The sequence below is a fragment of the Tachysurus fulvidraco genome, chromosome 1, assembly GCF_022655615.1.
Source record: "Tachysurus fulvidraco isolate hzauxx_2018 chromosome 1, HZAU_PFXX_2.0, whole genome shotgun sequence".
Taxonomy (NCBI): Eukaryota; Metazoa; Chordata; class Actinopteri; order Siluriformes; family Bagridae; genus Tachysurus; species Tachysurus fulvidraco.
Window position 1 is genome coordinate 19,307,994 of NC_062518.1, and position 135,303 is coordinate 19,443,296.

At 41.5% G+C, this 135,303-nt stretch overlaps 5 protein-coding genes and 1 long non-coding RNA gene across 11 annotated transcripts in view; 5 read left to right on the forward strand and 1 right to left on the reverse strand.

The window, feature by feature from the left end:
- Positions 1–320: 320 nt before the first annotated feature.
- Positions 321–4,624, forward strand: cope (COPI coat complex subunit epsilon). 3 transcript variants are annotated; one of them, XM_027156757.2, is made up of 10 exons: positions 321–479; positions 1,932–1,994; positions 2,279–2,379; positions 2,548–2,700; positions 2,781–2,834; positions 2,945–3,026; positions 3,223–3,378; positions 3,944–4,012; positions 4,268–4,342; positions 4,450–4,624. In XM_027156757.2, the coding sequence occupies exons 1-10, from the start codon at positions 378–380 to the stop codon at positions 4,495–4,497; spliced, it is 903 nt and encodes a 300-aa protein (XP_027012558.1). In that variant the 5' UTR covers positions 321–377; the 3' UTR covers positions 4,498–4,624. The 3 variants fall into 3 exon arrangements, with proteins under 3 accessions (XP_027012558.1, XP_027012559.2, XP_027012560.1); XM_027156758.2 differs by lacking the exons at positions 3,944–4,012; positions 4,268–4,342; positions 4,450–4,624 and adding an exon at positions 3,562–3,899 and having other exon boundaries at positions 3,223–3,425; XM_027156759.2 differs by lacking the exons at positions 3,944–4,012; positions 4,268–4,342; positions 4,450–4,624 and adding an exon at positions 3,621–3,648 and having other exon boundaries at positions 3,223–3,425.
- Positions 4,625–4,966: 342 nt separating this feature from the next.
- LOC125146014 lies at positions 4,967–5,882 on the forward strand. Its single transcript, XR_007144523.1, has 2 exons — positions 4,967–5,335; positions 5,453–5,882. It is a non-coding gene; the product is annotated as an uncharacterized LOC125146014 (long non-coding RNA).
- Positions 5,883–10,498: 4,616 nt separating this feature from the next.
- Positions 10,499–46,247, forward strand: st6galnac3 (ST6 (alpha-N-acetyl-neuraminyl-2,3-beta-galactosyl-1,3)-N-acetylgalactosaminide alpha-2,6-sialyltransferase 3). 3 transcript variants are annotated; one of them, XM_027156734.2, is made up of 6 exons: positions 10,499–10,739; positions 18,852–19,183; positions 21,725–21,910; positions 27,420–27,832; positions 41,867–41,974; positions 43,774–46,247. In XM_027156734.2, exons 2-6 carry the CDS (start codon positions 19,100–19,102, stop codon positions 43,961–43,963), a joined length of 981 nt encoding a protein of 326 aa, XP_027012535.1. In that variant the 5' UTR covers positions 10,499–10,739; positions 18,852–19,099; the 3' UTR covers positions 43,964–46,247. The 3 variants fall into 3 exon arrangements, with proteins under 3 accessions (XP_027012535.1, XP_027012536.1, XP_027012537.1); XM_027156735.2 differs by lacking the exon at positions 18,852–19,183; XM_027156736.2 differs by lacking the exon at positions 18,852–19,183 and having other exon boundaries at positions 21,728–21,910.
- Positions 46,248–58,242: 11,995 nt separating this feature from the next.
- Positions 58,243–82,399, forward strand: st6galnac5a (ST6 (alpha-N-acetyl-neuraminyl-2,3-beta-galactosyl-1,3)-N-acetylgalactosaminide alpha-2,6-sialyltransferase 5a). The gene is made up of 5 exons (XM_027156737.2): positions 58,243–58,496; positions 59,730–59,921; positions 75,190–75,602; positions 80,491–80,598; positions 80,991–82,399. The coding sequence occupies exons 1-5, from the start codon at positions 58,482–58,484 to the stop codon at positions 81,235–81,237; spliced, it is 975 nt and encodes a 324-aa protein (XP_027012538.1). The 5' UTR covers positions 58,243–58,481; the 3' UTR covers positions 81,238–82,399.
- Positions 82,400–90,764: 8,365 nt separating this feature from the next.
- Positions 90,765–108,047, reverse strand: pigk (phosphatidylinositol glycan anchor biosynthesis, class K). Its single transcript, XM_027156809.2, has 11 exons — positions 107,891–108,047; positions 106,416–106,469; positions 106,222–106,313; positions 105,958–106,093; positions 105,572–105,683; positions 105,392–105,488; positions 104,789–104,906; positions 104,452–104,562; positions 102,740–102,915; positions 95,018–95,096; positions 90,765–92,443 (listed from the first exon to the last, which is right to left on the reverse strand). Exons 1-11 carry the CDS (start codon positions 107,972–107,974, stop codon positions 92,327–92,329), a joined length of 1,176 nt encoding a protein of 391 aa, XP_027012610.2. The 5' UTR covers positions 107,975–108,047; the 3' UTR covers positions 90,765–92,326.
- A 755-nt stretch (positions 108,048–108,802) lies between these two features.
- ak5 (adenylate kinase 5) overlaps positions 108,803–135,303 on the forward strand; it is a 43,648-nt gene continuing 17,147 nt past the window's right edge. Inside the window, exons 1-12 of one of the 2 annotated variants that reach the window (XM_047811865.1) lie at positions 108,868–108,928; positions 109,020–109,099; positions 110,439–110,625; positions 111,921–112,067; positions 112,242–112,414; positions 115,610–115,723; positions 120,562–120,753; positions 128,165–128,255; positions 130,903–130,979; positions 133,200–133,269; positions 133,720–133,764; positions 134,468–134,631. In XM_047811865.1, coding sequence (XP_047667821.1) covers positions 109,040–109,099; positions 110,439–110,625; positions 111,921–112,067; positions 112,242–112,414; positions 115,610–115,723; positions 120,562–120,753; positions 128,165–128,255; positions 130,903–130,979; positions 133,200–133,269; positions 133,720–133,764; positions 134,468–134,631 — 1,320 coding nt within the window. In that variant the 5' untranslated portion in view covers positions 108,868–108,928; positions 109,020–109,039. Of the gene's footprint in view, positions 109,100–110,438; positions 110,626–111,920; positions 112,068–112,241; positions 112,415–115,609; positions 115,724–120,561; positions 120,754–128,164; positions 128,256–130,902; positions 130,980–133,199; positions 133,270–133,719; positions 133,765–134,467; positions 134,632–135,303 lie in introns of both variants that reach the window. The other variant, XM_047811868.1, reaches the window with a different exon arrangement.

The window sequence follows — 135,303 nt, forward strand, 5'->3', positions numbered from 1 at the left end:
GAACGTCTTTAATCATTTATTTTAATTATTATTGTTTGTTAAATCTTTTTCTTTTTAAACCTTTTTTTATCAACACCGTTATTGTATTATTTATCCGATAGAGGGCGTCCAGTCTCAATAACGCGTAGGCAGCGGACTTTAGACGACGTGGCTGTGTGACGTGTACCGATTTTACGCTATACACTTGCATTTCGGCAAATCCCGCCTTCTGTCACAGGATTGGTTACGAGGATCTACCCTCTGCACTATGATTGGTTCTCTTACTAAAGGACCGTAGTCCGATGTGACGAGTGATCCAATCCGGAAGGAGGAGGCGGGCTTAGCCGGAATACGGATAGGAAGAGAACTAAGTAAACATTCATATCTATTATAGAAACATGGCGTCGCAGCAGGGAGAGATAGATGAGTTGTTCGATGTAAAAAATGCCTTTTATATCGGGAGTTATCAACACTGTATTAACGAGGCTCAGAAAGTAAAGGTATCTGGTTTTGTTGTTCATATTAATCCAAATAAAACAGTTAGTACTTGTGCTGTTAGTCTACAGGTAGCCCTTCATAGCTTCGTAGCTAACATAATTAACAAGCTAACAGAGGTAACAGAGCTAACATACAGTAGCTTCATAGCTAACATAGGTAACAGAGCTAACATAACTAACATAGGTAACAGAGCTAACATAGGTAACAGAGCTAACATAGGTAACAGAGCTAACATAGGTAACAGAGCTAACATAACTAACATAGGTAACAGAGCTAACATAGGTAACAGAGCTAACATAGGTAACAGAGCTAACATACAGTAGCTTCATAGCTAACATAGGTAACAGAGCTAACATAGGTAACAGAGCTAACATAGGTAACAGAGCTAACATAGGTAACAGAGCTAACATAGGTAACAGAGCTAACATAGAGTAGCTTCATAGCTAACATAGAGTAGCTTCATAGCTAACATAGGTAACAAGCTAACATACAGTAGCTTCATAGCTAACATAGGTAACAGAGCTAACATAGGTAACAGAGCTAACATAGGTAACAGAGCTAACATGGGTAACTGAGCTAACATAGGTAACTGAGCTAACATAGGTAACTGAGCTAACATAGGTAACTGACCTAACATAGGTAACTGACCTAACATAGGTAACTGACCTAACATAAGTAACAGACCTAACATAGAGTAGCTTCATAGCTAACATAGGTAACAAGCTAACATACAGTAGCTTCATAGCTAACATAGGTAACATAGGTAACAGAGCTAACATAGGTAACAGAGCTAACATAACTAACAAACTAACAGAGCTAACATAGAGTAGCTTCATAGCTAACATAGGTAACAAGCTAACATACAGTAGCTTCATAGCTAACATAGGTAACAGAGCTAACATAGGTAACAGAGCTAACATAGGTAACAGAGCTAACATAGGTAACAGAGCTAACATAGGTAACAGAGCTAACATAGGTAACAGAGCTAACATTGGTAACAGAGCTAACATAGGTAACAGAGCTAACATAGAGTAGCTTCATAGCTAACATAGGTAACAAGCTAACATACAGTAGCTTCATAGCTAACATAGGTAACAGAGCTAACATAGAGTAGCTTCATAGCTAACATAGGTAACAAGCTCACATACAGTAGCTTCATAGCTAACATAGGTAACAGAGCTAACATAGGTAACATAACTAACAGAGCTAACATAACTAACAGGTAACATAACTAACATGTATCACAGTATCATTTAGCTAGAGCTTGATAGCACACTGCAGTAAACCTGAACCGATAATCAGATACCGCGATCTGAAATATCGCGATATTTACGAAACGTCATCAGTTGAAACCTTGAAACACAGTGAATTTGTCCATATCGATGAAGTTCGTTTATACTTAACAAAAAGTCTTTCTTTTTAACACAGCGTTTTGTTATTGCTTTATTTTACAGACATCGGGACCTGAGAAAGAACTGGAGAAGGACATTTTCCTGTACAGAGCGTACATCGCACAGGTAAGTGTGTGTTATTACACTTATACCTACTGTACAGGAGCAACATGACCACATTCGTCCTGTCCATCAAACCCTAGAGTAATAGCAAGCCTGTTACTTACTATCTATCTATCTATCTATCTATCTATCTATCTATCTATCTATCTATCTATCTATCTAGGGCATTAATATGTGACTCTATGGTAAAAACACGTGCATAGACGTGACTTTGTGACAGCGATGTGTGGTATTACTCGTTAAGTCACGTTCGTAGCTTGTGTCTAAATCCTCTCGTTCCTCCACAGAGGAAGTTCGGCGTGGTGCTCGAGGACGTAAAGCCGAATTCCTCAGAAGAGCTGAAGGCCGTGCGGATGTTTGCAGAATACATGTCCAATGATGCCAAAAGGTCTGTATGCATCACACACACACACACACACACACACACACACACACTCATGCAGGGATCAGTGACCGTTACCCAGCCTCAGAACATTAGTGTTAGTTCAGGTGTCAGCTATAAGAACAGGGACGGTCCAGGAAAAACGATATTAACTACCGCTGATGCTTTGTACAGGGACGTCATCGTGGCCGAGCTGGATAAGAAGATGAGTAAGAGCGTGGACGTGTCCAACACCACCTTCCTGCTGATGGCCGCATCCATCTACCTGCACGAGGGGAACACGGACGCGGCGCTGCGCACGCTGCACCAGGGCGAGAGCCTCGAGTGGTCCGTGTTTACACAAACCTGACTCTGCTCACACTCCTTACATGTTTCTGTGCCTTATCAGTCTGTTTACTGTGTTTCAGCATGACGATGAGCATTCAGATCCTCCTCAAGCTCGACCGGCTCGACCTCGCCAGGTGAGATTTATTTATTTATTTTTGTACTGCTACTAAAACTGACTCTTGGATAACGTATTAGTGAGTTGTAGTGCCGTACACTGAGCAGACGTGTGCTGTCGCCCATGCAGGAAGGAGCTGAAGAAGATGCAGGAGCTGGATGAAGATGCCACGCTGACTCAGCTGGCTACGGCCTGGGTGAATCTAGCAGTCGTGAGTCACTAAATACTTCCATAAATACCTGTACGGTGATACATGAGGCCATTTTTTTGATATAGATCATTTATAATAATAATAATAATAATAATGAAAAAAAAACTATTATTTAAATGTCTGTAGCTGTTATTGTGAATCACTGTTTGACTGTTTTAGAAGTTATAGTCGTATGTCGTATGTCTTGTGTGAACAGGGAGGAGAGAAGCTGCAGGACGCCTTCTACATCTTCCAGGAGATGGCTGATAAATACTCGCCCACTCTGATCCTGCTGAACGGCCAGGCGGCATGTCACATGGCCCAGTGCAAGTGGGATGAGGCCGAATCAGTCCTGCAGGACGCGCTGGATAAAGTACGTAGTACCTTCAGTCTGTCAGTCAGAGGACACAGCGCGAATCGGTAAACACACCCGTATGCCGTTTGCTCTAGAAAGAATACGTTACTGTCTTGCCGTGAGCAGCCATGTTGATCTGAGCTCATGGGTCGACAAGACAGTCCCAAATTTCTACTTTTCTATTTCTTCTTAACTTTAAAGCGCAGGAGAACGAATCTGGACCGTCTCATGTGATATATCTTGTCTTCTTATTTACAAAGTCATCATCAGTAACACAGAGCTGCAAAAGTACATCTTCTGCTAACCCGAGAATTTACTAGAAGTCCGTTGACGCCAGCGATATTGGGGTAGATGAGATGACTGCAGGACGTTGGGTCATGCTCAGATCCCATGTAGGTTATGATTATTCGAATCTTGGTACCGGTGCAAATTGTATCGAAAGTACAACAACGTGGCCTGGAAAAACGCTGTCTGTTATAAAGACGGTGATGAGGTCTGTTCTTTGTGTAAAAAGCAGTTGAATTGAACCTTGTTTTAAAGTTGTTGTTTCTGTGCACACACACACACACACACACACACGCAGGACAGCAGCCATCCTGAAACACTCATCAACCTGATCGTCTTAACGCAGCATCTGGGTAAAGCTCCTGAGGCGAGTCCTTTTCTTTTCCTCTCCGTCATCTGATGCTTGCCTGTCTTTGGTGTTTGATTATTTAAATAATAATTAAAAAAAAAAAACTGTCCGGTTTATTTATTTATTTGTCTATCTGTCCATCTATCCATCTATCTATCTATCTATCTATCTATCTATCTATCTATCTATCTATCTATCTATCTATTTTAATAACCAGGCTTTATTAAGATTTCTGTACGTTCAACTGACCTGTTATTTTCTCCGTCCCTACAGGTCACCAATCGTTATCTCTCTCAGCTCAAAGACGCCCACAAGTCACATCCGTTTGTGAAGGACTATCTCAACAAGGTAAAGCGATTTCCGGGCTCCCGTAACTCGCAAAGGCTTCCAAGTTTGTTCCTATTATTGTGAAAACAAGTGAAATAACCGAATGCCTTTTTTTCCCTCGCCTGCAGGAGAAGGACTTCGACAGACTGGTGATGCAGTACGCTCCCAGCGCCTGAACCCGACTCCGGACCTCCTAAATAAACCCCTCTTTCTTTTTCCTCTTGTTGTTGCTGTCAATATGTTCTGTTTAATATTCTGTAAGCGTTCCTGTACACTGATTTAATAAATCCCCTTTATACCACAGTGCTCCATTACGATTGGTCCAGTGTTTATAAATGAAATAAACAGCTTAAAGGCTTCCTGCAGGTTGGCATACTGACACTAGATGGCTGTAAAGCTGTGGATCTCAAACCTGATATTGCTGCTGGGTCTGTGCTCCAAGAACAAAACAATGTTTGCTTACAGTCATGAGCTTTGTGTAAATCATTACATTAAATGATTATCTACAGTGGGGGTGGCTTAGTGGTTAGCATGTTAGCCTCACACCTCCAGGGTTGGGGGTTCGATTCCCACCTCTGCCTTGTGTGTGTGGAGTTTGCATGTTCTCCCTGTGCCTCGGGGGTTTCCTCCGGGTACTCCGGTTTCCTCCCCCGGTCCAAAGACATGCATGGTAGGTTGATTGGCATCTCTGGAAAATTGTCCGTAGATGGGCACAGGCTCCCTGTGACCCGAGAAGTTCGGATAAGCGGTAGAGAATGAATGAATGATTATCTACAAAGAGACATACTGATGAATACAGGATTGTGGATTGGCACGAATGCCATACACGTCTTCTGGATTCTGATTGGTTAAAATCGTATGTAAATAATAAAATAATGATCCAATCTGGAATGATTGACAGTTGTGTACTTCCCTTCAAGCTCTGCCTCCTTTTCACCATTATCACATTCGTAGTTTTCCAGCCAGTGGTTTTGTCTCATCTTCGGCTGAATCAGGAAGAACTCAGATGGAGTGGTAAGCGGAGCGATTTCACAGTTTCTATGAAGAAATCAGGTCTGAATTTGTGATGAGATTCAAGTGAAAAAGGCACCATGGATTTCTAAGATTGAAGTAATTGTTCATGTTTTTCAGGGCAAGCCGGTAATTTCCCTGCATCTCTTCTTTCTGCGCTGCAATTATCGTGTCTTGATCCTCAGGGTCGGTGTCAGCTTTCCATCACTGAAAAGTCGTCGCATTTCTATTCGTGTCTCGTGGCCTGAAAAATGTGCAGCGTGTCACTGTGGTTCAGTGCACTACAGCGCTTAGAGCTGGTAATACATGAAACACAAGCAGTGTGCCAGCTGCAGCCAGGCCAAGGGATTTATAGGGCAAAAGGTGGAATAACCTCCATCTCAGAAAAAAAAGCTGCCCTGGCTGAAACATATGATTACAAGAAAAAAAAAATTGAGAGTTCTCTCTGTGTCTGAACTCGTCTATCGTTCTTAAGCACTTTATTCTGGTGGATCCGGAGCTTTTATGACATGTTGTGGGTGTAGCTTTAATAAATAAATCAGAAATGCCATGAATGTGTTTGGTATTCAGGAGTTGTTGGCATCTCATATCACCAATGCAAAATCAACTAAACCATTTATATATATATATATATATATATATATATATATATATATATATATATATATATATATATAAAATTTTAGTTTGGTTTGCTCTTAATCGTAGGGGTTAGCATGTTTGCCTCACACCTCCAGGGTCAGGGGTTCGATTCCCACCTCCGCCTTGTGTGTGTGGAGTTTGCATGTTGTCCCCGTGCCTTGGGGGTTTCCTCCGGGTACTCCGGTTTCCTCCCCCGGTTAAAAGACATGCATGGTAGGTTGATTGGCATCTCTGGAAAATTGTCTGTAGTGTGTGAGTGTGTGAGTGAATGAGAGTGTGTGTGTGCCCTGCGATGGGTTGGCTCTCCATTCAGGGTGTATCCTGCCTCGATGCCCGATGACACCTGAGATAGGCACAGGCTCCCCGTGACCCGAGTTAGTTCAGACAAGCGGTAGAAAATGAATGAATGCATGCTCTTAATCGTTGAAGTGAGAGGTTTTACTATGGTGAGATCCAAAGAGCTCACTGATGCCTTCAGAAAGAAGTTTGATGATGCTTATGAGTCTGGTAGGCAAATTCACCCCAAGAGCAGATCGCAAGATGTTTAAAAAAGTCTCCAAAACGCATGAATCTACAATCAGTGAGAAACTGAACAACATGGGAGGTGTTCAAGGAGGAAGAAAAACATGAGGACAAGATTACGTTTGAGAAGGAATGTTTGGCGTAAACCAAATACAGCATTTCAGCAAAAGAAAGATCCTCATACTAACTGTGAAACATGGAGGTGAAAGTGTTCTGAATTCTACATTGTATCAGAAGGTGCTTTAGGAACATGTGAGAACATCTGACAAATACTTGAAGCTGAAGTTGAATTGACCTTGAAACATGACAAAAAGAAATAAATAAATACAACACAATCTGTAATACCAGCAGTCCCTACAGGATGTATGTGGAAGTTCATGTATATGAGACCTGGACTCACGCTGAGCTGCTCTACTGATCATTCAGTTACAGATTATTTTCCAGGTGGTTTGGGAAATACTCAGGTCATTATAGTCTTGTTATAGCATCATGTAGCTACCATCATCTCCCTTCAGACGTGGGCAGTGATCCAAGATGCTAACTCAGTACAACAGTCTATTGTTAATTCTCTTACTTAGCACAAACACTTTTCTTCCTTCCCCTCGACAGCTAGTGACTGATAACGTGACCTGATATTGTGCTAACAATGGAGGTGCGAGGCCTTTATGGCTAAACTTGGTTCAGGTTCCAGGTTGTGTGATGACATTAGCCACTGTACACAAAACTGCCCAAAAGTACATTTCCCTAATTGTTAAAGAACATCACGTCATATTCATTCATTCATTCATTCATTCATTCATTTCCTACTGCTTATCCGAACTTCTCCTGTGCCTATCTCAGGCGTCATCGGGCATCGAGGCAGGATACACCCTGGACGGAGTGCCAACCCATCACAGGGCACACACACTCTCTCATTCACTCACACACTCACACACTACAGACAATTTTCCAGAGATGCCAATCAACCTACCATGCATGTCTTTGGACCGGGGGAGGAAACCGGAGTACCCGGAGGAAACCCCCGAGGCACGGGGAGAACATGCAAACTCCACACACACAAGGCGGAGGCGGGAATCGAACCTCGACCCTGGAGGTGTCTAAATCTTGACCAATTCTCCTACTTCCTACATAATGCACCTTTATATACATATATAATAACACCTTTTTTTGAATTTTCTCTTGTGAGCTTGTAAATAAAAACAAACCTTTTTTTTTACTGAAAGTAGAAAAAAAAAAAGAAAGAGGGTCTAAAGTTCTCAAGTGGACCTGCAGTGGCATGGCATTGTTATCATCAATCAGCGTGGGTAGAGAATTACTGACCTCAGGAGCTTTCAATAATCAAAATCCATCTCTCCGAGCTCAATAAAGACTGGGGAAATGGCTCCAATCTGCACAAACCATTGTGTAGCATGATCTATGTGACCCCTGGTCATGCCTGATGGGCTAGAAATCAACTAGCAAGGGCTGATGAATTCTTGATTCTGATTGGTCAGAAGGTGCTGATTCATTTACAACAGCAGCGAGTTCTACTAGAAATTGTTTGTAAAAATGGATGCTCCACATATTCAGGAATGGCTGACGGAGTCAGGGAGTCAGAGAGGCCTGACTCTGGTAGTATGAACATTTTTTTTTAACATCTCCCTTCTATCCTGAGAGATGGTGGGTCCATTGAAACAGTTCCAGAGGCTTGCAGGGAGGGAGCATGCTTCAGATTGGTTTGCAGTTGGTGGTCTGTTTTTGGCTTTGTAGATAAGCATCAAGTCTGATGTGGGCAGCTACAGGGTGTGTAGTAATGAGGTGGTGTGGGATTTGCGGGAAGTGGTCCCGACTTGCCTGCCTGGAGGGATTTGCAGCAGTCCAGTCTTAAAATGTCAAGCGACTGAAGAAGCACATGTGTGGCCTCTATGGATACAATGGTAGCTTCCTCATGTTGGAATGTTGCTGAGGAGAAACCTGCACAACTGTGTCAGTTTAGCATTGTGAAGTGACAAGGGCGTGTAATTGTCCATGTGTCACCCAAGGTTGTGTGTGGTGACAGATGATAAGATCTAATAGTTGTCCAGGGAATTCACAAGACCCTGAACCCAGCCATGCATCTCCAGCAGTGTACAGCAGCTCAGTTTTAACTGCCGTCCATGATGAAATGCTGAGAACAGAAACATGACATGGCAGAGAAGAAAACAGAGGCAGAAGGAGAAGGAGGAGGTGGCAAGTTAAAAGAAGTCAGAGACAGATGATGTGTAGATCATGTGCAAGGATCACGTGCAAAGGTTTCCAGCTTTCTCTATCAGAAGGAGGTCTATGCAGTTGTCACATCAGATTAGAGCTTGGATAAAAGAGAGTGCTATAAGTGGAGATCTGGATTGATTGGTGATTTCCTCCACAGAGCAGGTCCATAAATGTGGAATCTGAAGAGAGAAAACGGAGTCTGGGTCTGGAAGGGTTGAGAGGGTGATGGAGGCTACAGTGATAGAGTTGAGTTGGTTGCACAGGAACAGTATAGGTGAAGAATATCAAGTGACCCGAGATGTAAAGCAGTGTAACATCGATGTCTGTCGCTGAGAACAAGACGATGTATAATCAGTGATGGGGTAGCGAAATGTAGCCAGAATTGTTATAATAACATTTATACAATAACATTTTTATATCCATTTATACATTTTTATATCCATTTATACATTTTCTGGTCCACTTATCTTACACAGTCTTGTGAGGAGCCCGGAAACTATCCAGGGCACAAGGATGAGGTGCCAATCCATCACAGAGTACAACATTCATTCATTCATTTTCTACCGCTTTATCCGAATTTCTCAGGCGTCATCGGGCATCGAGGCAGGATACACCCTGGACGGAGTGCCAACCCATCACAGGGCGCACACACACTCTCATTCACTCACACACTACGGACAATTTTCCAGAGATGCCAATCGACCTACCATGCATGTCTTTGGACCGGGGGAGGAAACCGGAGTACCCAGAGGAAACCCCCGAGGCACGGGGAGAACATGCAAACTCCACACACACAAGGTGGAGGCGGGAATCGAACCCCTGACTCTGGAGGTGTGAGGCAAACATGCTAACCACTAAGCCACCGTGCCCCCCCAGAGTACAACAATCACACACAATTTGTAGACCCTAATCAGTCTGCAATGCAAATCTTTGGACTGAGGGACAAAACCAGAGTACCCTGAGGAAACCCCTGAAGCATGGGGAGAACATGCAAACTCCACACACGATGGGCAGCATTTTAAAATGTTTGACTCTTGTCCTTGCTGTTGTAATAATCATTCTTGTTTATTTGTAGACTACATTTTGTTTTGTTGCATCATTCCTGTTTATTCAATTCGATTCAATCCGAATTTATTTGTATGGCACTTTTTTTACAATCGACGTCGTCTCGAAGCGGCTTTACAGGACATAAACATAGAACAAAAGGTTAATATAAAGAATGATATAAAGATTAATAGAATACAAAAATTCAAGACTAATATTAGATAGATTTAGTTCACAGTGTGTATGTATTTATCTCCAATGAGCAAGTCTGAGGTGACTCAGGTGACTGTGGGGAGGAAAAACTCCCTTAGATGGTAAAGGAAGGAACCTTGAGAGGAACCGGACACAAAGGGGAACCTCATCCTCATCTGGGTGACACTGGAGGGTGTGATTATAAATATACAGTCTGATAAATGTAGATATTTAAAAGACCACATGGAGTTCACATCTCCTCTATAGTATCGTAGAGTCCGACTGGAGCTGGTAGATCTCTAGATGCCTCAGGATAATATTTTTATTATATTTAAGTTTATTTGCATTCTTTTTTTTTCTTTTTTTTTTTCTTTGGAGCTGCATTTTGAATATTTGAAACGTCCTAAATTACAAATAGACACGAACAAGATTTGTTGTTGTTACTTTTATTGTTGTTGTTATTGTTACATTATCTATCCATCCATCCATCCATCCATCCATCCATCCATCTATCCATCCATCCAGAGTGCCACGTGACAAAAGGGGCGGGCTGCTACCCGCCAGTAGGAGCGCACGTTAAGCCGACGCTCTAAAGAAAAATAGAAATAAAAGAATTAACGCGCGATACAATTGTCGATAAAAATGCGCCGCTTTCTCTCCTATGTCGGGGTTTTGTTGCGTAAACAGCGAGCGGAAAAGGGGTCGCGTTTCACGTCGTAAAGCCCGCACACCGACACCGCAGGCTACATAACGGTACAGAATGGCCTGGATCTATAAGGTGAGGCTGATTATATATGTCTAATATAATATATATTATAGAATCCATACACATATATACTTATACACACACTGCGGCTTTACAAAGAATTTGTGTGTGTCCAGTACTGTAAGCTATTCATTCACAAAAACACAGCTTTCTGTGTGTGTGTGTGTGTGTGTGTGTGTGTGTGTGTGTGTGTGTGTGTGTGTGTGTGTGTGTGTGTGTGTGTGTGTTTAAATAGGACACTGCGGCTCTCTGTGTGTCCTTAACAAACTCTTGGTCATTGGCATGATAATGATCCTGAAATAAACAAGCCTAAGGTCTGTTTTTAGCTTAGTGTAAAATGCATAACGTATCAATTATTATTATTTATTTTATTTATTTTATTCCAACCCAACACAAATCCAACCTGACATTTTTTAGTTGTACTATAAACTCTCTGCAGTCAACAAACTAGCCACCTATGTGTTATTAAACACTATTATCCACAATTTAATTAAGGGCCTCCCTCAGGGGCCCAACAGAGGCAGCTTGGTGGACCTGGGATTTGAACTCATGACCTTCTGGTCAGTAGTTTAACACCTTAAACGCTAGGCTACCACATCCATCCGTAATAACAATATTTCACTTAACACTTCACTCCTAGATCATGGGACAGAATGCACAAGCGTGTGAATGAACGAATGTACAGTAGAGTTACTATAATGCTTTGTCACCTTACTGACTAATACAGTAGTATGTGGTGGGAAGTTTGCCGTGTAAGGTTTCAGTTATTATTATTATTATTATTATTATTATTATTATTATTATTATTATTATTTGTTTGTTAGTAACACCAGGCCATACGAGTAACACAAGCACAACATTCACTGTGCTGCTCTCACATAGCTTCGCTTGATCTCTTGAGTGAAAGTGTGATTGCTTTTCTATCTGGCAAGGAATCAATGCAGGAAACCACTACAGGAACTATCTCAGGAATCTGGGAACGTTCCAGAGATTTGGCAACTTCATTCTCATTTAGGCTGAACTCTGTAAAGGCTCCTGAAAAGGAATCCGTGGTGGAAAAATAGAACCGCAGAACAGAATCTTTTTTCTGGGAACCTAAGAAATATTTTCAAGAACCTGATCAGAAACATTACTATAAATTGAGTAAGTTTCACTTAAAAAATGTTTTGGGAACCAGAAGATCATACACTTTTCAAGAGCCTTTTAAGGCACCTGGAAAAGTTCTAATGTTGGACTTTAACTTTAGACTCATTTCTACTGGAGGAACCCTCTAGGAATATTGAGAGTCAGCCATGTTTCCTGTCAAGGCTACCAGGTTCTAAATCCTACAGCAACATGGTACAGGAACCCTGGAATTCTTCCAGAGATTTACGCTCATTTCTACTAGAAAACCCTTTTTGGTAACTTAAGGTTCAGTTCAAATCTACGTTTGTTTTCATAAACCCATGAATTATCTTTGGTAACGACTCTGGAGAATTACATAGAGAATTAAGTTCTCTAGTACCCCTTTTCCACCAAAAAGAACCGGGTGCCGGTTCAGAGCTAGCGCTGGTGCTGGTTCAAAGTTGATTCCACCTTTCCATCGGTTAGAGAGCATCACAGAGCCGAGTCTGACGTCACTGTATACGTGTCACGTTGCACAGCGACGTTAGTGCAGCAGCGACAAACACAAACACAACAATGGTGGATGTTACTTTACTGTTAATGCTCATGGCTTTGTGAACCTACATTAACATCCAAACGCGGCGAATCCGACGTGTACGTCCAGCTCCGTGTAATCTGTATAAACGGAGGTTGTGATGGAGAAAGTACTTAACGTTATTTTATCATTAACACAGAAAAAAAGTTAGCCTTAGCTTGTAGCTACCTACTATCATGTGTGCTGATAAGTGATCATATTGCGGTAAAGTAAAAGTGTATTAAACATTAGTATACTTAAGGTACATTATCAAATGCGCTAACAGTAGCCCCGCCCACAGCTCCTGAAGCAAGCGGTTATTAAGTCTAGACCAGCAACGTTTTGGTGCTACTTAAGAACCACTTTTCCTGGTTCAGAGCCGGTGCTTTGGCTCTCGAAACAGAAAGAACTGGTTCTAAATTAGGCTCTGAACCTGCACTCAAACTGCCTCGGGGGTAAAAGGGGCACTAGTGGCTGAAAAGGTTCCTGAAAAGAAATGCTTTTCTATCATCGTTTAACACTGAATTCTTTTTTCTGCCCGGTCTTCATGTTTTCAGGTTGCTTGGATGGCACTTTAAGACGGTGCCACACAGATTTTGAGATTACACTGAGAACTGTGCTTCAACCTGTCCACCGTAGACCATTCATGTTTAATGCATTTCTTTGGCCTTACGCTTGGGATCGTTTTCCGTCTCTACCTTTATTTTGCACACTTGTACTTCCTTAATCAGGACTCAGTAGCTTAGTTTAAGGTTCATTGTGTGATTTGAAAAAGAAAAAAAAGATCACTTTTTTAATGCTTTGGTGACCGTCTGTGGTCTTAGAAGAATCTGGTGCAGAAAAGTATATAAATATATTAATTCCAGACAGATATTAGATCATTTGGACAGGATGATAAAGAACATGGTATTTTAAACACGCTCATGCTTACGTCTGTCCGCATCTCCACCCAGGTGTCTTGGGCTAAATTTAACCAGATTAATGAGGAAGCACATTTTCTTTTTCTCAGCAATAACAGTACAGAGATTTTAACCCTCGAGACCCTCATGAGGAAGATCTCTAGAGAGAACTGGTCACCTAGAGCAGTGGTCCCCAACCTTTTTTTTCGCCGCGGACCAGTGTGTTGCTTATGTTCAGTTTATTCCGTTGTTTTGTTTTGGTTGCTGTCACTGCAGAAAACCCCGCTTCACACAGATAGCATGTCGGAAATGGCAATAGGGATTTAAGTGCTGTGGTGACAATCTCAGAGTATTCCGCCATGACTTTAATCCAGAACACCGGCAGAGTTTCTAACTTTCTAACGACGTCTGTTTCGTGCTCATTTTTGCTAATTTGTGGGTTAAATTTGAGCAAACACAATATATACGTACATCAAGTACTGTTAAACATGACAAAGTACCGGTGAACAGAGAAAAGAGCGATACACACCTTCTCTCTCCACCAAAGCTACAACACCACTGCCGCTTGCAGCCGCTCAGCTCCAGACGTCACCTAAACCTAGCCCGATATCACAATAGTCTGCGCATGCACGGTATTGGTGGGGCTTTAGGTGGTGTCTCTCAGCTCCCGGTTAACCTCTCGTCCATGGAAAATCGCGCAAACCCGAGAGAAATACACCACAGTAAATAAAATGGGAATAATTTAATGTTCCCTGGGTGGCCCGGTACCATTTGGTCCACGCACCGGTACCGGTCTGCGACCCGGGGGTTGGGGACCACTGCTCTAGAGGACAGAATATTTCTGATTATGATGAACGAGAAATCAAATAAGCTGTCATTCTGTCTGTGCCACGAGAGAGACAAGGGGATCTACGGTGAAGTGAAGTGAAGCGAAGTGGCGTTTTTAATCAGTATTAACTGATCCATGACACAAGCAGCAGGGATGCAGATACAGTCACTCATCGCTGGTTCAGAGTTTAATCGACTTGCACCAAAGTACTGTTTATTGACCTGAGCTGTTTCATTTGGAAAGACTTCAGTGTGTGTGTATGTGTGTGTATGTGTGTATGTGTGTGTGTGTGTGTGTGTGTGTGTGTGTGTGTGTGTGTGTGTGTGTGTGTGAGTGTGTGTGTGCGCTGACCTCCATAACTTGCCAAGTTCTCAGTTTACCATCTTATACGCTCAGACCCACTTCTCCAGTTCCAACCCACTGCATGGTATCACAGTCGTGTGTTTATTTAGTAATTAGATCAAAAGTTTTAGAGCAATTCTGGAGTTTCTGTAGGGAGACATTTCTATAACATTCTCCAGAAGAAGGCTCGACGCGCAGAGCTCTGCATCTCTTAGCAGGATGCTGCCACCACCATTCTTCATCGGTACAGTATTAACCCTGAACTATTCTAGGGTTTCTTTTCACAGCAATGTGGGTGAATATTTATGCAATATTATGGGCTGTTTTGGGTTCATAACATGTAATCCTGTTTTAGTTCACACTAGAGGTCTTCACGGGTCCATTCAGAGCCGAAAACCCGAGGTCCGACCCGAGACACGAGCGGGTTCGGGTCTAAAAGTTTCATGTGTGCCTCGGACACGGGTCGGGTATAATAATAGCGGCATCGGGTCTCGGGTAATTTAAAATGAATGTGTTTACAAACTCTCCTCTGTTTGCCAAGATCGCTTGCGATTTTCATTGAAACAGACCTGTCAATCAATTTTGAATCCACTCTGTAGCGGTTACTTTAGTGTAGAGTTATGCAACATTCGGGTCCAGTCGGGTTAAAAAAAAATTGCCAACGGGTCGGCTCGGACTCGGGTCTAATTTTTTCGGGTTTGTCTCGGGTCGGGTCTTTCTTAAAAAAAAAATTATGCATGTTGGGTTCGGGTAAAAAGTGATTCGGGTCACTTCGGGTCGGGGACAGTTCTTTAGACCCGAGAAGACCTCTAGTTCACAGCATTGGATATTTCTGCAAGGCACTGTATAGTGCATAGTGTGTAGAACTGCACAGTGTAGCACACTGTTAAAGGAAAACACTTTGTGTTCCATCTAGTGGGAGCTGACGCAGCAGGAAGAATGAGCGGTATGTGTTGCTCGTACGTTAGAATAAATAAACTCTACCTGCTGTTACTCGGTTCTGCATCACAGCCGGCTGTCGCAAGCTACAAACGACTGTACAATCGTCCTGCATGCTTCAGAGATTTTATTAGCTCAGATAGATGACCGGCCTCTGTCTGTCAGTATAAACAGTGTTGGGACATGAAGATGATGTCAGCTTCCATGGTTATTTCAGGACACATGATCAGGTTATGATCAGGGCAGATCAGCTTAATGCATGGGAATTTCTGGGCCTGAATAGTAAGAATAATCAATCATCATAAAAAAGTCATGGCACAGCAATAAAAGCAAGAGCAGCACTAAAAAAGCAAAGGTTTTATGCAAAGGCTTTCTGGCATTTTGGGACATATGGCAGGCTTCGAAGCCAGCGCAAGAGAAACACCAGAAAGCTCATCCAGATCCAAGTCAGGCACACTTCCAGGTCACGACAAATACTTAAAGCCAGGAGCGTAATTCAGCTACTCAATCAGTTATGAGCTTTTCTGCCGTTTTAATCAGGCTTTATACATGTTAACTAGGCAGGCACTTGTCATATAATCACAATATTCAATTCTTACAACACAATGTTAACATGATGAGGTTAAAACAGAGCACACAGAACACTAGATCCAATCCTAAATGCTGTAATCACTGTAAAAATGACACAGGGTCATAAGTTAAGTAATATTATTGTAGATAATATCATTTATTCTGATAAAAGGTTACGTAGGTGTTGCGGTATGCAGTCATGTCAGCCACAGACTCCTTAATTATCTATTATGCCGCATTATGGGCATAAACCCAGTAGAAGTAGTAGTAGCTTTATCTCTGTTGAGACCGACACTTGAGACTCCTTCCATGAAAGGCACCAGAGGAACCGTTATTTTATGTTAGAATACAGCGATGCTGTAGACCCTGTGGACCTGTGAACCAGATGTTAATACAGAAACCATACTGTTATGTTACTGTAACATACTGTACTGTAACTTACTGTACTGTAACATACGGTACTGTTAGAACGAGGGCATTAATAACATAAGAGGTCTGCAGCTCTGTGCTATATGAACCGATCATTTTGGCGCCATCTGCTGGTCAAGGCTGGTACATCAACTTTAGATATATAGATACAACCCTCTGAAGACGCCTTTTCAAGAACTAATGACTGTACAAAGTAGAAGTTACAGCTTTATCTCTGACTGTTACAAAGTAATGACACCTGAGACTCCTAATTAAAGTCAGTGTATAACCTATTACACCTTTTTTTCTCCAAGCTGTCATTTGTATGCGGCTCTGAACCAGCCGTTACTACAGAAAGCATAACTTTTCTTTAGAAAGCAAAGCGTTTTCATGCGACTAAACGATCAGTCATCGTTATCAAAGCATCTTAAAGGCTATAGTTACAAATTTCACAATTTTACGATTTCCTTTACTGATCTTCATCATTCAAGCTAGTCATAAATGCTTTTGGTATTTTTATGTAAACTTATACCTTATATATTTTGAAAAAATCTGATCGACCAAATATAGCTTTCTTTTTTGTCAGTGTAGAATTAACATTTAAGTCTATAGAGTTTCAAGAGCATCACGATCAAGCTGCAAAGCGGTTCATGTGAAGTGACGACGCAATAACGAACGATCGTCGATCAACGTCGCTCATCGTCAGAAACAGAAGTTGATCATTCTGGCTGAAAGTCACACTTTTTTCAGGCTCCCTGCACATATTTTAAAGCAGATTCAGCCCCTGGCAGTGATCTTACCCACATCGTTTCCAGGCCACTGCAGGAGCTCTGACGTTCTGGCTGAAGCTGAATGCTAGCATGTGACTGATGTGGTGTTTTAAGAGCAGATGGAAACCGACTTGTATTTATTAACCATAAACACTGTGGACATATTCCATTTTGAATTCATATAGAGCAACATATATGAAGAGAAAACAGAGACTTCACAGGTTGCCTTGCTTTCAGACTTACAAACTGTCTTCGCAGCTTTTACGCTAGAAGACATTAAGCTAACGCTGCATAAAGTCACGAGCTAACCTACTGTAGATGTTTGAAAAGGTTGTGTTTTGCCCGTCTGATAACTTTATTAACTTTTTTTAACATTTTATAACACGTATGTATGATGTCTGAAAACAGAATGTAGCGTGTGGGAAAAGTGCACAAAGATAGAGGACAAGTAAACAAAAAAACAAACAAACATGGACAACACGATATGCTGTTCTTGTGTGTGAGAAAACAAGAGGAGATTAATGACTGTGATAATTACAGTGTTTGGGTTTCACATGAATTAAAAAAACACAAGCAGCTCAAAAGCTACAAACCGTCAGCTGAATTAGCCGAAAATTAGCTACCATGGAGCGTCAGCTCTTTCAATACCTCAGTGTTATTCAGCATCACTTCAAATGAGATTTATATTATACCATTTCGAGCTTTTACATTATTACTCCATTTTGTATTTTCGCTAAGCTAACAAGCACGTCTTGACAGGAATGATGAGGTGCTGCAGCGTGAGGGGTGAACAGCAGGAGGAGCGCACGGTAAACATCCTCCCGACTTTGTGATTATCCAAAATTGGATTTTTAAGGCTCGTTCGAGCACGGTGCAGGAAACGTGTGCTTTTTTGCATTGCTAATGTCATTTCCATGCCAGGAGAGCTCTCGCGCTCAGTGCTTCCTCACGAGGGGAACGTTATCTCGCAGGCGCGCGAGAGGCTTCCGAATGAACTCTGGGAAGTGTTGCGTGAATGAGACGCAAAATACTGCATCTTACACTCGTTTTTTTTTTTAAAATTTCTAAGCATTTATGGAGTGTCAAGTGGCTTTTAGCTGTCGGGATTCTTTTTATGGACATTTTGGAAATCCGAAGGAAAAAAGAAACAAAAGAAAGAAAGAAAGACTAAAAATTAGCAAAATATTTAAAAGTGAAATGTTACATAAATGAAACTTATTTTAGAAAGAAAGTGTTTGGATGGAGTCATTTGCATTCCCCGTACTATCCAATCTAATCAAATCTAATCCCACACACGTTCATTGGCAGTGTGCCACGCGGTGCTCAGGCTTACGCTCACTTTTCTGGGCGTGAGCTTCAGAATCCTGAACAGGATCTTGTAAGAAAAGTTTGAGCCAGTATTTTATAAACTCCAAACAATAACATTTTCCTTCACCTCACCTTAAAACTCTGAGATGTTTAAAGACAAAAGTTACGGTTTCGGGGGAGGAGGGGGTGGAGTCAGCCAGGAATGGGTAGCTTGCGCTATTTTCCAGACATTTTGCTTGCAATCAGGTTTGTTTTGTTGTAATGGCAGAGCTGTAGATGAGCCACGGTGGCATTATTCTCTCTTCTTTTTTTCATTCTTTCTTTCTTTCTTTCTTTCTTTCTTTCTTTCTTTCTTTCTTTCTTTCTTTCTTTCTTTCTCAGTAATCCGTCTCTCAGTGAAAAGGCGGTAATGGGGGAAATTGTGCAGAACGTTGGGCCTCTGCAGCGATTATCCTGACTGATAGCAGGATGATGTCGCTTGTCTGTGAAAGCTCATTGACTCCCTCGCGCCAGGATTTGACACGCCATTTTGCCGTGATCTGTGCCGAAGCTGGAGAATTTTTATCTTTTTTTTTTTTTTTTTTCCTGTCGCTTCTCTGAGAACAGATGAGACAGCACGGACCAGATGAATGTTTTTCTCAACGCGTCACCCTTGTACTCTGTTATCCAACACTAATGACACCGATGGCGTTTACCTGGCATTGGCTTTGAAGGTAGCAATCAAACATACACGGGTTGCAAAAAGCCTTAGCTTTGTTTGCATAACAAATAAAATTGGATTCATTTAGCTATCTAGCTACAGATGTGTGCATCGTATCAAACTGCACACCTTTATACGCTGGATTAATCCGTATTCGGAATAATTTGGGATTAAGTCTGGACCTCTGTTATGCTTTATGCTAATTTTAGCCATGAGTTAAAGGTGGGGTCTCCGATTTTTGAGAAATGCTTCAGAAAACTGAGTCGGGCCGAATCATAAACAAGAAACAAAAATGTGTGTAGCCAATGAACAGAAAGGGGCGGGACTTGTCAATATGTGTGGAGAGAGTGTTCAGTGTGCATGTATGACATTAGCAGAAAGCGGTTTTAATATTGACATGGAGGATAAAAACAAAGAAAGAAAGAGAAGAAAGGCTTACGATAAGGCAAGAAGTAGGACGTGTTAATATAGGATCAGCTTTCCAGCGCTGGAGAGAACTGAAGGAGCAGGAAGTTGGCCACATATTCACAGGTTGGAGTTTCCCGAGTCAATAACTCCTGAGCTAAACTCTGTTACTACACAAATAACACCTCTTTTCTATCGTAGTAATGTAGAGAGGCAGCTACAACCGCGTTTTGTGTAGTAACAGCGTTTAGCTCAGGAGTTATTGACTCGGGAAACTCCAACCTGTGAATATGTGGCCGACTTTACTTAAGACGCCGAGGCGCTTTTTTCGTTAGTAACATTGGTATTGCTTTGTTACACAGAACTAATATATGCCTTTGTTCTTTACAGATTATGCTTGTGTGTCATTTTTGCTTGTTTGTTTATCTACAATCGTGTTGTTCTTCCCTTCAGCTATGATAAATACACGTTTCTTTCTGTTAGTTGCCTGGGTTACGTATGTATGTGTGGGCGGAGCTATCGATACAGGGGTGGGACCCATTTGGGTTAGGGGCGTGTTTGTTTTGGTGATTTTATATGTCAACATTGGCTTTCAAACATCAGAGACCCCACCTTTAAACAAAAAAAAGGTTTGTCATTGCACAAGCTTCAGGATCTTAAACATTCTGGCAGTCTAATGCATCATGTACAGTACACTGGTCTCCATGACCCATTTGATCATGGAATAATGTTTTGAATCATGCACCGTAATAACACTATAAGTATATGTTCCTCAATCCTCATAAGTTCTTAACATGTATTGACCTATATACTTAAGTGGCATCTTTTTTCTTCTCTGCCACACAATAGACACTCGATGATGTAACACGGTGCAAAATATTTGCTTGTGAGCCCTAAATGGCCGTGTGTGTGTATATATATATATATATATATATATATATGAGTGTTTGATGTGTCCCTGAGAAGTGAAACGTTTGATGTGTGAGATCTGAGACATGAAGACGGTTTCGCTGACAGACTCGGACGAGTTTTTCGAGAAGATGGATTTCAAAGCTTGTGGAACTTTCTGAAAACACGGGCCTTTGCGTAGAGTTCTGAGGAATATATTCTGTGTGACAAGGGGGTTAATGGAGGAGCACCGGAGGTCAGTCAGATGGAGCATTGTGCACAAAACTGTCTCTTCTTAACATCATTATTTCTTCTCGGTTGAATTTTGATTTTGAAGGTTTGATAGCTGAAAAGATGGATCAATGTTACCTTGGTTACCCAGAATGCATTGTGACATGATAAGAATGTCTACACAAGCACCTGATAGTGTAAATGTTATGTGTTCATTTTGGGTTTAGGAATAATAATAATAACTAGATAATAACTATAAACTTTGTAAAGTTTGTCACGACAAACTTTGATGTTGGCTTGGACAAAGCAAGTATTCGCATAGGACGGTGTTTTTTGGAGGCGAGTGGACTTAAGGATCAGTGTTACGTTTGGAGGCAAGTGGACAGAAAGCTTGGGTGCCAAAACATTTGGAGGCAAGTAGAGACGAGCATGTGACATCATCAGAATACTCTTGAGGAAGTTCTCCACATTGGGCTGAGTGTTTAGATTTGTCACATGTCCATGTTGTAAAATGTTTTTTGATTTTGCATATGTTGGGGGCGGGGCTGTGGCACAAACGAAAGGCCAGTCGGTACACCGATTTAAACCTTTGTTCAGAGTATCACCCTAAAGGAGCTGGCTGAGTTTGGTGTAGATATTTCGAAAGCTTGCCGAGTTATAAACCTCCAAAGTTTATAATCTGAGTCTATGGGGAAAAAAGGCCACTTTGAGACCCGGTACCAGAAGTACCGGTACTCGGATCACTTAGAAAAGTAATAGAAACAAACTTCAGACCAGGATCTACAACATATCCGAATTTAGTGCATGTGGCTCTAAAGCCCTAGGAGGAGTTACTCTTGATAAATTTCTGTCTAAGCTTAAATAAGAAAACAGAATGTTGGCTTCTACAAAGCGACATAATAATGTACATGTATTCTAATATGTGTTGTATCTGGTGCTGGACCTGAAGTGACTTAAAACTTTTTGCATTCAGCCCATTTTATTTATAGCCTCCGCTGTTACTTACACCTGATCTTATTCCCTGCTGCAGAAGAAGTGGGTGCTAGTGAGCAGCCTGGTGTTGGCCGTGTCTCTCTTCGTGGTGCTGGTGAATTACTTGGAGAAGCTGTACTTACAGCCGATTCTGCAAAAGGGCTTCAGTTCCACATGGATAACATCATGGCAAAGAAAAGTGGCACGACAACATCCGGGCTATGTCAGCGTGCCCAAAAGGGAGGTGAGAACCTTAGCATATATAACCTGTTATTATTATTTAATTCTATTTGTTATATTGTTAATTAATTAAAAGTTAAGACATGAAGATTGTAAACATGAGCTTAAATACCTCGAATAGGGATTTCCTGAGGTTTTTCCTGTCAGAAATGTTCTCACTAGCTTGAACGTGAACGTGAAGACTACCATAAATTTATCCATTCATTAAAGACACGCCCAATCGGAGCTGCTCTCAAAGACACGCAGACCAAAGGACGGACGTCTTACGAGGAATATCGTTTGTAGGCAGGTTTTATTGTCTAGTCTGGATGCACTCAAGAGAAGCTGCTGCCTGTTGTTTTGTCTCACTTGACAATAGATTAGTTTTTGCTGTGAAAACCCGCTCACTTGCCCAGACAGGATTACGAGCCCCTTCCACTGACACGACACCATTAATATTGTGTTTCGGTCATTTCTATGGCTAAGGGTTTTTTTTTCTCTGTCCGAGGTCTGCTTCTTATATTCATAACAACATGCCCGGTTGTGTTCCTCGTTCGGCCCTCTATCCATTAAATTATTCTCATAAAAACATTAACAAGAACGGCTCCTCGACCTCGAGAGCTGCCAAGGTCACTAGGGAGATTATCTGAGACACATTTGTGATTCATAGCAGCATCAGGGAACAACGGTAATGCCCTTTAACTGTGCTTCAGAGACTTAGCACTAGAGTTGGCAAGCTTCTAGTGACTAAACCCCAGGACTAAAGAGCAGTCTAAACCTTTTTTTTAAACCCTTTACATTCAACTTCCGCAACCTAGCAGTCTGACAATTTTTTTGGAGATTTTGAAAAGCCGGAGACGTTCAGATGATTTATCCTTGTCGGGGTATTTGCATCATTACCTAGTAGTCCTGTGTTTTAGTTAAACTCCACGAGTCTTTGTATCCTTTGGTCTTGTTTTTCTGTTTTGTCAAAGGAATTAAAACGAATCATTGTCTTTTCGATTTGTTGTTCTCTTTACGTGTCTCTCAGAATTGAAGCCTGGTCTCTTAAGGACCTAGGGTAATATTGCAGGAATAGCAGCGTTTAAATACGTCCTCCGAGTAGGCACAGGAACATTTGGGACGTGTCCCAAACCATATGCTACTATACTAAACATTATTTCGGTTTAGCATCGGTGTCGTTACTATTTAGGTACAGTGCTTATAAGGGGTGTGATTTGGCCTTGAATTCGTGCTCTCTCTCTCTCTCTCTCTCTCTCTCTCTCTCTCTCTCTCTCTCTCTCTCTCTCTCTCTCTTCCTTCCTCGAATTAAAAATAAAGGCGAGGTGAACTACAAATCCAAAGACCGTCCCATTCTCACCACCTCCCATCGCATTTCGATGTCATTATGTAGCGCATCCACCTGTCACAGTAAATTGTCTACGCTACACTGAACCCGGATCGAGAGACGAAGGTGTTGGCTCCAGAGTCTCACAGGTCCAAAAAACATTCATCACTCTTAAATGATTTCCAATCGAGCGATTCGGGCTTCCGTCAAAAACAGTAAGACTGGCTGTCAGACACCAGACGCGTCTCACGTGCTGCGATTCCCCGACAGCTCCGCTGCCTACTCCAAGCACATGCGGTGACAAATGAAAGAAATTTCAGTTCGTTTATGGAAAATAAGTAGTTCGATTACACACCAAGGTGATTATTTAACCACACATGGGTTCTAGGTCCTAATAACAGGTTCCTGTGATGTTATTTACTGAGGAGTTTTGTAGAGTTTTCACTAAATGATGATAATGGTGTTTGGAACATCAAATGGCTTTGAAGTCTCCACTGTGCCAGTGGCGTTTATGGAAATAAGAGCCTCAGAGGAACAGGTTTACAGGTCGAATGTAATCAGCGCACACTAAAGAGCGAACCTCATTTTGTTCGATTTCTGTCAACACTGGAAACGCACTGCACCGCTAGTCCCTCCATCCCATTATCGTGGCTTGTTTCTGAGGCTTCGAGACTGAATGGAAAGGTTTACTTTTTCTAACTTTAGCCAGAGATCATTTTCCTTATCGTGAGGTCATGTTTAAAGAGCTGGCTAATGTTTCATAAATTAGATAACGGTTCTTTAAACGTGTTTTCAGGAGGCTGAATACAAACGAGAAGTGCTTCTGGAAGGTAGTGTAAGTTCTACAGCCTGACTAGAATAACGCATAATAAACCAGTTCTTAACACCAAGCCTGTTCAGCATGAGGCCTCAGTCTCCAGGGTGGCTGTGTGTCTCGGCTCGTCTCGTCTCGTCTCTGGCTTCAACTGTGCTCTGGAGCGGTCAGGTGCTTCGGCTTGTGAGCTCATCTGGGGGATGGAGGAGTTTGGTGTGGCACTTTTGTAGAAGCATCTCCGCATCGATCTGAGCGGCTTTCATCAGTGCCGGAGACGAAGCCAGCAGGGCTCATTAGCGATTCCCTCCCAGCTTTTCCATTACCGAGTGGCTTCTGTGCTCATCTTTAGCGCCAGGGCACCGAGGGTTGATGACAGTGTTATGATGGAATTGGCTGATATTACTGTATATAATATCATGACTGCTGCAGAACACATTTCGGACTTTAAGAAGAACCATGGAATCTTTCTCGAGACCTGTGCACCTGTCAGCGGTTGTGCGAAGTGTCGCGTAATGCCGTTCTGCTCAGCACCGATGTAAACAGTGGTTGTTTGGTTGGATGTTGCTGTCGGCTAATTCCTGTCAGCTCATACATCAGACACTCGCTTCCTCTCTGCCCAACTGCTGCTCACTGGATACGTTTGTTGTTGTTGTTGTTGTTGTTGTTTACACAATTCAGTGTAAAACTCTAGAGCGTAATTTTACCGTAGGTCACGAACAGTAATCATCGTGCAGTGATGCTACATTTAAACGTACACAAGATTTCTTCCTCAGCCAATAATTTCCCTTACATGTTAGACTGAGGCTTAAAAGCACAGCAGGTTGCACTACTCACCCCGAAGCTCGTAAACACTTGAAATGCACATGTGACGCAAATCTCGGTTCTGGAGGGGTTATAAAACAGGAGCGAACTTATAAATAAAGGCAGTGAAGGAGGGTCAGCGTGCGCTTTTTTTTTTTTTAGCGTCTCTACGGATTAGCATTTGGCTCTGGTTTAACCAACGCTGACCTATGGATTAAGTCTTCAGGACTGAATGAAATCCGGTCCAAAACAATTAAGACAACTAAGACTAGACAAAAGTAATGGCACCCTTGGTTTGTCTGACACTGAAAAAACTTCCACAGTACAAACACCGACGAGGTATTTCACTAGAAACATATTTAAAGGTGGGGTCTCCGATATTTGAGAAATGCTTCTGAAAACTGCGTTGGGCCACCAAACAAAACAAAAATCCAGACAAACGTGTAGCCAATGAGCAGAAAGGGGCGGGTCTTGTCAATATGAGCGGAGAGAGTGTTCAGTGTGCAAGTGTGCATGTGCGCATATTCACAGGTTGGAGTTTCTCGAGTCAATAACTCCTGAGCTAAATGCTGTTACTACACAAAACGCGGTTGTAGCTGCCTCTCTACATTACTACGATAGAAAAGAGGTGTTATTTGTGTAGTAACAGCGTTTAGCTCAGGAGTTATTGACTCGGGAAACTCCAACCTGTGAATATGTGGCCAACTTCCTGCTCCTTCAATTCTCTCCAGCGTTGGAAAGCTGATCCTATATTAACACGTCCTACTTCTTGCCTTATCGTAAGCCTTTCTTCTCTTTCTTTGTTTCTATCCTCCATGTCGATGTAAAAAACACTTTCTGCTAATGTCACACATGCACACTGAACACTCTCTCTGCCCATATCGACAAGCCCCGCCCCTTTCTGCTCATTGGCTACATGTTTGTTTTGTTTTTTGTTTATTTTTTTGGCCCGACTCAGTTTTCTGAAGCATTTCTCAAAAATCGGAGACCCTGCCTTTAATGTGTCTCACACTGGAGTTTTCCGTTAACTTTGACAAAACTCTCAGGCTTGTTTAAAGCTCACACGACATTAACCAAGTATAAATTATATGACATCACAAGTGTGATGAGGTTCAGTGGAAATGTAGTGGCCGTTATAACGTTAGGTGGCCTAACGATATGAAATCCCAAGAGGTTCCATCTTCCAAGTGGACGTACAGTATACTTACATTTTGTTTATTAATGTATGAAAATCTCACTTTGAATGTTAAATCTACAGGAAGTTTTCAGTAACTGATGAATAGTTCTCGCTTATAAGTAAAATCCTTCGAGTGTCATCCTGCAGGCCGTCCAATCAAATTTGTTTTTGCATCTTAATATATTCCTGTATAATATACAACATCAGAGACCAATCCAACCAGTCTGCGAGATGTTTTAGTGTCAGGTCAGATGTGAGTGTATCGAAGTCTCAGGGATGATGTAGATGATTTAGATGATTCGGCTTTTGGCAGAGCCGGGCTGATCGATCATGCGCGGCGAGCTGTGAAGATTGGACTCGGGCTCAGGCTCGGGCTGGGAGACGTCGTGTGCACCAGGCACCAGAGAGCAGCATTTCTAGACTGACTGTCTGCCTCCACCAGGAGGCTGAGAAAATACAATAGGATCACGTGAGAGCTCTTGGAAAGCAACGTCGCTCTGGAGGACACTCAATCGCTCGGTTCGAAAACTAAATCTTTCATTTTTTTACTATCGTTCCGTCTAAAATAAGATCGGCGGTCGGATACGAAACACACAATTACATTAGAGATAACAATTTACGACGTGCTTTATACTTACGCTAAGTGTATTCTAGGATTAGCTGCAATCTGCAATCTGATTGTTATTAAAATCTTTTTTTAAATGTTCTCTTTGACTTGTTCAAATACTTTGGCACCAAAACTAAACACTCAGCGGCTCCATCACCCAGCAACGACAAGCCCTAATCTAAAGGGAGGGACCTGTCCAATAGCAATCAGCACTTGTACCCTACTTCAGCAGCCTAAATAGAGAGAGCGGAGTGACGGATATGGCGCTCTGACTCGGCTGATGGCTGGCGGAGGCTCAGTTGGCACAGTGTTTTTGTTGGCGCTCTGCTTTGCTCTCGCTGCTTCATCATCTGCTCGGACAAGTGCACTTTCACACGAAGGCTTTCTTACGCTAGGGTGAAGCTGTCGGTACATTTAATCACGATTCACTCAAAATACTGTTTTTGCTCCACACGCAGTGAGCACAGAAACACAGCATCATTACCTGTAGAACATTAACATTACACGCTTCAGGATCCCATAGTGTCGAAATTTCCTGTTACACATTTGTCTGTCTGTCTGTCTGTCTGTCTGTCTGTCTGTCTCTCTGTCTCTTACGCCCTCTCTCTGTCTGTCACACTATCTGTCTATTTTTCATGTTGTCTGTCCGTCTCTCATTCCTTCTGCCTGTCTCTCCCTGACTTGATCACTTGCTCTTTGCCTGTCTTACTTTCATGCCTGTCTCTTTCTCTTTCTTTGTCTTTTTACACATTCTCTCTCTCTCTCTCTGTCCCTCCATATCTCTGCCTTTCTCTCTCTCTGTCCGTAGCCGCTGAAGCTGAGCTGTGATGTGTGCAGCGTGGTGTCAAGCTCAGGGCAGGTTCTGGGTCGTGGTGCGGGCACCGAGATCGATGGAGCTGCGTGCGTTTGGCGGATGAACAACGCTCCGACGCTACAGTATGAGAAGGATGTGGGTAACCGCACAAACCTGCGCGTGGTCTCGCACACCAGCGTGCCTCTGCTGCTGCACAAACCACAGCACTTCTTTGGCCCGGCGTCTAACGGCACCGTGTACGTGGTGTGGGGGCCACGGCGCAACATGAGTCCGGACGGAAAAGGCCTCATCTACAACATGCTGAGACGCGCCGCAGACGACTTCCCCAAAGCTCGCATCTATGTCACCACTGACGAGCGCATGGACTACTGCGACAAGGTGTTCAAGAAGGAGACGGGCCGGGACAGGTGAGAGAGAGAGAGAGAGAGAGAGAGAGAGAGAGAGAGAGAGAGAGAGAGAGAATGTGTGTATAGACACAGCATGATTTCAAAAGCATCTGTACAGTTGAGTGCAAAAGTTTGTGCACCCATTTCACAAAAATATTTAAGTCATCATAAACATTATGCCTTTTGACTACATGGAGCACAGCTTCTTTAAATTCTGCATTTCAGAACAGCAGAGAAACATTGTGCTGAAAGAGTTCTGTAAGTCTCTCCATCATCTCATGAACTCTCGTTTCTATAGCAACAGCTCCTTCCCAGGGGACATGCAACATAATCTGATTTTGTTACTTAACAAAGACCTTAATGATTATGGAAAGAGTCTCCAGTCTCAGTCCACGTTTTACGGGACAGAGAATTACACCTTGTGGTTCCTCGGTAAATTCCGTTGTACCATATTAATGGCTAGAAAGAAATCAGTACAAAACAAATCCATAAACTAAGACAAATAAGACTAGGCAAAAGTAATGGCACGTGCAAATATATTACCAAAAATATTTGACTTAATAATTGAGCAGCATGTAGCACGCAGTAGAAAAAGCGTGTGTGTGTGTGTGTGTGTGTGTGTGTGTGTGTGTGTGTGAGCCTACATGGCCAGGAGCAGATGTGTGTGTGATATTGACAATAAATCAGTTGTAATAGAGCAGCCTGGTGCATTGGGGAACATTTGGTAGCAAAGCTTCGGCTTTGGATCACATTTTAGAAGCAAAGGAGACTTAAAGCCGTCATCTGTGACGGGAACGTACGGCGAGCAGACATCGGCTGAGAAAACGGTTTTGGTTTCACCTGAAATAATGGCTGAGCTGACTGGGATAGGAGTAAATCTCTTCAAGGTGGTTGTTTGTTTGGCAAGACAGGTTTCACTTTCGAACCAAACGCACGTAGCGGCAAAGATCAAGCAATCCAGACTCTTAAACGATACGCAGCTAATAGTACAAAGCTGTGCCAATGCAAGCTCACATCCGGATGGACCTTTATTATTTATTAGGGGGTACAGAATGTCTTTCCCTTCACTGAGGCTCTGACACGACGATGCACTTGTGCACGAACCTCCTGAGCTCCATGAAGACCTGTTGTGGAGGTTAAAGTTAAAGTTAAAGTACTCGAGTGTCCTGCACTGAACCCTGTCTCTGACTCAACCCCATCATTGGGGTGCAGAAATAATGCTGTGTCTGATCTCACTAATGATCTCGTAGCTGAATGAATACAAACCCCCAGAGCCACAATCCAACATCTAATGGAGATGGAAAGCTTCCCAAGACCATAAGAATGGAGATTATTATCACAGCAACTAGAATTACAGTAAATCAATCAATCTGGAACGTATGATTGTGATGGTCAGGGGTGCACATACTTTTGCCTATACAGCATAGATGTACTGTACAGTACAGGTGAATTATATGATCAAGGTTATATAGTATACATTATAAAGAGGCGTAAAGCCAAGACCAGATCCCTGAGGAATTCCTGTTAGATTGCTTTGCTTATTTTTTTTAATCCACTTCTGCTTTAGCTGATCAAAGTTTTGAGTGACTTGTCAAAACTAAGATAGACTATCGAGCATACGGCAGAATATCCATTTCCGTCTGGCAAGCTGTATGTGATCCATCAGTGTTGAACTGCGGGGGCAGAGTGTAAGAGACAGCCCATTAGTCTTGGTGTCAGACGTCCATATTCTCATTGGGAGTGGTGGTGTTATGGATATGTGCGATGACGGAACTAACAAAGCGGCTGATGGACAGATTTCCTCCAGCTCGGCTGCCAGGTTCGGTATGCCATTTTGTTCTGAAACGCGATTCAATTTTATGGCAAAACAAGCACCTCATCTATAGGAGCGGTGAACTAACACTCAGGAAGAAAGCAGTAGCAGAAGCAGACACTTGTTGTGGTTTTGACTCGGTTCAGATGCCTCCAGCGAGTCAGTGTTGGTTACGTACTGAATCCAAGAGAACGGACGTATTCAAAATAAATGATGCCACATTCATTCATTCATTCATTCTCTACCGCTTATCTGAACTACCTCGGGTCACGGGGAGCCTGTGCCTATCTCAGTTGTCATCGGGCATCAAGGCAGGATACACCCTGTACGGAGTGCCAACCCATCGCAGGGCACACACACTCTCATTCACTCACACACTACAGACAATTTTCCAGAGATGCCAATCAACCTACCATGCATGTCTTTGGAGCGGGGGAGGAAACCCCCGAGGCACGGGGAGAACATGCAAACTCCACACACACAAGGCAGAGGTGGGAATCGAACCCCCAACCCTGGAGGTGTGAGGCGAACGTGCTAACCACTAAGTTATTGTGGGTTATCAAATTCTCTTGGATTCCTTTAGGACCTTTATGTAATCAGATTCAACTGATCTCGAGCCGAGCTTCATATCCTAAAGCTAGCTGCATGGTTTTAAATAAAAAAGGCATCCTTAGTTTGTGGGTAAATTAAAAAAAATCACAACTCTGAACCAGTCTATATTTTAAAAGGACGTTTCTCATATCACACAGTTTCTTGTAGAAATGCACAGGTTGCTCATTTGTGTTCTGGAATTTTTAGCTTTCGCGCTCATGTAAGCAGGATGTGGAAGACGTCTGAGAAACAGCATAATCATACTACCATCTTCTCTCTCATACATTTTTTCCTTTTGCTTCGTTTTGCCTGCACAGCTGTTGCTCACCTTTCAAACCCTTTTGTAAGCCTGTGGTTCTTTTATATTCCGTTCCCCCGTCGTCAGATGCGTACCGCCGGTTTAATAAGTCACGAATCTCCTGTTGATTTGGCAAAAAAAAAAAAAACTGTAGAAATGATGCTCAATGTCACAGGCTGGGAAATGATTGGCATATCTGTTTAGTCATGTGACGTGTAATTTAGCTTCCTCTATGCAAGATGAATTGCTGAGATGCTGACCGTGTCTGACCTTAGACTGGACCCGATTCGACTAATCAGAAATTTTTTCAAAGATTTTAACTGACTGACCTCGCTAAATGTCAATATGCTGTTGCTAGCTGCCGCCTCGTTAACACGTGATTTGCGCTCGCTTCGTTCTACATGGTTATGCGAAATTCAGAGGAATGTTAATGAGTCCACTAACCCAACTTGGATTATGTGAATTCATCTGTTTTGGTTTCTCAGCTTCTTTCTTCCTTCCTTCCTTCCTTCCTTCTTTCCTTTCTCTCGCCTGTCTCTTGCTTGCTCTTACTCATATCTGGCACTATTTCAGTATTCCCAGTGTATACAGAGTGTCTCTGCTCTTGTCACCGAGAACAGATCCTTACACAGGAGGTTTTGTTAGCAGAAACGCAGCATATATAGTTGTTTGCTTTCTACTGCAAGCCTGTGAGTGTGTGTGTGTGTGGGCAGTACGGGTAACTGTGTGTAGATAACATTGGACAGCACTCTTAAATCACACTCACATTACCATGCAGCTACACGAGGACTTTTGACCCCCCGGACCCCACAATGCAGTAACTCACTACAGATATCGTAAGTGTTGCCCTAGAGCTCGTTTTCTGCTAAACGTTTTGGTTTTTTTCTTTTCTGTAAAGACTTTTTCAAGCTTAAAGGTGGGGTCTCCGATTTTTGAAAGCCAATGTTGACATATAAAATCACCAAAACAAACACGCCCCTAACCCAAATGGGTCCCACCCCTCTATCGATAGCTCCGCCCACACATACATACGTAACCCGGGTGACTAACGGAAAGAAACGTGTCTTTATCATAGCTGAAGGGAAGAACAACACGATTGCAGATAAACAAACAAGCAAAATTGACACACAAGCATAATCATGTAAAGGACAAAGGCATATATTAGTTCTGTGTAACAAAGCAAAACCAACGTTACTCACCTATCGAGAACGACAAAAGTGCCTCGGCGTCTTAAGTAAAGTCGGCCACATATTCACAGGTTGGAGTTTCCCGAGTCAATAACTCCTGAGCTAAATGCTGTTACTACACAAAACGTGGTTGTAGCTGCCTCTCTACATTACTACGATAGAAAAGAGGTGTTATTTGTGTAGTAACAGAGTTTAGCTCAGGAGTTATTGACTCGGGAAACTCCAACCTGTGAATATGTGGCCAACTTCCTGCTCCTTCAGTTCTCTCCAGCGCTGGAAAGCTGATCCTATATTAACACGTCCTACTTCTTGCCTTATCGTAAGCCTTTCTTCTCTTTCTTTCTTTGTTTTTATCCTCCATGTCGATGTTAAAACCGCTTTCTGCTAATGTCACACATGCACACTGAACACTCTCCGCCGCATATCGAGAAGCCCCGCCCCTTTTTACTCATTGGCTACACGTTTGTTTTGTTTTTGTCTATTATTCGGCCCGACTCAGTTTTCTGAAGCATTTCTCAAAAATCGGAGCCCCACCTTTAACTGTTGTCACGTTACAAATATGAATTAAAGGAGTTCATGTGGGAGCATCTTCTTATCTTCTTATCTTCAGCTCTGATCAGTAACACCATTCTAGACTGTACATAAGATGTAAAATCCTTTGTTACATAATCAGGAGCTGGCAACCTGGCAGCTTATCCAGTCTCAGATGATATAAAATGTGTAATGTTGTGCGTTTCAACGGAGCTACATATAAATCATGAGGAACCTTGTGAAGAAACCTGGTGAAGAAACCGGGTCAGAGTTAGTGTCCCTGTTGTGGTTGTGGTTAATGGTTTAAGATGAAGGGAGAAATGGTAGTTAAATTTAGAATGAGGATCAGAGTTAGATCAGGGATTAGAGTTAGGGTTATGTATTAAAAGTGAGTTGGATTTGATTTGGGTTTATGAGCCTGGTTGGAATTTGGGTGGGACTCGTGGTTGGTCTAGGAGCTTAAGGGTTGAGGTTGGTGTTGGGGGTTAGGGTTAGGGTTAGGGTTATGTTGTTCAGAGATTTGCTGTAGAATTTGGAATAAACATTTTGGTTATGGTTCATAATTAGGATTAAAGTGAAGATCGGATTCGGACCTCGAGGCTCCACCTGATCCGTTCCACAATAAACACCTCTGTGTTCTTCACGTGAAAAGGAGGATGATGGTTCCATATAGATAATTTGGTATCCACCCTAAATATAGCTCGGGATAGCTCTCAGTTATAGAGGCTAAATATTATACTTATTGAAAACACTCAATGCTCCTTCATTATTTAGTAGATTACTTGGATAATTTTGATTTAAAGCTATCCGGTCTAATCTAAATCGGAATTGTCTCTGATGCTCATACTGAGGATCCTTTTAACATTCAGTGCTGTTTGACTTTAAAGTATACATTGGTGGATGAGTAATGACTCATACTTTCACCCTGTCTGGTGTTGCCAAGAAGAGGCTGCTTTCATTCCTCGTTTCTAGTAAGTCTAATTCCTATCAAGATTTCTTCCTCATGTCATTTTTTCTTGCTACTCACACGTCTGGCCTGCTCACTGTGGATCTAGATCCATGTCACTTGTTATAAGTGCTCAATAAATAAAATGTCATAGAATTAAGTACCGTTATTTTTTAGGATTAGGATTGAAGTGGAAGTTAGGGTTGAACTAGCAAAATTTAGGTTCAAATGAGATTAAGGTTATGGTTAAAGATATATAGTCCAGGAATTTTCAAGGCTGGAAACTCCATGGGAATTAACAGGAATATATGGGAATTAACGGGAATATATGGGAATTACTGGGAATATATGTGTCATGACGCGGGGCAGGAATCGGACCCAGACGCAGGATAGCAAAACAAAACAGGGTTTAATAACAAAGGGAACATGAAACATAACACAGACTGAAGACAAGACAGGACAACAGTAGATTCCGCGCTGCCATCAGCAACGCGGCACACTTAAATACAAATCACTAATGACACAATAAGGAGCAGGTGTGGTGACAGGAAGGAGCAGACGAAGGTGGGGCAGACACGTGACGAGAAACATAAACAAAACTGCACGTGGCCAAAGTCCAAAACAAACAAAAAAATTCCCACAATCAGCCGGTCCAAGCTGGTATCCTGCTGGGTCCTGGTGCGGCGGAATCTTCTGTCATGACATGGGGCAGGAATCGGACCCAGACGCAGGATAGCAAAACAAAACAGGGTTAAATAACAAAGGGAACACAAAACATAACACAGACTGAAGACAAGACAGGACAACAGTAGATTCCACGCTGCCATCGGCAACGTGGCACACTTAAATACAAATCACTAATGAGCAAAAAAAGGAGCAAGTGTGGTGACAGGAAGGAGCAGACGAAGGTGGGGCAGACACGTGACGAGAAACATAAACAAAACTGCACGTGGCCAAAGTCCGAGCTGAATCATGACAATATGAGAATTAACGGGAATATATGGGAATTACCGGGAATATATGGGAATTAACGGGAATATATGGGAATTAATGGGAATATATGGGAATTAACTGGAATATATGGGAAGTAACAGGAATATATGGGAAGTAACGGGAATATATGGGAATTAATTGGAATATATGGGAATTAACAGGAATATATGGGAATTAATGGGAATATATGGGAATTAACGGGAATTTTAAAAAATGCAGAGTTGCCCATAACAAGGAACTTAAATGTAGTTAAAAAAAATCTTGCAGCATAATTGTGTTTAAAACAACAAGATTTTATGCCCTGCGTTCCTCGGTCACTTGCACACTGCTTACTGGAAGGCCATTGAGGCCAAACCCAATGCAGGTACACACATTCTTCTATAACATGCACAGTAACACTTTATTTTAGGGTCATTTAACTAGTTTATTAGCATGAATATTAATAGATTATTGGCTATTTATTAGTGCTTATTAAGCACATATTAATGCCTTATTCTGCACGACCTTATTCTACATTCTTAACTGTACCCAATACCTAAACTTAATAACTACCTTACTAACTCTTAATAAGCAGTAAATTAGGAGTGTCCCCCCCCCCCCCCCGAAATAAAAGTAAATCCCCCATATATCACTTAAGGGGAGATTCACCTCCATTTTCCAGGCCTTGACTACCACAGAGACTTAATAAGCTTGAGAAAAAATGCTTCATTTTACATTTTGATTGGGACTTTTTTAGAAGGGCAAGTTGTGGGGGATGCTTTCATTTTACAGCAATCATAGGGAAATATGTTTATTACAATTATTAAGTTAATGATGTTTATTACAAGCATAATAATGTTTATTATGATTTTGTGTTACTCAATGAAAGAATCAATTAAAGTTACAATTAAATCGGTCAAGTCGTCATTTTTAAAATTTGTGTTACCTTGCATGCGTGTCTGCTTATGACCAAATGAAATGTTTGTTTATGTTTGTATATGATGTAGTTTATATACATTTCCCTATATTTTCAAATAATTTCCATAAATTCCTGTAAATTCCCATAAATTCCCGTAAATTTCCATAAATTCCCGTAAAGTTTCCAATTTGGTATATCTCCAAAAATTCCCCAGATTAAGTTCCCATGGAAATTTACCGGAAACTTTCTGCCCCTTTGCAACCCTAGGTTTAAGTAGAATTTAGGGTTGGAATTTGGGGTTTAGGCTTAGTCTTAAGACTGGAGTAAGAGGATAAAGTTGGAGTGAGGGGTTATGGGTTAGTGATAGGGGTTACAGGAAGTGATAGTTCAGAGGTTATGATTTATATATGAGGAAAGTTGCTTTGGGTAAGGGCATCTGCCTAATGCCCTAAATGTAAATGGTTAGTAAGGGATTCAGCTTTGGGAGACTGGATTAGGTTTGCAGGTGGAATGGGGGATTAGGCTTTAGAACAGAGACACGATTTGTTAAAAGTTAGAGTGGGGGGTTAGGTTTTGGGATAGAGACACGATTTAGTTTAAAATCAGAGTGGGGGGTTAGGATTTAGGATGAGACAAGATTAAGTTTAAAGTTGGAATGGGGGTGAATTTTGGGACCGAGACAGGATGAGGTTTAAAGTTGGTATACTTTAGATTAGGTGAGTAGAACACAAAACCCCTATCACTTACCCATAACCCCTCACTCCAACTTTATCCTCTTACTCCGAGACAGGATGAGGTTTAAAGTTGGTATACTTTAGTTTAGGTGAGTAGAACACAAAATAAACTACCGTGCAAACCAATCCTTATAAGAGATCTGTAGAAGTGATCCGGACCTTAATGTAAGAGGACATTCAGGATGTTACACTCTTACTGCTTTTAGAGAGTGATGTTTGGGACTCTATTCTTTCAGCTTAATTGAATCTGGCCAATTTCCTTCCCACTGTGCTGAAGAGTGCACCTGCATGTCATATAATATAACATGACAAATGTAATTAGGGCATAATTAGATCAACTGACTGTTTGTCTGGAATTAATCTGGCTAAATACACACACAGAGCAGCATTAGAGGGCAGCTGAAAAGAAGAAGGCACAACAAACAGGCCACGTTGAGGCTACAAACCCACTCAGTCCTAATGGATTCTCTCGCTCATCCTCTCATCCATTCAGTGTGAGTTATTATAATTATGGTCGGACATCAAATAAACAGTCTATTGGTTTATTAGGTTATCTTATATCACCTTGTAATTAGGGATGTACCGATCCGATATTTTGGATCGGTATCAACGCCGATCCAAGCATTTTGAGTGGATCGGGTATCAGTGGTGCGTGACCGATCCAAATCCGATACCCGTGGTCATGGGCGCCGGAACCATTATATGTGGGTGGGAGAGGACCCACCCACTTTTTAAGACCGATGATATTGGACCCACCCACTTTTACCGTATCTATTCAGCGCATATGTCTTTTTTATTACTTTTCAGCGCGCCGCCAGTCGAATCCATTCCGCTTGAGGAATGCCCTAATTAATTAAACTCCATTCCGCGTTTTACCTACAGCATTGACCACGCTCCTGCTTCCTGAAATCTATGGGCATCGGAACCGTTATATGTGTGTGTTACAGGACACGCCCACTTTTTTATTTACTTCCGACGCCCGTGCCCGTGGTGGTTGATTAATGAACAGCAAACATCATAGACTATTGGTTGAACTTAAAAAAAAACACTTATATATTAAATTACATTAATGAAAATAAATATAATACATTTTATAGTAAATATGTTGCACAACCACCTGCGACAGACAGTTTACCTTTTAATACATTTTGCATTGTGTTTCAAGAGTTCTAATTTAAGATTCACTTTAAAATATTACTTTTTCTTCAGAAAACAATTTTATTTAATAATTGCAGTATATATGGTTTAGATTGTTACTGTTTGCTACTGCATTAACACTTTTTTAAGCTTTCTTGTGTTTTCATTTTTCATCCAGTAATATGGGCAGTTTTGTATTTCTTTGCCAGAAACAAATAAATCTTAATAACTAAGCGAGTTGTATACATTCTTTAGTCTTAAAGGTAGAAAAGAACACAGATATCGTTTGCGTATCGGGATCGGATCGGAAAAGAAAAAGTGGTATCGGTACATCCCTACTTGTAATTACACACATTGGCCTTGTTATCAGTTACATCCACTATATACAGTAGGCCACTTTATTCGTAGACAATTATGTGTTGTTGGAGAGGGATTAGAGCTGTTCTACGAGCTAGATTTGGGGTTTTAGGGTTAGACTTAGGGTTGGGCTTGGAGTTTTAATTCCGTTGGTGTCAGTGGTACGAATGTCCGTTGATTCTTATGATTATCATTGCAGTAAAGAAACTTGCTGATATCGCTCCATTCCATTTTTTTTTATGAGGTGTTTAATTTGCCATTAAACATCACTACTGTACATCGGATCTAACAGCCAAATGCTCAGGAGGGATTCCTTTCCCTTTGACGGGTGGAGTACAAGGGGGCTTGTCAAATACTCTGTGCAAAGCAACAGATGGGCTATAGATGGTAATTCCACACCTTACTTATTCATAAAGGATAAGTAAGAGTAGATAAGTGCTGTAAGTAGAGGGTGGGTGATATGTCTTTTTTTATGTGTGTCATTCATTTTGTTAATTGAGGCTTTAAAAGTTTATTACCCCAGCCTTGCTCGCTGGTTCCCGTTCCTCGTTTTTTCCTCCACGAGTTTATAACCCCGTCCTTGCCACTTATTATGTGGGTGATGGGACTAATACGTTTTCCCATAACGGGTTATACGCCTAGATTTTATGAAAGTGATTTGCTGCGGCGTCAAATCGTTATACCGGTTCGTATGAGTTTTATACTCTGGCGCTTCTCTATTCTGATTGGTCAGAAGTTTTCTATAACAGCTGATATGCAAAAGTGCAAAAGCTTTGTGATTGGCTGATAAGGTTTGCTTTGAGGAGGTTATTTAACCTTTATTTTTTATTTAACATTAGAATTTAACATCAGACCTTGGAAGGAGTCTCCAGTTTCAGTGCTTTGTTTTTTGTTTTTTGTTTTTTTTTACATTTTTTATATATAGTATGTTGATTTTTTATTTTTTTACATTACAGCAATACTTTGTTAGTTCAAGTTTTGCTTGTGATTGCTAGTGCTAGTGATTATCAGGACATGCCTATTGTTAGTGTCTTAATTGTAATTCAGCATTAGAAAAAAACATTCTATACACATATCTTTAGATTCATTCTAATCTCCGGTCGGTTCCTTTGTGGCCTATTTTTAGCAACGATTACAGTAAGCCGTTCGTAAAAGCCGGGCTCGGTAATCGTCAGCCGTGGCCCTTCATTAACCTCGGGATATTCAGCTGTTTTGTATTCTTCCTCCGATGCTCTGTGATGATGGAAGACCTGTAGTCGATCAGGGTGAAAAACGGAAAAGAGGAAACGCCTGCTCGTATTGCATTTCAAAATGCTCCATCATTTGTGTAATTTTTTATTTTATTTATTTATTTATTTTTTAGCAGTTACTCGGCGCGCTCTGGAGACGGCATTGAGGTCACGTGAGGCGAATTACAAAACCTGAAATGATTCTCAACTTCTGCACATTTTTTTCCAGCCATATCAAACTCGAATATTTATCCTAGTCTCCGGAATATTAAATTACCTTTTGGCGCTTTGTCCTTTTGTCTTAGGTGTAAATGTTAAGATAATAACAGCCATGCATTGTCCTGTGTCCATCCATCTATTCTGTCATTTCCTTTTTTGCCTGATTGTGGGCATCTGCTTCGTGTCAGTTTATACGTCTGCGTCTTATCGTGCATCTCTTATCGCTAATTTTCGAAAGTCGTTTCCTGTAATCCCATTTCCTGTGGTTCCCATGATTCTGGGAGTACTTACTTTTGTTTTAGTGTGAGAGGGAAGGAAAAAAAAAGATGAGAAAGATAGACACAGAAAGTACAAATTCCATCATTCTTTGTTTGTAAGATTCCAGTCGATGTTTATTACATCAGTTTCGTAATAATATCGACCGTAACAGCGCGAAAGCTGACATTTCGAGAAGCAGAAAACAGTGAAGCACTAAAAATAGGCCAGTATCAGGTCTCAGCACAAACACGCACGAAACTACGGCATGTGTCACAGGTCATATAGGTGTTTCTGGCCTCAGTGATCTGTATCTTGCTCTAGAACTACAGATTAATATAAAGGCAGTGTGGGAATGCTCGGGGGGGTATGGGGGGTGGGGGGGGTGGGGGGTTAAGATGTAACCCTGCTGATGTAACCCTGTGAGATGTAACCCCCTATTCTCCAAGATCAGCATGAATCCTAGACTTTTCTTCCGTAATTAAAAAGCAGTATGAAGTAGAAAAAGAAAAAAAAAAGCACGTATTTTAAATAGCGAGCATGAATATAATAAAAGCGGTGAGGAGAGACCTCGGCAAATTAGTGCGCAATCAGAGAGTTTTATAAGCAATCGGAAATGTGAACGTTCCCTTTTTCATATTCACCTATTCACAGAAATACAAATGAACCTAATTAACAAAATGTCCTGATAGACTATCTCACAACCGGTCATAAGAACATAATTATCCTTTTTTTTATTTTGTTCCGGAGCTTTGCCCTGCTGAAATAGCCACGGTTCAAAATGTGCCCTTTTTAAAATCCAGAGAAGGACACAGTTCAGTGATCGCAAAAGTGACTGAGGTGGGATGGTGGGATTGTAAGTGTTAGTCACTAAAGCAATCACACCGAACATAAAGTCTTAATATCCGAGTGTTTGTATGAGACAGATGAGTACAAATCGAGCTGTAGGCGTTACGGTATAGAAGTCGTTCACGGATGTAATAAAGAATGTTGGGAACTCAATTTCCTACCTTGCTGAAATCCATAAGATGGCAGTTTGAGTAGATAAAGATAATATTATAGGGCGGAAAAAAACACGAAGGCGTGAGGATTTAGCTCGCCACGCATGATTGACTCTCTGAGGAAAGGAACGCATGCAGGAAGGAATTTGGAGTAAAAAGAGATAAGGTTTTTAGATATATCATTTTATCTGCCGTCACGTTTATACGCTGCTTTGGCTTTTCCGTCTCCCTTGGCGCGTATCCTTTCATCGCAGCCATATGGATTTTGAGGTTTTTGGAGATATGATATAATTAGAACAGACAAAGAAGGTCTGATTGTATATGCTACGAATCAAGGCCGTTGTGCTGACCTTAACCTCTGCCGTTCAAAACATTCCCCGTTTCTGTTCCTTGTTCTTGATGAATCGTTTCAGTTTTCAGTGTGAAAAACTGGTACAGATGTAAAAGTGTTAGTGATCTCCTTACAGCATGTTGAGGCGTGGAATTTTTACTGACAGAGGTCATGCCTGGTTCTTCTGCTTATTAAAATGATTGCATGGCAGAGATAATAATAAGCCACTTCTTCAGAAATCCAGCGAGGTAAAAAGCTTTGACCCTTTTTTTTTCACCTTCTTTCCCCTTTCCGAAATCAGCGCTTTTATAACCGCTTCGCTTTGCTCGAGGATGGGCCGTTCAAAAGGCATCGTGTTTCCTCGGGCGCTGCTGAACAATACTTTGCTAGAACAAAGCCAAGATAGCAGTTTAGTGTGCTGGATCGAGGGACGGAAACGACGAGAGCTGAAACCTTCAAAGCCGTTCTGCACTAAACAATTGCGAAATGGATTGAGCCGTCGCTTCTCTCGAAACTTGCAACGAAAACCGCTACTCCGTCTAAATGATTGACAGCTAAGGCCCAGGACGCAAAGCAGAGTAGATATTACCCAAGGTTGAGGAATAAGAAAGCGCCAGTCGAACCGACATGATATCTTTTGGGGTGCTTTTGGTTGTGGAGCTCGGCAGGGAAAAGCGCAGCGCGAAAGCACAGAGCCCCGGCATATTATTTACTTTGAGCATGGCTGTAGCTGTCAGAGTTCATTTCTCAACTGCTGTTTTTTTCCGAGCTGTGAAACCGAGAGGGCGTTCTGCTAGCGACCGTCTCCATCATTCTCACTCACTGAGAAGCATTCAATGCAGCCGTGTTGCTGAAGCAGGGTACAAACTTACAAAAGCAACAAAAAAATGTTATCAAACACTATGAATATATTTCATGCCATATGTCTTTTTTTTTTTTTTTTAATAAACGCGAAGAATGCTATTACAACGTGAATATTTAATAGGAATTGGGGGCACGGTGGCTTAGTGGTTAGCACGTTTGCCTCACACCTCCAGGGTTGGGGGTTCGATTCCCGCCTCCACCTTGTGTGTGTGGAGTTTGCATGTTCTTCCCGTGCCTCGGGGGTTTCCTCCAGGTACTCCGGTTTCCTCCCCCGGTCCAAAGACATGCATGGTAGGTTGATTGGCATCTCTGGAAAATTGTCCATAGTGTGTGAGTGAATGAGAAAGTGTGTGTGTGTGTGTGTGCCCTGCGATGGGTTGGCACTCTGTCCAGGGTGTATCCTGCCTCAATGCCCGATGACGCCTGAGACGATGAGGCACAGGCTCCCCGTGACCCGAGAAGTTCGGATAAGCGGTAGAAAATGAATGAATGAATGAATGAATGAATAATAGGAATTTCATATTATGCCAATGTTTGAACTGCTTTTACTCTCCTGGACTGAAATCTACATCTACAATGTGAGCTCCTTCGTTTAGGATGATGTGCCTCGACTCGTCTGGTGACTTTTATTTCAGTGAACATGATGTGAGGTTTTTTTTTTGTATTGACAGAATTACCTCGGGGTCATACCTGAGCACCGGATGGTTCACCCTCATCTTAGCCATGGACATATGCAAGGAGATCCGTGTGTATGGGATGATCAATGACACCTACTGCAAGTGAGTATGATATTTAACCCTCACCTAAACCTACATACAAATTAATTTGTCCATCATTACGACCTGTTTTTAGGTCATCCTGTCACTGAAAAACGAACAGTTTTGTAAACAAACATGCTTAGATGAGATGCAGCCAAGGACACAACAAATTCCACGAAGCTCTGCACCACAGATTGGTTTAATGAACAAGATCCAATCATATTTTGCCTACTTATTAGAGCCATAGTGCTTTTACTCCAGATATTTCCACCAAAAGTTAGCATTAAGGTCCAAAAAAGGTATTGTAGGTTTGCTTGTGTTTGAGATACTGACCCAAGATACTGAACAACAGGTCTAGTCCACTGCTTTTTAGTGTTAAGTCCTTAATTGAGAAATATTGGTCCTCGAGCACGGTTAGGGTTCAATTTCAAAGAGAATCATGGCTAACTAAGAGACTCATCCACAGGGTGACTGGCCTGGTCTCTGGTCCACTGTTCCTCTGATCTGAATAGAACTAACTGAGGTGGTTTTAGCATCCTACAAGAATTCCCCCCTCTGTTTCAGGCAAACTTCACCCAGAGTCGATAGTCGTGTGTTCACCCACACCCGTATGATCGGTTTGTATACTTTCAGTACTGTGACCCGTTCAGAACTCATGAAACAACAAGACTAACAGAACTGAAGACTAAAACCTGAAGGAAACAAGAAGTTGTCATTTGTTATGTGGCTTATTCCCAAAATGAGACCGGGTTCGGAGAACTTTCAGTTCGTACCTCGCTAGAGATACTTGACTTTGCATGAAGGTACCATTTACGCAGATAATAAAGCAACACTGAGTCAGTATTTATTTTCCATGAATCCAGGAAGTTTATTTTCTTCACTGTTAGCCCATAGCGCGTTCCCCTGTTGCCCATTCCGGAGGAGTTATATTTCCTGCTCCTACATCTGTTTACTGCCATATGCTGTATGTATAATGCCAAAGTCTCTGACCCAGTTATGTCTAGTGATATAAAATCAATCTTATTTTACCATCATATTACCGCTGATTTAACAAGCTGTCTTGCTTCAGCCGATCCTGTTAGGCACTAGAGCGCCTTCGTAATTCCCAGTCCGGTTGTCTTGTTGCTCTCTGTGAACTACTCAAGGTCTGAATAGCCTTAAAGGCGATGTGCTTAGTACTGTATATATGTAAATAGCCATCTATTATGTATTTTCCACCTGCTCCAAAACAACCAGCCAATTTCAGTTTATGGCTAATTTCATCTCCGGCTGCAAAGCGGAGGAACGGCGGTCTGCGGTGGAGCCATTTCCATTTCCTTACGAGACAGCGCCGGAGGAAGGCATCTGTTTTAAAATGATCTCCCCGGCTGTCGTAGCAATTGACCCCAAATGGTTTTACGGTAATTGAAATCCAACAGGTGCTTCAGGGTGGTGCAGTGGGAGTGAGATTGGAATCATTTATAACTTTGCACAACCTGGCATGCTTGCCAAGGTGAACCAAAAAAAAAGTGAAAGAGAAGCAGAACTCTGACAGGAGAGTTTAATGCTGAGGCTTTATTCCAGTAAACAATGTTCCAGTTGCATAGAAACTTTCCCTTCGTCCTCAGATTTGTTTCGTTTCACATTGGAGCTGTGAGGCTAACAGAAATCTGTCTTACTTAAACGATATCTTTAACACCTTTAACATAATTTGATATATTATATATATATAAAAGAGTTAAATATTAGTGCTCATTTGATGCTCTTAAAGGTTTACAACATCATGTGTGACATAAGGTAAGAACAATCACAATCTTTTCTATTTCCGTTCTTGCTCTCAGATCTGAAGGCTACAGGAAGGTGCCGTATCACTACTACGAAGTCGGAAGCCGCGACGAGTGTGCCGAGTACATCCTGCACGAGAGTGCCCCTTATGGCGGCCACCGCTTCATTACGGAGAAAAACGTTTTTGGAAAGTGGGCCAAGGTTCACCCTATCAAGTTTTTCCACCCCGAATGGCAGCTGTCATGACCAAAGCAGTCCTACGGATTGTCTCAAACAATGAGGCCCGATTGGTCCAGAAACACTCCATGTCTTAATGCACAAACGAACGAGTGGCCATGAACAGCCCGAAACAATTGTCTCAACCCGTCCTGATTACACACCGATTACAGCGTGAATCTGAAGGGTTATAATAGGAAGGAAGAGAGTCGCTCGGATGTTTGGGACACTGCATGTTTTTTATGAACAACAGAACAATTCCATAGCAGGAGTAACAAATCACATCACAACCTTAACCGCACGTGCGTAAGGACAAGATGTAGCCGGACACAAAGGGCCATATTTACTAATGTTTTCCGCTTTTTATTTATTGCATACACATGTACAGCAGAACTTCTTCAACTTTTTCCATGAGTCCATTTTTGAGCTGTCACTACCAGTGTTGGGCAGTAACGCGTTACTTTTGACAGTAACTGATACTCTAACGCGTTACTTGTTTAAATAAAGTAACTCCATTACCGTTACTATATGATGCGTTACCCGTTACTTTTTTAAATTAAGTAATTTTGGCTGAAGTGTAGCCTACAGCCTAACCTGTTTACAGCAGCGACGCATTGTAGGATTGGTGGATGCCAACCATTGTAAACATGAAGAAGATGCGCTGCGGGCGTGTTTCCGTTTATTTAAGTATGTGCGGCAGTAATTCCGAAACACATGGGCTATAGCCCGCCCACACTGACAATTGATTGGTTGACTTACCGAAACAGGCCAATCAGGATTGGCCCCCTCACTCTCTACCGTGCTACAAGTTTTGGAGCACATACTTGAATACTTGTCTCTGTCGTGCATGCGCGCTCTCGCTCACGCGGGAGACTCTCGGAACATCCGGGATGCTTGGGATGTCTGGTTTTGTGTTTGTATAGACCATAAAAGGGCATTAATGGGAACATTAAAGAACATTCTTTAAAAAAGTAACTAAAAAGTTACTTTTAACAGTAACGCGTTACTTTTTGGTGAAAGTAATCAATAACGTAATTGAGTTACTTTTTGAATGAAGTAACTAGTAACTGTAACTAGTTACTATTTTTTAGTAACTAGCACGATACATCAACAAATCACTTTTCATGTTAATCACTCTGATGACCCCAATGGACCATGCTGCAGTCTTCAGGTGAGGAACCCCTGATTTATAGGAATATCCGTTCTAGATGGTTGTTGTAATTAAAGTATTTATACAGGTTCATCAACGCAATTTGCCTCCCCCAAGCATACCCCCCTCAACCAGTCATCTTTAAAAGAGTTCCTAAGGGTTCCTTAACTGTTCTTTGGACAGAAACCCTTAGCTTTCCTTCAGAAATAAAAAAGAAAGAAATGTATTTACTCCTCAACACCTCATCAGGTTCCTCTTAGTAAATGGCCCTAGGATCGCTTGCTGTAGGATGACTAACCCTTAGGGGCTGTACGAAGGTACGTAGTGAGTGGAATATGTTTATTTGACTGGGTGTATTTTGGGTGTATGTTATTTATTTTGCTGGACTTCCTTTTCTTCAACCTTGATCAAAATCAGCCAGTTGTTTTTTTTTTTACATAAATGTATTTATTAATTGGATCCATTAACGGGAATTGAACGACAGTCTGTTTTGATCTGAAAGATTTGTGTCTCTTTTTATCCACTGTGAAGGAAAGATGTCTCATGTGTACTGTACATCCTCATATTTGTACTCCAGAAATCTCCCAATCCCTACAAAGCTCTTTCTTGTTAAACCTCAAGGCTAACGGTTATCTGCTTTAGCTAAATGCTGTAGCTTCATACTAAACCCTGCAGCCCTGGACATGAAGATTTCACTTGTGGTTTTGAAATAACTACATTTAAAAAACCCCAAAAAAAAACAGCCTGAGCTCATCAACTGAACCTGTCACAGTGTCACCGTGACTCAACACTCCACCGCCGCGAACTGTGCAGCCGCTGACATAACGCTTGCACGAAGGCAGAACGGCGTTAATTGAAGTACCGGGTTGAGGCTGGAATGAAAGTAAAGAACTCAAAGGATGGATGTTTTCTCACTCTCTTTTTTTTTTTTTTTTTTTGCCCTTTTCGTCTAAGCAAAAAGGCAAGACAGGAAATTTGAATTCTTTATGTCATGATCATTATCTTAATGAAATTTCGTTCGTGTCCATGCCGGCTTGTTCTGTAATCTGTATTTTTTTTTTCTACTGATACTTTTTGGGGGACAGCGTGGCTTAGTGGTTAGCACGTTTGCCTCACACCTCCAGGGTTGGGGGTTCGATTCCCGCCTCCACCTTGTGTGTGTGGAGTTTGCATGTTCTCCCCGTGCCTCGGGGGTTTCCTCCGGGTACTCCGGTTTCCTCCCCCGGTCCAAAGACATGCATGGTAGGTTGATTGGCATCTCTGGAAAATTGTCTGTAGTGTGTGAGTGTGTGAGTGAATGAGAGTGTGTGTGTGCCCTGCTATGGGTTGGCACTCCGTCCAGGGTGTATCATGCCTCGATGCCCGATGACGCCTGAGATAGGCACAGGCTCCCCGTGACCCGAGAAGTTCGGATAAGCGGTAGTAAATGAATGAATGAATGAATGAATGAATGAATGATTTTTTGGATTTAAAATGAACAAAGCTCCTATAAATATCTGCATTGAAGCACGTCGCTCAGTGCTGTTTAATAACCAGAGTGAAACATAAGTAAAGGGCTGAATACGTTCCTCATCTGATATCCGAATACAGATCAAACACAATTTTATCAGCTCAACCTACCTTACAGAATGCTCTCTAGGTCTCTAATTACTGACTGTAGCCCATCTGTTGCGGCGGACAATGTTTTGGCCCCCTTCTAACCTGTCTATAGATGGGAAGGCAACACCGCAGGAACAGATGTTATTTGGTTGGTGGTTTCATTCTCAGCACAGCAGTGACTCAGTGTGTGTAAGTGTGCATGTGAGTGTGTGTGTGTGTGTGTGGGTGCATGTGAGTGTGTGTGGGTGCATGTCAGTACGAGTGTATGAGGACCGTCTAATGACCAGGAATGGACGCTGATGGGGACTTGAGCTAGAGCTGTAGGATTGTTTTATTCAGTCCCACTCTGGCTCACTGCTGGAGGAATTCTGTTCAATCCCTCCCACCGCCTTCCAACAATTCCATAATTCCTGGCTAGAATTCCCACCTCTCCCCAAAGACATTCAATCGAATCACGCCTATCCTACACACATAGGAATTGTGTCCATCTGCTCCATTTCCATAGGAATTCCATCTGAATCTTAAAAGAATTCAAACCCATCTCACATCCTCCCATAGGAATTCTGACCAATCCCAAATGAATTCTACTTAATCCTTGCCACTCCCATAGGAACCCTGACCAGCCCCATTTGTACCTGCCAGTCCTTGTATTTAAAGAAATTTTACATTGGATGGATGGATGGATGGATGGAGGGATTATTTGATAGATGTATGAATGTATGAATGAATTGATGGATGGTTGGATGGACTGATGTATAACTCAGTGGATGGATGTGTGGCTGAATGAATGAACCGATGGATAAATTGATGAATGTAGGAATAAATGAATGAATGAATTGTTGAATGAATGAATGGATGGATGGATGGAATGCACTGCATGTGCAGCATGCTCCTACTGTATATTGTTGAAGGTGGCATTCATATCTCTCCACCACACACATCACCAATGAGATGTTTCACCCCGCTAACATGAAGCAGTTCTTCTCGGCCCTCAGGTGCAGTTGTGTATTAGTCCCTTATATGCAGGCTTCAGGTTCACAGGTTGTGAGATTCTCTCAGAAGTCTACGTCATGTTTACCCACGATGCCTTTTAACAGTTAACGTCACAGGGTGTGTATAGCACATACGCCCACGCGCGCGCGCGCGTGTGTGTGTGTGTGTGTGTGAATGTTCACACGATTCAGAGCTCGTCCCTGGTTTGAATCTTATTATCTCAAGTGCTTTTATTGTATGTTTGAAGTTTGTGTTTGGAAATGTTTGCTTTCATGTATCGAGTGTCCTTTTTCTGACTACGGTCTACTTTCCAAATGCAGGATTTTAAAGAAATGTGTAGCAGTAGAACTAGAACTAGAACTAGAACTAGAATTGTTAACACTTCCAAAACCTATTAATTAACTAAAGCAAATCCAGAATAATTTTTGCCATTGAAAACAATTTTTTTTATTATTTACATACTTTCTATTTAATGTTATGTAATGAATTCTGGAACTAAACACTGTTTTATTTTTTTTTTAATTTTTAAATTTTTAAATTTTTTTCTTCCAAGAAAATCTTGACCTTTATTGACATTGATGGATCTACTTCAGTCTCTTTATGTCACTTTAAAAAAAATCCAGCATTTTGGACACAGTGCGTTTTATTTCGTTGATAATGATATACTAACGTTCACACGTGTTTAAGAATTGGTTTCTATAGTAACACTAGAGATAAAAGTAGAAGAAGATAAAAAAGCTTTGTTATGATAATTGTTCCGGCTTCTCTGGCATCTTACTGTGTGCACGGAATTTCTTTCTAAACTGTAATTTTCTACCAAACGGTTGCGATATTTTGTGTCTTCATTGTGTGTGTGTGCGTGTGTGTTTTCTGCAAAGAAATGCTAAAATCTGTCAGTGTGTAATTTATATCTGTCAGTAATAATAAACCGATTCACTGATTGTTTGCTAATTTGTCCTTTTTTTACTTTTTCGTCTAAAAAAAAAAACGGATTTAATTTTATCGCTCTTTTTTCCCTTTAATATTAAGTTCTCCTTATTTTTCTTAGCATAAAGCATTTTTATTACAACTTACAATTTTATTATGCAACTTTATTACAGTAACATTCCTAAAATGGCATATATAAGACTATACCCATATTTCGACGTCCTCGGTAACCCAACACACCCTCTGCCACAACCGGCTTTTGTTACTGGAGCTTGTGATTTCCAGCGTTTTCGCCGGTGACCTCAGCACGACCTCTTCCACGAGCTCACGATCGATGTTTGCACAGAATCTGATGTGAGATGAAAAGCTCTTGTTTCATCCATTTGGAAAGTGATTTCAAGGCTGATATCTGTTTCAAGGCTGTAGCCATTGCATCATTTATTTATTTATTTATTTGTTTTCAGATCTGTGGGTTACATCCTTTCCGATCGTCACTAAAAACTCAAACCCTGACGCAATGAATCAACCTTTAATCTTTGAACATCACGTATTTATTCAATCTTAAACACCGTGTTATTACATCTTATTTTCACCTGATGAACCATTAAAGGAGTCTCCAGTGTCAGTGTTTTGTAAACGTCAAGAAGTTTTACGACACAGCAACGTCTTCAGGATGGATTTTATTTCTCTTTCTGTATCGTACTTTTAACTTCAAGAGACGACTGATTGCAGCTGTTTAGGTTATACATTCATTCATTCATTCGTTCATTCATTATCTACCACTTATCCGAACTTCTCGGGTCATGGGGAGCCTGTGCCTATCTCAGGCGTCATCGGGCATCGAGGCAGGATACACCCTAGACGGAGTGCCGACCCATCGCAGGGCACAAACACACTCTCATTCACTCACACACTCACACATTACGGACAATTTTCCAGAGATACCAACCATGCATGTCTTTGGACCGGGGGAGGAAACCGGAGTACCCGGAGGAAACCCCCAAAGCACGGGGAGAACATGCAAACTCCACACACACAAGGCGGAGGCGGGACTCGAACCCCCAACACTGGAGGTGTGAGGCGAACGTGCTAACCACTAAGCCACCGTGCCCCCCCTTAGGTTATACAATTAAATGTAAATATAAAAAGTATTTAAAAAGCTATATAAAATGAAAACAAACCCACACGATTACCTGCTTCTTTTGATTTGCCTTGGAGCTACAAGGCTCACGCATTTTGATGGGATAATAGAAACACAGGAGAGAGAGAGAGAGAGAGAGAGAGAGAGAGAGAGAGAGAGAGAGAGAGAGAGAGACGGCCATTTTAACAGCACAAACCTTGTCCTTGACTGCACGCCAGCCGTTTTTTTTTTATAGATGTAGTGAAGGCACTAAAAAGCAGAGCCGTGGGCTACAGCTTCCATTTCAACCTTTAATGCAGAAAATATGGATTTTGAGTGAAGATTTAAGAGAGAACGTCACATGCTAATATTAGAAATTCAGTTCTTATCTTTATAAATATGTTCCTTCTGCAATCATCTCCTTCAGAGCCGTTTGAAGCCCATGCACAAAGTTCCGCTCGGAATTTTAATAAGTCACAGCAGATTAATGTGTTTTTTTTAATGAGTTATTAAGCAGAGGGGAAAAAATGTATATTTGGGGATCAGGCTTTAGTTCAGCGTCCTTAATGCTAAGAGAAACAAATGGAGTGTCGAGTCCACTTGGAACTCCTGGTGGATTCAGGATCAGAGGTTTTGCTTCTGTTGAGGTTCGATACATAAAATCCGTAAATATTTCGTACGTAAAATCCGTAAGATCCGAATTCGCACGAGCTTGATGGCTGTGATAGATAACACTAACTGGCTAGTTTGTAGATCTGAGTGTGCACCATTTCCCTCTAACGATCTGCTTATAGTTTGTACCTTATTAACTTGTTCGTTCATTTGACTAGCGATAAAAATTCAAAGTATGAAGCGTTAGTGTCTTTTACGCATCACCTGACAAGCACGTCAGACGACCACGAGAGAACAAACTTCATTCATTCGGAGAATTTGATGAGCAGAATTAGATGATAGCTTCCTCCGCTATGCGAAGGCAGCCGTGTCTCGCTCAACAGAGGCCAGATGTCCGCCGCACACGGGAGATGCTAAACTTCTGTTTGTTCTACATTTTCTTTTAGTTATTTATTTTTTTAAAATAAAACTTTGCTGGAAACTTTGTGTTCCCAGGAAGAGAAAAATGTGTTGAGTGTGTATGAGAGTGCACAAAGCGATGGGGTGTGAGGAGAAGGGAATCCCTGGTGGCTCAAAATGCGCCTCAAACTCAATTCCAGCTCCATCATGCCTCAGGAAGCAATTTAATTAACACGTCGCTCTGAGCACAGGACAATCATGGGCTCTAAGCAAAATCTGGAGAGGAAAAAATAAATGACTACACTGACTGGACACCGGTTTTCTGTTGCGGCTCAGAGTGACGGTTTGACAGCGAGTGCTGAAGATTGTTCGAGAAATTTATAACTAAGCTTAGCAGACCTATCATTTTTCCCCCTCTTTGTGACCATAACTTACAGCCAACTCAAAACCTTTTCCATTTTACCATGATAGAAAATTAAGTTGTAGATGTAGAGAAGTGGGCGGGGCTTGCAGGAGGTGTCGGCCAATATCGACGAGAAGGTTCCAGATTCATACAGTATGTGGCTTCCTAACAGACTGTTCCTTGGGAGTATTTTTTGAGTGATAGAATTTCCCAACAGATCACTTGGACATCCCTGGGTCACGGTACCATGACAGTTTATCTCGGCAAAACAAAGTTGACAGGCTACCGACCATCTAAGCTCATTCCTGTCAGCACTGGTAAATCTGGTGCCCAGTTTGTCCCTCTACTTATTCTCAAACCTTCAAAATTGTCCTTCTCCACACCTGGAGTGATCTCTTCCACCAACAGCTTAATTATAATCTCTGCAAAAAGGCAACTTTGGGAAAGAAGCTGCAATTTTTTTTTATTTTTTTTTGTGTGTGGGAATATCAAGGTCACCGTGGTGCATGGTGATTAGATCGCTTACATCCGTTTGCTCTATCTAATTCTTCACAATCCTCTTTTCTTTCTTCTCTCTAATCTCTACTATATTTCCTTCCACATTTACCCTTTCTACTTTGATAGCATGTCAGAGCGTTTTCCTGATATTTTGCCTTCAGACGAAAGGCTCGTTAAACTCTCGTGACAAGAGCGGATACGAATCACTGCAATTACCGCTACGTTCTCGCTGAGGCCCCGTCTACAATTTAATTCCTGTTCAGCCTAAAAAACGTTTGTGTAAAAATGGGCTGTATTTAAAGTCTCTGGTTTTGGAGTACAGATTTCTGGGCTTGATTTGGTGTGGAAGGCACCCAAGCAAGCTGATAAACCTGAGTGAGAGATCCAGAGATCCCTGGGTTCAAGGTTTGAATGCATACTGGGTTGGACTGGATGGTAGATCCTTGACTTTAAGGTTTACAGCCAGAAAACTAGTTTTGTGAGGTGACCCTGTGAGGCATGATGTCACTATATGCAAATGATTATTGGGCGATGTTAACAAAACACTTATGTTGCTGTATAATGAAGAAATATGCTTCTTTAGCCACGTGAGCTAGCTGCAGAAGCTCAGAGATCATCTTATGGTCCGGGTTTAGTTGATATCTGCCAAACACAACAAATAAGCAACAGCTTGTTACACCTTGTTTGATAAAATTTGTAAAACCATGCAAAAGCTGCCTTCTGATTGGACGAAATCTTGATATTAAGCGCTGATTTATAGATTTATAATGCCCGGTGAATTTCAGTCAGTAAGAAAGTAACATCACTGATAAATCCCAGGGTCACGGCACCACCGGAGGCCGTCGCTGTCTTGATTGTCGTTGGCAGCATCCTGAGTCTTGGTTTGGTGCCGCAGCTAATTTGATGCTGCTAATTCATAATTCGGCGCGAGTACAGGGACCTTGGCTGGGGATTTAGCCACCTGTTCGTCCTCTGTATAATTAGCGAGTACATCCAGTCCTCCTCGCTCATTACCCAGACACTGATGACAAATGGGACAGAACCCTGATAGTCACACATGCGTATCTACTCCCCTCAGAATCTATGGCTCTGAGGAGCTGCAGCCCAGTGACAGGCGACGGCGTGTCTTATTCTAAATTGGAAAATGAGCAGAAGGACGAGCCAGCGTGAGATTTTTGTTCTTTGAAAAACGTTGGGTTACTAATATCCATATCGAACACCATTATAGGAAGTGATGATCATTAGCATGTAGGCATCGTCGCTGATTATAGGCAGGTCCGTGTTCCGCTCGCATGGAGACGTACGTGGCCTGTACATGTTGCTCTGCGTGTAACGATAATTTCTAACGGCTACATTAAAGACTCTGGCGTTTGCATTAGTGATTTTTTTTTCACCGTGATGAACTCAAGCACTATAATATCCAGCAAATTTGAAAGGGGGGGGGGGGGGCAGCGTTTCAGAAAGCACAACTCCAGCACTTTTCTTGCAGAGCTGGCAATGCCGAGGAATATTTTTCCTTCACCCCCTTTTTTTTTTTTTTTTTTTTTTAAACGAGGCTTGATAATCCTTTATCGTGCCGTGATTTCACAGAATTCGTAATGTCTTCTTCCAGCAGTTCTCTTAATAACACAAATGAGGATTATTGCTGCTTGGAAATCTCTCTCTACTGCAGTATCTCTGATGAAAAAAGAAGATGGACTTGGATTCTTTCTTTAATACCCTTTTAAGAATAAGAACCTTAAGTTTCCTCGGCACGTAAAACTTTGAGAGTTATAACTTTTATCATTTGTCTTACTTTGCTGGTTGTAAACACTTTTCCCTCACCTGCAGCTCCTTGTAAAAGAACATCGGCTGTAATAAAACAAGGCATTATTTATTATTTATAGAACGTGTCGAGACAAAGTGGAACCATGAGAGATTGATGTGAATTCTGATCTCTGATGCCACAACTACGGAAAAATACAGAGTGGGCGGGGCATATTCTCTTCCTCCATGTCAATCACAGCAATGCTAGCCAATCACAGGTGTCCGTAGGCTCATGTATGATGTTATGTCGCTTTGTAGAAGCCAACATTCTGTTTTCCTATTTAAGCTTAGACAAAAAATTATCAAAAAATAAAAAATTAACTCCTCCTAGGGCTTTAGAGCCACATGCACCAAATTCGGATATGTTGTAGACCCTGGACTGAAGTTTGTTGCTATTATTTTTCTAAGCTATCCGAGTATGGTACTTCCGGTACCGGGTCTCAAATTGGCCTTTTTTCCAATAGACTTCCATTCTAAATTTTGGAGGATTATAACTCGGCAAGCTTTCGAACTATCTACACCAAACTCGGCCAGCTCTTTTAGGGTGATACTCTGAACAAAGGTTTAAATCGGTGTACCGACTGGCCTTTCGGTTGTGCCGTAGCCCTGCCCCCAAAATATGCAAAATCAAAAAACTTTTTACAAAATGGACATGCGACATATCAAAACACTCAGAACAATGAGGAGAACTTCCTCAAGAGTATTCGGATGACATCACATACTCGTCTCTACTTGCCTCCAAATGTTTTGGCACCCTAGCTTTCTGTCTACTTGCTTCCAAAATGTCCACTCGCCTCCAAAAAGCACCGTCCTATGCGAATACTTGCCTCGTCAAAGCCAACATCAAAGTTTGTCACGACAAACTTTACAAATCTAGTTCCATTTTATTATTCCATTTTAAACTTATTATATTATTTGATCTCAGACTACAATAGATATAATACATCTGACAATTCCTTGCCTTTTCTCTTGGTGGTTTATTTCTTTTTTCTTTTTTTTTAAACCTGTGCTGATTTTATATACCTCCATCTGGCAGATTTCACATCCTCTCAGTGTGGTGCGAAGCCGCGGCAAGACGGAAGTTCACCGTGCTGCAGAGAAACATCTCGCACTGCAATCTCACCGAAAATCTCTCCTTATCTCTGATCTGATATTTTCCCCCTCCAAACGGAGCCTGCATGTTGACCCCCAAGTGCTGATTCTCATCCAAAATCATTATGTCTATTATCTCCTGAGCTACGACTGGCTGATCTATTGGGGGGAAAAAAGAAGTGTAGATGAGATGGAATGCTCTCGAAAGAGGCTCAACTATGAATATATTCAAAATCTAATAACTCTCCTCTTTTTCTCTCTTCGCCTTCGGAATTTAAACGAGTTTTTCTTCCGAGCAACAACACATCAGTTACACAAATACACGTCTCACCCGTGTGCTGCAACCCGTGTTACCTGGGAGTGCAAGTTTAAAGTGTAAAGTTTTCACACCTTTAGCACAGAGATAAACGTGTGCGGCCGCAGAGCAGGAGATCGAACCGCTCTGTGGGTCTGTGGGTCTCTACCTTCATGCCTTCACCACGTGGATCAATTCTTAAATGTTTTATTACAGACAAAGTGTCTCTTTACCATTAACTTTTCATTTACTCCACGCTCGCCAGACACGCTGTGAGATTCAGAACTGTGTCTGCTGTTTCCCCCTTTATATATTTGACTTTCAGCAAAAACAGTGCAGAATAATTGTTTAAAAAACTCTTGTACAGCAATTGAAGGAATGATTTTCTTTTAAAATGTACTCCGATGTTTTTGTTGTAATATATAAAATAAATAATTCATACTCTGGCTGCCTGCATGTCCATCTGTCTGTCTATCCATTTCTCTCTCTCTCTCTCTCTCTCTCTCTCTCTCTCTCTCTCTCTCTCTCTCTCTCTACTTCCCTCCCTAAATAAATATATATGTCTGTCTGTCTGTCTGCCTGCCTATCCATTTATCTGACTCTCTCTCTCTCTCTCTCTCTCTCTCTCTCTCTCTCTCTCTCTCTACTTCCCTCCCTAAATAAATATATATATATATGTCTGTCTGTCTGTCTGTCTGCCTGCCTATCCATTTATCTGATTTCTCTCTCTCTCTCTCTCTCTCTCTCTCTCTCTCTCTCTCTCTCTCTCTCTCTCTCTCTCTCTCTATTTCCCTCCCTATATAAATATATATTTCTGTCTGTCTGTCTCTCTGATCTACGCCTGGCTATCCCACTCATAAATATTCTGGCCGTTGCCAAGGTAACAGCGCTCTTATCTTATTGAATTAAAAAGTATAATATTAACTGATACAACTCCATAATTACTGGCACCCTTAAACAAAACAAGCTGAAATATTTGATTAAATAAATAAAATAAAATAAAATAAAATAAAATAAAATGAATCATCATCAAAGGGACGTTGTCCAGTTTAACTCTTTTCTGAAGTGGTGCATTTTATCTGGAAAAAACAAAAACAACAATAACAACAATAACAATATATTGGCAGAATATCTCAGAATTCTTTTAATTTTTTTTATACAGGACTCTTCGAGTTTGAATCCGTTAAACATCACAAACAGTAGTGATAGCTTTGGAGTTGACGGGTCTGATGGTTCGTGCAGGATGGATCACATTGTGCTCTAGTGAATGCATCATCCTCCAGACCTACACTTCACTCCTCTGAGCAAGCTTTGGGCGAAAAACACGTTTTTTTATTCCCCACCCCAACACAACCCCCTCCCCACCATCACCACCACCACCACGCACGTTTTGGCTTCTATCAGTGAGACTCAGAGATTTGGCAGGAACACAAGAACACTTGGCTGACATTAAAGGCTTCTCAATAAGGAAAGCTCAGATTGTCTTGTTTTCCCCAGAAGCTGACGCTGCATCAACAGAGTCTCCACTTTTTACTAAAATCGGTCAAGCTGCGACGTGAAGCTCTCTCACACACAAACACACACACACACACACACACACACACACACACACACACACACACACACACACACACACACACACACACACACACACACAGAAATCGTCAACGGCTCTTGTTTGTGTACGGGGCAAAAAGGAGGAGTGGTTAACGATGCAGCTTTCTTCCTTTACTAAACCGTGCCCTTAAAACTCTTGAAGCCATTTTCAAATACGCTAGCTTTTAGTCAGATAAGGAATTTTTTACCTCAGAACACTCTCTTTGTTTATTTGCATCTAAAATAGTTATCGATATTATCTTAAAAGCTGAGGAAGAAATGTATTAATTCCTGAAATTCGATTGACGTACGATTGCTAATAATATGTATCAATCGATGGTCTGATTGTATGTAATATGCTTGGAGATGTCATGTTCTTGCCTGATAGGAATGGAGCCTGATGGTTCTGCAGATTCATGTTGTTCTTTCTGAGATGCTTTTCTAGTCACCATGGTTGTAAAGAGTAGATATCGGAGGTCCTGGGCATTTCGCCTCAATTCTCTCAAATCTCATCATCAAGAAGTTTCCCCCACCGACAGCACTGCACAACAACGTAATTGTACTGACAAGCTTTTCATGCTGCTCTCTCAACTCTCAAATACGTATTACAATCTTTGGAGGGAAAATAAAGTTTTCCAACACTGAATTGCTTTCTCGTTAATAAACGCAGCATTTTGTCGCAGACACCCACAGTTCATTAATCCTACATGCTGTATTTTAATTTGTTCTACTTCTTATAAACAAAGCTGTGAACGCGAGCTCACAGAGCTTTTATCGAGCCTTTATTAAACCACCTGTTTTTCTGCTTTGGCACCGTTACCACCCACATGTCAAGAAGCTTAATTGATATAAACCAATATGTTCTCATTCATGACTGAAGTAACGTAGAACTTCATTCGGAGAGAAGCGGCTCGCGTCCGCGTTACGTTTTCGTCCGGTTGATGAACTCCTGCAGACATAACGGAACAGTTTGCGGAAGAACCAGATACGGGTTCGATTGTCAGGGTGCACATACTTTTGGAAATGGCGTGTACCTAACCTAGTTAGTATCTAGAATAGAAAAATAACAGCTACTATATATTAAACCAGTCCTGGACAAGCAATGAGTGACTTTACTAATCAAATAATGAAAAAACAACAACAAGTGATTAAAACTAAACTGTTTTAATTGGCTAATTAGCTAAATACATTAAAACACCATGAATTAGCATTTTGTAATTAAATTATAATAATTTCCCAATGAACAGAACTTTTGGGATCCATTTTATACTTTTAAACAAAAGACATTTTAATATGCAAAAAAACAAAAAAAAACAACAAAAAAACCAGATGTTAGCGTCTTATATTAGCTTCTCAAGAATCGATTACGTGATCTAATTAACGCATCCTATTGGATACAACACGGAGTTTTCAGCTTGGCATGAGCACAAAAAAAAAAGAAAAAAAAGTAAATATTAACCAAACGTGGATTTGTTAGGATTTGTTTTTCGTCTGGGTTTTAAACGGTGGAAGAGGCGAGTTGTATTTTTTTTTAAAAAAAGTTATGCAAAAATTTACATTTTAATAATAATAATAATAATAATAATAATAATAATAATAATAATAATAATAATAATAATAATAATAATAATAAAGACATTTTGCATTTAACTCAGCGGGCTTTGAGACCATGAAGCGAGCTAACATCTGCTTCACCGCTCGAGCTCCAGTGAAGGATGAGAAGTGAGGCAGAGGCGCGAGCGCGCGCGCACGCACACACACACACACACACACACACACACACACACACACACACACACACACACACACACACACAGGCGTGCACGCAGGCACGCATACGTATGTATAGTAATCTCAGCGAGGAGTTGAGAGAGGGAGAGAGAGAGAGAGAGAGAGAGAGAGAGAGAGAGAGAGAGAGAGAGAGAGAGAGAGAGATGATGATGATGATGATGAGCAGGAGGAGGATGGTGCTGATGATGGTGCTCTGGGTCTCAGCGTAAATCCCGTGCATTGCTTTCGGAACAAAGTAGAGCTGAATGCTGGAAACACTGCAGCAAAATGAGGACAGCGACGGTAATGTTTCATCTCTTTTATTATTAACTGCTTGGCTGTTTATCCGGTAACTCAGCACCATCGTACAACCTCATCTACGCTCTCTTACTTTTACTTTATCTATTGATTTGGCACGAGACGCACGCGCTGTTTGGGGCGCGCACGTGACATTGCATGGGCAGCATTAGGGGTGCTGTCCAACAGAAGACATGCTGAACTGAATTAGCAACCGGTAACCTACCTGTCATGATGTAGTAGTAGTAGTTTTTACTTATTGCATGTGCTTTAAGGTTGCCTTTCCACTGGGTGGTCACTGGGGTGTTCTACCTTGTCACCTTGTGTAGACCCGTGTATCTTAAATCTAAATTTTTGTTTCATTACAGTGCAATCTACAGTAACACAAAGACACACTCATTTTTATTTTTATACTGTAGCAGTGGAGTTCCCATTCTGAATCTCTGACAGCATGTTGGGGGGAAAAAAGCTGCCTGTTTTTTTTTAGGATGCCAAAGGCTACACATGTGTGTGTCGACCACCACACTCAGAAAACAAGGCACTAAAGAACTAGATCTTAAGCACGGTGGCTGACCGTTCAGAGGACGAGAATAAAACTGACATCACGGCATTTAACGATTTCTTTTGCAGCCGAAATCATACACAGGGATGTTATTGAATTTTTCCACTCTTCCCCATGCCTGTTATCTTTACGAGCTTTAAAATTGGAATTATGCCAAATATTTGTGCTCTTTTATCTTCTGGATATTGACAGACTTGGGTGAATTTACCCAAAATCAACATCTGCTACGCTTCGCCGTAAATGTCGAAACGTTGTGCATCTTTAAAACTCGATTCAACAATGTAACTGAAATTGGTTGGACTTGAAACGCACACTTATGTATTTTCAGGTTAAAGGTATGTATGTACTGTATAAACAATGCTAGTAACTGCTACAACTTGACCAGAACTCAGCTCAAGCAAACCAGATGAAAACGTGTGTACTTGGATATATGGTGCATTATTGGTAATGATATAGCGAACTGTCAGAGAAAGACAGTGTGAATCTCCACTAAGAATTGGGACAATGTAAAAAAATATATATATATACGTTCGAGCTCATGTATGTGGAAGGGGGTAGATAGCGCTTTCCTCTTGTGTCTCAGCAAGTGCATGTGCCAGAAAAGTGCCAATAATAACAAACGAAGAAACTGGGTTGATGAAAATGATGTGTTATACTCATTATGTTTCGTCCCCCAGCGCCATGGAGCAGCCGTGTTTCTGGCCATCACCATGTGCACCAGCTTGTTCTTGATATACAACGTCAACACCAACAACAACAACAATAGCGACAGGAGGTCCAGGAGTTCTCCTGCCAAGTCTACAAAGAATCCACACAAAGCTCCTCCACTTCCACCCCTGCAGGGCTACATCAGCATTATTGACCACAGTGTAAGTGCACCTCCTCGCTTGTCATAACCCATATTCAAGGCGTTTCATTTACCGTTATGAGGTACTGTGTGCTGTACCACCTACTGGTTCATTAAGCGAATAGCATGCAGGAATCCAATCACTGTCAGATCTTGTTGTGTTATCCGGTTAAATACTGACGTCTGACCCAACAACTGAATGTTAGAGCTGTTAAACAAAACAGCAAATGATTGCTACTACTATAAGAGATAAAACCACTCTAATGGATGGAGTTATCATCATCCATCGGGGTGGCGTGATGAACCGGAGTTATTTGTTACTGCGCTGGGAAAATTATATCCTTTCGATTTTCCATTACTGAAGAGGACTTGCAGTTCTATAATAAATAAATAAATAAATAAATAAATAAATAAATAAATAAATAAATAAATAAATAAAAAGGCAGACTGAAAGGAAATTCAACACTGTGTAAAACTCAGAGGCCTGAATGATAATCCCTGTGTTTCACATCTCAAACCCTGTTTACTTGAAATTAACTTTGTACTTTCTGTCGTATTGATAAATCCGTTTGTTATCCGTCACCTAACGCTCGATCAGTACGCCTAATTTATACCAGTCCGCCTCTGAAATCTCGAATCACTGGGCATCACAACTGTGGACTGCAGGTTTATATTAACGCGCATGTTCTTACAAGCTAATTAATCATGGCGGTGACAGTAACTCAGCTGATTCGTTTAAAGGAAAAATAATAATAGAAATAAATCCTATATTTTCTGCAGCCTTCTTTTGCACCGAGCCTGGACTTATTAAACTGGACTGAAAGACGACAGACCTTCCTGCAGTCCGCGCTTAACATTTTTATTTTATTTTATTTTTGCTTGTTTGTTTGCTGTGCATCAAAAAATGAAACACATGAATAATGAGGGAGGCAAAAGTGCGACTGAAAATTAATCAGTGGCATTTAGAATACTGCTGACATTTGCCAAAGTGCTCTGTGTGTGTGTGTGTGTGTGTGTGTGTGTGTTTCAACTATCCAAACTATTCCTAAATTTCCTACAAGTATAACCAAGCTCACAGAAATCAGTTAAGAACTGTTTCCATTCAGGCCAATTTTCAGCAGGTGGTTTGGGACCTCGGCTAAATCCTGGCTTCGGTACTGCAGCTGAAAAGAAAGAAGGAACTGAGCGCCTGTAGAAACTCATGCTAGTCCCATTAATCACAATTTAGCCCGGTCCAGCCGCTCAATAGCCACCTGCCATTAACGATAACATCCCGAGCTCAACTGAAACCCTTTGCTCTGTGTGCTGTCGATGAACTGTAGAGTTTTTTTTTTCCTCCCGATCCGAAGCCTGCGCAGAAAATCCTGCCCGGTGATGAGAAGTGGCAGCGAGTCTCCGGCGAGGTGCTGAAACCCCAAATGGCTTTGCAGTTCGATCAGCACTTGGTGATCAATGGAGACCTCCTGCACCGACGCTCGGCAGGGGGGCTTCTCCAGCAGAGCGATTGACTTTCTCCCGTCATTAATTCTCTTTTGACTCAAACAGATCCACTTGTCTTAAAGAGACAACTTTAAGACAACAGAACTTTTAGTTTACTGTCTTTAAAAGCAAGCGAATTGTGACAATTTTTGGAAACACTGCTTTATTTAAGACGCTCACACCTTCAGGTTTGGGGGTTCGATTCCCGCCTCCACCTTGTGTGTGTGGAGTTTGCGTGTTCTCCCCGTGCCTCGGGGGTTTCCTCCGGGTGCTCCGGTTTCCTCCCCCGGTCCAAAGACATGCATGGTAGGTTGATTGGCATCTCTGGGAAAATTGTCCGTAGTGTGTGTGTGTGTGTGTGTGAGTGAATGAGAGTGTGTGTGCCCTGTGATGGGTTGGCACTCCGTTCAGGGTGTATCCTGCCTCGATGCCCGATGACGCCTGAGATAGGCACAGGCTCCCCGTGAACCGAGTAGTTCGGATAAGCGGTAGAAAAATGAATGAATGAATGAACTTTTAGTGCATTTAGCACTGATTACGTTCATGTTTATGTCGTGCCATCCGGAATTCCGTTATGCATTCAGCGGTGGCGCTCGCAGCTGGCAGTAGGAAGAAGAATAGTATGTAAGAAAGAATAAAAATGTAAGGCGCTGCGGAAAATGGTAACTAATTCATCCTGAGAGAGCCCGAGGAGAGCGGCTACCCGGTGCAGAAGATAAATCTAAAGAGAGCAGAAGGCTTGTGTTTCAGCCTGTTCCAGAAAATGATGGAAACTAGCACTAGTAAGGAGTGATTAGTGGCTAGGGATATTACATCTGTATCTGATATATATCTGTATCGCTAGGCAAAGCTCAAGACCACATGACTTACAAAGATTGTATACGGAGGTCTGGAGAAAGTGTTTAATCGGTCAGCCTCGGGCTAGACGGTTCGTTATGATAATCATATAATTGATTACAGGCCGTAATACTAAACAAAAACGTTGTTTTTGTGCTTGCGCGTAAAGCGTTTTGGATGGAAAGTTAACGTGTAGCTTTATGTTGGATGTTTGTGTTCGTGTTAGTGTTTATCAGGACGGGAGTTTCCTCACCGCCTCTGGCACAAAATCCTTCTCCATCGAACTGTTACTGATACTATATAAACACTACTACTACAAATAACCTGCTACTACCACTACTACTGTTGACACCGCTACGTCTCACTCACTCAAGCACAGTGAACACTATATCCCGGTCAGGGTGGTGTTGAATCTGGAAGCTATCCCAGGAACACAACTTATGAGGTATACTATTGTTGCTACTACTAATACTATTAAAGGTGGGGTCTCAGAAAACCGAGTCGGGATGACAAACAAAACAAAACAAAAAAACAAAACAAACGTGTAGCCAATGAGCAGAAAGGGGCGTGTCTTGTCAATATGGGTGGAGAGAGTGTTAAGTACTACAGTGCTGTTACTACACAAATAACACCTCTTTTCTATCGTAGTAATGTAGAGAGGCAGCTATAAGCACGTTTTGTGTAGTAACAGCGTTTAGCTCAGGAGTTATTGACTCAGGAAACTCCAACCTGTGAATATGTGGCCAACTTCCTGCTCCTTCAGTTCTCTCCAGCGCTGGAAAGCTGATCCTATATTAACACGTCCTACTTCTTGCCTTATCGTAAGTCTTTATTCTCTTTCTTTCTTTGTTTCTATCCTCCATGTCAATGTTAAAACCGCTTTCTTCTAATGTCACACATGCACACTGAACACTCTCTCCGCCCATATCGACAAGACACGCCCCTTTCTGCTCGTTGGCTACACGTTTGTTTTGTTTTTTGTTTTGTTTGTCGTCCTGACTCGGTTTTCTGAAGCATTTCTCAAACATCGGAGACCGCACCTTCAACACTAATACGTCTACTCCGAATACTTCTCCTACTATAACTGCTGTAGTTATTATTACCACACCTGCTCTTATTACGACTCTTGCTACTTCTCCTACTATAGAAATTAAGCAGCAGCTTCAGTTCAATCAGATTTGAGTGCGTGTTAATGACAGCAACACCACAAGCACAGCTGCCGTCTACCTGCTGACGTAACAATCCCCGAGTCTCCGTGTGCTATGAAAAAGGAGCGTATTCATTAATCAGTTCCCGAAGGTGCCTACAGTTCCCGGCCGCCGACTTAGACAAAGCAAACAAAAGACAGAGGCTGAGGAAAATACCATCCTATTGTAATCAGGAAGAATCATTTGAGATCCACTCTACAGTGCAATCGATGCAGCCGACACAAGTGCGCGCTATCTGGCAGATCATTTTCCAAGCTTCTTCTCGCTGTTTCCGCTGCCTTTGTCTTCCTGAAACAGAACCTCTGCGCTGTGCATGTACATTTACAAGCTGTTTGGATTCATGAGCAAATCACATTTGTAAATAGAAAAAAGGGGGATGTTTGAGTGAACTGTATAAGAGCAGAGGAACAACTATCCGTTGTCACCGTGCGGAAAAATCATCACAACAACTCTAGGAACTGAGATGAAAGACAAGGGTTCCGGGAAGACGTGATTTTAGCCGTGTCTCGGTTATAGAGTCTCCCTTTCACCTCATTACAGTTCATTCATACGAGCGCTGCAGGCTCAGAGGCGGATATTGGCCCGGGCTCAGCTTGGAACAGCAGCGAAGGCTGAAGCGAATCCGCTAATCCACGGCTGTCAGATCCGCTTTAATCTAGATGGGAAAAGTGTAACAGACAATAGAAAAGCACTTTGTCAGCACAGCCTCGGAGAGGAAACATATTGGTATTCTTAGCTGGGGAAAAAAAAAAGAAGCAAGATCAGCAAAGAGAAACGGAGACGATCCGACCGTGTGACATCTCGCGTTTAGTGTGTAGCAAAGAACCGGAGTAGCCGAACGATTCCTTTTTAATGTTCAGCTGATGTTTTGTTGGTCATAAGTCTGGTTCATGTCACACGGAAATTTTAAACGATGAAACCTCATAATCAGCTTGATTATTGCATGTTCTCCCCGTGCCTTGGGGGTTTCCTCCGGGTACTCCGGTTTCCTCCCCCGGTCCAAAGACATGCATGGCAGGTTGATTGGCATCTCTGGAAAATTGTCCGTAGTGTGTGTGTGTGAGTGAATGAGAGTGTGTGTGCCCTACGATGGGTTGGCACTCCGTCCAGGGTGTATCCTGCCTCGATGCCCGATGACGCCTGAGATAGGCACAGGCTCTACGTGACCCAGTGGTAGTTCGGATAAGCGGTAGAAAAATGAATGAATGAATGAATGAATGAATAAATAAATACTCCGCAACAAATTCTCAATTCTGATTGGTTGAGGTGGTGTAGCTGCAGATTACAGGTTACACGCTATATCGTTACCATAACAACGTCTCATACAGAGACTTCTTCACTTCGACAAATTCACTTAAAAAAATGCACGTGCTCGTTACTATGGTGACGTTTCCTGTAAGGAAAAAAAACGAGAAACCGAAACTTGTCTTGTAATTGGTTCCGAGGAAGGTGATAGAACCTTGTTCTTCCTCTCAGGTTTCAAGTGGCCACTTGTGTATCTTCTGTTGCTGAGGACGTGATAAAGATTCAGAGCAGACTTCAGTGTACATGTTTACTGCAATAAATCCACCACTTAAAAACACCGATGGCGAAGTGGCCCTGGTGTCGCTCTGCGTATGAAAGCATTATATTCGCACTGAATCACCGGCGCTGCCATTTACGCCAAGCGCATATCGTCCCGCTCTTTCGCTTGCCTTACGTAGGAGTTTTATTTTGTGCCTTTGTCGTGTTAAGGACGCTCGTAAGTGTCGTTTTTTTTAAAAGGCTTGTCTTCTTTCGTTTAAAATTGTCATTTTAATTGTTTTTCTTCGCAAGGTTGAAGGACTCGGTTGTCTAAAACCAACCGGATTTTATGGCGTAACTACGACTAAAAACAAACAAACAAACAAACATAAAATCCGTGGAATAAATGTGGTGGCAAATGTCACCGTGTCTCGGTGTGACATTCAAAGAAAACACAAACGATCTCTGTAAGCCATAAAGCTAATTAGCAGGGAAAGGCCTCTCTGGTGGTGTTTATCAAGCCAGAGGATATTAATATTGTGTTGATGGCTTGTGGTGTTGACCCCCGTCTGCCCTTTTGCTTGACTGGTAATTAATGAGAGTGCGCTGGGCGTGGTAGACATCCAGGCTTCTCCAGCCGCGCGGCTTTTTACAGTACATCATCATCGTCGTCGTCTTCGTTGTGAGAAGAGAAGTCTGATTCGGCTTCCCGACCCTACGGACCGTCGGTGGTCAAGTGAGATCAAATGCTAATAAAACTCATTTGTCTTCCGGTAGCGGCGACTTGGCCATTCTGTGTGCGATGCTGAACTTTCTCGGCTTGTCCTGCGTGATTAATGCTGTGAGAGGTGCTGGCAGGAGCCACGGTCAGTTCTTTCATTTACTGCATGGCTGAGTTTTTAGATCCTCCGAGGTGCATCTGTGCAGTGTAGAGAATGAGACACACACAGAGAGAGAGAGAGAGAGAGAGAGAGAGAGACATCTCGAGGGACTTCTCTCTACACACCGGTGCACTTTGATGTCTCTAGTGGTGGCGGATTTGCTCTCAGCCCTGAAGCTGCAACACGTCAGGAGCCGGTGAGGAACGAACACACACACACACACACACACACACACACACACCATCATGGTACAGCACATGCTGGAACGTCCCCGAGTGAGAAGGACGAACAATATCAGGACTGAAAATCTCATCCACTGATCTTTTTAAATTCATGAATATGGGGAGCTCACAGTATCCTGTGATTCATAAACAATAATAATAATAATAATAATAATAATAATAATAATAATAATAATAATAATAATAATTGGTTCAGAGGGGCACGGTGGCTTAGTGGTTAGCACGTTTGAATCACACCTCCAGGGTTGGGGGTTCGATTCCCACCTCCGCCTTGTGTGTGTGGAGTTTGCATGTTCTCCCCGTGCCTCGGGGGTTTCCTCCGGGTACTCCGGTTTCCTCCCCCGGGCCAAAGACATGCATGGTTGGTTGATTGGCATCTCTGGAAAAATGTCCGTAGTGTGTGAGTGTGTGAGTGAATGAGAGTGTGTGTGTGTGCCCTGCGATGGGTTGGCACTCCGTCCAGGGTGTATCCTGCCTCGATGCCCGATGACGCCTGAGATAGGCACAGGCTCCCCGTGACCCGAGAAGTTCGGATAAGCGGTAGTAAATGAATGAATGAATGAATGAATAATTGGTTCATTTTGAGTTCATGTGCTTGTTGTTAGCGTTCGTTCTCATTATTGTTAACTTTGTAAAATTCCTGCAACACAAATTCTTCCCACTTACTTACGAAATCTTACGACTCGGAACTCAACCCCAATTCTATAACCCGTCACTTAAAACTCAGCCTCAACGTAACGGCTTCCGACTTGAAACACAACCCCAATTTCGAATCTTATGACTTGGATCTCATCCCCAATGGCTTTAGAAACATGACTCTGTGATATTTCTGTGATATTTTAAGATTCATGACCCAGAACCTAACTTGCATTTCGAGGCTGACTCAAATCTCCCCTCACAATTTGGGGATTAATGACACGAGACTACGTGCTTATGGAAATCGATAGTATACTGTATATAATAGGGTGAGTGCACTTTATTTTTCCCATGACGGTATATAAGCAGCATATGTGAGGTTAGGAGACATGTTTATTTTAAGAGAAATGGCCACCGAGCCTCGAAAACTATCGTGTAGAAGTTTAGAAGTCATTCTAAGATGAACCTCCCTGAGTTTCTGTCCTTCTCAAGACACAGAAGACATCCACTGCCAAGCGAAAGCGAGCCTGAAGGGATTGGCAAAAGCAATTCCAGACTTTCTCTTTTGATAAACATTTTCTCTCCAGAGTCATCAGCTGCTCGGTCGTTCTGTTGCTCCGAACATCCGCTCCCCAACTCGTCCGGGTCTGGAATACACCAATTTTCACGCCTTTTTATGATTAACCGCCGACGTACTGTGAAACTTCAGCCTTCATAAAATCCGAACAAAGCAGATGAGCGTCACAAACAGTGACGACCGGAACGAACGTACGGATGTGTAGAATGTTCAAGGGAAAGCTGTGCCAATTTCTGGCCTGCTGAAATGCCTTTATGCCACTTTGGGGCGTGACTGATGAGGCTGTAGTTTGGAATAAGAAAAATAAAAAGAGAGAAAACGAAAAAAAAATCATTTCCTTTCATCGTTTTCTGTGCCGTTTTTCCGTCAGAAATCAGCGTTGCTTGTACGATAATCATTAAAGCTCTGCTCTGACACCACGATGCTGCTTTACCCTAAAGATGGAACGGTAATAAATTAGAGCTGCAACAGTACCGATACCTTACAGCCGTCTGAGACCTTACACCTAGACGCTTAATCTTTTTTTTTAATATATCCCTTCGTCCTGTTTTATTCCCTTCGGCCTGAACGCATTGTTCTCGCAGAACAGTTTGACACCTTGTCGTTGTAAAAAAAAACCCAAATTGGTTTTCACTAAAAGAATTCATGCATTTTATGTTTTTTTTTTCTCCCTACAGTCTAATGAGCGCTCGGGTATTCGGCTGACTTTTGTCGGCGTGAAAAATATATAAAAACGTCTCATGGCGGTTTGGTCTCCAGCCTCCTCGACGGCGTACTGTTGAATAAACCCAACATCTTTTTGTTAACCTTTTATTCAGAGCTCCTGCTGCTATTCAGGATCAGAGGTGTTGTCGATCGCTTACGGTCCTCCGAGAAGCTTATTTATGTATTGAAGGCCAATGGGACGTTTCCTATAAAGCCTGCTGTTGTCTGCGGGTCTGTGTTTTGTGGAGTTTATCCTCCGAGACGCTCGTTTTGTTCGTTTACGTGTGATGGAAATGCGATGCGATAATAATTCACCTAAAGCGCTCGTGTTCATCCATATTCAAATCCGGCGTGGGCTGAGTGCTGATTGTCACTTAAAAGGCTGTTGCTCCAGGTGGCCATCGTTATTAATTAAACATGGAGCTAACGTGGAGAGTCGTAGGTGGTACTGGGTTATGAGCCAGTGTGTGAAATTACACACGATTTATAAATATACTGTTGGGTTGTTTTTGTGTGTGTGTGTGTGTGTGTGTGTGTCTATGGTGACACTGAATAGTGACAAAGCAACATTTCCAGACCTCAAATCCTGGCGAATGATCCCAAGGTTTTTCCGATTCCCTGCTCATGAGTTGAGGAAAAAGAATAGAAAGCCCTAGAAGTGGGATTTGATCTTATATGTCATATCTGTCCGTTTTTCATTATACAGTGGTTCCTCGTTTATCGCGGTTAATGGGGACCGGAACCCCTCGCGATAGGTGAAAATCCGCGAAGTAGGATTGGCCCTAAGTTTGACCTTTTCACTGATGGTCATCATCTTCCTCTTCCTCTTGGGCTCACTAGAGGAATCTTTCGCAGGGGCACAGCGCTTAGGAGGCATCGTAAGGGCTTAACGAAAAGTTAATTTCGAACACGATACGCAAGACGGAGTTGACAGCGTGAATGAGAGTGGCGAGATACAACAAGGGAAGAAGCTGGGAGAGGATGCGATGATGTGCAGCCAATCGGCTCAGATCTCGTGCCGGGAACCAATCATGTGCCTTGTCTAAGTGCCCGTGGGTATGTACAAAGCCTCTGAGAGAGTTTCTCACTTTGTCTGGCATCCTGGGAAACCGTTTTTATTTTTATTTTTCGATGAATATTTTTGAAAAATCAGCGATGCACTGAGGCCGCAAAACTAACTGAAACTCATTGGGGGTTAAAAAAAACTTCCACTTCCGCACCCTTTACAGGTTCATCTTTTTTCTCTTTGCTTTCTCAACCCTGTCATCCTACTTTGTGTGTGTGTGTGTGTGTATTTTCTGCTTTGTTTCCCGTGTATTTTCTCCTGCACTGTAATTACACGATGAAGCACTGACAACTGAACTTGTTTATCCCCGTTCACTATAATTAACCTTTTAGCGCCAGTCCACATTTGTACTCCATGAGAAGTCGCTGTTTCTGCCACACACTCAAAAATAGGAGCATTTAAACAGCAGGTTTTTGGGGTTTTTTTTGTTTCCTTTTATTAAATAAGTTCGAGACCGAAACTCACCGAAGGTTCATGGAAAACGCTCCTTTACACTGGTGCGTGGTAGAATTTTTGAGCAGCTACAAATTTGTAATAATAAATAACATTAAGGACTCGATCAGGAGTGTGATTCAGGCAGCAGACGTAACGAGGTTTACTCATTTATGAATAATAATAATAATAATAATAATAATAATAAGAAGAAGAAGAAGAAGAAGAAGAAGAAAAAGAAGAAGAATAAAGGGACATGACCTGTTTTTTCATCCAGACTAATGCTCTCTGAAGCTCAGGACAGATTTTCCTCTGCCGTTCTGTTTGTAATGAAGCTTATTGGACTGTTAAATTAGCTAGAAAATTGAAGATATATGTAACACCATTATAAGATATATATATAAGCTATCAAACCATCATGAGACCAAAAAGATGGTAAAAGTATCATTTCTGGTTTGTTATTTAAATAAGAAACAAATCAACACGCTGAGTAGTGACATTAAATCCATTATGTAACAAAGGATATGTCACAACTACAACTTCGTCTAGAGAAGGACATCCATCAAAGGTACGTGACGGGAGCGTATTTGTTGATTCGTGACTTATAATCCAAATGAAATCCCCGAGTACAGGTTCAGGGGTGGGGTGGGGTAGTGTAGGGGTGATACTTATGCAAGGCACAGTAACCCCCTGTACAATAAATATTAATCTTGACAATTCTTCTTGTACGATTGGGCAAACTGAATAGAAGGTTTGGAGGCGAGTCCCATCTTTGGTCAGTAAGTCCATGTGTCGCTCTCAGTCATGTACCTACACTAGCACTCCAGGATCCATTAAAGCTCTCTAGTCTATCTTTTAAGTCAAGTTTTTAAAAAAAAGGAACATTAATTAAACAAGCCTCTGCAGTTACGCACTTTGGGGTGTTTTCTCCGGTGAGTAAAAAAGTGTGAGTATCATTTGCATAATGCGAGGGAAGAGACTTTGGGGTAGAGTCGATTAAGACCTGCTGAGAGTGCAGGCTAATGGGCACTCGGCGATCAGGACGAACCACCCTCGCTGAACCCCAAGCCCAATTAGTCGAATCCTTTTGGCTTCTCTTCATCCTCCTCCGATGGCAGCTGCTGCCGCCGCAAACACGTTTTTCAACAGTAGCTCTTAATTAGACACGATATAAAAAAAAATTTCACGTCTTGTCCAAGGCCCCCTCTATAAAGAAACGGGGCCCAATTATGCATGGGCCGAGAGCACGTGACCCCGGAGAAGCTTGGGGCGATGATGGAATGATGAGAATACCGGGGAGGGGACTAAAGGACATGTGTGTGTAGGTCAGTTTAACGCCAACCTTAACGGCTGTACTTTAACTGACCAGTTTTGTAGTCTGCAAAGAAATGAAGTATTTAATCTGGGGAATTAGAGAGAAATGAGGTCCTGCTAGTGCGCTCCATCTCGTGAAAAATTCAGTTTCATTTTGGCAGCCTGGCTAAAAACTCGCTATCTTTAGCTTAACCTTCACATTCTCTTCAGATCAAAATGAACCGTCTGGAATTTTTACTATCTGGGTTTTAACCTTTATTCCTTCTGTGCTTATCTGGAGTTCTTTCATTAACATGGGAAATGTACTTTAAAAAAAAATGTAGATTATTATTATTAGCCACCATTTGCGCTTAGTCCAGAAGTCAGAAAAGTCGAACTCAGCTCAATTTATGCTAATCTCTGTCCTCTGTCCTTTTATGCTAACCTCCATTAGATTTGAACTTTCGTTTAAGTCGTAATCATTACCGCATGGATGAAGAGGCTTAATCTCTGCTTTCCGTTCCCGAATAACACTAAGCATGGTTTGTAATTATTCTAAATTACAACTGAGCTCTAATTATAGATATGAGATACCGTAACGTTAAAAAGCTACCTAACACTCCGCTAACAACAACAACAGTAAATCCAGCTAACACGACGTGCCTACAGCAAGTACGAATGACCTCCTTTTAATAGCCATCATCATAGTCTTTTATTTATGGAAGCAGTCTCCGGTGTTAGCCCCAGGATAGTATTTTCTCAGTAGTTTCACAGTAACAAGCTGTTTTATTTTTCCTTTAATTTGTCAGACAAATCTGCGTCTGTTCATCTTTACCAATCTTTTGAGCTCAAATCTGAAACGAAGTATATCGAGCTGTTACCGTTAAATCGAGACGGGGGGAGTTGTTCATTTTCATGTGTGATACATTTTCCATCTTAACCGCACCACGGTGAGAGCGACATGTCGGGGCAGTTTGTCTGAAAGTGACCTTGCCACTAGCGAGCAACTCAATCTGCGAGCTGCACACGCTTTCCTTCACTTCATACGCCAAGCTCATCGCATCCACAGCAGGAGGACGGAGATAGCGAGGTGATTGGGATGGGAGGATGCAGTGTGTGGGGTGGGGGTGAGGGTGAGGTTAGGATGCTGAGAAATAAACGAAGGATCTCTGTATCAAGACGACGGCCACGTCTCGAACCCAAAGGGCAGATCACGCTGAGGAAGAGGCAGAGGGATCGACAAGCTCGTCTGCACCCGAAGCTGAGCTCTCAGACCCTCATATAGAGCACAATATAACGAGATTCCCCTGGGGTGTGTGTGTGTGTGTGTGTGTGTGTGTGTGTGTGTGTGTGTGGGAAGGGGGGGCAGAAGGGTTGATGGCAATCACTGCAAACTAAGAGAAAGGGATTGAGAGTATTGAGTGGGAGGTGCAGAGAAACAGGACAGAACTCAACAGAACAAGATTCCTCTAGAGAGGTTTAAATGACATATTCTCTAACTAGACAAAATGACCAGCGTTCATATGCGTTTGAGTGGAACTGTAAGGATATTTTATAAATATTTATATGCCTTGTCATATATATTACATGTCACGACATACCAACCGATACCAGCTGCTCTTGTACAAAAAAAATGATAAATAAAATAAAGGCAAAATTTCCTGTTGCCTATTTCATCACTTATTTTACTTGTGATTGAGGCGAGTGGCATCTGTACATGTCAGCAGATTAAAGTGGGCGTGGCCTCTGTACACGTCAGCAGATTACAGTGGGCGTGGCCTCTGTACATATCAGCAGATTAAAGTGGGTGTGGCCTCTGTACGTGGCATCTGATTAAAGTGGGTGTGGCCTCTGTGCGTGTCAGCAGATCAGATTAAAGTGGGCGTGGCCTCTGTACAGGTCAGCAGGTTAAAGTGGACGTGGCGTCTGTACATGTCAGCAGATTAAAGTGAGCGTGGCCTTGTAAATGTCAGCAGATTAAAGGTAGCCATGGGACTACACGTATGGCAGCAGTTCAAAGTGGGTGTGGCATCTATGCAGATTAAGCGGGTTCCTCACTGGACTGTATTAAATATTCAGAAATCATATTCTACAGAACTGGAATTTACAGTGTATAGATATACATTGTGCTGGAGGTGCAGCTTGATGTGTATAACCCGGCAAGGCTTTTGTCAGTACTCAATGCTCGATGCGTAGATCCGTTCATGCCGACCTTCATCTTCGGCATGACAAACCGTGTGGAATCTGGTAGCAGTGCGGTTTTGTCCCCTGAAGCTGCACTAAAAGATATGAATACCATTCATTGTGATGTACAGTTTATAAAGGAGACATTGATGTTTGGTGACTCTTCACTGCTTTCACACTGAATGCATTCAGTAGAAGCTGAATCGAAAGTATTTAATGATCGCTCAGAAATAGTAACTGTGGAAGAACAGTGATGTCTTTATGTGAGGAAAGATGGATCTCATGGTAACATGCAGTCTTCTACGGCATCACAGCACCCGGGCGTTGATCGTTGTGTATCTACAGCGAGCTCGCTAGTATTTTATTTCTCACTCATTTCATTATGCACTTGTTGCAGGACGTTTGTTTCACCTTTAATTTAAGGCTTCTAATTTTAGGTCAGTTGACTCCCTGTGTGATTAGAGTGGATGTTTTCTTCTCACCACGTTCCTAGCTTCCCCTCAGTGTTAACATGTTCGTTAGGCTTTCCTCTTGCTTCTTATTTTCGCTGCCTGAAAGACAGGCCCCGCGCTGATGGCTCCCATCCCACCAGGAGACAAATTCCGTCTGCTGTCTTCCTCCGCCACAGATACTCTGATATAACTGATTTGATTTCCGCAGGCCTGTTTCCCGCCACTGCCGGAGACGTGTTCGTGCTGCTAAAGCAGATCCCCAAGCTGCTCCATCCACAAGCACAGCACAAATACAGACGGAGATGACTGAGTGGCTTGTTGATCAGCGTCCTCATTCGGGGTGCCGATAACACACCTGAACACAAATGGCTCTCCAGGGCTCAGCTGTGAGCGCTCGCTCTGGATTTCTTTTAATGGTCAGGCCTGGATGGAAGTGCCAGACGAGACACAGGAAGCTCACATAGGTCCACGAGAAGCTCATTAGCGTCCTGGCTATGTTAAACATTATGTCAGTAGACCACCTCCACTAACCTGAGGGGTGGCTGACAGATTTCATTAATAAGAGAAGCAGAGATGGCGTTGCCAAGAGTGAGAGAGAAAATGCATGCAAATGCCGCATGGTCGCCTGTGGGTCGCCAAGTACACTGCTGCCATTTGTTATTTTTTCCCCCCTCACAGCAGATGCTGTCATCCGGGACAAATTGCGTGCCGTTTTTTTTATGGGCTTTATGCATACTATTGATTTAAACAGGAATTTCGAAATAAGTGCGACACTTGCTCCAGCAGCAGGGACGGACATTAATCCCAGAAAAAACAGGGTGGCTAGGATGTGCCTCGATACCGACTCCGACCTGATTACTGATGCTTTTATGTAGGAATAATTCATGGCATGTCATAAAAAAGGGGGTGAGAATCTTTGGTATGAATATGAAGGTGTCTTGAACTCTCCAGCATCAGGGATTTGTAATGGGGGCTCAGATGAGTTTATTGTCTGGATGGATGCAGTATTGTGGCACCTTTATAGATGTGTAGTGTCTCTTCTTGTGGTGCTGGAAAAAAAAAAACAACAACAACAAACGGAAAGACCACTTGGCCTTTTGTGGCACTTCTGAATGGAGAGCAGGAATTTAAGGTCAGAACGTAATGACTGGCCGTCTATGCTTTTGAATTGTTTGGATGGGTTTATTTTCCTCCACCTAACGAGGCGCTCGATCAGATAGGCTTGTTAGTGCACAAACTGGAACACGTAGAAATCCCTCGTCAAGCTTTTTCTAATAAAAGCGGTCATCTTTAGGCCCTGTGCAAATAATCCGATGCTCCAAACAGTTCTGTTACTTCCCCAATCCCCACAGAATTATTCAGCTACAGAATTATTGGCACCCTCATAAGCATGCATTTAATTTGAATAGAATTGTAGTGCAACCCCACAGTCCAAATTTGTCTCCGCTAGAGAGCAAAACGTCTCTTCTGTTACATCAAAAACAGTTGTAGAGGATATCGGACTCTATTCCATGCACACCATATCTTCTGTATTCTCAGTCATTTGAGGGGTCATGCCTCTTTCACAAGGACCCATTAAAATGACACCTTGGTGATGCTTGGATTTGAACTTAGACAAGACGTTCCTCTCTCTGCATCTCAGTAATAAGATCACAGATGACTGTAAGGGTCTGTGCTAAAGAGTAAGACCAAATTTCTGGCTTTAGCTTGTGGTGCATTCTACAGTTAATTTACCACAAAGTTGATTGTGTTTTTATGGATTTTAGGACTAACTCATACCAATTTGCCCCTACAGCCCCTGAAGATGCATTGCAGAAGTTGCTCATTGGTCACTAGCTCAGGTCACCTGACAGCTGGAGGAAGGGGTAAGGAGATCGACAGCAGTGAGTGTGTGATCCGTATGAACGACGCTCCAAGTGGCCGTGGGTTTAGTGCTGACGTGGGCCGACGCACTACCCTGAGGGTGATTGCGCATTCTAGCATGCAGCGCGTTTTACGCAGTCGCCATGAGCTGCTCAACTCCAGCCAAGACACCGTGTTTATCTTCTGGGGCCCAAGCAACTACATGCGGAGGGATGGGAAGGGCCTCATCTACAACAACCTGCGCCTAATGAATCAGGTGCTGCCCAAGCTGAAGGTCTACATCATCTCCTGGCAGAAGATGCTGCGGTTTGACGAGCTCTTTAAAAAAGAGACAGGCAAAGACAGGTAAGGGGAACAGTTCAGTAATGTTATAGTTCATTTATGCTAAGCTAGTGTTTAAATTATGTCCAAGTATCCAAGCTTCTTATATTTGACTTGCTTGTTAAATATTAAGCATCACTGTCTCTTTTCTCATCACCAAAATTTGTCGGTGGAGAGAAAAATATGCAAATGAATAGCCGAGAGTGAACGTTTGAGAGCTAATACTTTTTTTTTTTTTGGAGTAAATCAACCAGTGGCGGTTCTAGGATTTTCTGTAACAGGGGCCATTAAGGGGCCACATGTTACATTCAGGGGCCAAGTACAGGGTACGTTCAAAATAATTTATTCAGTACGGTGCAAATACATTTCGGCAGTCATTCCTTTTTCAAAAGCTTGAGTGCCACCAATTGTTTGGGGGTGGAATTGCATCTGTGATCGTTGTGAAACATTCTCCGGTTGCTCTTCTCATCGACGATTGATGGAACGGGGGCCAATCAGGGGCCAATCAGATTTAAGCAGGGTTCAGGGCCCCTTTGGCCCTGCCTCTAGAACCGCCCCTGAAATCAACTACTTAGGTAATTACTGCTTATTTGTTTATTTGACCTGAGGCAAGTTGCATAAAAAGCAATGTTTCGTTGGGATTTTTGGATTTAATGCTACATTGCTGCTGTTGTATCTATTTATTTATATATCTATTTCCTTCTGTCTTTAGGCATTCTGGTCTGGATGTTTGCAGTGTGTGATATGAATAGAATATGCCATGTTTGTTTCTAAAATGGGTAACTCGCTCATAATTGCGCTGAAAGTCACCCCATATTTGTGATTAAACATTACAGGCTCACCACGCTGACAGGTCATGAAGAAATCCAATAGCAACACGATTATCATCGAATCAGCCAGATTTAACGATCCACATCTTTCCTGAAAAAACAAAAACAAAAAACAAAAACTCCATGGAGTCTAATTAGAAAAGCAATACAAATATTTCCAGTGATTAATTAGTCTAAATGAGACGCCGGCCGTCCTCGGCATCGTATTCCATCGTATTAGTATTCGCCCCACACCGGCGTACTTCTCCAACGTAATCACCTCTTCATCTTTTATCTCTTGTTTACTTCGAGGAACTCTTTCCGAGGTGGCACAAAGGAAGAAAAAAAAAGAAAGGAAGACATGAGGATGAAAGGATGAAAATCGCTGCGAGAAACATGCCAACGCCTTTTTCCACCCAGAGCCTCTGTTAGATGTTAGTGTCAGATGGGTGAGCAGTTGGCTGCGTTGTTGTGTGTGTTTGCCTGACAAGCTTGCAATTGCAAAGAGCAAACTCAGCCTGTCAAAGTTGTTCCAAGAAACTTTGACAGGCTTGCTGCTTATTTAAAGAGCTCCAAAGCTGCCACGGTTGTTTGTCTTTTCTGAAAGAGAAATTGATTTAATCATATTTAAGAAATCCAGTTTGAGTTTGATTAACGTCAGCAAGGTCGAGTGGAGAAAATTTTAACAAATGGCATTTCTAAGTGTTAAAGCTTTTGTTCAGTCTCTGCCAAACACCCGGGTAGCTTTTAAAGCTGAGACAATACAGAAAATTCCTGGATATATCCTCTCGCAAATCTCTCTGGGATGCCAGGACACATGGTCATATCGTTCACGTACAGTATGTTAGAAATCTCTTAATGTGATCGAACCCCCCAGATGCCGTCTCTGCATCAAACAATGAAAACTAGCCAAAATGAAAATTGGCTTGCAGTCCAGGAGGATTATTTGTACATCATCTCATTGTCTCAGGCTTGTCAGAGGCTGGCAGAGGTTTCTTTATTTTTTTAATATCATTTCCTATTTCTGACTCCTCAAGGCAATGCAGCATCACATTGTTGTCAGGCTTTGGGAAGGCAAAAGGACTTGATGGTTGCTCAACCTACCAAAAGAAAAAGGTTTGGCCAGAAAAATTGGCCCAGCATCTTCAAGAAGATCATGAATCTGAGAATCTTCCAGAAGGAGCTGGATTCTGTGGCTGATGATAGAGAAGTGTGGACTGATCCTCACATCAGGAACTAATCTACTCTAAGTGAAAGTACTGTTGGTTCATTAGTTTATCAAGAAGATATTGTAGATTTTATTGCTTTATTCTGGTGTGTACCCTCTTTTAAAGTCATGGGTTGTGTGGCTTATAAGTAAAGCCTTCCAAACTGGATCGCTGACCTTGATCATCAACCAGCATCATCTGTGACGACAGCAAGAGCCATTACTGTCCCGAAACAAACACACACTCTGTTCTCCAAAGAGCCGTGGAAAGGCTAAACTCGGTCAGGCAGAATTATACAAAAAAAAAGAAAAAAAAGAAAAGGATTACAGACTTATCCTCTCTAATGTGCGTTAGTTTTCATTCCTCTTTCTTCTCAGGATGCCACAGTAATACTCATAGCAGCTGCGCCAAACTATACTAATTTCCCCAAACACACAGAAGAAGGAAGAAATGAACCATCTGGTCTTTCTTACTGAATTCACTCAGACATAAATCATTTGCATCCATTTGCTTCCAGGCATCTGCCAGAAGCTCCTTCAGCAACTTTAGGAATCACCTTCATCTTTATAGCTTCATGGCTGAAAACAATATTGTCCCGGAGAGCTACACTTGCTGTGTAATTGTTCAGGTCTCTTATGCCTCTTTTTCACCGAAAAGAACCGGGTGCTGGTTCAGAGCTAGCGCTAGTGCTGGTTCAAAGTTGGTTCCACTGGCGAACCTCCTAAGAACTGGTTTGCCTTTCCACCAGCTAGAGAGCCATCACAGCGCCGAGCGTATACGTGTCACATGTCCCAGCAACGTTAGCGTAGCAGCGGCAAACACAAACACAGCAACAATGGCGGATGTTGCTTTACTGTTAATGCTCATGGCTTTGCGAACCTACATTGGCATCCAAACGCGGCGAATAAAATGTGTACGTGCAGCTACGTGTAATCTGTATAAGTGGAGGTTGTAATCGATTAAGTACATAACGCTATTTTATTACTATTGCTATGTTAACACCGAAAAAATTTAGCCTTAGCATGTAGCTACCTACTATCATGTGTGCTGATAATGTATCATATCGCGGTAAAGTGAAAGTGTATTAAACATTAGTATACTTAAGGTACATTATCAAATGTGCTAACAGTAGCCTCTCCCCCAGCTCCTGACGCAAGCGGTTCTTGCGTCTAGACCAGCAACATTTTGGTGCTACTTAAGAACCACTTTTCCTGGTTCAGAGCCGGTGCTTTGGCAGTCAAAACAGAAAGAACTGGTTCTAAATTAGGCTCCGAACCAGCACTCAAACTGTCTCGGTGGAAAAGGGGCATTATACTAAGTGAGAAAAACACCCCTGCATTGGATTTTACATGTTAATTTTACTGCTCGATCATCCCTGCCCCATCACCTGTAGGATATTTGCATAACTCTCAACCTCAGGCAAGGCCAATTGTTTCTGGCAGTTCTCTGATATTTCTTTCCTCATTGATTGCAATCTTTTGATATCAAACCAAAAGTCTATTTTGCATTTATGTCAACCTTAAAGCTATAACAAATTTACATCATGACAAAATACCAAGGGATTAAGGATGCCATTAATTGACTCAGGGATTTAAGGACAATTAGAGGCCTAAAGCAAGGGTTAGGGTTAGGGTTTATAATTTTATTTTATTTTATTTATTTTTTAAAATCTCATTAATTGTACAAAAACTTTGCATTGTGGTGCAACTGAAAAGCTCTGGCTCCATCATAAACAGACTACAAGTTTAGACATGGTTTGGTATTCACAAGGTTCTGTGGTGTCTAAACTCTTACTGCCCTGTCTTTCACAGAAATAAAAAAAAAACAATCTTGGGGTATCAGTGGGCTCAAGGATGCAGAAGGGGGAAGTTTGTGCTTTCGTCCGGGTGACAACGGTTTGAAAAGTTGCATTTGGCTTATGGTAGCGGACATACGATAGGGTAGAGTAGGCTGGTGGGTATGAATGACAAAACTGTGAGAAGATGGGGTAAAATAAAGAGCAAATAAAAACATTTTATTACCATAGTCCATTTATAAAAAATATTAGGCTCATTGGTTAAATGTGTACCTTGGTTATGAGCTTCTTATTCCTGAACGACCCACCAACATAACACTTAGGATTCCAGTAAGTATAATTTATTTACTGTTTTATGAGATTTGGATCCAATTCAAGTGACCACTCAAACAAGCAAAGAACTATAAAAACTAAATAATAAACGTTGATAATGATGGGTTGTGAATTCCAGCACTGTAAGGAAAAAGTTCTTCTGGCTATGCTTCAGGAACCCCACATTGAACACATAAAGAGAGTCTTGTGTGTTGACATACTGTAACATAGTACACCTCAGAGCCAAGACTTTATCGTCCACTGGAGAAAAGTGGTCAACAAAATGATCTACCCAAAAATGAAACCTGACAAATGAGATCTGAGGTAAAAATGAGGCCAAAGCCGAGTCCCAGCAAGCATGCCATCTTGATGTTGAGTGAACGCTCAATTTGCACATATTCACAAGAGATTATGGATGTAACCAATCTGCCAGATGGGCAACCTTTTTTCTGGCACAGGTAATTTCCCAGCAATCAAGACTACCTAATCAAGCCCCTTCTGTGATGTTCTTCCCTAATGATGTTTGTTTCTCCATTGTTATCATTTGTTGGAAAATCATCAGGGCTTTGGTATTAGATGACAGAACAGGAGAGTTGATGAGCAGCTGATGATGATGATCAGTTATAGTTGTATCACGTCAGATGGGAGGGAACCTTTCTTTAATGGCACTCGTACTCGGGTTTGGTCCACTGGAACGAATTCATCAATTTTACAGATTTCCATAATGTAATTACAGCATTGTGATCAATCACTGACTCTCCCGCTTTCCATTTCTCTCTCCTGCCCAGGAAGACATCCAACTCCTGGTTAAGTACGGGTTGGTTCACAATGACTATAGCCCTAGAACTGTGCGACCGAATCAACGTTTACGGCATGGTGCCTCCGGATTTCTGCAAGTAAGTCCAGATATCTTCTGCATAATAATTTTTGCACATAAAACATGCTGGTGTAAAATCTATTTTGTTTGCTTGAAGCACTGTCACATCATTTAACACCCACCCCATGTTGCCTTGCTGCGCACAAACTCCAATCTACCAATAACCAGGAGCGGAAAATGAGATGATTTATTACGCTCTTCCGCCGAGGCATGACCTCTCCCAGGCCATTTTTAAGCTTTATTGTGTTACATGGAATCAATTTATTCCACTTATTCTCCCGAACCACTTCAGGTTAATTGCCTCGCCTACGGTTATTCAGCTCCAGATTAATTTGGGAATCTGGGAATCTAGTTTCTCATGTACTTTGCAACTGCACCCTTTTTGTTAAAGTATGTTACAATTCTCCACAGGGAAGCTCAGCGCCCATCCGTCCCGTACCATTATTATGAGCCCCTTGGGCCAGACGAATGTGCCATGTACATCTCCCACGAGCGCGGACGCCGAGGCAGCCATCACCGCTTCATCACGGAGAAACGCGTCTTTGCTAACTGGGCACGGACGTTTGATATCCATTTCTACCAGCCCGACTGGAGCCCAGCACCTTTACCGAAAAACAGTACGGCGACCACAGTACTGCCTCAGTCACGGAGGACGTGACTCCAAACCTTGTGTATCTGCAATAGAACTATAGTGTCCACAGGCTAATACATACAAAGAGCTGTCTTGTTTTTTTTTTACTGGAGCTCAACAGTAATCCAGTCTGTGTTTGTGCTATTGGTGCATGGACATTTCAAAACCACAAAGCAGAAATGACTCTCATTTATGAAACTTTTTCAGATACCTGTTATTGACGGAGTTCTTCAGGGCTCCGTGTGGGGACCGCTTTATTTGGAAGCATGTGTTATATCGAGATAAATCGTGTCTAAATATTAGTGTTAAGGTCTGAAATAAATCTTGGATGACACTGAAACAATCTTTAAACATCCAGTGTTATCGAAAAGAGGCATGAATGTCATTTTTATACATTTTGATCAGTACAAAAAAAGGTTTAAGGAAGTAGACGATTAATTCAGATGACTTTTTTTTTGGGTCTTAATTTTGATGATTTTTTTTTTCTTTTGTTGCTTAGCAGAATTCTCAGGATCTGTTGTTTTTTCTAAAACAAACTGTATTGCATATAATCAAAGCGTACGAACACAAGGTAACAAGAATATATGTATGTTATTTATAATTAAATTAAACAGTACAAACAATATTTTAGGGGTGTAGTCATCTTAATTATGGCTTTGGTGGTGTTACTGGGTTCTGGTTAACAAGAGCAAATTAAACTCTAGCTTTAATCTCCTACAAGCTGAAGGGCTTTCCTGATCAAGAGCCTAGGTAATGATGGTATCTCGACTAGACGCAATCTGTGTGATCGTTTCCAATAATATGTACAGTAAACGGTAAGCAGAACGTTGCCTTGGTACGAAAATTATTGCAAATAATAATAATTAGCCCTAAACAAGCTCTTTATTGTCAGTAAACAGTATCATTATATGGTGTCTTAGCTACATTAGATGAACACTTAAGCTACTTACTGTACTAAATAAAATGAATGATATACAGTAAGTACCGTTAATGTATCAAAAGTTTTTTTTGTCTTGAGTGATCTATTACATTTGGACACTTCCATAAAATGTTTACAGATATCTGATGATTATACTGTCGTTTTATTTTTTTTAAATTCTTTTTAAAGTTTTATCTTATTAGGCTACAGTTATGTTGTCCACTATATTAACTAGCTTGTTAATATTAAACGTTACAGAGAAGGAAGTAACACCTCTCGGGCCAATCAGAGTTGAGAATTTGTCTCTAGTATGTATTTTATTTCCCACAGGCTCCTGATATAGTTTTTAACAGTCATTAATATTCAGAAAAAAAGCAGGATTCTTTCTCTGGAACATTTATGCATTTTTCCAGTCACATGCAGTATGGTTGTTGGTTCCTTCTTTGTCAACGACATGAATAAACAAATAACCTATAAACTGGATTGTAAACTACATTTGTATTCAGGTCACACAACACCGTATTCAGAGCGTCCTTGTCGGATCGAAAAGAAATAGAGCTTTCCCAGAATTGCAGGTTGCGTTTGGGGACATTCTGAATTCTGCTTATCTCAAATTGTTATTGACTGTAAGAATGAGAATAAAACCCAAGTGATTATTTATTTATTTCTTTATTTTAGGGTAGTAATTCAATTAGCCATGATTTTTTAAACTCATTCCATTGAATGGATGAAAAAATAAAAGTCATTATAAACGCCATGGTATTTGAATGGCTCATAAGGCGTAAACTAAGTAACAGTCTTGACAAACTCGGGCCCGTTTTGTGAAAATTGGCCATGTTCCACTTTTAAAGAGAGCAGGGAATTAATCAGCCGCTCAGCTGCTGATCTAATTTTCATGAGTGCAGCAGAAAGGGGCAGGAAATCGGGACTCGCGTGTAGAACCTCTTCGATTTGTAAGCGCAGCCTTTTTTTCCCCTCTCAAACATTATCAAAACCCTGTACTGAATCGTAAAAAATAAAAGTCTCAACCTTTCTGGATCGAGAACGGTCCATCAGCCAGATAATATCTGCTCAGCAGTGGCACAATGGAGGCTTCTTTCTACCGTGCGGAGAAGTAGATTGACTAGTCAATAACTGTATATATCACACACAAAGAAGCCCTGCATAAATATTCACCCTCTTGCTATAAAACTCTAAAATCTATTCGGCATCAGAAGTCACCGACATCAGAAGCCGAATGGCGTCGACCTGTGAGCAAGCAGCAGCACAAAGACCAAGCAGATACTAAATCAAGACCCTGACATAGTTCTGGAAATCCGAGTTTTGGTTATTAAAAAAAACAAAAAACATTCTAAATCCTGCAGAGTGACATTATTATGGAATGTAGCACAAGGTGGTGCACTAAAAGTCTGTAATAGAGGTTTTCTCGGGTCTAAAGAAATGTCCCCGATATAACCTCTCTGATCAAACTTAACTCAAAGCTAGCTATATATATGAATTGGGGGGGGGGGGGTGTTCCACATAAGTGATGATCCAGACCACCATTAAAATAAGGCAGCCAGAAAACGATCTCTTTGCTTAGAGTTATTTATATGAACTCTCATTTACTTTACCCTCATTGCATATGATACCACAGTACACATTACAATGTGACACAAGTCATTGAACAACATATCTTAGAAATTCCAACTGTAAAACAAAAGCAGTCTTATCTAGGGTAGATGTCCAGTTTTAAAGAGGCTCACAACACTGAAGACGAAAGCAAAAGGGTTCTTGCAAGGAATTGTTAAGCTTATCCGTATTGTGTTGTCTTCTGAGTGCTTTACGGCATATCCATCACCACCTCCTCAAATAAGGTAGCTGCATTCTCCAGTCACCATTTTAATCCATTGTCCATGTTATACTTTTAAGTATGCAATGGGGGTGACACAAGAGGCCCTTCTATAAATACAAAATCAACTCAATTACAAGTTTGCATTCATTAAGAGTACACTACAAACAGTGACAGAGATATAACAGTCATTCATATAAAGTCAAAACATTGCAGTAAATATACTCACAATGGCAATAGAAACAACTGTTTCCCATTAAGAGGCCTTTCACTGAAGCCAACATAAACCTAGACTCGGGTGGAAGCCATTTTCTTTTCCTTTACTAGTCTATCCCCTTATAAATATTCAACATCAAGGTTGCCCCCTATAGGTAAGGAATAGAACAACTAGTAACAGGCTAGACCTGTTACACCGACCCAAAGTGACCCGAATCACTTTTTACCTGAACCTGATGTGCATAATTTTAAAAAACATTTTTTAAGAAAGACCCGACCAGAGACAAACCCGGAAAAATTAGACCAGAGTCTGACCTGATACGATATTTTTTTAACCCGTCTGGACCCGAATGTTGCATAACTTAAAGTAACCGCTACAGAGTCGATTCAAAATTAGCTTACCGCCAGCCACACGTCACCAGCCACACATCGCAAGCGGTCTTGGCAAACAGAGGAGAGGTTGGAAAAGGACTCGAGTCGATGCACACACACGAGATACAGTAGTTCGGGTCTTCTCGGGTCCGTTCGGTAAAAACACATTCATTTTAAATTTCCCGAGACCCGGGGCCGCTATTATTATACCGACCTGTGTTCGAGACACACGTGAAACTTTTAGACCCGAACCCGGGACGGACCTCGGGTTTTCGGATCTAAGTGGACCCGTGAAGACCTCTAGTCTGTAAGCAGGTAAGGACGGAATTAATGCTGAATGACTTATGTTTAATACAACGCTACCACCACCATGCTACACTGTATGGATGATCTTTCCAGAGTGACCAACAGTGTTAGGTCACAAAGTTCAGTTTTGGTTCCATCAGACCAGGGAACCTCATACACACATTTTGGGAAACTCTGAATGCCTTGTCACTCATCTGTAATGTAAGACCCAGCTTTGTATACAGCACAGGATTTGGTTGCGGTGTGAATAAAGTCACGACAAAAACTGTACAACGAGTGACGTTATTTACTGCACATGACTAGTATATAAAAATCGCCATTAAAAATATAACAATGTAATTGAACGCTGACCAGCTGTAAGTAATCCAAGAGATGCAGAATTGTGCTACAGACACAACACGAATACAGAGATTTACTCTAGACTATAGAATGTAATAAAAAAATGAAGGAAAAAAAATACACAGAAAAGTCGGTTTTCTATTTTTAATGCATCCGATATATCGCAGGTTACCAGAGACAAATTAAATCATTGTTTCATCTCCTTTTATCATTTCAAGCACTAATATGTGCTGAGCTTTTTATAGATTCGCTTCAATTATACATGGCTCCATGAATGTCTAATCTGATTATAGTTTCCAGCTGGAACAAAAGAAAGGTGAAAGCTGCGTTAATAAGAGACCGTACGTAATGTTTCAGCATGTCAGTTTCGAATTTTAAATTTGACACACATCATCCCCTACCTGCCACGGGCTAAATAAGTCTGGATATGCGCAAGTCGTACAGATTGCCATCTGTCACAAGCGAACAAGCTTGCATTATTCTCAGTGACAGTAACATTTCCTGCCTCTCTTTAGCGTGGGCTCAGCCTGACTAGCTGCGGTAGATCACCGCCAGACACATTAACATCACTCAGCTCCGAACGGTGTCAGTGGCTAATAGCGTGATTTATTTGGCGGGATGGCAGCATGTCATGTAAACGCGCAAGTGCGTCAATCCAGATTAAGCCTCTGACACGACATAAAGAGCACATCGCTCTATCAGAGTGCTCCTAAGAAAGGACGTGCAAAATAAGGACATTATTTTAATAGATCTGGCTTGCCACGGTCATATTGATTTTCGGACTCGTCCCCTTTACGGTGACTTATGTGACTTCGCCGAGATCCATTAAGGACTCGTTCGGCTCCCGTGTTGCATCTTGAACTACTAAATGTCTGAATTTATGTCCAGTTAATGTTACTTTTATGAACATCAGCTATCATCATTTCAGATACAGTTAATCACTGTCGGTTCTACGCCGCTAGCTGAGCGTCCTCTTTCACACGACGGCTACCAAAACTGTTCCATCATCTCAACTGCTGAAAATTTATCATTAATGGATAAATGACTAAACTGATGTCATTTCCAGCTCACGATATCTCAGAAATCTCAAAAAGATTCAAGAATTCGGAGTTTCTGGCTGCGATACATAATTTTCTAGCGAATGGTGTTAGCATCACTAATACAGAAACATATTCTGTCCTGGGTTTTGTAACATTTGTTGAAAAAGTCGGTGACAATGAATTTAACTATAAAACAATATTTAATCAGCTTCACCATTTGTGAAAGATGTATCTTATGTGAACTACTGTATAAAACGTAGCCATCGGACAAGCCGTTTATCAAACTTTAATGTTGGAGAAAACATGTTTATTAAATTTCCACAATGAAGATGCTGTTTTGAGCAATTTCTTTCAGCAGAGTTGAACAAAAATGAACAAAAAATTAGATTGTTTTATTAAATTCAAATTCATTAAATTGTTTCTCTGCAGAACTGATTTTTTAAAGCTGTATTTTAAAAAGAAATTCATCATAGGTTGAAGCTATAAAAGCAAATGTTATAAACATATACATTGTTGAATCATTGTTATAAATATTTCAGAATCATACACGTTTACTAAAGAGTAACAGAAAAGATGATCATATTTAAAATGTTTTTTTTTGAAAGTTTGAAGCAAAATGTTATGTTAATGCTTAATAATGTTAATAAGGTTGTATGAGGTGTCAATCGAATGGACTCGGCCCAGAGCTTCCATATCGGTGTGGCTTCAAAATGAAAAAAAAAACCCATGAATTCCTAATTGAAATAACAATGGTCCCAAGATAAATAACATTTTAATTTCACTAATGTATTGATCCATTGAAAATAGAAGCTCGTTTTCCACAGTGTTTTTCGGTTATTCACTTATACATGATCTTCCTTTTCTGTCTCAACTCAGACAATCTCCTGCTGTAGCTTTCAGAACAAATGGCATCTCTGTGGTTGTCCGGTCTTTCTTCTTCTCCACATTGGTCACGTTTCTTCTTTCAAAATTGGACACTTTTCCATAAGACGTTCACGTTTGGAACACATTCCTTCTCCTGAGTTTCAAGAACTTCAACATTAAATAAAACACATTCATTTTTGAACTTGACCTTTTCAAGGATTTGCCGAATGGAGAAAAATCAAGAACTTCGTTGTTGGAGAATCCACTGGAGGATCGCTGGAAAATCTGAGGTTTCAAAAACTTTACCGCTGGAGAATCAGTTGTTAAGAACTTTAACACACTTGAGACAAAGATTTTAAGAACCTTACCACTGAGGAATGACAGTTTAAAGAACTTCACCACTGGTGACTCACAGTTTCAAGAACTTTACTTTGGGAGAAACACTTAAGAACTTTACCGAGTCCATTGCTGGAGGATGAGGTTGAAAATATTTGCCACAATCAGTAGATAATCTAAGCGACTCCCTCTTAGAGTCCATCCCCAGACCTGTAGGAGCTCATAACCAGCTTGAGTAGCTGCAGGATGTCACGGTCAGGACGACAAACATGATCCGGGATACACGAGTCATATAACTGATTTATTCTATGAGATTGGACCCTGTTGTGTGCATCCAGTCAAGCTTGAGATTGTGTACGCGAGAGGCTTTGAATATACAAGAAATGGGGCTCTGTTTGTTTCTCTACTGAACTGAATTCTTAAAGGACTAAACAAAAAAAAAAAAATACACCTGGTGCAGGAGGACAGCGAGGACATGTTTGGTGTATAGGGATTTCGAGTACTCAGCTGCTAACGCTAGAGGCTTTTATTGTCCTGCTGCTGCACTGAGCCATTTTTTTTACATGAAAATCTCTGGCTGAGAGACTGGGTATGAACGCCTGCTGAGATAATGAAGATAGAATTTGTGCACAACATACACATGGCCAAACACAACAGCAGGGCGATTATTAACTCGGGATGAAGCGGTCAACAACACATACATTTTTAGAATAAGATGCACCGTGTGCTCGTAGACGTTCACATAAAATATACTTGTATTATTACTACAAGATGCTTCAGTATTTAAGACGGGAAAATTACACACCTTACCCAGCTGTTTAAAGGTGGGGTCTCCGTTGTTTGAAAACCAATGTTGACATGTGAAATCACCAAAACAAACACGCCCCTAACCCAAATGGGTCCCACCCTTGTTTTGATAGCTCCGCCCCATACATACACCAGACAAGTATAACCCAAGTATATCTCAGACAAGTATAACAGCAGAACCTGTTGGGGCGGCTGACCGAGGGGATATTTTTATCACTAAATGAACACAATGAGTAATACTATGGTGATACAAATGTGTTTTTTTGTAGTGTGTGTTGTACCGTGAAAGGTTTAGCTCCGTTTCATGCGGAAGGAGACGGTCAACACCTAGAACCCGAGGCGGAGGTAACGTTAGAGGCAGAGGTTGTAACGTTGCTGCTGATAACTTGGAGCGTGTGCGCATGTTTCAGGCACAAAGACTTGCAGTAACACAAGTAAGTGTATTGATTGATTTAATATTCTGAACTTTAATTGATAGAAAGCCGTATTCTGTCAGTCCTACTTCTTGCCTTATCGTAAGCCTTTCTTCGCTTTCTTTCTTTGTTTTTATCCGCCGTGTCAACGCACTGAACGCTCTCTCCGCCCATATTGAAAAGACACGTCCCTTTCTGCTCATTGCCTACACGTTAGTTTTGTTTTTGTTTTGTTTGGCAGCCCGACAGTTTTCTGAAGCATTTCTCAAAACAACAGAGACCCCACCTTTAAGGTCATTTTCTGCTTGTATCTCACATTATGCGAAATCACCAACACGGAGTTCGATGGAAGTTGGATGTCGCCAGAAGAGTCCGAGATGGGTTTATAAAATTGGGTTTAAACGCAGGCATTCTGCTTTAAGTCAGGGTTGTAAGTCAGAAAAGCAGGACTGGAGAAAGAAATAGCGATTTTTTCCCCTTTGCTCTCAAATGGAATATGATGTAACATCTAAGCAAGAGACAATTAAAAATAAAACCCATGAACTGTACGAATGAAGAGCATTAAAACACACACCTGGTAGACAAATCAACAAAATGGCTCCCTCACTCATTATTCAGCAGCTTCTAAAATAGCACTTGATCCTGCACATACCGTTATTCGGCTTTGCGTCTTCGTATGTCCGATTCGTATGTGTTGAAACAAATAATCACGCTGAGAATCCAGCGCAACGCTGCAGAAGGAATGAATAAAGAGAAATTCTCTTTCAGTTCAGTTTTAACGTGTCTCATGCTGCACGATGCGGCGCGCAAGACTGAAATTACAGGCCCCGGCTCAGGCAATCACCTAACTGTCGCAATTAGCGGTTATCTTCCCCGTGAGGCTGGCATGCTTTTGTAATAATAATTAGCAGGAATTTAATATGTGAGGCGAATGGTTGAAGCTTTTCATTAATCCTCAAGCAAAAAAAAAATAATGCTTTCTAACCTGTTGAATCCGATGCTTTTATTTTTTTTCCCCTGACGGAAGAAGAAACGTCTTGGTGAACGTCATGGATTTATCTAGCATACATTAACCTCTGCTTAACCTCGCTGGTTGGTTCTAAAACATGCCCATGATCCTTAAAGACAGTCTCTGGAGGTATCTTCTGTGTTTGGCAATACATGTAAATGTTCACAATGTTCTCCTTGTTCAGAAAGTTCTCCTTATCCTCATTTAGATTATTTCGCTCTTTGTCTCCAGTCTCCAAAATGAGATTCACTAAAGTTGGACATCATCCTAGTTCAACCCGATCAGCGTATTAAATTATTTGGAACTTCACCACAGGAGTTTAAGATTTAAAAAACTTTAAAGAACTTTTTTCCATTGAGGAACCATGGTGTCAAGAACTTTGCACCTGGAGAACTTTACCTTTGGAGAATCCATTAAAAAGACCTTTAGCAATGGAGACTCTTGGTTTTAAGAATTTTCCCTTAACCAGAACCAGTTTCAAGTAAAATGCTGGAGAATTGAGTTTGATAATCTTGCTACAGTCAGTGAAGAAACTAACAGCACCCTCATAGAGTCCATCTTCAGACCTGTAACCAGCTCAAGGAGCTTTAGGACCTTTAGGGAGTTTATCAAATCGTTTCACATTTCTTTAGGTTAAATCTTATTGTAGGTTTTATGACTTCAAACGAATAAATGAAAGAGTAAAAAAATAAAATAAAATTCTGTGAAAATAAATAAATAAATAAAATAATTAATTATAAAAATTCTTAATAAAGAAGTAACATAAGAAAAAGAAAATCCAAGGTAATAAATGGGAATTGGTATTAAATAAACAAATAAATAAACAAACAAATAAATAATAATAATAATAAAAATGAAAATAATTAATACAATTCTTAATAAAGTCCCTTAAGAAAATCCAAGGTAATAAATTGATGTTGATCTCAAATAATAAAAAAAATAAATTAAATAAATTAAATAAATAAAAATCATGAAAATAATTAATTATAAAAATCCTTAATAAAGAAATAAAAAAGAAAAAAAGAAAAAGAAAGTCCAAGGTAATAAATGGATATTGATATTAAATTTAAAAAAAAAAAAAAAAAAAAGGAGGAAATGACCATTTTCAGCATATTTACATTTTTTAATGGTCAAAATTTCAGAGTATCGTTATATAGCATGAGACATTCTCAATCATTTCAGGTTTCCTCAGCACAGTACCACAGAAGGGTATCCAGTAAGATCCACTAAGGTCCAGTAACCTCCACTAACCCCGAATGGACTAAAGCCTACAACTTTCAATTCAAAAGCCAATTACATTACTTGCTTGATATAATCATTTATGTGAAATTGAAAGCTTTGAGAACAAGAAAAGAAAGAAGAAGAAAAAAACAGCACTCAGCATTTCTTCTTCATCTTTACTAATAAATAGAAAAACCTTGTTTAACAAAAAGCCTCCGTTTCATAATAGAAATTTTTTAGCAGTGCAAGATATCTGCGTGATCCGGTGCATTAGAGCGACGTGCAGACGAGAGGAATGAGAGAAAGAGAGGGAAAAAAACCACCAAACTCTTTCATTTGCACATGTGCAAAGATTCCACAGCAAGAGTTAATTTAATCCCAGACGTTATGAAAATAATGAAAAGAGCAGAAAAAAAAAGTGCTCTTATTGACTGAAAACAGCTTGAGGTACAGATACGGCCTCCTACACGACGTGAGGTTTGCTGATTAAACCTCGATTAAACGACATCTTTAATCCGTTCGGTTGCCTTTAATGCTGTGGAAACTCACCAGCGTCTCTGGAACAAGAAAAACCTGACACTGGAGACTCCTTCCCTAAAGCTCCTTGCTGAAACGGTTATCTTTCCTATTTCTATGTCGGAAGCCTTAAATAAGTGGGCGTCGTACCGCCGGTTGTTTCTATAGAAACCGGAGACAAACAGGGTGTTAAACATCTCACGACCAATCAGAATGGAAATTTCATACGTAAGCAGTGTGTTATTCAACTTCTAACGGTGACAGAAAGGAGTTATTGATTAAATGAAAGGAAACCCAAAAATTAATCGTTAGCGTAAATTGTTAGACTAAAAGCTCTGAATATTTAAGACCTCCTACTACGTCATAAAGGACCCGAGTATGCGTTTCATGCTGGGATGCTAAACTATACTAAATTATTCCTACATGCAGTTTGTCCGGCACTAAACCGGTACCTCTTCGAGTCCGTTAATTGTGAATTATTTGTGCAAAAATTCTAATAGAATGTTTCAGGTTTCAGAGAGTTTCCGAATACGACGTCTGTGGCATTTAAAGCGCGCTGAGCTGAGGTTCAAAGCCAGATTGTCCTTGGTCGACTGCATCCGAGCGAAACAAAAACGAAACTAAGGAAAGGGGGGGAAATTGTGGTGAAATTCCCCCTCCTCCTCCTCCCACCAAAAGAAAACTCCCTTGTGCTGAAATGTAATCAGATTTACCTTCCCTAACAGCACAACAAAGGATCGTCAAGATTCGGTAGTCAGAACGTGTCGCCTTTTAAAAGTGTGTCCCGGCTCTCACGATGCTTTATTTCAATAATAAATAAAAAAAAAGAAAAAAAAAAGAAAAGAAAAATCTTTTCAAAGCACGGGCTCAGTGGAAAAGCTCCAGCCGACGCGGCGAGTACACATGAGGGAGAAACACCAGCGCGGTTCAGAAGATGTGTTTGAGATGCTTGATGCCGTAGGATTTGAAGAAGACCAGCAGGATGAGTGTCCACAGGCTGAGGATGAAGCCGTCTGGAGGATGCCAGTCCTTCTGTTTGGGTTTCTGTAGACGGAGCAGGAAGATTAACGACGACGACAAAAAAAACACAACATACTTCTCATTGGTACAGCCAGCTCATCACATTATATCTATATATATATACACACACACACACACACACACACACACACACACACACACACACACACACACACATATATATATATTATACTTTTAAATCACTTCCTATTACGCATGCATCGGCAGCAGTGCATTTATATGCTAATGCAGCTGAGAGGTTTACTCTCTAAAGAGAAAGACGTCCCCATAACTTTGCAATTACATTGGAGAGAATAACGCGAAGCCGAGCTCTTAAACTGCTTCTCTGTACGCTGCCGACGAGCACTACAATTCTCTCTTATCTAATAAAGCAGGATGCAGCCTGCGGGAGGCGAGACAAAGGCCATCTTTAGAAGGAGTAAGCGTGCGTGCACGCGCACGAGAGAGAGAGAGAGAGAGAGAGAGACAGATGACTCAACAGTGTGTGTATGTGTGTGGGGGGTTGATTCACTTCTTATTATGTAAAAAAATAAAATTAAAAAAATGAAGGATTATTAGAAAAAAGTTAGGTGTCGTACTCTGTTGTGTCCGCTAACAAAGCACCGTAGATGCTAATGGCAGCGTAACGGCTCGGTTTGCTCGTTAGTTCGGTCCGGGTCGGTCTCGTGACCTTCGTTAGCTGAGGTCAATATACACGTCTGGATATCTCCAAACGTATAAGCGCTCTGGTAGGAAGAGCGAGTGAGACAGCTTGCTGTCTACAGGAAGAATCTGCATGTTGTCCAGTAAGGGCTTTACACAGGCCACAATATGTTAGGGTTTTTTTTCTTTCTTTCTATTTTTGAGTTTATCAGACAGAATAAACTATGAAATCGGGGGCTCTTTGAGGTTGGCACTCGGCCTGATGCTGAGAGCTGAGATGCAAATGCAGAAAACTCTGGACCTTTTTAGCAGTTCGCCCGAGTTTGGAAAAACGATTATGCAATCACACACAAATAGCCCAAAAATAAACCTGCAAGGATGCTTGCTGGATATGGGAGCTGACGCGGTTACTTAGAGGTCACGTGTCATCCAGCAGCTCGAGGTGAGGTGGATATTACGGACGCTAGGGAGGAATGGTCATCGCCATGGAAACGGCAACTCCGTGTGTGCTTGCTTGGTCCAGATATGATGATCTCTGACCCATGTGGTACGTGGAAATGAATAAAGTAAAGTAATACATACGGCCGAGTGCAAAAGTTTGTGCCCCCTTGTGGAGAAGTTTAGGGTTCTATACGCGTCCTTTTATCTGTCCGACGTTCCACTAAACCGGAATGAAAACTAACTTTTCGCTAAATAATTCAACAGAAAGTAATAAGAGGTTTCCCTCCGTGTCAAACCCACAGCTCAATAAACCTACTTCCTTTCCTTTATATCTGACCCCCTGAAGTCAGAGTCCCTGCCAATGTCATAAATTCATTTGCAGACAGGATTTCGTTCACAGAAAGCGCAAAGCAATCACGCTGAGAGTGAAAAGAAAAACACGACCCGTCCGGATCTTCAGCTGAGCACGGCGTGATTAGAGGGAGCCGGGAGGTCGGGCTGGATAAGCTCTTCTCCCACTGAGACGGTACATTTGCAGATAACAGACGGGTGATGATTGTGTGCTTCGTCGCAATCTTTTGATTATCCGCTAATCGCGGCTTTCCAAACGTTCCCCGCTGCGATGTACCGCTCTCTAACTGCAGATAATGTAAATCTGGACACAGAGCATTTTTGTTCCTAGACAGAGACACAATATAAAGTGTTCCTACTGAGCACACAACAGTTATTACTGTTGATCACAGCCGTAAATTGCACCGACGAGCGAGCGACAAAGGAACGGCAGACGTTTCCTTTCGGAGCCGAGATCCGAGACCCGAGACTTTGCTTTCTTTATTTGGAGAAACTGATGACCTTCTAATAAATTTAAATAACGGCTTGGTCTTGGTTTAGAGAAATTAGAGGAGTTTTTGTGCAAAAATATCATGCTTGTACATGTAGAACGGACAGTAAAAAGGTTTAATGATGAATCACCAGTCTGAAGGAAGAAAAAAAAAAAAAAACCCACGTATTGTTCGTAAAGTTGTTCGGAATTATAGAAGGTCATTAAATATATATACGTTCCAGTTTCTCCAAGTATTAATAATTATGTTCTAGAACAATTTGTTCATTAGCTGCGCTCTCGTTGATGGAATACGGTAAATACACCCAAGCGCTGACGTCACACTGTTACTATGGAGACGACAGCGCGTTCGTTAAAGAATAAAACACACCTAATGTGTTAAAGTACTTCAGTGATGCTGCTACACAGAGATTCAATAACAAACACCACAAAAAACCCTCTCATCTGCCCCATGGGGCATCTAGTGATCCCCCTGAGTTTAAGTCTGGCCTGAGAGGAAAACAAGCGCGGGGTCTATAATCCAGTTACCCGCGCACTGCGGACGTGTCGTATGTGGTGTATAGAAGTGTAACGATCCGATTAGAAACCGAATATTATTAAAGGTTATTATTAAACATCACCACATCCAGGAGGTTTATTTAATCGACACTCACCCGATGGATGATTTCCGCCACTGGTAACTGGTCTACATAAAACAGCGTCTCGCTCTTCTCATGTAGGCCAGCAACGGACCTGAAAAACAAACAAAACAAAAACTCTTACACTCTTTTTTTTTTTGCAGCAGCAGCAGCAGACACACAAATACTTTATAATCATATATTATATAATCTTTTACATTTATTTGACACGCACATACGGCTCTCCGATTGGCCCGATAAGTAAAACTTCAAGCGGTTCAAAGCGTTTGTTTGTTTACTTTACAGAGGTGAAAAGGAGACTCGGTGCGTCTGAGCCGGAAAGTCGCAGACTAAACTTCTAATCGCAAACGCAACAAACCGACTGGACGAATAAAAACACTGGCTTCTGAATGGGCTGTACTGAAATCCTGTCCACGCTCATAAACCAGCTTAAAGGGGATGGGAGAAGTCTATTAAAAACAAGGGATGAGGCTGCGTCCTCGTCTCCACTGAGACTCGCCGACAAAAGGAAGGCTTTTAGCTTCCGCTTCTGCACCGGAGGGAGAAACCGGATATACAGACTGGATTTGAATTGCACTTGAATAATTTACTGCATTTGTTGTTCGCCAGTAACAAGCAGTCCGTTATTTATTTATTTATTTATTTTTGCTGTTATGGTTTTCTGAGGCAGAACCTGACAGACATGGGTTCGGCTCCATGTTTGAGTGATTTTAAGAAAGCAAGCAAGCTAGCAAGAAAGAAAGACAGACCGAAAGAAAGAAAGAAAAAGAAAGAAACAAAGAAAGAAAAAGTAAGAAAGAAAAAGAAAAAAGAAAAAGACAGAAACAAAGAAAGAAAAAGAAAGAAACAAAGAAAGAAAAAGTAAGAAAGAAAAAGAAAAAAGAAAAAGAAAGAAACAAAGAAAGAAAAAGAAAAACAAAGAAAGAAAAAGTAAGAAAGAAAAAGAAAAAAGAAAAAGAAAGAAACAAAGAAAGAAAAAGAAAGAAACAAAGAAAGAAAAAGAAAGGAAGAAAAAGAAAGAAACAAAGAAAGAAAAAGAAAGAAAGAAAGAAAGAAAGAAAGTCCTTCAGGGAATTCGCAATTCTGCACAAAAATCAAGCAAATTCTGATATTTTGTAGAATTTTTGGCTGCAACAATTACAAAGCTAAAACTTAGTGGCTGATGGAGTTTTTACAAGAACTACAACAAGCTCCAACATACAGAAATCCACTGGGGAAGGACTGGTGCAAACGCTCAGAAGTGAGGAATGAAACGTGTAGACCCCAGACTAACGCTTGTATAAGGTGACGTCCCCAGACTAACACCTGACTAACGCTTGTATAAGGTGACGTCCCCAGACTAACACCTGAGTAACGCTTGTATAAGGTGACGTCCCCAGACTAACGCTTGTATAAGGTGACGTCCCCAGACTAACACCTGACTAACGCTTGTATAAGGTGACGTCCCCAGACTAACACCTGACTAACGCTTATATAAGGTGACGTCCCCAGACTAACGCTTGTATAAGGTGACGTCCCCAGACAAACACCTGACTAACGCTTGTATAAGGTGACGTCCCCAGACTAACGCTTGTATAAGGTGACGTCCCCAGACAAACACCAGACTAACGCTTGTATAAGGTGATGTCCCCAGACTAACGCTTGTATAAGGTGACGTCCCCAGACTAACACCTGACTAACGCTTGTATAAGGTGACGTCCCCAGACAAACACCAGACTAACGCTTGTATAAGGTGACGTCCCCAGACTAACGCTTGTATAAGGTGACGTCCCCAGACTAACGCTTGTATAAGGTGACGTCCCCAGACTAACGCTTGTATAAGGTGACGTCCCCAGACGAACGCTTGTATAAGGTGACGTCCCCAGACGAACGCTTGTATAAGGTGACGTCCCCAGACGAACGCTTGTATAAGGTGACGTCCCCAGACGAACGCTTGTATAAGGTGACGTCCCCAGACGAACGCTTGTATAAGGTGACGTCCCCAGACGAACGCTTGTATAAGGTGACGTCCCCAGACGAACGCTTGTATAAGGTGACGTCCCCAGACGAACGCTTGTATAAGGTGACGTCCCCAGACTAACACCTGACTAACGCTTGTATAAGGTGACGTCCCCAGACTAACACCTGACTAACGCTTGTATAAGGTGACGACCCCAGACTAACACCTGAGTAACGCTTGTATAAGGTGACGTCCCCAGACTAACACCTGAGTAACGCTTGTATAAAGGTGACGTCCCCAGATTAACACCTGAGTAACGCTTGTATAAGGTGACGTCCCCAGACTAAAGCTTGTATAAGGTGACGTCCCCAGACTAACGCTTGTATAAGGTGACGTCCCCAGACTAACGCTTGTATAAGGTGACGTCCCCAGACTAACACCTGACTAACGCTTGCATAAGGTGACGTCCCCAGACAAACACCTGACTAACGCTTGTATAAGGTGACGTCCCCAGACTAACGCTTATATAAGGTGACGTCCCCAGACAAACACCAGACTAACGCTTGTATAAGGTGATGTCCCCAGACTAACGCTTGTATAAGGTGACGTCCCCAGACTAACGCTTGTATAAGGTGACGTCCCCAGACTAACGCTTGTATAAGGTGACGTCCCCAGACTAACACCAGACTAACGCTTGCATAAGGTGACGTCCCCAGACTAACACCTGACTAACGCTTGTATAAGGTGACGTCCCCAGACTAACACCTGACTAACGCTTGTATAAGGTGACGTCCCCAGACTAACACCTGACTAACGCTTGTATAAGGTGACGTCCCCAGACAAACACCTGACTAACGCTTGTATAAGGTGACGACCCCAGACTAACACCTGAGTAACGCTTGTATAAGGTGACGTCCCCAGACTAACGCTTGTATAAAGTGACGTCCCCAGACTAACGCTTGTATAAGGTGACGTCCCCAGACTAACGCTTGTATAAGGTGACGTCCCCAGACTAACACCAGACTAACGCTTGCATAAGGTGACGTCCCCAGACTAACGCTTGTATAAGGTGACGTCCCCAGACTAACACCAGACTAACGCTTGTATAAGGTGATGTCCCCAGACTAACGCTTGTATAAGGTGACGTCCCCAGACTAACGCTTGTATAAGGTGACGTCCCCAGACTAACACCTGACTAACGCTTGCATAAGGTGACGTCCCCAGACTAACACCTGACTAACGCTTGTATAAGGTGACGTCCCCAGACTAACACCTGACTAACGCTTGTATAAGGTGACGTCCCCAGACTAACACCTGACTAACGCTTGTATAAGGTGACGTCCCCAGACAAACACCTGACTAACGCTTGTATAAGGTGACGTCCCCAGACTAACACCTGACTAACGCTTGTATAAGGTGACGACCCCAGACTAACACCTGAGTAACGCTTGTATAAGGTGACGTCCCCAGACTAACGCTTGTATAAGGTGACGTCCCCAGACTAACGCTTGTATAAGGTGACGTCCCCAGACAAACACCTGACTAACGCTTGTATAAGGTGACGACCCCAGACTAACACCTGAGTAACGCTTGTATAAGGTGACGTCCCCAGACTAACGCTTGTATAAAGTGACGTCCCCAGACTAACGCTTGTATAAAGTGACGTCCCCAGACTAACGCTTGTATAAAGGTGACGTCCCCAGACTAACGCTTGTATAAAGGTGACGTCCCCAGACTAACACCTGACTAACGCTTGTATAAGTTGACGTCCCCAGACAAACACCTGACTAACGCTTGTATAAGGTGACGTCCCCAGACAAACACCTGACTAACGCTTGTATAAGGTGACGTCCCCAGACTAACGCTTGTATAAGGTGACGTCCCCAGACAAACACCTGACTAACGCTTGTATAAGGTGACGTCCCCAGACAAACACCTGACTAACGCTTGTATAAGGTGACGTCCCCAGACTAACGCTTGTATAAAGTGACGTCCCCAGACTAACGCTTGTATAAAGGTGACGTCCCCAGACTAACGCTTGTATAAAGGTGACGTCCCCAGACTAACACCTGACTAACGCTTGTATAAGGTGACGTCCCCAGACAAACACCTGAGTAACGCTTGTATAAGGTGACGTCCCCAGACTAACGCTTGTATAAGGTGACGTCCCCAGACTAACGCTTGTATAAGGTGACGTCCCCAGACTAACGCTTGTATAAGGTGACGTCCCCAGACTAACGCTTGTATAAGGTGACGTCCCCAGACTAACACCTGACTAACGCTTGTATAAGGTGACGTCCCCAGACAAACACCTGACTAACGCTTGTATAAGGTGACGTCCCCAGACTAACGCTTATATAAGGTGACGTCCCCAGACAAACACCAGACTAACGCTTGTATAAGGTGATGTCCCCAGACTAACGCTTGTATAAGGTGACGTCCCCAGACTAACGCTTGCATAAGGTGACATCCCCAGACTAACACCTGACTAACGCTTGTATAAGGTGACGTCCCCAGACAAACACCTGACTAACACTTGTATAAGGTGACGTCCCCAGACAAACACCTGACTAATGCTTGTATAAGGTGACGTCCCCAGACTAACGCTTGTATAAGGTGACGTCCCCAGACTAACACCTGACTAACGCTTGTATAAGGTGACGACCCCAGACTAACACCTGAGTAACGCTTGTATAAGGTGACGTCCCCAGACTAACGCTTGTATAAAGTGACGTCCCCAGACTAACGCTTGTATAAAGGTGACGTCCCCAGACTAACACCTGACTAACGCTTGTATAAGGTGACGTCCCCAGACAAACACCTGACTAACGCTTGTATAAGGTGACGTCCCCAGACTAACGCTTGTATAAGGTGACGTCCCCAGACAAACACCAGACTAACGCTTGTATAAGGTGACGTCCCCAGACTAACGCTTGTATAAGGTGACGTCCCCAGACTAACGCTTGTATAAGGTGACGTCCCCAGACTAACGCTTGTATAAGGTGACGTCCCCAGACTAACGCTTGTATAAGGTGACGTCCCCAGACTAACACCTGACTAACGCTTGTACAAGGTGACGTCCCCAGACAAACACCTGACTAACGCTTGTATAAGGTGACGTCCCCAGACTAACGCTTGTATAAGGTGACGTCCCCAGACAAACACCTGACCAATGCTTGTATAAGGTGACGTCCCCAGACTAACACCTGACTAACGCTTGTATAAGGTGACGTCCCCAGACAAACACCTGACTAACGCTTGTATAAGGTGACGTCCCCAGACTAACGCTTGTATAAAGTGACGTCCCCAGACAAACACCTGACTAACGCTTGTATAAGGTGACGACCCCAGACTAACACCTGAGTAACGCTTGTATAAGGTGACGTCCCCAGACTAACGCTTGTATAAAGGTGACGTCCCCAGACTAACGCTTGTATAAAGGTGACGTCCCCAGACTAACACCTGACTAACGCTTGTATAAGGTGACGTCCCCAGACAAACACCTGAGTAACGCTTGTATAAGGTGACGTCCCCAGACTAACGCTTGTATAAGGTGACGTCCCCAGACTAACGCTTGTATAAAGGTGACGTCCCCAGACTAACACCTGACTAACGCTTGTATAAGGTGACATCCCCAGACTAACGCTTGTATAAGGTGACGTCCCCAGACTAACACCTGACTAACGCTTGTATAAGGTGACGTCCCCAGACTAACGCTTGTATAAGGTGACATCCCCAGACTAACACCTGACTAACGCTTGTATAAGGTGACGTCCCCAGGCTCGCACGAACGCTGTCAGAGCAGATCACAGGAAAAGAATCCAAATATAAATAAAATAAAAATCTCAGCGTGCCCTAATCAAAGATGTTCTACAAGCGATTAGCCCTCGAAATGAGGATTGGCTTGTCTTGTTCAGCGTGAGCCCTGGGCGCTCGCTCCTCCCTTCGTTCCTTCTCCATTACCGCCCCGCTGATTAGCTCGAATGCGGCGTGATTTTCCCTCCGAAGCCTCAAATTAAAACGGTGATAATGAAGCGTCTCTTCCCATTAATTGGAAAAGCTGTCGCTTGGAGCTGCTTGTGCTAATGGAGGCGGCTTTAAGTGCTTTTCCGGCACCAATTTTCCTTCTCTCTCTCTCTCTCTCTCTCTCTCTCTCTCTCTCTCTCGGCTCGGTTCATGTGCTTGATGAATATTTATTATTATTATTATTATTATTATTTTGTTATTAAAAAAGGAAAGCACTGAAGAAGAATTGCTCTCTCTGTGAACTCATTGCTAGATTATATAGTAAAGCTAGAAAACTATCACTGTATAGAAAACTCGTGAAATCGTCATGAAACTTCCTCCTCGATATGTACAGTCAGGTGCAGAAGTATTGGCACCCTTCCCAAAAACGAATGCAAACTATTAAATTAAATTATTATTAACGATTGCTTACGCATTGTGTTAAAGAAAGCAGAGTTTCCTATTTTCATTTAACAGGAAATCCCAAAGTGTTCGATTCTCCGCAAAACAAGTTCTAGTTATCGCTTACGTTAAAGCAGCTAGAAATAAAAAAATTTAAAAAAAGATCCTATAATTTCCTGCGTTCTCTCGTTATTTCTCTTTTCGGTTCAAGTGAATGATTGTTGTCATGTTATGGAGAAACCGCAAAGCTCTCTGTTCAGAGTTTCTGTATACTGTGATCTTTCAATCGGGGTGCCAATACTTTCACTGCATGTATAAACGCGCTGATGCTGGAAACCCCTTCCAGATACGGCTACGGTTTTTTATTTGATTTTACGTGAAGAAAAAAAGACTCATCTTCATTGAAAGAGAGCCTCACGGGCCGGAGACACGGTCAGGGAGAGGAAATGGATGGTGTGCTACTGCCACCTTGTGTCATGCTTGATAAAACACACCCGAGTGACACCTGTTCTTCTGCGAGTGTGTCATAACTGTTACTGCTAATATGACTCGTTTTGTTGACAACGAATTGTTACGGATCTGTGTGAATATAAACATGTACAATGTGATTGGCTGACTGGTAATGTGACTTGTAACGTGATTGGCTGACTCCGTTAAGGAGCATATGTAAAACGCTAGAGAAGGTTATTTACGTGTTCTGTGTGCTCAGTAAGAATGTGAAGAGACTCCTTTAGGACTCGGTGTACGGTGTAGTTCTGTTGTGGAGACGTGAAGCCACTAAACTGAATTAGTCCATCATCGCTGATGGAACAGATATCAGTAGAGGACACGGTAATAAAGGCAGTGATGGAGTTGGTTAGCTCCAGGAAACGCGTGACGCCGCGTCCCGATTCATCCTGTTCTGGTGGTAACCATGGCGACAGATGTGCAACAGGTTATTAAAATGCCATTAGTGTGTGTGCGTGTGGGGTGGGGTGGGGGGCGGCGGGGTGGGTCAGGAACTCGGTGTACTATCTGATGAAAAGACCATAAAGTTATACTCAGTAACTCAGCAGTAAGCGAATTTTATTGTGTTCTCTCTCCCTCTCAGTGCACACTATTCATCTTTTTCTTTCTCTCCCTCACAGACTCTCCCAACACCCTACCAATCTCAGCCTCCCTTGTTTCTTTACTCTTTCTCTCACCTTTGCTCTCTTTCTCTGGGAGCTGAAAAAATCATGAGACTTTTTCGTAGGTTAATACGGTGACACGGTGAGGGAGAAACGTAAACACGCCTTGACTAAAAACTAACAGGACGTGCTGAGAGTGTGTGTGTGTGTGTGTGTGGCATGCGGTGTTTATTTCCTCTGTCCGGGGCCTGACGGATCTGTGTCTCGGTGTTTGATGCTTACGTGATTGTGGACGTCTCCTCTGTGGGTGTGGTCAGGTTCACCACCTCCCGAGTCAGCTCCACCTTGCGTACGCTTCCGAAGAAGTCGGTGATCAGGACGCTGCTGGGGTCTCGCAGGAACAGGTCGGTGCGGTGACCCGGAGTGGACACACACTGGCTCGGTGGACACACTTTAAACTGGGAGAGAGAAGGGTACACACAACCACAAATCACACACAACAGAAACAAGTAGTCAGGCAAGTAAAACACGCTGATTAGCCATCAACACGCTGGTTAGCCAATCTGAACGTTTCTGTCAGGATGAAATCCGGCTCGGACAGAGCGGATCAAAGGGAAGTGGACACGCCCACTCCGAGTGGGACGAGTGGATGCTGAGCGTCTGAGGCACTGAGAGAAAAGGTCTGCCTCCTGCGTCTTTCAAAGCGCTTGACCTGCACGTAGATCAAACAGTCTGTTTAAAGTGCACTCGTTTTTTTCATTTGCCATGTTTTATCATCTTCGCGCTGCAGACGCCCGAGTGAGATGAATCTGGCGGCGCCGACACCGAAAAACAGTCTGACCAACAGCCCTGGCGTTACGTTCCAGCAACTAATACCAATTTGTAAAGTAGCTACGCATCTGCTTTAAAATGATCCGGCTCCGTATTACAAGAGAGGAAAAGAACACGCAAAATGAGCGTAAAGCAGAAATAAGGTAGTTAAATTAATTCCAATTAACTCGAGCATGTAGTACTGTGAAGGTCACGTGAAACTGACCTACACTAATTTCCCCGTCACTTTCGTTACGACTGATTACTTGAATTACTTAATTACTTTAAATATCCTCCGAGCCATCTTTACGAATTCGACTCGTTTTCAAAGTGCTTAAATCGCACATCCTATAGATTCCTACCATAAACAGCTTGATTTACTCGATAACATTTACTGTGATAACGAATGAGCTTCACCTTCAGGTCCGAGCGCTTGATTGGGTCCTAGATTACGTGTTAGCTTCAGATTAAGTTCATTTTTAAACACCTTCAGTACAGTTCTGATGTTAAACTGCCTTAATTACAAGTTCCCTTATTTTATAATGACCTCCATTCCTACTTAGCCTCATTTCTCTTTAATTACATGTCAACTTCATTCATTACTTTAATTATGAGTTACTGCTATATCAGTTAGCTTTATTACAACTCAATATAACTGTTACTTATATTTACAAGGCAACCTATAAAGGATACTTTAATGACAACGTTACGATTATGACTTAAGGAGTCGTCCTTATGAAGGTAACTTTAATCATGACATAAGGTTACAGGTTAGATTAAGTACAACTTTAGTACAAAAAAAACATCATTAATTATAACTTTGATGATTAAGATTTTATTACAACAATCTAGTTTAATTTAATTTTTATTATTTTATTACAAGTTACCTCGATACGTGTTACCTTAAATCATAGCTTAAATAATCTTTAGAATTAAGTAAACCTAATTACAACATTGTGACCTTCATTAGGTTCCATTTATTACAACTTTAGATTACTTTATTACAGCTTTATTATGATTTTAGGTTACTTTTTACAGCTTTAGGTCAATTTATTAAAGCTTTATTACGGCTTTAGGTTACTTTACTACGGCTTTAGGTTACTTTACTACAGCTTTAGGTTACTTTATTACAGCTTTATTACAACAAATGTCACCACAAGGACAACCCACACCCACACACTCACCAGATCATTCATGTTGGTCTGACTGGCCGGATGGATGTCTTCCAGGAACTCAAGCAGGTAGAAGGTGTATCTGTCCATCAGATGAACGCCAATGGCGAGATCTGGCTGGTGCTGCAAGTCACAGAGAGAGAGAGAGAGAGAAAAAAACACATAAAAAATGTTCTGACTGTTTTATCTTAACATAAAACCTTTCCATGTTACACAGACCTCAATATAACAACACTTTATTACTGATTAGACTTTTTATCCGTTTCGAATTACGCACAATGTCGTGGGACATGAAAGGAAAACGCTTGCCACGTCTACGTAGGTTCAAATGCTGATGCTGCGCACTTACTGAAAGTGAGTCCTCTCCCACTTGGCTGCTGGCCAGAGCCATGATATTGGGTGAGTAGAACCTCTCGTACATGGACGCCCCCTGGCACGTGTCGATTATAAACAGCAGCTCATTATACCTGCAGAACAGAAAAAAAATCTCTCATGAGTCATGTCGTACGTTTGTACTGAAGAGTAGACTTCCTGTTGACGTCCAGTCTTAAAAAAAAAAACCAAGAACTGACAATTACCACATCACCAGGGTCTCTAATTCTCAGCCATTATGGCAGCTTGGAACATTTCAGAGCCTTTCACATTGACCTCACAGCTCTGAACACATCTCTAATAGACTATCTGGATCAGCCGATTCCACACCAGAGCGCATTTCCACCGCCGCTGGAATTATATCGATTTTTTTTTTTCTAAAGTGTCTTTTCTGTCATTTGTTTATTTATTTTCTCTGAAACGCTTTTTTATCGACAGTCTGTCTATTAAAAATTGAATACAAATGGAATAAAAAAAAGATTTATATTAAAAAAAAAAAATTAGGTAGGAAATGGGGGAAAAAAATTGCAAAAATTTAAACATCCTACTAACTGCACTAAAGGAATCCAGATGTTTTTACCTTCGCTTCTGCCACATCTGCTCGAATGCATCAGCCAGCTCCACGTTGCTGATCTCCTCCGAGTCCTGGAACTTTAGGAAGCCGTTCCCACCGTGACCTGTCCCAAAACGTCCAGCTCACATCAACCTTACGGCGACCTTTTTTTTTTCCCAGCCGTAATCTATTTTTTGTTTGGTTTACCTGTGAGGTAGATGAGGATGTTGCTGCGGTCATCGCTCAGTAAGCGTTTGGAGCGCGGCGTGCTAGCTGGGAGTCGTCCAGTCAGAACTCGCAGGAAATTTTCCACGGTTACCTTAACAATGAAAAAATGATAAATAGAATGATAATTAAATCATTTACAAGCTTTTAGAGGTTTAAACTAAGGATTATTAGTATTAATGCTGTAAAACCAGAACAACTTAATCCCTGCTATCACTTATGTTACGGCTGCTATACACTTTCTTCAAGTTTATTAAAAAGGAATAAACAAACGAATGAAACCATGAAGAATTTGTTATATAGAAACATTACATCTGATACATATCCTGGCCAATCAGAACAGAGAAATGCAAACAGGCCCCGCCCACCTCGTATCCACGGTAATCCACCTCCACGTCGTCTCCGTAGACGTTCAGCTCCATGTTCTTGTGGCTGAACACTGTAGCAGGTTTGGGGTTCCTGTGGTTGCAGGCCATGTCGTCGGCTAACATCAGAACGATGTGACTGTGAGAGAAAAGAGCGCGAGAGATGAGGAGTAAAACGACAGACATGACGGCTTTTATTCAGTAAAACACTAACACGAGCCGGGTTGAAAAGGTCATCAGAATTGGAGCGTCGGTGGTGACACTAACCTGTCTGGGATGCCCAGTCTCTTCACGCTCCTGTACACCGACAGCACGTTGGCAACGTGCCGATAGTTAAACCAGAACCTCGAAGTGCAAACCTGCATGTAAACGTTAACCACATGTTCATCATTCATTCGTTCTTTATTACAGTTATAAGCTTCATGTTGGTTAAGGAGTCTTTATGTAATTAATGGTCTCACCAGCACTGCCCAGTTGTTTGTGTGACCGCTGCCGAAGAACTGACTGGCTTTTGTCTGAAACACAATTCAACAAATTATCAGAAAAAAAACTATCATATGAATCTTATGGTGTCCATCTTTTTGTTCCATCAATTCTGAATCAATGAGTCAAACAGAGAGTGACAACACAGAGAATGAGAGAGAGAGAGAGAAAAAGAGAGAGAGAGACACACAGAGAATGAGACAGAGAGAGAGAAAGAGAGGGAGAGAGAGAAGGAGAGAGACAGATAGAGAAGAGAGAGAGAGCGAGAGAGAAAGTGAGAGCAAGAGAGACACACACACAGAGACAGATATAGAGAGAAACAGAGAGAGAGACACACAAACACACAGAGAGAAAGAGAGAGACAGAGAGAGATAGAGAGAAAGAGAGACACACAAAGAGAGAGAGATACAGAGAGAGAGAGAGAGAGAGAGAGAGAGAGAGAGAGAGAGACACACACACAGAGATAGAGAGAAAGAGAGAGACATACAAACACACACACACACACACACACAAACACACACACACACACACACACACACACACACACACACACAGAGAGAGAGAGAGAGAGAGAGAGAGGTCCCGTGAGATTATTATTATTAATATTTTAAAAAGAACAAGATTGAATGCATCCCATCATGCTGTGAATGTTACCATAGAAACAAGGCTGTTTAATTCTGATTGGTTAGATCATTGTTGGAAAGCTTACACAGGGACTCGTATGGAGTATAGTATAGTATCGTATAGTAGTCTAGGTTTGTTTATTTGTTTGTTTGTTTATTTATTTATGTGGTCCTGTTCACTTCAAAATGAGAGAAAAGGGGAATTTGAAGAGGGTCTGGATGTTTGTAGCTATATCGTAAGCGAGAACATGAGCTAACACCAGCAGAGCATCACACTTAGTGGTCTGTTCCTTACAAATGTGGATGTTTTGGGTAACTATAAAGTAGAGACAGGAAACAGGTGATGAAAAGACACAAATATAAAGCCTCGAAATGTCAAAATATAGCTTTGGTTTGACAGGTTTCAAAATGGCGCTTCTGCTTCCTTTAGTATTCAGTGCACTTTAGTATAAACGTATAAAACACCTCGTTAGATAACAGATGTGGGAACATAAAACCTAAGAAATAATTATAGTGTATTAATAAAATATTATATTCATTATATCTAATTTCGCAATAAAGTCGCAATTAACTAAAAGGTTTTTGAGAAACGCCTAGGCGAACCTTACAAGGCTCGTATCCCAAATGCCTTCCAATTTCATATATAGTGCACTAGATTGGTACCCTAGTTTGCGTAGGTGACGTAATCTAATTAGGTCCCCTACGTAGGGAACTATCCGCGATTTGGAATTAGCCCAGAGACGTTATGAATGAGAGCTATCATAGCGACGATAGCACGCAGTCCAGGGCTAACGTTTTTGCATAGTTAAAACACGGATTAAAAGTCTTACCTCAACACTGTTGCTGTGTGCGACTGGCAAAAAAATAAAGCAGTTTATAAAAGCGTATAGTGTTATGAATATGAAAGTCGCCATATCGGCTAGCCCGATGAAGAGCTTCGGTGTTTACACCCGGAAGTAGCTAAGACAGATTAATTTAAAAGGCGTGGATTCAAAATAAAAGTCGGAAAATAATTAATGAGAAAGATATTTTCCTACTACTCAGGGAAATAAAAACTCATCACAGATATTCCAATATACATTTTTTTAATTGCAAATCATTTCAGGAATTTTTCTTTACCCTTCCCTGTCGTTTTACAGTAATAATAAACACTTTCTGAATGACATTAATGCGTTGTGTTAGTTTGTCATTTTGTTCTCAGTAAAGTTGCCACTTTTTTAGCTCATATTGGGGGAAAATTGGATATCTTGGAAATATAATGTACAAATCCAACAATAAAATTAGATACCTGTTTATTTTGGAAAATATACAGGTATAAATAAATGCGTTAAATTAAACAAAAGCGTCCTAAAATTGTAAGTTTTGAAAAGGAACACTATAAGTTTAAAACATTTTCAAATGAATAACCTATATTATATTACGAATTAAATATTTTTGTTAAATAAATAAATAAATGTTTGTGTAGAAGGGGTTCGTGCGCGCTCCCGACAGCTGGCACTGTGCGCGCCCTCGTGCCAGAGATCCGTTCGCTCGATACCTAATAAGATACCAGATACACGTTGCCAAATTGATATAAATCCCTCTTTCTCTTAAAAAACGGCACGCTCGATTTTAAAACGTGTTAAAATAAAGTATTTGTACGTGCTGTGCGGAATCGTATTTGAATTCAATGCGTATGACACAGATTGATGCATAAAATGTGCATTAAAATTGTATCAAGCTATAAGAAAAGTGTGAAACTAACCTGGCAACCCGGCTCGGTGTGTTGGCGTTCACCAACTTCCACGCTTGCGGTGGAGGGGGTTTGGTGGGAGCCAGAATGTAACACACACGACCAGATCTGTAGACGATCCAGTCCAATTCAAGCAGTTAAAGGAGAAAAGAGGAGTGTTGTTGTTTTTCTTCTCCGTGCATTCTGTTTATTATAATAATTGTTATTATTTTACATTATTTCCCCAGCGCGCGCTCCAGCACGAGACATGAACGTGAACGATGCCAAGGAGTATCTGTCCAGGAGAGAAATACCCCAGCTGATGGAGGTAAAGGCTGTTATTCATCTGTCAACATTTATGAAAAAAAGGGTACCAGTAAATGTTTTTTTTTTAACCTTGCACATGATGATGATGATGATGATGATGATGATGATGATTGATGGTGATTGTTGATGTTGTTCAAGAGGTCATTCAGTCCTTTGTCATTACACTATGCACAGTTTCTATGAATGTGATGTGCTGGAATGCTCAGCTTCTTGAGTCGCACCACTACCACCACTATCTTCCTTTGGGAAAAGTGGTGAAAATGTGCCCCATAGGACCAGAAATGTCTGTGGTGTTAAATAGTTCTATGTAGGGCAGGATGTACTTCGTGTTTTCACAGCTCTTGAGACACCTGACTCGAATCCGTGACTCGGATCGGGTGTTTTAAAACCTGGGAAACCTTTGGTGGTGTGTGATTTGGGGAAATTTAAAACTATGGTTCCTTTGGTAAAAGAAAAATTAAGAAAAGGTGCCTCGTAAGATCTGAAGCATCTGTGGTGGCAGACGGTACTAAGTGGGTCAGCAAGAAAAAACTCGGTGGTGTACAATTTTGACACAAGATTTATTACTGTTGTGTGCGATTTGGGTTCCCTTTGTTCTCCACACACCAGATCCCATTTATGATTTGGACCAAGTATATTGGGAGAACAGAAGACCCGGTGGTGAACAATTGGCACTTGCATCACAGTACAATTGGATTCTCGAATCTGACTGAACAGAAAGTGTTTCGTTTATTTTGGTTTTCTAGTCATAATCTAATTCTAATAATAAACAGATTAATAAATATGGTCTTAAGAATTAATGTTGTTTGGACCCTGGACACAAAGTCAACAGGTCATTGGTGTATGTCTTGGCTTTGAAGCAAAAAAAAAAAGGAACTCAATAAGGAATAAGAACTCCCTCCACAACTTGTACCACCTTGTCCAATCAAATATTTCCCTTGTTCTTGAATCTCCTTATGGGCTAAAATTGTTCTAGAGACTTCACTGCTTGAAAGATTCTTATTCTAGATCGAACAGGAGGAGCCTCTAGATCTCCTTTCACAGGTACCATCATATCCATCAAAATATTTCCTTTGTTGTTAAGATACATGTTGATATACATGCTTTGTACGGTCTAAAGAGTTCTAGATACTCCACTGCTTGACAGATTCTTATTCTAGATCAATCAGAAGTCTCTAGAACCCCTTCCACAATATTTACCACCATGCCCGACTAATTGCTTCTGTAATTGTGGATCTCTACAATCTTTACATGATTAAGAAACCACAGCTGGAGATCTCTGTTCTTTTTTTTTTTTTCAAACAACTTTACCAAGTTAAGTTGTGTTCTTGGTTCTCCAGAGTTTGCTGACAGGAATGATGTATTACCGGCCGGAGGATCCCATCGAGTACATGGAGTTGTGCCTAAAGAAGGTTCGAGAGCTTGGTGGTACTGAAAAAGTGAGGTGGGACACATTTGTTGGACAGGAGAAAAAGTCACTGCCACCACTCAACGGAGGCCAATCAAGGCGGTCTTTCTTCCGCAACGGTAAAGAAAATATGGAACAGCACTTTGCTGTGGTTTGCTGTCAAAATGAGGCGGAATCTGAGATAGCTCTTAACAATAGGCAGACTAGATCATCTGTATTTCACAGTAATGACGTGTGAGATACTGTAGGAAGTATTTTTGTAGTAATGAATTCTACAAAAGTAAGGAAAGCAGCAGAGCAGAGAGTCTCAATCAAGGGTCGTTTCCCTAACTGTAGACCTTTTTTTAAGTTTTGGACTTGTGCTTTAAGACTTTTAGTCATCTATCTCACCAACGATTATGACGGTAGCCATATTAGACAACTGAAATGAATTTAAATTTAATGCCTTTAGAAGTTTCCACATGAAGTTGTACTGGATATCTGGGTGTGTATTTATCAAACAGATTGTGAGTGAGGTAGTTCCAGCACTAAAACTCAGGATTCCTCAGGATCCTAGGAACACTATTAATAAGCCTCTCTGGAAGGGACGCCACCAACCTGCACAGAACTTTGGCCACAAACAGGCTTGTGTGCCTATAAATACACTTTGCCGTAGGCTATGCAAATAAGTAAATGAACAGCAAATATCTCACCGCTCAGTTTGTTTTGGAAAGAAAATAAACCAACTCAATCGGAGATGTTAGACAATGAGCTAATTGTTTTGCAATCCGCATGTTGCAACGTGAGCTGGCTTGTTGTTGGGTTTCTTTCACTGCTGGCTTTAAATGCCTGTGAAAACAAACAACGAGGACCCGCTATTCTTAAATTTTGGCCATAATGAACCTGGGTGATTGTTTTAAAAAAATTTCATACTGGCTAGGTGAAATGTTGTCAAATACAACATGAGTGTATTAAATAAAGTTGAAGATTCATAGTGTTACCGAGATAACCAGGGTAAACGTGTGACAATTTACAGTTTATGTAATCTAATCTTTATTATCACACCCTCCACTGTCATACAAATGAGGATGGGTTCCCTTTTGAGTCTGGTTCCTCTCAAGTTTTCTTCCTCTTCCATCCAAGGAATAATATTTTTCCTTGCCACAGTCACCTCAGGCTTGTTCACTGGATATAAATATAAATCTTTGTATAATGTTCATCTTTTCGATAACCAATATTTCTTATGCTCTGTAAAGCTGCTTTGAGACAATTTCCATTATTTAAAACTATACAAAGAAATTTGAATTGAATTGAATAGATGTGCCAGTTGCGTAATACTAAATTGGGAGCTTTGTATGTTTTACTTACATGTTAACAATGGTAACATCGTAAGGAAAGATTACCTCTTGCGAACACATGTATTTTTTTCTCTCAGTGTTACCCGACAGGTACGAACGCCTACCACCGATCCACCAGTTCTCCATTGAGAGTGACTCGGACTTGTCAGAAACAGCAGAGTTAATCGAAGAGTACGAAGTGTTTGACCCGTCCAGACCACGGCCCAAAGTCATCCTCATCATCGGTGAGTGAAATTTCAAATCTGGTAAGTGCAATCTTAGTGGTAATCTTTCCTTACGAACAAATGTTTGGGATAACCTCAGACATCAGTCAGGTGTTATTTAGTGTAACTTTTTTTTTTTAAAAATAGGAGGTTAAGCTATGAAGAGACAATTTAATTAAATAAATACACTTTCAGGTGGTCCGGGCAGTGGTAAAGGCACTCAGAGCTTGAAGATTGCAGAGCGCTACGGCTTTGAGTATGTCTCCGTGGGCGAGCTGCTGCGAAAGAAGATGATCCACAATGCAACCAGCAACAGGAAGTGGAGTCTGATTGCTCGGATCATTACTAACGGTGAACTGGCGCCTCAGGTAACAGCTTCTCTGTGTAACACATAACAAAGAAAGCCTGTTGTCCATTTATTAGCAAAGCCTGCTTTGGCTAGCCAGGAGAAATGTGGTAATTAAAGGCACAACATTCCTCAGTTAGTGAATGTAGCACATTTTCAAGCTAACCCTGAGACGCAGAAGCTAACTAACAGTACAGTGTTCATTGATTAGCAAATGTGATCACGAGGAAACATGCTAATTAGAGGTTAATTTAGAAGTGAATCAGGGAAGAAAGAAATTACTATGCTAATTCGGTTTTTACGCTTTCTTCCAGTATAAACCCTAAAAAGTTAAATATTAAAATATTTAGCTCTTTCGATGATTACTACTTTGTTTCGATCGACAAGTGATTAAGGTGACATTTTTGCTTACGTGGAAAATTAAGATGAGAAAATGTTTGCATTTCTAGCTTGTTTCGATGGCTAGACAATTTTGTGAAGCCAAAAATTTTGACTAAGAACTGCGTACATAATTTTGTGGTATCTTGTATTCTTTACTGAATTTATAAAAGAATTGAGTCTCTAATAGGACTGCACCAATGTTAATTAGTCAGTGTTCATTATTGATAATCACCTGCTCTATACACAGCCATCCTCTCTGTCATACTGGCTCGACACTGTGTTAGCTAGCTAGCTATGCTATAGGAAAATAATTTGGAGTTCAGTATTGAGAAATGTTAGTTAGTTAGCTACTTATATGATATGATGAAGTGTTTTTAACCCCTCCTGATGAAAAGGGGGAAAGTAAATAAGGCTCACAATCTGTTTTAGTCAATTTAATGAAGTAGCTTTTTTGCTAATCTGAGGTAAAGTGCATCGATTTAGCCATTTTTCATCTCAGGTTATGTCCCTGTTGCGCAGCTAAGTAGAAATACAGTCCCAAATAGGGTGACACTGGGTAAATCAGATTTTTCGAGGTAAAATACAATCCTGTTGTTTGTTTGATGTCATACATTTTTAGAAACACAGATCACCTCAGATTTCCTGTGAGAAATCCTCTCAGATCATAATGCTTACTTTCTGTCCAAAGCCCAGACTAGGTTTGTGCCTGAGTATGTGTTTTTGGGGGGGGGAACAAAAGGGAAAAGGCTCGGTAATAAAAATACAACTTGAGTTCCACCACTAACAATAACAAGTCTTAAATTCCTGGCCAACAATAACTTTGTGTTCCTCGACACCCTTTCCTGTACGGCCATTTTAAGGGAAACGCTCATACAAAGGACTTTCTGAGTGAAATATATTCGCGAAATGAGGCTCACAGGAGGCTGAACCAGGAAACCATCAACGTTTCAGGCTTTTTATTCCTAAAAGCACTCGATAGAGTCAATCTATAAAGATTAGTCCAGAGCGGATGAAATGGACAACGAGTCACTAATCCCAAGCTGCATCAGATCTATAAGATATAAAGGCCAAGCCTGCGATACACCATGAGATTAGGATGAAGATTAAGGTGGAAATTGGTAGTGGATTATCGCAACATCTGGCATGCAGGTTAATACTGTGTAAAAGTAAGCATGCTGTCTGGATGAGTATTAAAGATGAAAAAAAAAGATCGGCGTTCACTTTAGTGTATGACGGCGCACGCTGTTATTTTTAGTTACCGTAGCTAGCGATTGCATCGTGATTGGTCGGGAGGCTTTCAGAAGAAACACTACAGTGACTTAAAAACCCATCAAAAAAATCTATTCCTAAAAAATGTGAAGTATTAATGCAGCCTAAGACAAATGGATGTATAAACTCGACCCGTGGCCGATGTCTGTCATGTCATTTGTGGCTGCAATCAAAGATGGACAGATTTGTAAAATCATAACAGTGAAAGTGCGTAGGCTTTGGGGAAAAAGTGGCTAATTTGCATGAGTTTGAGAACGTCGTGTGGGCGTCAGTTTTCTCTCAAGTCCTGAAACGGCATTCATCGTCTGTCAGAAGGATTTTTTTTTAAAACGATAGAAGAATAAAATCAGTGCTTAAACACAAAATGTTGTGCAGTATTAAGAAATATTAGCAAGTAATTAGCTGTGTTTCTAATTAAGTTCATCGTTTGGGCATCATAACTTTTGCCATTCGTGGAATTCTAGATATCTCATGTTGGTGATTTTTTTTTTTACGATTTTTTTGTGTCGTGTATCAATTGCTCATTTCAGGAGCTCTGTTATAATAAATAAATATATAAATATATATATATATAAAAATATATATATATATATATATATATATATATATATATATACACACACACACAAAAGAAAGTGCTTAAATGTATTGATTGTGTCAGCATTTCTGTAGCATTTATCTGCCATGTGGTTCGTAGGTAGCACGGAAAGCGTGTATGTGCTCGGGAGTTTTTACGCCGCATTTGAAATTCCAATCATGTTCTCTTCTAAGAAATAAGACAGCTGTGTTTTTGTTCTTTTGGTTTTTTTTTTAATTAAAAATCTATGTCCTTCAAAAGCTCTCATAGCCATGATGTATTACTGCTAATGTGGACTGAAGCAATACACCGGAAGGAAAGATTTCTGAATCATGAAATAAGTTTAATGAAGTCAATACTGGATACATGGCAGCAGTGCATTACAGCATATAAACTATTGCAGATACACATCCAGAGCTTCAGTTAATGTTCAACTCAAACAACAGAATATTTCAGAAACTTAAATAATCACTCTTTACAACCATGGTGAGCAGAAAAGCATCACAGCACACACACACACACATATCATCAGTGAATGGGCTACAACATCAGAAGTTCAACTCCTGACTTCCTGTGACAGATGTGATCTGCCGTTGTAGCTCATCCACCTCATGTTTTCTGCATTTTGAGACTCTTTTCTTTTCACCATGGTTGTAAAGTGAAGATCTGAGCTACTTCATCCTTTCCGTCAGCCCAGACCAGTCTGGTTGTTCTCCTGTGATCTCTCTCACCAACATCCAATAATGGAATCATTCTTTGCATACAAGATGTTTTTTTGGCAGCATTCTGTGTAGAGACTGTGGAGAATCTCAGCAGACTTCTGAACACCAGGCACTATGCCACCGTGTTGAATGTTAAAGTATATGAATGTTAACTGAAGTTCATGTTATTCTGTTCTTACGTGCAAAACGACTGAAGGATCTTTTTCAAACTCTTGGAATAACCCAGCAGTGTAAGTTCACTTTAATCAGATTCCTTTCTTCCTTACAGGAGACGACCATCACGGAGATCAAGCAGAAGATCATGAAGCTGCCGGATGCCAGTGGAATAGTCATCGACGGCTTTCCTCGGGATGTGGCACAGGCGCTTTCTTTCGAAGATCAGGTGGGTGTGTTTTCACAAAATTCTATTCTATGCTCACTGTATGACTCGCAAGGTTTTTAGAGCTAATTAGTACAGTAGTGAAGAAGGAAGTTAATCAACGAAAATAAGCAAGGATCGCTCATGTAACGCCGAGCCTCAGCTGCTTTTTCTCCTTCTTTGTGAAGCGTCATGTTAATTGAGAGCAGCGTGCTAATTTCTTGCAGGGAAAGTGTTGTGAGCGGAACATAACGTGTCAGTATCGGGGGAGCAGCTAATGGATTCTCTCACAGCCGTGAGCCAAATCGACCGAAGTCGATTACGAGGTTGGAAAGCAAGGGCCGCTAGCGTTTGAAAAGTGCTTTAATGGGCTTTGTGGAAAGTCCTGATCTGTGCTCATGATGATTACCATTAGAGCTGCTTTGAAGGGACTGTTATGTGTGGAACATGGTGAGTGCTAAACAAAGCCATGACTGGCACTAGGGATCTGTCTTTGGTTTGCAAGTTCAGTGTTTTGGTGGTTGGTGATTGAATTGCAGGTCTATTTCTCTCCATTGTACTCTCTCTGGTCCTTTGTCATTGAGGTCATGTGCACCCTCAGGAAGATCACCTACCACTCAACTGCATTTCACATCACATCTGTCTTTTTTACCCCGAGTTACAAAAAGTCTGGTTCCCTCGACACGGTTCTCAGTAAAACAATAAAACGAGACGTCGTACCTCTGATTGCTGCCTTGCAAAAACCGTTTCAACCGGCTGTCACAAATCTCCTTTAACAAGAGGCGCTGAATGAGGCACAACATTTCATACGCATGCGTCTCCAGAACCTCCAGACCCCACCTCCGGACCTTTCCTCTGGCTGAACATACTCGTCATCTCAGCGTCAAAGGCATACGCAAGGAGATAAGGGCTGTTTATCTGGCTCCTAAAAGGATTGAGCAATGCCCTCAAGGCTAATTCCAGACATCTGTCTCTACACATACACACACAAACACATACGCTGGAAGAAACTAGCCATGAAAAAAAGGGGCGTTTGCGATTTATCAAACCCACATCAGGCTCGCTGTGTGTTGTGGTGGAAAGAGGAAGTTGTAACATGCAGTATATCAGAAGACACCAGACACTAGATCTGTTATTGGACAGTATCTCCGCCTGTCATGCTGAAGACTGGCTTTGATTCCTCGATGAGGGAACGCACTTATGGGCTCAATGATTTCTAGTTCCACTCCACTAACAGAGGCCGTTGGAATATCCTGAGCTAATAACATGTAACGAATTACTTTAATTAAGAAGGACTTCCAGGGAGTGCGGAGGAGTCGGAGTCGGAGTTGGGAGTGGATTAGTATCAAAAATGGAACAAACCCCGGCTTTAGACCTGACGATGACAGATTCACCCTCGCACGCCATCCAAATGTCAACCAAATATTGTTGGAAAATGTCAGCAGGCGGCAATCAGACTGATGTTTTTAACGCGTCTAAGCATAGAAGAAAATATAGACATGACGACGTGGAGTCAGTTTGCCTTTCACCAGCGAGGGCTGAATGATTTTTTTTTGTTAGTTTGTCATCGCTGTGAAGAAGATGAGCCACATGTTGTGTGTCATGATGCCACTTAAAAAAAAATGCCTCCAATTCATGAAAGTGTTCAAGCGAAATTCTGAGGCCAGATTAGGAGGCATGTGTGGTGGACGGGGTGGGTGACGGAGCTGACATAATAAAATAAGGTGAAATGGAACAAGGGAAGACAGAGAGGGAAGACAGTTACCTCGGAGAAGGAAACATGAAAGATACGAAAGAAGTAAATAAGAAGATAGGAATGTTGAGGTGAAGATTCTCCATCCGTTTGTTTACATCCAACTTTGATGGGAATAACCCTGTATTTAGAGTGCTATCTGGGCCTTCTGTCCTGCCTTACTCCCGAAGATAAGGTGCCTAGTTATATAACTGCTCCGGGGGAAGCAGTCCTGCGCTCCAGGGGTCTGATGACTGGGCAGTTGCAAAGCCAGATTGTACAAAACAGAGACAAATTTCCAGAAAGTTTGGTTGCTATGGTGACGGGAATGACTCGTGTCCGAGGGGTGTACTATTAGAAAGATGGTGTAAGAGTAAAGAGACTGGAAAGGAAAAAAATACAGACTAATATTGCTGCTTCAGAGTCCACTGATTGGAAATTAGAGTTGTTTTCATCACCATAGCAACATGGTGGGAGCCCTGGAAATGTGTCATAGAGAATGTTTTTTTTTCTGGTTGTTCCTCTCCATTTTGTCCAATTGACTATTTGCGAGCAAGAATGTAACGCCTCTCAAGTTTGCTGATGTCGCTATGACGACGAGAACAAATACCATAATCTTCTGATTGGAGAGAGAATTATTTTTACTACTATTATTGTTATCACAGGTTTCCACTGCCGTGGTTTCTATAGTGATAAGAATCGCTTACTATCGTCCGATGCTAGAGGTGCTACTAGTGATTGGATGTTAACGATTTTTTGTCCAATCGACTGCGCAGGAGCAAGAGCGTTCTCCAATCCTATGGTTGCTATGGTGATGAGAACAACCTCTCGAATCGGAAACCTCATTCGATCGACAAAAGACGAGACAAAAAACATAAATAGGCAAGTGTAATTTTGCTGGATCACAGTCCAGATGCTGGTGCCGATACCATGGCAACCTTAGGAGAAGCAAGTGATTCAGAAATGTGTTGTTATTTTCCCAATCTATGTTAAGATGGGTCTCGCATTTTCTTCAAGCATTTTCCACATCTGTTCAATTAAATGTTCACGAACAAGAACATAACGCGAGCCTAGCACTTTTCGGGTTTGCTACGGTCGCCATGGTGATAAGAATGCCTTCTTAGAAGAATGTTTGGTGAAAGATCGAAGAAATGGAAATCTCCTTATCTGAACCTTCGTCTTTATTTCTGACCAATTTTCCAACAAATATACTTTGTTCTGGATATTTGTCTTGGTTGTCTAGATACTTGTCCAGTCCAGATTAGTCCATATTTCTGGGTTTAATGTTCATTTCTGGATGAAGAACCAACATCAGTCAGTAACTGGGAGTGCATGTGACTTCTAGCTCCACACGTTTAGCCCTATGAAAGCTCAGCAATGGCACCAAAGCAAGCAAGATTGAGTCTTGGTGCCCGAAAAAGCACATAGAGGTTGTTTCAAGATGGACAGATGTGAGCCAGCGGGGACGGGGACAGATATGGACGTACCCAAGGGAAATGTCTGTGGAAAGTGGGATGGATGGCAGAGGAAGCGTGTATCAGCCCAGGGCATTATGTGTGTGTTACTGCATCTGTATAGGAGCACTGGATAAAGTGCCCTTTGAAATGTCTTTTTTTTTTTTTTTAATATTTGACCTCATCGTTGCACTCCTTCTTTCCCTTATTTCTCTCTACAGGAAATCATTTCCGAAGCCTTGCGCTGCAATTTCACAAACAGATTAATGAGTGTTTGATATTCCCTCGGATGCGACCGAGTAACCGTAAATTAGCCCGGCTGTGTCAATGTTTGATTTGGGAATGTTTAATGTTTGGCTCCGGAGCTGAGAGGAAGATAAAGCAAAGCGTCAGCCAAGTGTGTGTCAGCTTATTGCGTAAAAAGTACAACAAAGGTCCCTATGGCATTCCCCCCCCCCACACTTCATAATATATGACTTCATAAGTCGTGACTGTTTGCTTAAAGATTAACGAACCCTTATTAGTATCAGTAGCATTTGATTATGCAGATATGCACACATGGAAACCTAGATCATGGCAGCATGATAAATGTGTGATGGTTTATTTTAATTCTGCCAACGATCATCAGGAATATTCTTAAATAATTGCAGAAACCGGGTTCAATTTAAGTCTTTTTACCGGTTACAGTAGTTACCTCGTTCTTAAGAAATGTAGAACCCTACGGTTGTCCCCTTACGGTTGTCCCCAGAGGTTTTTTTTTTAAAGTATCACTTTCTAAGGAGGATAAAAACTTGCCTGTAATTATCCAGTTCATTCCAGGGCAGTTTAATAATAACGGTATAGGAACAGGAACTCCCATGCTTCAGGGATGTTTCGAAAGTGACGTGATGTATGGCTAAGTACGGTGACCCATACTCAGAATTTGTTCTCTGCGTTTAACCCATCCAAAGTGCACACACACACACAGCAGTGAACACACACACACATCGTGAACAAATATGTTTATGATTATTAAGAAAAATTGATTATTTGATTATTTTCCCAGAACAACACACCCACAAGTGTTTGATTCCTTACTCAGTGTGTAATTATACTACACGGTGTTAACACTTCTGCCTTGGTATCTATTAAAACACAGCAATGAATGTGGCAAGAACCGTTTGCATGTTTGGAATGAAATTTGGTGCAGTGATTCTGCACGATTTAATGTCTTTTTACCAATTTGTGGATGTGTAGCTTCATTCATTCATTCATTCATTCATTCATTCATTTTCTACCGCTTATCTGAACTTCTCGGGTCACGTGGAGCCTGTGCCTATCTCAGGCGTCATCGGGCATCGAGGCAGGATACACCCTGGACGGAGTGCCAATCCATCACAGGGCACACACACACTCTCATTCACTCACACACTCACACACTACGGACAATTTTCCAGAGATGCCAATCAACCTACCATGCATGTTTTTGGACCAGGGGAGGAAACCGGAGTACCCGGAGGAAACCCCCGAGGCACAAGGAGAACATGCAAACTCCACACACACAAGGTGGAGGTGGGAATCAAACCCCCAACCCTGGAGGTGTGAGGCGAACGTGCTAACCACTAAGCCACCATGCCCCCCGGATGTGTAGCTTAAACCGGTTAATCCTAGCAACATGAGATTTTCTTGTTTTTCAGATTTGTACTCCAGACCTGGTGGTGTTCCTGTCATGCTCTAACCAGAATTTAAAGGAGCGTTTGGAAAAACGAGCAGAGCAGCAAGGACGGCCGGACGATAACCCCAAAGCCACAGAGCGACGCCTCGCCAACTTCAAACAGAACGCGGTGCCACTGGTTAAGTACTTCCAGGAGAAAGGCCTCATCGTCACGGTAAGTACATAAATTGCCTTGTTTCTTCTAACTATTATTTACCGTAGACTCTGCTTAGCTAATTATAAATTTAGGCTTAAAAACAGTCCAGTAAGTATCTTCTTTTAACCTGAACGTAAACAACCATGCAATCTTATTGAATAAATTAAGAAGTGATGAATCTTGAAGGTAAAAGATTTTTTTGGTACCTGAGCAATCTTTTTCTGATAATCTGACTTCATTAGTATCCTGTAGGCCTGATGTTAATCTCATGCAGCGAAATGCATTCCAACATCTTTCCACCATCTGACTTGTTCATTGTGCCGTAACCGTTGACAGCCTAGCCGGACACGAATAATGAAACGATTGTCCGGCTGTTTTTTCTCCTGTAGTCTAATCCGAGCGAGCGACGGGATCGCCTTCCCGGCGGTGCGGTATTAGGGGAAGTTCAGTCGGTCTGATTTTGTGGAGAAAAAATATTAGCTGAACGAACATTGGATTAGTCTTGGACTGGAGCTACTCGAACTCAGGCATGATTATTTCTCATGAGCAGCGCTAATCTTTCTGAAGGGACCAGAAGGTGTATTAAAGTGAGACATACTGTATATTGTTAATTAGTAAATAAAGAAACAAAGCTTTATATCCGGATAAAGGGTTAACGCTAATCACTGAAGGTTGACGTTCTTGGGCTGACTAGGAGCCCAGGGATCGTGTAACTGGAACCAGCTCATTTTAGCATTAATTAAACTTGAGTAACAGGGGCAATTGTCCCATTTCCTCAAACCCCTCAGGTGAATAACCATGGAAACCAAAGAAGGCCGAAGATCTTAGCGAGAAGAAGGCGTCCGTGCCGCGTCAGATCCGCACAGCTTGCTTATGAGTAATGCTAAGTGTGGCTTGTTCCAGCTGAGTCTGCTCCTTTTCCCTGGAAAACGTCTTTGTTTCGTCTTTCGCAGCATGAACAGCGAAGCACTCGGGTACAGATTCGATTCCAGCTGAATTTCTGCGACAAAGAAAGCAAACTAGACACGTATGAGATGAGTTTTCTGAGCTGAAAATGGACCCTTTTGCAGGACTGTGATAGATACAGGACTTTTGTCACCTCCTAAAATATTGCTGATGATTCTCCATTGTATTTTTTTGTTTTTTTTGTTTTGTTTTTTAAATTGACCATCAATTTGTATCAGATTCTTCAAATCACATCTTCGCGCACTGCACAGACTATAAAATGATCACAGTTTCCACCAGCTGCGTTGTTTTTGTTGGTTTTGGAATTCTATAAATTGGAAATGTGAATACTGTGAGCTTAAATAGATGTTTTCCTTTACATAGAATTGCTATAAATAATGAAATCATCTTTTTCTTTTGAAAAACGCCACAATTTATTTGCTTTTCGGCACGTACGATTTATTTGCTTTAACGGTATTCTTATCGGTACTTTGTGTTGAAATACAAGTACTTTGTACTTTCACATGATTAAGTTAAATTAATCTGCATTTCATCATTACAAATTAATTTCTGGATATAATGTCTAAATATCATACATTTGTCAATGCACCAGCATGAAAATACTCTAAATAGGCTATTTATATGTAGGCTATTTTGTAAACTAACCTGAAGTGCTAGTGCATTTATTTGGCTAGTACTAGCCAAATAAATGTTTACATACTGATTTTTCTTTATTTGGGATTTTAAAAACAAGTGTCGAATGCATAACGTCAGTATTAACGGTATTTCAACGTAAGGTAAGCAAACCAATTAGGGAGATTGTACGTTTATTTTAAATGACGTGAACAACGTGGATTCAACATGATTTTAGCATACATTACATACCTGACGTAGATGGGGCAGCCGCCAGAGACGAGCTAGCTAGGCAGTCGAAAACTTTGCATTTCTCTGTCTGCATGTAATGCACTTTTGAAAGATGCTTTGACAGATTGCTCGTGTTTCCGCCCTCACATGCAAAAATCTTGTTGCATTTATGACGACGAGCGCCGTCTGCATCGACTTTAGTGAAGTATAACCACACTTTTGTACGTTTTGCTCTATCAGCCGTCGTCACTCTTTGTATTACGCGGTAGTTTTCGCGCTGTTGTGTGCGCCGCGCTCGTTGTTGTTGTTGTTGGTGTGTGTGTGTGTGTGTGTGTGACAGACAGCCTCCGCGGCGCACATGAGAGATCTCGCGGATCTCACAGACAAATTAGAAATGTTTGGCGATAACATTATTAAGCACGAATACATAGTACATTTATTTTGATCTCCAGCACCCGAAAGCAGAACCGATAGCGTCAGATCTTACTGATACTACGGTCTTTCATAGTTTAGCAACCGGGGCCAGTTTAACACCGGGTTTCGGTACCCATCCCTAATCTTAAAGCGGTCTGAGTTTGGTTCATGCTTAAAAATGCAAATGCACCTTCTAGTCTTTCATCTGATAGACAGTTTGAGAAGGAAATCGCATCTACGAATAACAGAGGAATTATTATTTTGATGGAAGTGAAGTGACTGAGACAGAATTCAACATGTCAAAGGATTTGAGTTTTAAATGTAGGTCACTAAATGGAAGGATGGACGGAGAGATGGATGGATAGAGGGGGGATTTTGGATCGAGGGACGGATGGATGAATTGATGGATGGATGTATTGATGGATGAATGAATGGACAGATGGATGGATGGGCAGATGATGGCTCCTGTCCTTCAAGTGGCTCTCGGAAGCGAGGGAAAATGACACTTTGTGAAGTTTTCCATCGCAACTGCTGGAAAATTTTAAAAAAGAAAAGAAAAGAAAAGAGAGTTGAAGATATTAGCAATTCGACACGCAAAAGGTTTTCAACATTATCAGATTAACACGATAATAGTATAAAGTGATGAATGATGTTAGACGCGAAGTGAACCATCATCTTGGATGATATGTTGCTACTCGAATTTATAATTTGTGGTGATTTTGACCTTAACAGCATTACTCATCACTCCCTAATGGTCTCAGTAGCGCTCCTTAATTACGCGTCCACATTGGCGCTGAGAGAAAAAAGGAATTCGAACACTTTAACCCTAATCATGTGTGAATTGAAATGAAAGCCATTCGAAAAGGAAGTGCATTTTTTTTCCCCAGGGACTAATACGGCGTTAATTACAGCTCACGCTCATTCCAGATGTCATCCTACAGACCCTGATTTCTCCAGGGATATCACGCCACCGTTCGATTGCAACCAGGGCGCCTTTGATTAGCGTCGTCTACACGCGCACGTGTGACTTTTTGTGTGATTAGAAAAAAACCCTGCATTCAGCTGCTCATCAGAAAACAGTCGATGGTAATGTTCTGGATTTTGCTGTTAATCGCAGAGGATTCATTCGATAATCAACGCGGAGATCAGGAGCTATAATAATATGATAATACATACTATAATGTCTTAGAATTTGGAATTTGAAAATTCTGAAAACATTTTTTAAATGATCAGCACCATATTTATTTATTTATTTATTTATTTATTTATTTATTTATTTAAGCATTTGTCCATATGTCCAGGGAAAAAAAAAGTAAAATATGAAAATAATTCATAAACTGTTTTACTGGAACAAAAACCAGCATTTTTATAATAATAATAATAATAATAATAATAATAATAATAATAATAATAATAATAGTAACACTAATGATAATAATAATAATAATAATTAAAGAGAAAGAGATTAATTAACTCTCATGTATGGAGATATTAATAATAATACTAATAATAATAAATAATAATAATAATAATAATAATTAAAGAGAAAGAGATGAATTAACTCTCATATATGGAGATATTAATAATAATAATAGTAATAATAATAACAATTTATTGTTATTATTATTATTATCATCATCATAACAATAATAATTATTATTATTGTATAATAATAATAATAATAATAATAATAATAATAATAATAATAATAATAACAATTGTTATTATTATTAATAATAATATGTGTGATTAGAAAAAAACCCTGCATTCAGCTGCTCATCAGAAAACAGTCGATGGTAATGTTCTGGATTTTGCTGTTAATCGCAGAGGATTCATTCGATAATCAACGCGGAGATCAGGAGCTATAATAATATGATAATACATACTATAATGTCTTAGAATTTGGAATTTGAAAATTCTGAAAACATTTTTTAAATGATCAGCACCATATTTATTTATTTATTTATTTATTTATTTAAGCATTTGTCCATATGTCCAGGGGAAAAAAAAGTAAAATATGAAAATAATTCATAAACTGTTTTACTGGAACAAAAACCAGCATTTTTATAATAATAATAATAATAATAATAATAATAATAATAATAGTAACACTAATGATAATAATAATAATAATAATTAAAGAGAAAGAGATTAATTAACTCTCATGTATGGAGATATTAATAATAATACTAATAATAATAAATAATAATAATAATAATAATAATAATTAAAGAGAAAGAGATGAATTAACTCTCATATATGGAGATATTAATAATAATAATAGTAATAATAATAACAATTTATTGTTATTATTATTATTATCATCATCATAACAATAATAATTATTATTATTGTATAATAATAATAATAATAATAATAATAACAATTGTTATTATTATTATTAATAATAATAATAATAATAATAATAATAATATCTTTATATATGAGAGTGAATTCATCTCTTTCAGTTGAATCATTTAACATTATTTCAAAATAATTTTGACTCCTTTCAATCATGTGGATTTCATTAATAAACAATTTCATGGCGGTAATAATTAAAAATAAATCATTTGACGAATTGTTTTAAAATACCAAACAAAATAATTACTGTAATTTTGGATTATTTTAATTTTAACAAGAAATTCACTGAAAAATAAATATTGTGGTGATAAATATTGTTGTTAAATTTTTTTTTTGTGTGTGTCAAGAAAACAAAATGATTTAAAAGCACATTTTCATGTCACGTTCCTAATTTTTATTGTAGTGTTTTTAAATGTTTTTAAAAAAAAATTTCCCAATTGCGTTAAATCATCATGGGGCATCTTTTAAAATGAACTTTTTAAAAAAGAAATGAATAACATTTTCTCCGTTTAAAGAACCTGAGCGAAGACTTGATCCACATTTGTTTGTTTGTTTGTTTGTTTGTTTGTTTGTTTATTTATTATTTGGCTAATTTACATTCTTTTTCATTCCCGAGCGTATCTGAGGGTCCAGACGTGACTCTGGTGCCGGACTGCAAAGATCTAATTCGGCCCTGCATTTAAACACCGTTAACAAACTCGGGGCAGTTTGAGAGAACTATATTACCCAAGGGAGGATCCAGGGGGATCGAGGTTGAAGGTTGGGTGAAGAGACAGAGTTATTTATGTCTTTTCTTTGATCCGTTTTCGGTCTCGCTGTTCCCATGGTGACGGCACAGCGGCGATTAAATAGAATAGTAGACAGTATAAAGTGGTGTGAAAGTGTTGGCCCCCTCCCTGATTTTTTATTTTTTTTGCACGTTTGTTTGTCGCAATTTCATGTTTCAGATCGTCAAACAAATTTAAATATTAGTCAGAGCTAACGTAACTAAACATAACATGCAGTTTTTAAATGAAGGTTTTTATTATTAATGGAAAACAAAATCCAAACCCACATGGTGCTGTGTGAAAGTGTTTGCACCCTAAATCTAATAACTGGTTGGTCCGCCCTCAGCAGCAAGAACTGCATTCGAGCATTTGCGATAACTTGAAATGAGTCTGTTTTAGAGCTGTGGAGGAATTTTGGTCCACTCGTCTTTGCAGAATTGTTGTTACGGAAAAGTGTTCAACCAATCAGAGATGAGAATTTGAGTGATGCATGTAAATAGGCCACACATAGGTTTTACATTCAGGTCAAAACACATGATATTTAAAGTCCATTAAATATCGACGCTGGTCTGAGAGGAAGATCCGAGAGAGAGCCTGAAAATGTCTGATGATGAGGCTCGTCTCATCTTTTAAACTGTCATACCACATTGTCACACACACACACACACACACATACACACACAAACTTGTTTATTTATCTTTCGATTGAAGTCACACACTGAGGTCAGTTTAATTACCAGCCTGAGATGTGATGTCACGTCTGGATCTTTAAACCTTTCATGTCTCGGTAGATTTCTGTATAAAAGATGTTTGAAGAAAAAAAAAAACCTTAGCTTTACATTAACCTGGAGGCAGATTCGAGAATCTTTTAAATACAGTGAGTCTGTATTTACAAATTATTTATAAATATATTTACAGTACTGTATAATTTAGCGCTTTTAGTGTCAGATCTCATTACGATTGACAGCGGCGTCTCCAAGGCGACACAGACGACTTGGCGTGCGATTGAGAGCACGGAGATGGAGATGAGTGTGGAGTGAAACATCAATGGGAAAGAAAAATGATTTTAAATAAACACCCTCGGAGAAAACTTCGCCCGGGTGATCGTTACCATAGAAACGATAACGTATTAGTGCGGTACGAGCGCATTAAGGTCGCGTTACTGTCCTGTTTGAGCTTGTGACTGATCAGCTCCACGGTAAAATACGTGATTCGGTTTAAGGAAGTGAATTGCGATTGAGGTAAAAGATCTTTTTTATGAATGAATGAAGATTCCATCACTTAGGATCACCTTCTCGGCCCCTCCCCTCTCTTCCCTCCTGTCATTCATTTACTGTAGCACTCCTTAAAAGGAAATCGCGATGTCTCAGTGTCGATAATTGTCACATATCACATGTCAAGTTGTCGCACGTAAGTGGGGGGGAGTTTAGGGGTGGGTTTTTATCTTTTGGGGGACTTGAATGAAAAACCCCAAGATATGAGTAGGGAAAACGAAGGAGCCCCCGCCTGACCCGCTGCTGTTTCCATGACAACAGACTGGAAGGACTGCGAGGCGTAGGAGTGTTGAGACGAACTGTGCACTGTTACAGGATTTGGCAGGGTACAAAAGCCGGACTTTTTAAAGCTTTCCCTCTGCTCTCTGTGTCCGTCAAGGGACTTTTTTTTTTCTGATCGTGGGGAATGTTTAACAAAAATAAATGCCAGAGGATGACGAGGAATTTCCCACCAGATATCTATCTGGTTCTGCTCACGGTTCCGTATTCGCCACACAGACGACATGTATATACACCTGTAAGAGGAACACCCACCTCAGCCAATCACGTGGTCAAGTTGATGCTCACACCAAACGTCTCCTAATCGTACGTTTATACAGAGTGGTGCGCAAAACAGAAAACAGCCATCGATCTTTACAGCCGTGTTGAGTAGAAACGCATCTCATGGTTTTATGGAATTCGAAGCGAACACGTGATTGGCTGATGGGAAAACCAGCAGGTGTTCCTAATCAAGGGATAATCTCATTGGTCAGAATTTGAGTAGAGTTTGAGATGAAAGTTAACGTATCTCTTCTTCCTGTACAGCTGGACGCCGATCGGGATGAAGAGGAAGTCTTCTCAGACATCAGCATGATGGTGGACAACAAGCTTTTCCCCACCAAAGAACCTGTCGCAGGTAACGACTAATCAGCAGCAAAACTGATTAGGTAAAAAATGCTGCTGTTAAGAAGCCTGAGCTAAACATTTTAGCATGAGTCATAGTGTGTTTTAAATGTTCATACATTCAGAGAGACATCTGTCTGTGAAACACCGATCAGGACAGGAAGAAACATGAAATGGTCAAGGAGCCACACTGAGAGGAAATGTTAAACCACAAGCTTTAATCTCTCTCTCTCTCTCACACACACACACACACACACACACACACACAAAGGAACAGCACTGACACTGACCTTCATATAACCTGACGTTCTGCTGTATTTCTTCGCTCACTAAATTACTGTGTGTGAGTTAGTGTGTGAGTGAGTGTGTGAGTGAGTGAGTGAGTGAGTGTGTGAGTGAGTGTGTGTGTGTGTGTGAGTGAGTGTGTGTGTGAGTGAGTGTGTGTGTGAGTGTGTGTGTGTGTGAGAGTGAGTGAGTGTGTGTGTGAGTGAGTGTGTGTGTGAGTGAGTGTGTGTGTGTGTGAGTGTGTGTGTGTGTGAGTGAGTGTGTGTGAGAGTGAGTGTGTGTGAGAGTGAGTGTGTGTGAGAGTGAGTGTGTGTGTGTGTGAGTGTGTGTGTGAGTGTTTGTGTGTGTGAGCGTGTGCGTGAGCGTGTGTGTGTGTGTGTGTGTGTGTGCGCGCGTGCGTTTGTGTGCACGCCTGAGGACATGGATGTTACGTGTCAGCCTATATATACATCCATGAGGATCCTCACTTGAGATAACCAACGGTTGTAAAATCAGTACTTATTTTTATTTTGTGTTGTGATGCCATTGGAACACGACTCTCTGAGAAAATGTCAGGTCTCTCAGAACACACAGGATTTTGTGTTTTTAAAAAGAAAAGAAAAGAAAAAAAAAGAATCTTGAAAGGTCCACTTCAAATCCAAGGACCCGAAGCACATAGACCGAATGAAGCACCGGCTGTTTGACTCTTCTAACAGAGCCACTTTGGCTGAATCCTTTTCCTGAATGTGTGAAATCACCGCTTATTATGGCTTTAGATTTGTGCCACGCGGCCGTTTGTAAGCCTTCGCTACGAAGCAGAAAGGCTCGTGAGTCGGAGGGGGGGCGGGGCGGCGAGGTGGATTATTTGCTCGTGGACAGGAAATTAAAAGTAAACGTTATTAGGTGTGATGGTAAACTGCTAGAAGAATACTTCTAGGTGACGTTCCTATTCTCGTGTCTGTCATTATGGTACCGTGACATTGTCATTGTGTTATTCTTAAAGATCTCATGAATGAAAACACACTTTAAATAAAGGCTGGAGAAAACACACGAACACGTAAAGCTATTACGGTGTTAAGTCCTCGTTATAGTTCTTATAAATTAGATATGTCGTTGTTAAACTGTTCGTATCTGTCAGTATGACGCGTGTCGTTATGGGAAAAATTCTATTTAAGAACTTGCAACATTCTTTAACTAACGACCCGAGGCACATTATATTATGTATATATATATATATATATATATATATATATATATATATCTATATATATATATATATATTATTTATATATAAAAATATTTATATATAATCTGTTATAACACTGCTGTGACATGATTCACCTGTTATAAGTGACATGTCACTTTTGACGTCATTATCGCGCCATGACATCAGTTGTTATTCTTTCGGGAAATCAATCAAGAACACGTCATGTCGTGTTTTAAAGGCACTCTTTCTAATCGCAGTATATGCCGCTACGACAACTCTCTCATTATGACGTCTTTAAAAAAAAAATCATACCTTGATTTCTTATTAGATGGCTGTGACGTCGCTGTGACGTTATTGACCTCTTATGTCACCGTCATTGTAGCAAACCCCAACTCTGGCATTACGACGTCATGACATTCGTTTGTTATTCATATAAACATGTCAAGATGTGTTTCTACTTGCAGTATAGTCACCACGTTCCGACGACGTCACGACGTTCATTCGTTAGTGATGGAAATCATACCTAAGCATGCGAAGGTGCGGTCGTTCCACTGTCATACTGTCAGTACCATTCATGATGTAGATGTCCTACACTACGGGGTGACGCCGTATGTCAGTACGTCAGCGCATTGGATTAAAAAATCATAATAATTCTGAGGCACAAGCGTCCAACTTGAGTGTCCTTTTAACTGGATAAAAGAATAAGAATAAGAAGAATCTCTGGCTAACAGAAGCATAGATAAAACTATAGGTATAAAAATAAACCCCTGCTTGTCTCCATAGCACCCAACCTTTGAAGCCCCGGTAAGTCAATAAGTCTCGTGTTTGAAACGAGATTTGCGCACCACTCCTGAACCAGGATGAAAGGATGAAAGAGCAGATCAGAATTTACTCTCGCAGTTTGGCCAGGACACATCAGACGAAATTGTTCCTCTTAAAGAAGAGAAGAAGAGCAGCAGGGAGTCATTCATAAAGCTCTCAGATACAACAAAGCCCGAGCGTTTCCCTCGCCGGTCTCGGGACTGTAATAGAGTTACTATTTAATGGAAACAAAAAAATAAAAAAATAAGCAGTGATTATTATTATCGTTTGAGCTGACTTTCAGATGTCAACACTTTCTGACCAATCAGAATCAAGTATTCAGAAAGGAACGTTTTTTATTTCTGATTTTGTTCGTTTTTGTCCACAGGCCCGAGTGAGCTGGACCTGAGCGTGCTAGCCGACAGCACCAGCCTCGCCGAATGTCCTTCCAGATCTGACGAGCAGGTACAGTATGCCCAGTCCTTTTCAGTTCACTTCCTCGACTCGGCCTGTCTCGTTCTCTGCTCATTTTATGCTAACGAGAACTTTTAATCCGGTGATTTAGGAACGAATCAGCGCTGTCATCGTTATAATGCCACATAAACCCTCGTTAGTACACAGCCCGGCGCTCCGGGGGTTCGGCCTGTCTCCTCGGTTCATCGTCAAGGGAATGAGGCGCATTAAAAAATGTCATGTGATGTGATGTGACATACGGCTAAGTACGGTGACCCAGACTAAGAATTCGTTCTCTGCATTTGACCCATCCAAAGTGCACACACACACACACACACACAGCAGTGAACACACACACACACCGTGAACACACACCCGGAGCAGTGGGCAGCCATTTATGCTGCGGCGCCCGGGGAGCAGTTGGGGTGTTCGGTGCCTTGCTCAAGGGCACCTCAGTCGTGGCCGGCCCGAGACTCGAACCCACAACCTTAGGGTTACGTGTCAGACTCACTAACCATTAGGTCACGACTTGAACCTTTAAACTGGCTGCGGACTCGCCAGGTTCAGAAGGATGAGTCAGCGTTGCGACTTTTTCGCTGTCATCGGGTCGCTGATCTTCACGATAACATTTAGATTGAGTTTGTTCAGGATCAAATAGCAAATGTTGAGGTTTTAACAGCAGAATGAAGAAGAAATAGTTCTAATAAAAGAACAGATGAAAGCTGAACACTTTAGGTAACAGTGTGCTGCTGTTGTTTAGTCCTGGGTCATGCTTTTGTACTGATCCGTGGGCAGAGAACTGCTCGGACACAGTTGATGCGGATCTCAGAGAGTGTGTGTGTGTGTGTGTGTGTGTGTGTGTGCGCGTGCTCAGCGTGACGACGATGCTGCCCACAACCTGTTCGCACCACTCTCGAGATTTTCTCAACAACCTCCGCGCAGCTCAGCAGCGAGAACAGACAACAGTTCTATAAACAGCACGAACAAACACGCCGCGATCCGATCGTCTTTCCAAAAGCACAAAGTCCGAGGCTTCCGTGCCGGAGTGTGTTTGAGTTGTCGTAGATATCGAATACGACGTGAAGCTTAAAGCCGTGGAGGTTTGCGTGGGTGGGGCTTTGCTGACAATAAATAAATAAAGAAAGAAAGAAATAAAAGTCAAACAAACAACACATGGTCATGTTGACAGGAAACCATCCTCACCAGCGTATACAACGTCACGCTAGACTGACTCTGGAGACTCCTTCAATAAAGGTGCCGTTACTATGGAAACGAGAAGCTGCCGAGAAGGTGTAGGATTCATCGGCGCTGTCTTATTCACCGTTGTTCCAAAACCACAGGAGGCAAACTTTTGCGCTGTGACGCAGAAGAGATGAGAAAGATGTGTCGTGCGGACGGTTGACGATGGTCGGTTTTGTGTAGCGCTCGGACACGCGGGACTGAGCGACGAACGCTTCCTGCGCCGCCTACGTGCTCCTCCACAAGTACAGGAAGCGCTACACTCCTCCGTAACAGGTTAGACTTGCTAATAAGTTGGAGATCGCCTGGGATGAATGATTCAGTGATGGAGAGAGTTTTAGATGGAGAGAAAAGAGGATCTAATCATCTAGAGGCTCTAGGCTGTGTCCCGAATCGCAATTCAGTGCTTCCTTATCTCTAGTTCATATCGTAGTTCTGATGTGTGTGTGCGTGTGCGCACATGCAGATACACGTGCCTTTTAAACAGTAAGTCATCCTCATTCCTTCTGGATCGCCCACATCAGCAGCTCCGGATCATCAGCAGCTCCCGAGACGCCCACGTGACCAAACGAGTCGCGTCACGGTTCTTTACAGCAGACCCATGACAGGACATGTAACAGACCCATGACAGGAATCATCCGACCCCAGTGTCGTTCCCTCGTCACTCACAAACGATAAGAGGTTCACGGCTGCGACGTGGCCCTCACGTTGCTCCTTATTGTTTCTCACGCTTCAGAAACGGTTTCTAATTAAAATAATTGTTTATATATATATATGCTGTCACTGTATACTAGACCATTATAAAATGTGCTATGAAAGCACACAAAAAACGCTGAAACACGGTAAAGAACATTTTGCTTCCTGTTGTTTCCTAGAATTAAATCGACTTACTTGTAAATATAAACAAGTGACCATTTAGACTTCAGTTGCTTCTGCGATCATTGAGCGGAAAATAAATCGAAACAAAACTTTTTTTTTTTTCCTTATGCACAGGCTATCGAGGAGGTGGAGGAGGAGGAGGAGGAGGAAGAGGCGGCAGGGTACGGAGATGGTACAGCAGAATGTGAGTGCTTTATTTGACTCTACAGACGTGAGCGTTAACGTTAACTGAGCTCCGCAGATCTACCGCAGCCTTGTAACACGGCAGCCTTTTAAAAACCAGGACGTTCTGGAAATCTGCGCCCCCTGTGGTCGAAAGTGGTACTGCAAGGCTACTGCAAGGCTACTTCTAGCAACAAAATGTTTTCTGTCCTGTCGTATTTTGACGCTAAGCTAGCATGTTAGTTTCCTTCGAGTGGATTCGCTCGCGATCATTTGGACATCAACCAAAGAGCTTGAATAAATAACGTTTCTTAAAATCATTCACGTTTTCTGAGACATATCAAATCCCGAAGGTAAAAATAGAGTGTCTTTCTGCTGCGAATTAATCCTCATGTTCAAATCTGACCTGCCACTTTGTGACATCCTGTGTGTGTGTATGTGTGTGTGTGTGTGTGTGTGTGTGTGTTGGCAGGTTTTCCCATAGAGAAGAAGAAACCAAAGGTCATCTTTGTGATCGGTAGGTTTCGAAGAACAAAAACGTCTCATTAATTTGCACCTCGGTGCCTCATTAGAGCTTCTGTCTGCTTCAGGCAGCGACGTCTTAAAGGACACGGAGCTTGTTCGTTTCTTTCCTTCATCATTTTTTACAGCTGTCACTCATCAGCTTCAATTCCATACGTAGTTGGGATTCGTCGCCATGGTGACTTGAGATTTATCGTGCTTAGCCGGGTGGGGGGTTTCAGAATATCTGGCAACCAGATCGGCTAGTCGACTAGTGACACCTGTAGATTTACATTTACATTTACAGCATTTAGCAGACGCCCTTATCCAGAGTGACTTACAACTGAGGGTTAAGGGCCTTGCTCAGGGGCCCAGCAGTGGCAGCTTGGTGGACCTGGGTTCGAACCCATGACCTTCTGATCAGTAGCCCAACACCTTAACCACTGAGCTACCACATCCCACCTGTAGATGTTCGTCTCGCCTCTTTTCTCTAAATAACTTCGAGAAAGCGACATGACAAACTTTACATGGATGCCAGGGTCTGTTGCTGGACCACACACAAACACACACACACACACACACACACACACACACACACACACACCAGTCTCCTTTGATGTCAACGACACAAGCCTTACTGAGAGAAATGTGTTTTCCTAGTTACTTATCATGATGTCACACACGAATACAGCTGATTTGAGTGTGTGTGTGTGTGTCAGGAGGTCCCGGCTCAGGCAAAGCATTGCAGTGTGAGAAGATGGAAGAACGTTACGGATTGAAGCGTCTCTGCCCTGGAGACATGCTGTGCACCGAGCTGCAGTCGCACAGCGAGCGAGGACGCTTCCTCCGAGACCTGCTCGAGACGGGGCGACAACTTCCAGAGGTGCCGCCACACAAACCGACGCCTTAATGTACACGCCGACATAAATGCGTTCTGTCCTGACAGGATTTAATGAGTCAGTAGAAAATAGGTGGTTGTACAGAGTGTGTGAAATCCTACAGGTCACCTGACAGGAAGTCCCATCATGCTCCAGTGCGTGTTCTTGCTGCTCGTTGTGTTCGAAATTTTTTTATTTTTTTTGTTTGTTTGTTTGATGTCATTCGGCTCTCAGCGTCGGGCACCGAAGGTTTTCGGGCTCTAATCTGATGAGTTATGATTCACTGGAGTTGCCTAGCAACAAGGATATCATGAACTACTTTTGCAAGCCGGGCATCTGACTTGGCATCTGTCTGTGTGTGAAATCGAAATTATGCTTTAAATAAACGAGCGAATTTACATTAAAAGAAGATTCTGTTCTTTCTCAAGGCGAAAAAAAGATAAAAGATCCTTCTCTCGTTATTGTGACCGCACCATAAAGCCGCGTCATCTTCGGGAAGTTTCCAGAGAATTCCGTGAACGTGGGACACCACGATTGAGACAAAATGTTTATTAAAAATATTATAAAGTTATTTAATGTTCTAACTATTGGCTGATAAAGATTTGGGTGACTGAACGAAGCCCCGCAAACTCCTTTATTATTGAGGAATTTCTAAAACGTTCCATTTATTTTTAGAC

Excerpts from the sequence above, each read along its gene's own strand:
- cope (XM_027156757.2), top strand. The coding sequence starts at position 378 with ATGGCGTCGCAGCAGGGAGAGATAGATGAGTTGTTCGATGTAAAAAAT. Across the intron at positions 480-1,931 it reads ACGAGGCTCAGAAAGTAAAG|ACATCGGGACCTGAGAAAGA; the intron begins GTATCTGGTTTT and ends TTTATTTTACAG. Across the intron at positions 2,701-2,780 it reads CAGGGCGAGAGCCTCGAGTG|CATGACGATGAGCATTCAGA; the intron begins GTCCGTGTTTAC and ends ACTGTGTTTCAG.
- st6galnac3 (XM_027156734.2), top strand. The coding sequence starts at position 19,100 with ATGTTTTTCTCAACGCGTCACCCTTGTACTCTGTTATCCAACACTAAT. Across the intron at positions 19,184-21,724 it reads ACCTGGCATTGGCTTTGAAG|AAGAAGTGGGTGCTAGTGAG; the intron begins GTAGCAATCAAA and ends TCCCTGCTGCAG. Across the intron at positions 41,975-43,773 it reads ATCAATGACACCTACTGCAA|ATCTGAAGGCTACAGGAAGG; the intron begins GTGAGTATGATA and ends TCTTGCTCTCAG.
- st6galnac5a (XM_027156737.2), top strand. Across the intron at positions 75,603-80,490 it reads AAAGAGACAGGCAAAGACAG|GAAGACATCCAACTCCTGGT; the intron begins GTAAGGGGAACA and ends TCTCCTGCCCAG. Across the intron at positions 80,599-80,990 it reads GTGCCTCCGGATTTCTGCAA|GGAAGCTCAGCGCCCATCCG; the intron begins GTAAGTCCAGAT and ends AATTCTCCACAG.
- pigk (XM_027156809.2), bottom strand. The coding sequence starts at position 107,974 with ATGGCGACTTTCATATTCATAACACTATACGCTTTTATAAACTGCTTT. Across the intron at positions 104,907-105,391 it reads CAGATGTGGCAGAAGCGAAG|GTATAATGAGCTGCTGTTTA; the intron begins GTAAAAACATCT and ends TCTGTTCTGCAG. Across the intron at positions 92,444-95,017 it reads TGGCGGAAATCATCCATCGG|AAACCCAAACAGAAGGACTG; the intron begins GTGAGTGTCGAT and ends CTCCGTCTACAG.